Raw genomic sequence first — 114,260 nt, 5'->3', positions numbered from 1 at the left:
ATGCATGCATTAGCAAAGTTAATTGAGGAGCAAAACAACGCCTATGGCAAACACACAGATGTCATGGAAGACTTGTTGGGCATGAATAACGCTGACTAGACCGATACATAGCTCTATTTTTTTTTTTTTGCCTTAGAAGACCGATAAAAAATGCAATGTAGTATAAAAAGACATGACACTCTCGTTTGCTTAGACAATTATAGCTGCCTGTTTTCACCATCCTTGGCACAATACCACAAGAAACATTCCCTCCAGTAGTAGACACAATCTCTCTACGTCAATGTCTGGCCTTTACACAATCTCTAGCCCTTAAAATGACCGCAGACTTTTACCAAACTCTATGCAAATGTTAAGCCAAGAAGTTCAACTGAGAAACTATTTGCCTGGCGAAGAGCTTGTACTGTTCTAATGTTCTGTATAAGGAGTCATTTTCTCAGTCATCTGGCTCCAGAGACGTTGCTCTCTGCATCTGCAGGTCAAGCAGCAGAAGCACCCACACTATGTTGTGTGCAGTAGTAATTATCAGTGGTCAGGCGTGTGTAATGCCAAACGAACCTGCACAGCTGTTTACGCGCTCAAAGACCTGCTATATCACGTTGTATTAAGCAGTGCATTCGCAAAGGGGTTACAACAGCCTAAGATGGCGGTTCCTTAAAGGGGCCCTGAACAACTTTTTATCAAAGTGGAGAAAGGCATATGGAGTGAAAATAGGTTATTTCAGAAATACTTTGCTGCAAAAAAACTACTTCAGTGTGCTCAGCAGAAGTGGAGTAGGCAATCAAGCATGGCCTCCGCTGACCTCCTGTTCGTTCTTCAATGTCGTATACTGTGAAGGCTATGGCGGAGCGGGGCGTGCCCACAACGCTCCACCTTCTAAATGTCACTGTGGCGTGTAGTTCAAATTTCATTTTCAACGTTAACGTAGACGCCATGACTTCCCGATTTTGATGCCTATGACGCATCAACCGTAAGCCAAACGCAGTTGTCCTCAGCGAGCCGCAGTGCGCTTAGCCAGTCGACTTGTGGTGGCACCCCGCAGCGGCCGCAGTATCTACACTGCCTAGCTGACCATAGCTACCAATAGTAGCCGCGTATGGGAAGCCGTTTTATTATGAAATAAAGCATCCACAGAAGAGTGAAGAGCAGGCTTTTGTTTGAAAAGAGAGCGTTTGAGAGAAAGGCGACATTGCGCTCCACTTGCGAGCTCCACACGCCGGGTCCGACAGCAAAACTTGGCTGAGATGTTCACAGCAGCGTATGCTACCCGCTGACTAGGTTATTTCATCAAGCCCGAGGGGTGGTTCAGGGGCCCTTTAAAGCTGCAGTAGAAACTGTTTATATCTAGTAGAGAAAAGCATCGTGCCAAGAGTACTTGAGAAGCTTGACTTCAGGCTCAGCCACCAGTTTCCCAGCAATATAAACAGGGGAAATGTAGGAGCGTACTCATTATAAAGCAGCTGATGAAGCAACTGTGGTGAAAATGATCTAAATTACAGAAGCTCCTGAGACTAACTTTGACAAACGCCTCAGAGCTTCTTGATAGGGAGTGATGGACATAGCAATATAATACTTCAATATTTTATAAGAGGATTTACGGCTGTACAGCTGCACAAAAGATGATAAATTTTTGAATTCGGCAACCTACTAAAAAATTCAGAAAGGAAGAAAATTATGCAGTGCCTGGCTTGGCTGACTAAGTGTAGTCATTGGCTTAGTAAACAGGACAATTGAAGAACTTATCTAGGCAATGTTACAAACGAACATAAAGTGTAATTGGACTTTTGTCCATTCCACTTCAAATGCACTCTCAAATCTAGTTTAGAAAACTTGGTGTCTTTTCTCAGTAAGGGAAGATGGAGCTGTAACAGCATGCGTGACTAACTCCTGGAATATAGCAATTTCTATATATTTTGATGGCAGACTTGTGAGTGCAAAGCAAAGTTTTGCTTTTATGGTCACTAGAATGTGATGTTTTCCCTCAAATGCTGAAAACACCAACAAAAGTGATTTGGTGTGGGTTGCCTAAGGACGACATGTTTTCTGTATTTCCCACTTATATGAGGAAAAAAAAAAGAAAAAACATAAAGAAAGAAAGAGAGAAAGAAAATATGCTTTGGGACTAAAGATGGTCTTTTACGCCAAAATGAAAAACATAAAAGGCAGCAGTCCAGTACTCGTCGCCATATTTAATGTGCAGGCAGTCAAAACATCAGTCTGCCACAAGAAACTGCGATAAGCACCTAAAACAGACCCCTAAGGCAACCACAATATTAGCGCACTCCTATGCAGACAGCTGCTAACGTTTCAGCAAAATTTTAAAAAGAAGAAAATCATCACGCTGGCAGAATATTTATCTCAAAAGTGCACCATACTAGCATGCATGTAGTTGAATCATTAAATATCCATGCTCAACTCACAATAATTAGTGTATTTAACCAGTTATAACTGGCTGATGTCCAGCGAGCTCAACATGCTGAGCATGCCCTGTTACTTTTGCATGCACAACTGCCCTGTGATAGAGTGCCTTTGTTAGTAAACCACCTCCCATCATCACAGGATAATGGGTGTAATTAGGACTTACATTCACTGCCTTCAACACCGATTCAATTTACGCTCCGCAGTGTCACTGACCTGACAGTTAAAACAACTCTTGAATGCGAAATGTGCAACTTTGATTTCCTGCTTTAGATGTGTGCCCTTAAATCAATGTAACCAATTAACCAATCAACTACCTGCTAACAGGCAGTAATTAAGGAACTATTAAATGCTTAGCCCAAAGTACGAGCTCATTAAATGACAAGTCAACTTCGTTGTGACCACCCCTGAATTATCCGTGACAACTCGCCACAAATTCTACAGAACAAATGGAAGAGTGCATTCAAGTGACAACCAAAGACTTTACAGCAGAATGAAAATGATTAGTTAATTATCATGAGCAATTAATGCATTCTGTGCACAGGGATGGTATTCTGTAAGCGTCCACCTAGTGGACATGTTTATTTCGTCTGCTGCTGAAGTGCTGCGTGGCTGTGGCACCTGGTTGCAGCGGACGTGCAGCCCAGCCCAGCAAATCAGAACTTCAACAGCAGACGAAATGGACATGTCCTCTCACAGAATACTTCCCCTGGTCACTATCAATGAGCGATGGGCAAAACACATTTCAATGCAAAGCAAATGCAATGATGGCTCCAACAAGCATTAAAAGAAAATTGGCAATAAGACTGATCTTGCCACTCTCTGGTTCAAGTTCACCTGCCTTGTCAAGTGCTGGGTTGTCAGTTGGTCCTCATTACTCTCCAGCTGTACTTAGGCCCAGAGAGACCCCTCAGCGGAATGCCGAGGCTATTGATGCTGGTGTCATTGCCCACAGTGTTATGTGGGGGAGAGCATAATATTGCGGGGGCAGACACGGGCAGAATGCTTCTTCTGATTTCTTTGTAACGAATGAAAGTGATAGCCATAGTTTGACAGACTGAAGGCTTGCAAAAACATTTGTCAAGTAACAGACGCAAGGGCGTCTCCTGAACCTAAACCACAATGTACAACTTTCTCTTATCCTCCCAACCTTTCTATCTTGTCTGATAGCCCTCCATTGCAGGGAACAAAGAAGTTGGTACATAGTAAATAGCAAACAAAGCTAGAGGCTTCCAATTGTACCACTAGCTGCCGTGCAGTTCACCAAGGACTGCGACCACCAGCACCTTAAAATGGCAGTGGCAGCGGCGAGCGGCGTTGCGACAGAAACTCACTACAAGATCGGCCTATTAGACATAAGCAAAACATTCACACATTTATGTACCCATTCCTTATTGCAAGCAATGAGCAGAGCTCAACTTTCACACACATGACAATGACAGACAGTGAATTCGGTCACTTCAGACCGGCTACTATTTACACAATACAATGAAGTCAGATCTTTCTCTCTCTCGTTACATCCAAAATTGTACACCCACTCAAGTGGCAACATTGTTCTAACTAAAATCAACACACAGAGTGCACTGCCTCTCACCAAGTCACGTGAACTTCTCCACTGTAATCGTGACCTAAATCTCTGACGCTGAACCTTTCACAGCTCTGCAAAGAAAGTGCTACTGCAAAACAGGGTCACTAAGCAAAAAATTAGTGCATCATGTACGTTCCCTCCAGCATGCCAACTGGAGCACTACCGGAGAGCCACGGTGACAGGAAACCACTTGTTTTGGAGCTCTCGAAACGCTGCCCGAGGCTTATGCAGTTTTAATCCCATCTGTGCACATTAGACACATCGGCATGACACAATCTACCTCAGGTGCGCAAAAAGACTCCCAGCTATTTACAAGAGACAATGGAGTGCAGCCAGTTCTTGCGCAACACGAGGGCCCTCAATGGCGATGACACCGGAGGAGGTAGTGAACACACAAAGTCCACTGGCAACAGGTTTGTCACTACTACAAAACTCGCGGAACACGAAGGTGATAATTTACAGCTGCTATTTCAAATGTACCGCTTCGAAAAAAAAGAAAAAAAAAGAAAATGAGTGTGTGCACTCAAAAGTCCACAGTGCAGGCAGTGAGTCTGCTGTCAGGTGCTCTTGTTGATACGCCACTTGTGATTTCGCTGATGCTTTCCAACGTACACAACAATAGACGACCATCATCTGGGAAGGAGAGAAAGAAACAAAGGATAAAGAGGGCATTTTTTGTTGACTAAAAAAAAAAAAGAAAGAAGGAAGGAAGAACTGATAGAACATTTTCCTTTTCGCTCAACCCGCCGTGGTTGCTCAGCGGCTATGGTATCTGGCTGCTAAGTGCGAGGTCATGGGATCAGATCCCGACCACGGCAGCCACATTTCGATGGAGGCAAAATGCGAAAACACCCTGTACTAAGATTTAGGTGCACGTTGAAGAACCCCAGGTGGCCCAAATTTCCAGTCCTCCACTACGGCACGCCTCATTATCAGATTGTGGTTTTGGCACGTAAAACCCCATAATAATTTTTTTCAACTCAGTGTCCTCAAGATAACAATGCCAAATTAAACGTGCATACATCTGCCTTCTTAAGTAATGAACTCCCGTAAGACGGCCATTATCTCTGAACAAAATGAAGAAAAAAGAATGACAAATGAAATTTTTACTTCTCTCCTGTTTAAGCCAGTGTACTAGTATACACTATATAACCAACAACAGTATTAGCAAAAAAAAAAGAAAAAAAGTTACAAATATAGCAATGAGCAGTGCCCTGTATGACACATTTAGAATAGTAGCGTAAAAACATTCGGGCACGATTCTGCTTTTCCTTTTTCAATGCACTGTTTGACCACCCGCACACTGCACCTCTGTGTTCATTTTGGTGCATAATTAAAGAGCACTGGGTGCTCTTAATCCTCCTACAGTCATCTATGTATTATCAGTGGAAGGAGCGAAGTGCGGACAAACATGTGGCTTGCAGGTCTGCAAAAACTGGCTCTCCAGCCTATACCATTTCACCCTGACAACGGAAGCAGCCGATCAGAGATATGGCCAGAAGTTAACACAGTGGCAGCTGCCACTTCTAGACACGCAGAGCCTTCGTCTGGTCATTCATTCCAATTCTAAAGTTGTACTGCCCTCCTCGTGGCCACTACTGCACCTCAATGCCAAATTTTAAGGCCATCAACTGCAGAAGCATCAACGTGGACTTTACAAAAGCTTTCCGTCTGTGCTCAATGATGGGGGAAAATACCAGGGTGACGATATGAATTTGGGTCAAAGAAAAAGCAGGCAACTCTCTAAAAACAAGATGAAATGGCCAGAAACTGAAGCATAATTTCACTTAAAGGAATGCACTTAAATATGCAGCTCGTTGGAACATATGCATTTGAGAAGATGGCTTGAAACAAGAAAAACCTTTTCTTTTTTGAAAAGCAATTGTTATAGCTGATTGCAATGCTATGCTGCGCAAAGATATGATGATAGTTTCACTAGAGTTGTGCATTAGGAGGGGTGAGCAAATACCGAATAGCAAATTTCGAATCGAACATCAGAATATTTAGCATAAGCTTTTATTCTTCCACTTTTTATTAAAGTGGAGCAAGGCATATGAAGTGAAAACAGGCTATTTCAGAAATACTTTGCTGCAAAAAGTACTTCAATGCATACAGCAGAAGCGGAGTTATTGGCAATCAAACACAACCTATGCTGTGCTCCCGTTACTTCTTCAATGCCTTGCACTGCGAAGGTTACGGCCCCACGGGGTGTGCCCACAACGCTCCGCTTCTCCCTCTATGTGTCCCAGTGGCACGCAGTTCAAATTTCATTTTTGATGTTAATGGAGACACCACGACTTCCGCCTTTGGTGTCTACGACGCGCTAAACATAAGCCAAACGTTAAAAGTTAAATTTAAATTATGGCGTTTTACGCGCCAAAACCACTTTCTGAACGTGGTTGTCCTCAGTGAGCCGCAGTGCGTTTAACCAGTGAACTCGTGGTGGCACCCCGCGGGGGCCTTGGTTTATCTACATCATGTAGCCAATAGCAGCTTTACGTCAGGTATCGGCCAATAGCAGCCGTCTAAGGGAATGACAAAATAAAGCGTGCAGAAGAGAGTGAGGACAGGGTCTTTCGTTGAAAAGAGAGCGTTTGAGAGAAAGGTGACTTTGCGATCTGCTTGCGAGCTCCACGCACCGTGTACGACAGAAAAACTTGGCTGAGATGTTCACAGCAGCGTATGCTACCCACAGACTATGTTATTTCACCAAGCCTGAGGGGTGGTTCAGGGCCCCTTTAACAAGGGCCTTACTAGCTATCAGTAACGTAGGTACCTATGAATCGAGATGTATAGTATGGTGTACTCTTATTAAAGGGAACACAAAATTAGTATGCCAGCGCTGATAACTCAGTTCGTATACAAAGGTCTGGAAAATATTTTTTATCTATAGAATGTTTGTCGAATAGTACTAAATGCTTTTTTTCCCTCTGAAGCTGAAGAAATAAAGAAGTTTTCCTAAATGCCAAGGGTGTTTTCAATGCAATAGTGAGCCATACTGTGCTTAATGGCAATCTACTATTGCTTAAAAAGTACTGCTTTCCAGTTTTCTTCCAAGAAAGAGGAGGCTTTTTCCATCTTAATGGCAGGTAGTTTCTGTGGTTCATTGTCAGCTCGTTAAGGCGAATCTGCACAACTGACAAAAGTGGAGAATGTGCATCACACCACTCACTACCGCTCTGTGCAATCATCAGTGCCGCATGCGTTGCAGCAAATAGTTCTCAAATGAAAAGATGGCGTGGTGAACACTGAACTAGGGTATTCTATGTGATCAGTGTGCCTTCTGGTGGCTAATTGGCCCGATCATCACATATGCTACCGTGCTTTCCACAAGTGCTGTTTTTGTTGTTCTCTCTGTTTTCGTAGCAGTAAGTGTTTTGATCGGTCTGGTCAACCTGGCTGAGCCTTGTACAGATAAAGATTGGGCGGCGTGGGAACCCTGTGCGCGTCAAGGCACCGACCATGGCCAGGTCATTCATTGAAGGCACTGATATTTGAAAAATCGAATATTTGAGAAACTGAATATTAGATATTTGATTTACGAATCAAATTATTCAAACATTCACTATTCGATTCGAAATCAAACATTCATTCATTCAATGCCTCTAGTTATTAATTCTCATTTTCAATATTTATAGAGTGCTCCAACCCAGGCCACCGAAAACATGCTCATGCAGAGACACTCATGACTGTGACTACAAAATGTCAAATACAAAAGACACTTTGATCTTAGCCATATTGCTTTCATCCCGCTTGCATGGCGCTTACACGATGTACCCGACATAAAGTTCTTGTTGTACGCTGATGACATCACGGTATGGAGCACTCATCACGACCTGCTGACTCAAGCCGCTGCCCTTCAATCAGCTTTAGATATCACGGCGACTTACGCTTCTTCAGTCGGCCTTAGGCTTTCCGTCAGCAAACCTGCTTACATGTCAGTCGCCAATCGCTGGGGCCGGCGTAAACTCTCTGCAACACCCATTCGTCTTCATCTATCCGGAACCCCTCTTCAACAATGTTCAACTATAAAAATTCTGGGCCTGACGGTACACGAGTCGGGAACCGGAACTGCTTGGCTCTCCAGCGCTAAAAAGCAGGCAATTCAAACGTTGGGTCTGATTAGGCGCATTGCTCCTAAAATGGGCGGCGCCAGCTCATATGTTGCGCGACAATTGGTACAGGCGGTAGTGCAACCACGCCTTATTTATCAAGCCCAATTCCAGCATTTGACGAGGGCACAATGGGATCGCCTTGAGGCTGTTAATCGCGAGGCAATGAGGGTCATCACTTGCCTTCCCCGCATTACCCCGATCGTGGCTCTCCAAGAAAATGCGCAGCTCAACACACTAGATGAGCTGGTGCAGCAGCGGCGTGATGCTCGCAGGCTTAAGGCCAGCCTTTCACACGCAACGAGTGCTCTCAGGGCTTACGCTTTCTCGAACTCGCTTCTACCACCACCATCGCCAGTTCTTCCTCCCTGGAGTTTTGTACAGCTGAGTGACAACAAGCCAACTGATATACATCGCCCGACATCAACTCACGCGGCGGCATCGCTTCGTGACCGAATTGTAGATCAAGATGCCCACCTGCCGCTTGGCTCCATCGTCCTTTACGTTGATGCAAGCATTAAGGGCTGTGAAACAACCACTGCAATTTATTGCCCATGCGCACCTGCCCTTAATAAGACGACCCGGTTTCAAGTCCAAGAACCTCCTTCCTCCTTTTGTGCTGAGCTCCTTGCTGTCCGAGAAGCGTTGTGCTCTGTGGCCGCCTTTCCCTTGGTCCCCACGGCCCGCATCGTCATCCGCACTGATGCTCTCCAGGCGACGCGGCTTCTGCGACGCGTCAGTCGCAGCCCTGACATATGCCAACAGATCCATCTTCTGGCGGCACGCATCCCGCAGTCAATATCTGTCGAGTGGATCCCACGCGACCTTCTAAGTTTCCAAAGCCGTGCGGATTCTGCGACCCGTCTAACGACCTCTCCATCGTCACAGCCTCAACTCTTTCACCTAGATGATGCCACCCTCCTTTTAACAAGAAAGGAACACCTCCGGCGCCGCACACGTGCTCTCATACCTCCGTGTGCGGTAAACCTTCCCCGCGGTCTTACCCGTGCAGAGGAGGTTGCGCTTCGGAGGATCCGGGTCGGGGTTGCCCTCACTCCTGCCGTGACTAGGAAGTGGCCGCACTTTCGCCCGCTATATCCTCGTCCTGAGTGCCCACTCTGCAAGTCGCCAAACGTTGAAGCCGACATCCACCACCTGCTGTGGGTTTGCCCTGCTCTGAAACCGACGAGGCTCCGGCACCTCGCAGCAGCGGGACTCTCGCCGCATAATCTGAGCCATTACACTGCTTGGACGCAGGGACCGCATTATCGATCCCTCTTGGACTTCATTAGGTCAGCAAATCTATTTTCATTCATTTAATCATCCTTGTTCACCCCCATCCCATACCCTTGTATGCCCTGAGGCATTTATCTTCGCATTAAAAAAAAAAAAAGTCAAATGCAGTACTATTTCTCAGATAATTTACTAACAATCGTAGTAAATTATCTGAGAAATAGTACTGCATTTGACATTTGATGGGGGCGGAAATTGATGGGGGCAGATTCGTAGGATCTGTATTTATTGACTACTCGAAAGCATTCGATTCCATTAACCACAACATTCTCTTTACTAAACTCGGCGCATATGGCATAACAGGTCCATCTTTGGAACTACTGCGCAGCTATCTATACGACAGACAGCAACAGGTTTGCATTTCAGGAGTGCTGTCTGACACAAAAATAATTAACACTGGCGTTCCACAGGGGTCCATACTCGGTCCCCTCTTATTTCTAATCTTCATTAATGATTTCCCAAACTGCCTAACTTCTACAGAATGTCTTTTGTACGCGGACGACACCACTATTTACGCCTCACATAACGACATCTTTACGCTAACTGAGCTTTTAAATGATGAACTAAATAATGTCAGTAGTTGGTGTAAAAAAAATAAATTGCTAATTAACCCTCAGAAAACAAAGTTTGTGGTTTTTAGTTCACACAGTAAACCTCGACATAACCTTCTACCACTGTACATAGCTTCTCACCCAATATTTCCATCTAATGAGTGCTCATTTTTAGGTGTTCAATTAGACTCCTTTCTAAAATTTAATTTGCATGTCAACTTCATAAAAAAGAAAGCTGCCTATGGAATCAGAGTGCTTTTAAAGGCCAGACAGTACTTTCAAAAGCACACTCTCCTGACACTGTATTATGCCTTCATTTATAGCCACTTAAATTACTGTATCAGTTCTTGGGGTCTTACATATCGCTGTCATATAGCTCCCTTGCAGCACATCCAAAATAACGCTGTCCGTATCATCGCTTCAGCTCCTTATAACGCTCACGTTACCCCCATCTTCACTGAGTTACGTATCCTGACAATAAATAAAATTATCTGGTACAATCACAGCATCGTTATTTACCGCCTTCTTCATAACCCACAATTACATTGTGTCATTGGCAGGAATAGTCTTGCTAATCCTAACACTACCAGGTTCTCTTTACAAAATAACCTTTTACTTCCAAAATCGCGCAGCAACTATGGCAAACTAACTGTTGGTTTTGCTAGTGTGAAAATGTGGAATAATTTACCTACTCACGTGAAATCCTCACCTACATTATCATCATACCAACGTTCACTGAGAGCTTATATTAATACCCTGTAAACTGTATCTATTTCTTTGAAGCATGTTTATGTTGCTTATTGATGTAATTTATTTTTTGTTGTGATGTGTTGCCATAGGTTATATTACTTTAACACTGTAGAAATTGTGTAATTCATTCTTTGTTTGTAACCGCAACTGACGCCTTTTTATTTATGTATTATTATGTAACTAAGAACAAGAGGTCCCGCTGCAGTTTATAACTGTGGGACCTCTTTCTGTATAACTTCTACTGCATATATGTACCACCTATGAATGAAGCAATAAAACTTGAAACTTGAAACTTGAAACAGTCATGAGTGTCTCTGCATGAGCATGCAGAGACAAACTCAAATTCGCTTGTAATGGAAACTGGTCCCTTGAAATACGGACCTTCTTGATCTAGTGCGCATTCTTTAGGGCATAAGAACCAATCAATCAAATCAATGTCCTTTTTAATGCAGCTAAGTAAGCTAGTTGGTGAATACCTTGGAGCAAACTGCGAAAATAAAGGAAACGACAAAGACAGAAGGCACCGGGTATGGTGCTGGATTTTAAAGACAATGTACCAATTTAGAGCACAATAATAAAAGAATCCATACTTGAAAAATGGGGCACACGACCATCCTGCACTTCTGCTTTCTCTTTAGCTTCCCTTCTTTCTTTTTTTCGACCCTTCCCTCCCGAAGTTGCTTTCTAAGTGACAATGCCGCACTAACCTACCTTGGAACCACCACAGTGCAACGTGCAAGTGTTGCTTCGATGTGCACGTGCGGTGCTAGAAGAAAATAAAAGCCTCATTGCTGATGCTTGATGAAGAAGAGACTAGTAGAGAAAGATCTTGCGGGTGATGGCCCTGCGACACATGTGACACATGCGAAGAGTCTGGGCACAGACACTGCACGCTCCGTGTCCACACAGGAAGGCCACATTGCGCCGCCGCTCCAGGCAGATGCTGCAGCCCTGCCACTCCTCCATCTCCTGCAGTCGCAACTCCAGCTGCCGCAGGCGCTCCAGGCTCACGGGCCCACCAGCGCCTCCTTGGCGGCCACTGCCTGAAGGCGCCACGGTCCGACCAGCTGGGGTTACAGAGGCGAAACCCATTTATAACAAAGTAGTATGCAACATGAAAATACCTTCCTCATGTATTATCTGATATTCTTCATAAGCATACCGTAAAAACCCGCATATAGCACGAGGTTTTTTTCTCCCTATTACTGTATTTACTCGCATAATGATCACACTTTTTGTTGTCAAAAAAATTTACGCAAGTTCAGGGGTGCAATCATTACAGGGGTTAAATTTGCCATGAAAAGAAACATTTTCTTTTTTCATCCTGCATTTGCTGTGGGATGACAAGCAGGCGGCTGCCGCTGTCAGTGCGGCACACCAAAAGAAAAATGGCGGCCGACGGATAAAGCTGAACGCGATTATTTTTCTTCTCGCGAGTACATTACACGCATTGAAACAGTTTCTTCCGTATCAGTAATGAATAATATTGTTATTATCGGCAAGTTTGTGACAATAACACAGCCATGTCCACTTTTAGGCGACAGAAACAGTGATGGGCGCGCTTAGCTGCTATTGGCATAGAAACACATGGCGGGCACGCTGGGCAAACTGCGGCTTTTGTCTTCACTGCTGTGAAGGCTGTTTCCGATAGGGTGAAGGCTGTTTCCAATAATAGTGGGCAAATATCTTAGCTGTGTTACAAGCGTCGGCGTATGAATAGTGCACACTTCTAACGTATCAGCGTAAACGTGGCCACTATCGTTGCCGCTCGCGATTTCTTGCGTACCCACGAGTGCAGTTGAGAAGAATCGAAAGGCGCCCTTATGTTGTTGTTGTTGACCAAAGCCTACAAATAATAAAGCCGAGGCAAGCTTGGCTGTAGCTTTTTTTTTTTTCATGGAAGTGCGGAAAGTGATGAAAGGAATGAAATGGGGCATCTCCTCAAGAATGTTGGGTGCGTGCCGACCGCTTGGTATGTCTTTAAAGGGACACTAAAGGGAAAAATGATTTCTTCTGCATCAGTAAATTACCGTTCTACAATACCAAAAACACCACTCTTACAACGATAAGACGTTTGGTAAGCCAGAAAAAGCGCAAAAACGAAATACAGGTGGCGACGCCTACTTAAGTTCCCGCACCTGGGGGCCGTGACGTCTTGGATTTTGATGGCATCTTCTAGGGCCTACCAATTATATATAGCGGTACAGATTGACTACATTGTGTTCTAAAGGAACCAAATATTAAACATGGCAAGTTTCGGGAAGCTTTATTCAGCCAACGCGGCCCAAATTCGAAAACATACTTTGGAATCCCTGACGTCACGCTGACGTACAGGCGTTGGGGTTTCGGCGCGAAATTCAAATACTGATACTTGGAACTTCATTTTCTCATCTAATAATCAAACTATCTTTTTGAAATGACTGCCTGCAGGATTCTCAAACAATGCTGCATTAGTCTATACTTATTTATTGTTTCGCTTTAGTGTCCCTTTAAGAGTCGTTCGCGTAGCATTTGACAGATGGTAAGCACGATCCTCATTAGCTAGACTTGGCACTCAACATATCGCTGCGACAAGTTCAGGGTGCAATCACTGCGTGAGTGCGATCATTATGCGAGTAAATACGGTATTAGCGTCACAAATTTTCGCTTCCTACTATATACGGATCCAAACAAAAACTTCAGTCAGAAATTTGGGCTAGAAGGTTTGGTTTCATTATTGCTGCGTGGCTATGGATTGACTTCGTTATTGCTGCGTGGCTATGGCTTGGCTTCCTTTTTGCTGCGTGGCTACGGCTTAGTTTCGTTATTGCTGCGTGACTACAGCATCGTTTTTTTATTGTTCAGTGCGCACCTTGGCAGCACACGTGCAAACCACGCTTCGCGAAGTGCATCTTTTTTTATTCTGCATTGAAGGACCAAGATGTCCGGAACACGAAAACAGTACTCTGCTGCTTTCAAGAGAAAGGCTATTTTAGCCTCACAGGACATCGGCAACAGTGCCGCCGGGAGGCAGTTTGGCGTCAACGAGGCAAGCATTCGCAGATGACGTTGACAGAAGGAAGCCCGTTTCGCATGCAGCGGAACATGAAGAAGCTTTGGCGGCCCGAAGAGTGGGACATTCCCTGAAATCGAACTCGCGCTGACGGAGTTTGTACGCCAACAGCGAGCCGCCCATCTAGCTGTGAACGTGGAGCTTATGCAGGCAAAAGCTAAGAATCTTGCAAGGGAAAAAGGACTACCGAGCTCCGCCTTCAAAGCGAGCAAGCGGTGGATTTATCGCTACATGTGCCGTGCTGGATTTTCCTTACGCCACTGAACTTTGATTTCGCAAAAGCTGCCTGAATCGTTCGAAGAGCTGCTTGTGGCTTTCCAGCGCCACATTATTTCGCTGTGTAAGTCCAAGAACTTCTAGCTAGGGCAAATCGGCAATGCTGACCGAACGCCGGTTTATCTGGACATGCCATCGCCCTTCAACGTGCACGAAGGGCTCTAAACAAATTTATGTCCAGTCCACTGGCAACGAGAAAACGCAAGTTACTGTCATGTTGTCGTGCACGGCAGACGGACACAAGCTCCCGCCCTATGTCGTCTTCAAGCGCAAGACAGTGCCTAAAGGTGAGGAGCTGCCAAAAAATGTGGTCGTGAGATGACATGAGAAAGGCTGGACGAACGAGAATCTTGTGCTCGACTAGATAGTCCGTCTGGTGTAGGCGGCCTGGTGCACTGTGGTCGTTCCCGTCCATCCTCGTGCTCGACGCATTTCAGTGCCATTTGGCCGACTCAGTGAAGAGGCTGCTGCGCAAATCTGGCACTGAACTCGTCATTATCCCAGGTAGGATTACGTCTCTGCTGCAGCCTTTAGATGTTTGCGTGAACAAGCCGTTCAAGGATGCAGTCAAGCGGCATTACGCAGATTGGATGTGCTCAGGTGAGCCTGCAGTGATGCTGACCGGGCGACTGAAGCGGGCTTCGCCAGCTACGCTATGCAAGTGGATTGTGGACGCATGGGCCAGTATATACCAGAGGACGTTGTGCGTCGCGCATTCAAGAAGTCATATGCCAAGCTCTAGGGTCGGCTTAGATTCAAGGATTTAAAAAAACCCCGCAGGTTGCAATTTAACATGATAAATATGGTGCATAGCTAGTGTCATCTAGAAAAGTCAGTATCGCAGCTGCTATTAGTCGTGCCAGTAGCCAACTGAAGCACACGAGCGATGCCACTACTTTGACCTGGGTCGTATCGGCGTGCGATGCGGCGTTATCGTAATGACACCAAACAGGCAATGTCACTATAGTGCTGGTCTCAAACGAAAAGTTGTGCTAGCCGCAGAGGCATCGTGAAACGTCCAAGCTGGGCGGGACTTCAGAATTGATGAGAAAAACGTCCGTCGTTGGAGGGGTCAATGGGACACGGTTTTTGCATGTGCCACCATGAGGAGATGACAGCGATAAAGAATAAAAGCGTGCAATAACAGAGAGGAGTTCACAAAGATTGTGCTGCGTTTCGATGTGTGCGAGCCATGCCGCACTGTCTGCGCATGCATGGGCATGTGGACGCGAGCTTCCATGCGTCCGCAAGCGCACTCTTAAGCAAATGTACACCCCCTGAGATGTACCGTATTTACTCGCATAATGATCGCACTTTTTTCGCCAGAAAAATTGACGCAAATTCAGGGGTGCGATCATTACGCGGGTTAAATTTCCCGCGAAAAAAAAAATTTTTTCCGTCCCGCGTTTGCTGCGGGACGCGGGTGCGGGACACCAAAACAAAAATGGCGGCCGGCGGAGCAAGCCGAATGCGCCGAACGCGATTTTTTTTTTCTTCTCGTGAGTACATTACGTGCATTGAAACAGTTTCTTCCGTATCAATGATGAATAATATCGTTAATATCAACAAGTTTGCGGCAATAACGTAGCCATGTCCACTTTGAGGGGACAGAAACAGATGGGCGCACTTAGCTGACAATGACAGAAACGCATGGCCGGTGTGCTGTGGAAACTGCGGCATCTGTCTTCACTACTATCCTAACACGGCACGTTTCCACTAAAGGTGGGCGAATATCTTAGCTGTGTTACAAGCGTCGGTGTATGAATAGGGTACACATTTAACGTATCCATGTAAACGTGGCTACTATCATTGCCGCGCGCGATTTGTTGCGTGCTCACGAGTGCAGATGAAAAGAATCGAAAGGCGCCTCTTTTGCTTTTGTTGACCACAACCATTATAAAGCCTACCCATAATAAAGGCAAGTTTGGTTGTATCTCTTTTTGTCATGGAAGATCGGAAAGTGATGAAAGTAATGAAATGAGGCATCTGCTTAAGAATGTTGGGTGTGTGCAGACGAGTCGTTCGCGTAGCATTCGACAGATTGTAAGCGCGATCATTATTAGCTAGACTTGGCACACGACATATCGCTGCGGCAAGTTCGGGGTGCGATCATTACACGGGAAATAAAAAAAATTGAATTTTGACGACAAAATTCAGGGGTGCGATCATTACGCGAGTGCGATCATTATGCGAGTAAATACGGTATATTTGCCACACAACAATAATTGTCATCTGTCTTGCTTGCGTTTATTTCCACGAAAACGCTGCGCTCGCTAGTTTCCTGTCGATAATGCTCTGTAATGCTGATAACGGGCATGCCATTCGTGACTTGGAAGTACCGGACTCGCTGTGTTAAAGAAAGGAAATGCTGACAAGACAGATGACAATTATCGGTGTGTGGCAAAAGGGTGTAATTTTGCTTAATAGTGCATGCATGTGGTCTGGGCTATAGCGACGAGGCAAGCGGCGATGGTAACGTAGAGTGAGCTCAGCATGTTCATATTATAAATAAATGCTGTTTTCATTTTGTGAACGCTGTCCTCACTTTTTTGTTCGGCCCAGATTAGAGGTAAGTTTTTTTTATTTTTCTGGCTTTGGACATTCGGGAGTCGGCTTACAATCGGGGCCGGCCTAAATTCAAGTAAATATGGTATTTCGCCATAAAGTGTGGCTTTAAGGCAACGCGAAGTGCGCTGCCATGAAGCCACACCTCAAGGCAAGGTTCTCTGCTATTCAAAGTATTGTTATCTCCAACAGAACCCCACCTCCTCCCCATCCCTGCATGTTGAAGTGCCCTTCTCCCCTCTTTCGCGGTCGCCCATTCTTCTCCGCATTACGGGTTGCCATTTTGTGTTTAGTAGTTAGTGAGTAGCGCACGTGGTGTCAGCTAACTCATACATTCAGATGTGGTCCGTTCCAGTGGTGCATCCTCTGTTTGTGCAAAGGGTTTCGTGATACAGCAGTGAGCCAAATCACCATCAAGATTTTCGGCTCAGTCGCGTTTGCTCCATCATCGTTGCTGATGCGGGGGCTTCTCCATCCGTGCTGTCCATCCGCTGTCGTGAGAGTGCTAGCTGCAAAGTGATCCAATTCACGTCAAATATCATGTGATTGATTTGTCCGCAATAAGGTCCGGCATGTGTATCCAGCCTTGTCAGCATCGCTGAAGGATGGGGGAACAGAGCTGCTGACCGAAGATACGATGTAGACAAGTGAATCAGTAAATGGAGACTGTCTTTGCGAAGATTTGAGCAGTGTTGCATGCAGTTACTTCTGCAGAATATACATGGGCATATGTTTTTTTCCTTTCCGGGCTGTTGTAATTGGGAATGTGGATTGTATCTGGTGGTGGGCTATACACGCACAAATACGGTACTCACAGGCATCAAGCTTGCGAGTGATGACTTCGTGGCAGGTGAGGCACTTCTTCATGCGCACGCTGCAGTCTTCACAGGCCATACGGTGGCCACACGGCTCGAAAGTCACCGAGGCTGGTGACTCTAGGCATATCTGGCATTCAGCGACATGAGGCAGCTCATCAGCTGATGAAACTGTCACTGCTGTTCCGGTGGATGGTTCCAGAAGGGGTGCCACTGTCAGTGCAGATGCACTTCTGTACATAAGAAAGAAAGAAAACGAAACTTATGTTGGGCGCCTTGGCGCATACTTAAATGCTACCTGCAACGAAATTATTCACTGCTAAACAGCGTAGTTTCAGATAATATAGACATAGTCATCAACCTATTTCTTATACACCGACAGGGCCATAAATATGTCAAAATAATGAAGAGGTTAAGTATAGCGCGAGCTAGCGTTCAGCGTGCACCCTAGTGCTCATGTGCAGCACGCGAGAGGAGAGTTTGCACTTTGCGCCCATAAGCAATTTTCGGTAGTTTGCAAGAGACAGTAACACTCGCAAAGCATGGATGCTAAGAAATAGCGTTGTCAAACAAGGCAGCACTCATGGCTCCCTCTTTGTGAATTCTCGTGATGGCTACGCACTCACTCTCGTTGATCGCCAATAACTATTGAAATGAGCTGTCACTTCCTCTAAACTCACCTGTACACTAGTTATGAGTGCACAGTGCGTCCAATTTCCGAGATCGTTCAGTGATTCTGGTGTCCATAGGACTGACGAGACGCGTCTGCATAGCAACAACAGAGTGGTTGCTAACGGGTTATCTTGACTTGAATATGTTTGTCACAAGGCACCAGACGGCACCCTGTCTTTTAACCTAACATCCCACGAAGGTGCTTGCATTTAATGTACATAAGGCGACAAATGCTATTCTAAAATGGTCTACTAACGAAAAATGCTGCTTTGACTACTCTTAACTAAATGGCAAACCAATCAGCTTAAGAGCTTTCACTACTCGCACCTAGATGGCACAGTTAAGTGTTGCACTTTGCGGCGCTTCCTTGTTTTACCCTATAGTAAAGCTTTATCGAAGCGTACTGCAAAGGTTTAGCGTGCGGAACACGCTAATGCTAATGCAAGCATTTCACGCTATACTAAAACTCTCTAATCAGTCAGTCCAGTCTATGCATGTGATTTTGAGTGCAATTATTGATGCACTCTACGCGTACTAACACCAAGGGCGAGCCTCCAGTGACCAGAGCACACTTTGCAGCGACGACTTGCTGCTCACCACACACACCAGCTCGGCCTAACCAGCATCAATTGGGAGTCTGCGACTTGACTTGCATTTTTGTGCCGAGTCATGAAACCGTTTGCAGCAGCTGCATGGCACTTGGAAACCCAAGAAATTGCCTTGATTTTAAAAGTGACAGTACAGGTGACGACTTTGTTTGTGAACTGTAATGTTTTTTTGGCATGAAGCATGAAGATCAGCCTGAGAAATCGGTCAACACACCTTGCACTGTCCAAAATTTCGGTCGCCATTACATATTGGTTCTATGGAGCGGGCGGCAGTGCTGCGGGGAAGTACTAATAATCAAGTAGGTAGGAATAAACAGGCTTTTGAGAAATTAGTTGGCGAATTACCTGGCTACGCAAAATCGAAGTACACGCAACGGGTAACAAACCTCGAAGTGCACTCCCTATGCGAGATTGTAACCTACCTTAACGGTGCTGATTTAAACACCCTGTAACTCCACGCACTCCTTTGATTTTATGTAACACAGTGATACCTTGTTACTACGAACACTACATTAACAAACTTTTCAGATTAATGAACTTTTCAAAAATACCCTGCTGACTTCTCATGGTTTCAATGCAAAATATTTCAGTGCTGTGAACTTCAGAATATTGAACTTTTCAGAATAACGATCGCTGTTCAGTTTCTGTGTCATGTTAACAATGCCTCAGTACTACAAACTACTACCGTATTTACTCGCATAATGATCGCACTTCTCTGTAAAAAAAATTGACGCAAATTCAGGGGTGCGATCATTACGCGGGTTAAATTTCCCGCGAAAAAAAAAATTTTTTTTGTCCTGCGTTTGCTGCGGGATGTGGGTGCGGGACACCAAAACAAAGCTGGCGGCCGGCAGGGCAAGCCGAATGCGTTTTTTTCTTGTCGTGAGCACATTACGTGCATTGAAACAATTTCTTCCGCATCAGTGATGAATAGCATCGTTAATATCGGTAAGTTTGCGGCAATAACGTAGCCATGTCCACTTTGAGGGGACAGAAACAGATGGGCACGCTTAACTACCAGTGACAGAAACACATGGCCGGCGTGCTGCTGAAACTGCGGCATCTGTATTAACTACTATCCTAACACGGCACGTTTCCCCTAAGGGTGGGCGAATAACTTAGCTGTGTTACAAGCGTTGTAGGGTACACTTTTAACGTATCAGTGTAAACGTGGCTACTGCCATTGCCGCGCGCGATTCGTTGCGTGCCCACAAGTGCAGATGAAAAGAATCGAAAGGCGCCTTTTTTGTTTTTGTTGATTACAACCATTATAAAGCCTACCCACAATGAAGGCAAGTTTTGTTGTACCTCTTTTTGTCATGGAAGTGCGGAAAGTGATGAAAGTAATGAAATGAGGCATCTACTTAGGAATGTTTGGTGCGTGCAGACCGCTTGGCTTGTCTATAAGAGTTGTTCGCGTAGCATTCGACAGATGGTAAGTGCGGTCATTATTAGCGAGACTTGGCACACGACATATCGCTTCGGCAAGTTCGGGGTGCGATCATTACATGGCAAATTAAAAAAAAAAATCAAATTTTAACGACAAAACTCAGGGGTGCGACCATTACGCGAGTGCGATCATTATGCGAGTAAATACGGTATAATCCAAAATCTGGGGATTGTATGATTTCCACGTATCCTTCATGGCAGTTGAACCAGCAGGCTAGCAGACGACAAGGCACAGAAAGCATACACCGTGGCGCACGGGTGTGGAAAACCTGAGACAGCACTCAATAAAAATATGCAGGAGAATTTTTTCTAATCTATTGCAGAGGCGACATCACATCGGGTTTTGCGAGCGCATGCTCCGCTCAGGCAATTGTCTCCAAGCAACGGAGGCGCTTCTCTTCTTCCTTTTGCCCTTTTTTCTGTGCGCACATCTTTCTTTCGTGCTTCTTTTTGAGGCCGTACTAGCTACACGTGCGGAGAAATATAACCACCATACTCGTGGAGATGCCACAAGGTCGCACTTTGCACTTTCTGGATGGTGTCACTTACACACACTTGCGCTTTGGAATAGTTCAGGTGTCCACCTCGAGTGAGACCGTCGCAGTGTCCATGGTAAGGAAAGTGAAAAACAAATTGAATAAGAAACATTGCACTTTGGAGGTGACATGTAGCTTCATTTTTGTCAGCAGTTTTCTCTGCGTCAGCATCTGCTTTGCGCATATCACCCTTACCATACAGTGTTTTGGTGGTGCTTGGCGGCAGAATCTGTGGAAAATAGCAAGAGGGCAGGCCAAGACCCAACAAACAGCTATGTTTTCATGGATAGCTCAAACGGTGACAACTTATGAACTGATGGGTTGATGGGTGGCATGGTTAATTTTGGGGCATTCGCTATAACGACCTTTCAGATAATGAATGATTTTCGGTGGTCCCACATGATTTGTTATATTGAGATTTGACTGTAATACTTAAAAAAGAAAAGTCACTGCTTTTATGGAAACTTCAATTGGTAGCAACAAGGGTCTGTCATTTGGAGAGGAAAAAAGATTCACAAATTTGTGTCATAGAGCACAATGCCAGGAAATTCAGTTCACTTGTCATTACTGCAGAATCTGAAGAATACTGACTGCAGCTGCACTAATGTAGACAAAAGTTAGCAGAACACAGCATCCTTAGCATTGGCATGCAGCTTCGTATCCAGATATATAAATTGTACTAGTACATGCAAACAGTAGTGTCGTACTGGCTGCGAGCGTAATTTGGTTATAAATACAGTTTTTCTGTGGAAAGCTGTATTGTGGGAAGTTTGGCACCATCTGTAAATGAATTGTTGTTTTTCGCTACCATCTCGTGCACCGCTTACACGAGCTGTATTCTTTAAATAAAGAGACAGCATATGCATGAAAAGACAAGTGCAGAATGAAGCACGCACAGTCGCCAAGCAACAGAAGAGTAGCCTACTGAGAAGGATGCTTACTCCCTGAGCGTACTCCAGTGCTGCAGCAACTCCTGGACGGCTGGGCTGCCGGCAAGGTCAAGTGGTGTCCGCCCCACCAAGTTTTGCCGGTGCAGGTCGGCACCCTCCTTGACTAGGAGGCAGGCAAGGGCCAGGCTGCTGCCATCCACTTCCGAAGGACATGAAGCAGCCAGCTGGCTCGCAATCTGGTCAGGCATCACAGCGGCGCAGCAGTACTGATTATGAACTGAGAAATGCCTATTTTACAAAGGTACTCATGTTTTGTACTAAAAACAAGTTTTCAATTGCAGCAGTTCTTTAGTCAATTCCATTTTCTCACCTTTGTGTTTTGTTCTGTCCAATGCACTCCCCTCCCCCCCTTTCTTGTTTCTCAAGACAACCATTATACATAGCTCAATATTATTAAACTTACAATGCAGAATAGATCACACAAATGGTCAGCTAAGCAACTTAACTTGAAGCACCATCTTGCAAACTAAGGCTGCATTGGAGCAAGCCATTCCAGTTTTGTGAGGACTAAAATGACACACTACATAAGATGCTGGTGACTTGCCCTTTACTTTTTTTTAGAAAATGCTTGTGCAGAAAAACCGGATGCCATGGTGAAGCAGTACCGACTAGAATGCCACGCCATATCTCTAAATCTCAAGTTTGAGAACTGGAAAAACAATGGATATCTCAGCCTGGACAAGACTTCAAGACTCCATCTCCCTGTGTATCCTTTAAAAATTACTATGGGGTTTTACGGGCCAAACCCACTTTCTGATTATGAGGCACGCCATAGTGGGAGACTCTGGAAATTTGGACCACCTGAGGTTCTTTAATGTGCACCTAAATCTAAGCACCTGGGTGTTTTCGCATTTCACCCCTATGGAAATGCGGCCGCTATGGCTGGGATTCGATCCAGCGACATGCTTTTTGGTACTGAGAGAGCTGATACACATCAGGGCTGCCATGTTTAGACGTTACTTTGTGCCGCTTCTCAGCAGAACACCTTGTAGAGAAAGAGCATAGCATCCAAGATGTAACATGAAAAAATGAAAAGAAAAAAAGAAATGCGCAGCGTCACATCTGCATTTTTATGTTGAAGGTCTTGAGAGGAGAGAACCAACCTACAACGGAGGTGTTGGCCATGCCTGGCCAGACGCAGACGCGTTTGTCTCCAGTCACGCATAAACAAAGGGCTGCAGATGGAAAGAACAACCCCGCAAAACTTGTGCGGCGACACCAGTGTCGCCAATGTGCTCCCGTGCGCTAGCATTCTCCCCATCCACATGGTGCGGAGTTCGAATTATCGGTGGTGGTGCGGATTCCAGGGTGAATTAGTGGGATGCATTACATATTGCTTTCGATATATTGTTGGACAGACCGCAACGGCTACTTCGAATTATCCAAAATCTCGAATTAAGGAGTTGTGAATTACCATGCTTTTACTGTATAATGCATCTTGCACCTTTCATAACTGAAATATCTTGCGATTGCACGTTGACATAAATAGTGCCTGCATGCTGGCCCTAGGGGTATGATGTATGCTTGTAGTACATGTACTTGCTTTCCGAGCCCCAGATGTCCTCTGGCTACTCCATTAACTACCTGACCGGAACAAATAAAGCATTAATTTGAAGATGTCGTTCAGGAGTACTATGGTATGCTCTTTTCTTTAGCTGCACCTCCTCTTCAAAACAATGAGACAACGCAAGCAGAACTGGAAAATTGGGCAAGAGCAGACGCACCATGGCCGTGGCTGGTGCCTCGCCATTTTCGGGGATCTGCAGGGCCTGGCGCTTGAGCAGGGCCAGGTGCAGGGCTGTGTCCCCGTCCTCGTCCTGCGCGTCCAGCTGGGCTCCCATGCCCAGTAGCAGCTCCACAATGCCACACTGGCCCTGGCTGACTGCGAGCAGCAACGGCGTCTGCTTGCGGTTGTTGCGCACGTCCACATCGCATTGGCCCTGTCCCAGGTGGAGAAAAGGCAAAAGTTCTACCATTACCGCTACACTTTTTACCCAATTACTTTGTCGAACACCAGCATTGAACTTTTATCGGCACAGGGCTGGTCTGGCGCCCTCCCCTCTGTGCCCAATCTGTGGAGAAGATGACACAATAAATCATTTTTCTCTTTTTCTGCTGCTGTTTTTATTCCTTAAGGAAAAACACTTTAGAATCAACGCTCAGACAACATAGTTTAAACTTATCCATTCCGAATGTTTTTTTTCTACAGGAGGCTCCTCTCTTGGAAACTACCACACGGATGTTTGTCCAGCCATGGAGAAATTCACAGTTGTTTCAGGGCAATTCTGTTAAATTCTTCATACAATACTTTTATTATTCTCCTTCTGACAATTTTACCAATTTTAGGATCTTCCTAGTACCATCCAGATCTTCAATACCCCGCAGTGGGTATGTGCCATGGCAGAAGGATATCCAAATCCAAATCCACTAAACGGACAAGCTGGCACATTCTTGCAGCTACATATACACCAGGTGGCCCATGGTTCTGAGGAGCACACCAGTGGCTTCTTCAAGCTCTGCACAACATTAAAGGGACAACTAAAGGGAAGCACATCTGTTTACACTAATAAGGAATTCTTTCAAAATTATGATCCTTAATTTCATGGTGATAGGTTTACTACAAGGGAAAATGAAAAAGCACCAAACTTAAATTTTTAAAATTTTGTGCAGGAATGCCAGTGCCAGTGAGCCAGTGAGACATTACGGATTTCAACATATATTTTTTTTTTATTTGGGTAATGTCGCACAGCAAATGTTTTCAAGACATTCTAAGTTCAGTTTTTGGCACTTTTAGAATACAATGTAGTCCATCTTTACCGATAAAAAATTAACCAGGCGTGAGCAGACACTCAAAATCCATTAGATAACGAAAAGCACGTGAGGAAACTTCCAAGGCGGCATTGAAATCCAACCTTTTGTTCTTAGATCTTGTATCTTTTCCTGCTTATCAACCCTCCTCTCACAGTAAGCCTCCTCGAGTCTCCTCTTATGGCTTTTTGGGAATTGTATAAGTGTAATTTACTAATACACCTCAAATTGTAATTTTTTTTTATGTCCCCTTAACTACAGGCAGCAGGGAAACCAGTGCAAACAGAGCACACAGGAACAACATTTTCTAGACTACTGAACAACAAGTCATGTACCTATGTAGCTACTATCCTCAAATGTGAAGCATACTGTGCAGCACAGAAATGTGATAACAAGTGAAGGTTGATGGGATCATCATCAACACGAGCCTATTTCTTGTGTACTGCAAGACGAAGGCATCTCCCAGCAATCTCCATTTACTCCTGTCTTGCACTAGCCAATTCCAACTTGTGCCTGCCAATTTCCTAATTTCATTACCTCACCTAATTTTTTGCTGTCCTTAACTGCGCTTCCCTTCCCTTGACACCCATTCTGTAGCTCTAAAGGTACACTGGTTATCTACCCTACGCACTGAAATTGAAAAGAATTAATTGAATTCTGGGGTTTTACGTGCCAAAACCAATATTTGATTATGAGGCACACTGTAACGGGGTACTCCGGATTAATTTTGACTATCAGGGGACCTTTTGCATGCCCCCAACGTACAGACAAGGCGTTTTTGTATTTTGCCCTCATCGAAATGTGGCTGCCGCAGCCGGGATTTGATCCTGCAACCTCATGCTTAGCAGCGCAACACTGCAGCCGCTAAGCCACCACGGTGGGTTACCCTACGGTTACCCTACCCTACCCTACGTGGCCTGTCCAGCTAAGAGAAGCACTGAACCATTACGTGCCATGCACTTTATGCAGTCCAGTGAAAGGGCCCCTCACCAGGTCTGGCCATTTTGAGCTGACAAGCGCAAAGCATACAATGCGCGCTAACAATCATGTTTGCAAAGAATTACATCGCTACATGCCTCGAAAAGGTCTGAAATTTCAATCTGAACACCGTTTTCCCTTTCTCTCGCGGCGACCGCGCTCCAAGTCGGATGGTCATGTAGTCGTGTCCCTGCACCTACGTAGTCGTGTCCGCAGTGTGACGTCACTTGTAGTGACACGTGACTTCGAGAATTCTTCAAGGCAACAGCTGTTATCTGTGCGATCTGTAGCTTGAATTGACGAATTGAAGTTTAGAGAAATAATAAAACCCACAAATGGAATGTTTGCATGTTTTTGTTATACTTCGCACTGAAGCAAGAAAGATGTACTTCCGCTTCGTCTGCTTATTCCCATGGTCGTGCAGTCATGTGCGCAGGTACCGAAACTACGCCATTTTTTACCGTGTTCCAGCGCGTGATCATGCTCTGCGATCCGCTTGTTCTGCCTCAGTAATCGTGTGGCACTGAATTATACCGCAAGTCATGCGACCTTGTGCACAGCACACAAATTCGTGTGTCGCGCGGAACTAGACAATCACAACAGCTCGTGCGCAGTGCCACAAAAAGAAGAAAAAAAAAAATTGGCTGAGGCTTAGCTTGGTTAAGCCTAGTCAGATGCGAAGCATATTGGTGGCTAAACTTGGTAAGTAACTTGTCGCCGAGCCACATACTGAGCAAGTTGCTTGGCCAGAGGTTCTTCCCACTCTTCATCAGTCTCTGTAGCATGCCGCAACCTTCGCTTCTCATTCCAACGAGCAGCTCTGTCTCCAGGAGGCATCTCACCTCGTGAGTGTCTAGCAGAGGCAAGCGCAGCTGCTTATATACCGCCACGACGCCGCGAGCGACGGCGTGAGTTGGAGCCCCGTTTCTCCTCTGTCGTGACGTCACGGTGTCACGTGGTCAGCCTTGAAGGCGACGGCGCGAGCGACGGCGCGAGTTGGAGCCCCATTTCTCCTCTGTCGTGACGTCACGGTGTCACGTGGTATTGAAGGCGACACCGCCGCGCCTGAAGAGCTGGGTTGAGCTCTCGAGCGACGGCGCGAGTTGGAGCCCCGTTTCTTCTCTGTCGTGACGTCACGGTGTCACGTGGTATTGAAGGCGACACCGTTGCGCCTGAGGAGCTGGGCTGAGCTCTAGTAATATGCTTCGCATAAAAAGCAACGAGAAAAAAAATGAAGGCAGGGCCTGTGACGTATCTGTCTCACGATCCTCGAGGTTCAGTATGGGAGAACGCGGGGAAGAAATTTCGCGTATGAAGGCTAGACAGGGCGAGTGGAGTGTCTCGCTATGCAGTGGAGCTCACCTTCTGAAATCATGCGTTTGTGGCACTGAAATATTTCTATCTCGGCTATTAATGAGCCGACCTGAAACATTTTTTCGGCAGAACGCTCCATTTCGGCAGAACGCTCCATAACAACTTCCTGTGTATAACCAAAATTTGCTATGGGGCCTGGTGAGGGGCCCTTTAGGAACCGCGCAAAGAGCAATAGAACGAAAAATGTTAAGCGTAACGTTAAGGAGACAGGAAAAGAGCAGTGTGGATCAGAGAGTGAACAGGGATAGCCAGTATTTTAGTTGATGGGATGTAACTTCCGAAAGTAAGATGGGGCCACAGGAGATGCCATAGTGAAGGGGCTCATAATTTTGACCACCTGGGGTTCTTTAATGTGCACCAACGGCTTTATACGTACGTATTTCTGCATTCTCTCCCCATAAAGATGCAGCTGCCAGAAAGATAACATGGCATAACAGGAAAAAAAATTTATTACAGAAGGCTCCTCAATGAAAAGTGTCAAACACCCCGTGCACCCCTCCCTCCCAAAAAAAGCAGTAACATAACAATGATACAAAATGACTGTCATTTTACAAACACAACTTTTAACAATGTCAGCCCAATGAGACAAAAATGCAAATGACGACACAAGAACCACGACGCTGAATATGAGACACCAAGATGACCATGACAGCACTATTATGACACTATCAAGTCTGATTGCATGACAATATGACTGCTCCCATGTTGTAGAGCCGGGAACAAGTCCTGGATGGGGACGAAAAGTAATTTACTTTTCTTACAATTTGTTCTTCCAAGGAAAAACTACGACAAAACACGGCAATGCTTGCAAAAAAATGCCACAAATCCTAGAAAAAGCACCTTACACAACTATTATTGTAAAAGCCTGTGATGTAAGTACTTTAAGAAATCAGCTCCAGAACTTTGCACGCAAAGACAGATCCCGCCAGTAGCATGCGGCAAGTACAGACCTTAAAATAATAAGCCAGCATCAGAGAGAAGCTGTTCTGACAGAGACCAGAATGGACCTTGAGAAAATTATTAAATTTGAAAGTGGCACGGTGTATGTACCTGTGTCAGCAAGGTCTCCACAACAGAGTAATGGCCATTCAGAGCCGCAAGGTGCAGTGCTGCAAAGCCATCATCCTTCTTGATGTCGACAATCTGCCTTGTCCGTGACAGCAGCTTTTCTGTCGCACTAGGAATAGAATGGCACGGTGTTGAAACCCCAAGCAAGGTGATGAAAGCATATGTGAGACAGATTTCATATCGTTATTGATTTCGTATTGGAAAGTACAGCTTCTTAGCATAGCTTGTCACCTTAAAAGAGCAGTAAAATATAATCTGTACTCTGCAATCACGTGAGGGAAAGCTAATGAAAAGCACTGAACCAATATACACTGGTAAAGCTGAAGAAAAGGTTGATGGATCAAGACACAGTTGAGTCATTAGCAGACATGGGCAACCTCAGAGAACAAGTCCTCCCGAAAGCATCCTCACCCTCATCTGCCCTCACATAGTGAGGTGAGGGTGAGGGAGGGCAGATGTTATGAGTTTAGGGCAAGAAAAGGTGACAGAGACAATGTGAGACTAAATGAGGAAGACAAAATTCATACAGCTGAAGAGCAGAGAAGTCACCTAAAGACTATGCGTGATGGGTTTGAGGTCTGAAGTTTTTGGAGCGCACTGGTAGAAAGCCCCTTGAGATCAGCTGTACATCGAAGCCCACTTGTAATGTACCTCAATCATAAATAAGTGTCTGTTGATATTAGTTGAAGTTAAACTTGACAACTAGGAGTTGTAGCTGCAACGAAAATAGGAGCAGTGATGGCAACTATTTTGGCATCACTACAACGTTGCCTGGTTTTTCTACAGATTACTACACGTCAGATCATTCCTTTATCTGAAATAAACATTTTATAATTTACCTTTTCATGCTCTGATTAAAGAGGGACAAGAATTTGAGGAGCGAGGCTTTTGCATTGATAGTGTTTGTTGGCCTAGTAAAGGCAACGTTAAAAAAGAAGACTGAGAAGAAAAACATAACATTAATATAGCTAAAGCTCGACTACAGTACAACTAAAACCAACTTGTATTATACTTCAGCTGGCGCACTGCAAAGGTGGTCGAGGGACATTATTACAGTAAACTTGAATTTAACCATTTTAGCTTAACCTATATGATGTCATGCTGTTGTGCTGATTCTCTCGAATAAGCACAACAGAGTAGTTGGTTAGTATAACAGGCAGTTGATAGTACCTAATCACGAATGCCAACAAGCTCTCCATTTTCAAGTTCAGGTAACTGGGATGAAACCTTTTGCATAAGGAAAACATTGCTAGTAATAAATTAGGAATATGTCAGCAACTCAGCATAGCATGAAGAAACAAAGAAAGACTAGAAAAAGTTCAGTTCATGGCAGCAAGATATGTACGACAGGCAGTTTAGTGCAACGAAACCTAAGACAATGCTAAAATGGCAATCTCTGCAGCAACGAAGAGCGTCGTTTCGACTGAAGCTCTTACACAGCATATATCATTCTCGTGCTCGAATTCAGCGTGAAATGTACATAAACCAGCCTCATTACACATCAGCACGCAAAGATCATGAACACAAGGTAAGACAATACAAATGTAATACATCGGCCTTTAGCAGCTCTTCTTTCCCAAGATCCATCAGTCAATGGAACCAACTTCCTTCCTCAATTGTAGGAATTTCTTGTCCGAACAAGTTATTTTCTGGATTAAAAATGATAAAATCTCTTGATCAGTAAGGCTTGATAAATATGGCGTGTATGTCTAGCAATCAGCATGACCTATAATGAATCCCAGTTGCAAACAACATTCTTTTCTTTTAAAGCCTCTTTTTTTCACCTTGAGGTACTGTATCTTCATCACAGCGTCTTTTTTTTTCTTTTTTTTCTTCAATTTATTACTTGCTTTGTTCTTTGCCTTTTTGTTATGAATCTTTGTAATCATTGTGCTTTATGTACTCTTGTTTTTCACTTGTGACATGCGACATCTGCAACGTGCCTGTGTCCGACGTGGCGGCGTGCAACGTGGCTGTGTGCTTTTGTGTCGGCGTATAGTAATCTGTTTTTCACTGACACGAATTTATGCTAACCTGCAATTTTGATGCTTATTTTTCTTCAGTACCCAGCCCCCCCCTACCGTAATGCCTGAGTGGGCGCTGTGGGTACTAAATAAATAAATAAATTAATTAATTACTGCACACTCCATCTAGTTAACCATCTTTACACAGTATAAAAAGAATTCACCGATGGATATGATACTACCTAATGCGAAATTTGACTGCAGCGCTATACTTGTTTCTATTTCGTGATATGTTGGCTGGCCCGGACAATCTGTCTTGTGCAGCACGTTGAAAACAGAGCAAAGTGCTGCAAAACAAGGAACACTCAAGACCAATGATAGCGGCAAGCAGAGTCAGCAATCGTCACACATGTGATCTGCGGGTCAAGCGCGTAGGCTTTTATAACATGACTCATTGAAGGTTCCAGTGTAATTGGTGGTGCCCGCATGGCTTCCAGAAAGTACTACACCATTCGCGTGGCACGTACAATCAGAGTGCAAATACTATGGCGCCATCTCATAGTCTTATATGGCACTCTGCTTTCCTCCTCATTCCTTCGCCACACTCTCCTCCTCCGCTGTCCAACTCATGCTTTAATTGTAGCCTCCTCCTCTGCTTTTCTGAAAACAAACGTTTTCTTTTGGAACAACGATGCACAACTTCCACAAGTAACCATCCCCAAATGGCTGAAAACATGCACTGTCTTCAATAAGCAAGACAAACACTTTCACTATAGAATTGTGTCCTCTATGGAGCAAATTAAAGCACCTAGGCAACACTGAAATCGCACCAGTTTTGAGGAGGTCGGAGGCAAACTCACAAGTTGTTGCCCTTAAGAGCCGCATGATGAAGTACGTTGAAACCCCGCTTATTCTTGAGCGAGAAATCGACTTCGGGCACGCTGATAAGCAGGTCTATGATGTCAACGCTGTCCTTCCCGATGGCATCGTGAAGGGCAGTATCCCCGTATGTGTCCTGCATTCAAAGATCCAAGTGTTTACACACAATGAAGGTTACGACACCAAGTGCAACAAAAAAATTAAGACTGCTTACGTGTGGGAATGCAAAAGCATCATAGTCAGTTTGGCGAAATGTTTTCGCCAAGGTATTTATTCGTGTGTCGTCATGCACATTGTAAACTTGCACGGCGTTTCTTTTAAGACATGATGGTGGTGGTGCAGCTCACTTTATACTCATGATTTGGCATTCAGAGGAATTTTGTTTCCCGTCACATATGTGGCTTCTACCCACTATGGGGGATAGGCAAAGGAACGGATACTACTTGGAGAGCAGCAGTCTCATTTCTCATTGAAGGATCGTTAGCGTGTGATAGAAGACAATGACAACTGTGACCTGCACACCATCAAAAGTGTTGAGCAAGCTTTTGCATATAGAGAAAACAAGCTGCCGAGTTGTGCAAAACACTGAGAAATTTGACATAAATTTGAGCATTTCTCGCCGTGTTTTTTGGCCATTCCTGATACCATCTTGTGGTCATGCCGCCGTCGGATTTTCATGAAATAGGGCATATAATGCTTTTGCATTAATACAACTATGTGAGAAAACTGGGCTGGTCGGTGATTAGAACCCTGCGTCATGATTAGCCAGCAGTGAAAAAACAGACTGGCTGGTGATCAGGACTGCAAATCGTGGCATTCAAGAATCAGGCAGGACATAGGAAAAAGTGAGCACAGGTCAAATGCAAGACCATAAGTGAACTGTACTGCAGAACAGTCCCGGGAAATAAAAGCAGAGGTGTTCAAGTAATAAAATTTGGTAATCGAATTGAATATGAACACACCATTGAGAAACACTGACTTCCTAATATTGAATTTAGTACCAAAGTTTTCTGCTTCTGAAATTTTAAATCGAAAATGCACCATGGAGAGGAAAGGTAACACACGTACGCAAGCCCACATACACGAGGAAACACAGAAAAGTCTCATTCAATACATGCAACACTATTTGGGAGTCCATATGACAAGGCTGCTTTCAAATGAGCAAAAAAGTGGCCGTCCACCATAGTCTGTGATTGGCCTATAACAGATACACAACACATCTGATGGCCTATCGAGGCTGTGTCTACCACAGATTTTGATGGCCTGTTGGCGGCTTATTGTGTCGACACATAGCATTTGCTGCCAGAATAGTACATAATTTGAGCTGTCCAGCGAACAAATATTGCTATAACCAATGTGGTCTCAGACTTTTCATTGCTGGTGACATTATAGGAGTAGAAAGCTCACTGAAATATTACATCCCCAATCGAATTTTATGTTTGCTTTATCATATACACATCCATAGAGTAAAGTTCAGTTTTGTTATAGTAAATTATTTAGGGTACCGATTCTCGCCAGAATTTTGTCTAAGTTTTAGGGGGCTTGGTCCTTTGTTTAACACAAAATACAATTAAACCTCGATATACTGAAGTTGGCAAAATTGGCAATTTGCTTTGTTATATCGAAACTTCGTTGTATATAAGTTCAACCTTTTATGCAAATAAGTAGTCACTGATTGATTTTTCTTACACAGAAAGAGGCCGCAGAATTTTCTGAATTATTGGGCAATCGAAAAAAATAAATTTGAATGAGAGAACAATTCATTTTGATGAATATGGGAGTTGGCAACGAATGATACGGTTTCATGCCACATATGTCGACAATATCGTCACATTGGTGGTACAAATTAAGCAAAGCAGGCTACGCTTTCGTGTGCACTCTGTCCCCACAATTGATAGCGTTGAACGCACTGGGACGATGCTATCAGGAAATGTGCCGGCAGCGGGGAGTGAATGCTTCGTCTGCCTTTCGCCCCAACAGGTTAACAAAACTAGAGATTATGCAACCTCCAATACTAAACGTGCGAGAAGACAGCTTACATGATGCCACGCCATCTTGGCACGCAACTCTTTGCACTCGCGGCAGATTACCTCTAAAGCAGGGTGCGCGGCTGCATATGCACTCAACCACACTTACACACAAGTGCAGTCACGGCCGAGACACCGCCAGAAATCCATGCGCATGCCTACTTACCCCCATTCTCTCCTCCTTCCCCTCGCACGTGCTTGATCGCATTACCATGAGCTCGCTCCCCTCCCCCTCTTTCCCTTTGCTCGCACGGGTAGGCGGCACTTGTAAAGTCAATATTTTTCTTGTCTCACCCTTGCACACTTTCACTCGCAACTACAGCACACAGTGCGCAGGGCGCGATAGGATCTTATCACACTAGGACTTTATATGGAACATGATGCAGCTCCGCTTCGGCGGCCGCATGCAGCATAAAATTTGAGAGGTTCGTTTGCAAGCAGCCGCTTGTAATTCAATAATTTGATCATTTACGTCCATGGAAGTTTCCATTTATTGTCTCAGCATTCCTTTGTGGCAGCAGTGAAATTTTGTGGTATTGAAATCGCATACAAATACACTTTGTTATATTGAGGTTCTAAATACATGGTGTTCTATGGGCAAGAGGTTATGAAAAGCGAAATGCTTTGCTATGCAGAGGTTTAACTGTAATGACAAGTGAAAAACACCAAGTCATTACTTTGTCAAAGTCCTTACTTTGTTAAAGAGAGTGTCTTATTTGTCTAATATCACTTACTGCATGCAACAGCAAGAGGTGTTGGGGGGAATGGATAAACCCACCTGGATGTTGATGTTGAGAATAGTGCGAAACTTGAGCAGGACCCGAATGCAGTTTGTGTGCTGCTTGTTGACTGCCACATGCAGGGCTGTGCACTTGGCTCTGTTGATGGCGTTGATGTTGGCGCCGGCCTTCAACAGTATCTCCATGATCACAGGCTGGTTGCTGCAATGCAGAAACATAGAGAAGCAGTCAATGCTGGAGCGCACAGGACGTCTCGAGATTTTCTGCAATCCCAGCAATGGCTCCCAAAAAATACTGAACTCCACTATAATACATTCCTCACTTGCATTCTCCCATTGTCACGTTTCTGTAGCACCGAACTAAAGCCAAAAAATTGGAGGACGCTTAAGCTTCGCCTTCAAGAGTGGGACGGACAGCGTTCCCGTCGACCCGCCAAGGGGTCGACAATGCGCTACGGCACAGCGATCACTTACGATGCGCCCCGCATCGGACTTAGCGCCCACCTATCACGCGGTGAGCGTCGAGCAACGCAGCGTTCGGCGTGGCAACGAAACGTGCGCCTGAGCGAACGGAACGAACCAAAGAACTCGGTGTCTCGGAGGGGAAACGATCTGCGCCAGCCAAACGTCGTGATCGGCACGGGCAGAGAGATAGATAGTTATCTAAACCGGGAGCACGGCGAAGCGTCGTCAGGGGAGAGGGAGTCCCGCGACGCGCCTGGCAGCGGTCCCAATGCGCGCGCGGCGTGCCTCCTGTCGGGGCAGCGCCGTACATTGAGAGGAGGGGGGTCTTCTGTGTTTGCCGCAAGATGGCTCTGCGTGTGCGGAAAGCGCAGAAGAAATGCAGCGGAAACGCACTTCGCAACTCGTGTAATTGTGACTTCTGTACGTTACATGTTCATAATTACCGATATACACCGCAGTATAACTTTCCACGGCTCGTTTCGAAGGCAACACCGCATTCACTAGAGGCGCGTTTGCACCGCTTGGAAGCATCGAACTCGTGGCTGAGTGGTAGCGTCTCCGTCTCACACTCCGGAGACCCTGGTTCGATTCCCACCGGGCCAATCTTGGAAGTTGCTTTTTATTTATGAAGCGCCTGCCGTGATTTATCGCTCACGGTCAACGCCGCAAACGCCGACGCCGACACCGACGCCGACACCCGACGCCGACACCGACGACACCGGTTTTTCTGCGACACGAGCTCCTTAACGCTATCGCGTTAATATAAGCTATTGTGTATAACGTTCCCACTTGATGCGCCGCTGTTTTGTCATGTTCCCCCATCTTGTACGGTTCCAGTCCCTTCTTACAGAGTAGCGTACTTGGTAAAACCAAACACGCTTCTTATTTAAAAAGTTGATGTACTCCGTGCATTCGACATCCAGCCAATGCAAAAGTAAGTCTTCATTGCAAAAAAAGCTAAATCTTTCACCTTCAGCACTGAACAGCAATGTTACGAAGCAGGCAGACATTGTAAAGCTAAAGTAAAACTCCTCAGAATAAAAGCTAATTATAGGCTTGCACTGCAAATATTCTGCAAAATAATGTCGCACTGACTATGACACGGTCAGTAAGATGACTCTTCAAGCACTTACGAAAGATGTGGCACTAATAAACTGAAAAAACACTGGCAGAGCAAGTTTGACAAATAAACACATTCAAGTTAAGACTGCACTGCATTTATTTATTTTTTTCCTCAGTTATTTTTCTGGTTTTTAACTTTCTTTTTTCCTTTCCAAGTTAATTAGGGAACTTGGCGATGGGGTTGCCTGCAGATTATTTTTGCATGTACACATGCCTAATACCATCGTCACACAAACACTTTTGATCGCGATCAAACCTGATCTGGATCGAAATTTCCAACTGCAATTGGTTCCCTTGCACAGCTTGCGTGAAGGAGCCAATCACGACCAAGAAATTCGATTCGGATCAGACTTGATCGCGATCAAGAGTGCACCGTGTGACACCCATATAAAGCATATCAGTCATCATTTCCTGACAAAATGAAATGCTGAAGTCGCAATGCCCTGATTACTAGTTAGTGTTCCCTTTAATAGTGGACCATGCCGTACAGTGCGAGCCGTCAGTAAATGCTTGCAATGCCCGAAGCAACGCAGCTAGTGCCAGATTTGTTGCTTGTTTACAGGAACCTCCATCACGAACAATTGCAGCAATTCTTAAAGGCACTTGGAAAGGTCAAGCAATCTTTTCAAGCAAACCCGTAGCTTTCTTCCAGGCTTATTTATAGTGCATGAAGCTTGTTTCACGGCGCCTCTGATAGAACACTTTGCTATAAGACAGCCTACCTGACCTGTTTCCTGTTCTGAATGAGTATGCTCATCCTTTATGATGACAAGGCTTCCCTTTGAGTGTTTTCAATCAGTCAAGTTCAGCAAATCAGTGTTGCCAATTTAGTGTTTTTTTCCCTTTTTTTCTTTTTTCTTTCTTTTTTTCTTTTGCGCAGCTTATCGGGAATATTTGTTCAATTGTGGGGGGCCAGTGTTTTAGCAGTTTTCCTTAATCTTGGTTTCCTTTCATTGCAGTATAAAAACTTGACTTTTTTTTACGATATTTCATTCTTCACGTGTCGCGAACATGCAGCTTACCCATGCAACTTAGTAAGTAAGAGCGAATCATGATCATCATTTTACAAACAGTGCACTTCGCATTTCTTCCTCCATGTCTCCATGACTCCTCTGAACCGTAGTCCTAGCAGCTTCAGCAGCTCATTTATAACAGTTTCACTCTTCTCAATTTTTTGCAGATATGCATTAGGGATCTTTGCATCGTGAAATGGCTCCGGAGGAATACATTAAAAAAATTTAGTTAGCTAATTTCACTTTATCAGTACTGGTGGTGCCAAGGTCCAACACGTATGTTGAACATATTTTCAGCCAGCTGAATGTGACTGACGCTCCGATGACAAATGCTATCCTTTCTGTGCAGGCTGGTCTCCAAAGAAATTGTAAATACCACTTCAGTTATACTAGCTTTCTGAGCACATTGTTCACAAGATCGGCACAATGGAGGTCTATGCAGTCAGCGATAGCACAGATCCTAGACCCAATCATGCCAGCGAACAAATAGACGCAGAGAACATGCGACCATACCAAGATGAAACAGAAAATGTTTTTTAATAATTTAATCAATACCCGGTAATTCAACCTGATTTCTGGCCAGTAACTGTAGTTCACAAAAGCACCTTTTTTTAGTTTCGTTTCGCAGTATGTTTCCCCGCTTTACAGTCACACAAAAAAGTGCTTATTAATATTGATAATTTATATTTTCATCCCGTTATGGTTGACAAATAAACAAATGAACTGTTCTGCTTTGTGTAACTTTTTTCAACTCTGTTTCTTGTGAATGGAATAAAACATGTTTTGAAAGTGATTCTGATTGTTGTCTGCATTTACCAAACTTTCAGTGGATTTTAGGCGCTCGTATTGCGGGTATTAAATTTTTTTTCAGTGTCTAGACAATCAGGTTGTTTTATTTCTAGTCGGCAGCGCTAGAGCCAAAAAATGGTCTTGGATTTTGATCTCCTTTGGATTCATTGGTTGTTGAATTTAGTGTGTGATAGGGATACTAGAAGGGAGGTAAGACCTCACCCAAATGCAGCGTAATGCAGTGCGGTGTCTCCATCGTCGTCCTGGGCGTCCACTGAGGCGCCGCACTGTAGCAATAGCTCAACGATCTCTCGATGGCCTTGGTGGCTCGACACTTGCAAGGCTGTCTTGCCCGAACTCTTCTGGTTCACCTGTGGGGCGAGGCACGCAACACGGCAGTTTAGAAGGAGGGAGAGAGGAAGACCTCATGCTTTTAGCAGTTTATTTTCACTGTGTTTTGAGCTATAGACAGAAGACATTTAAGCCCCCATGTGCTACTCAATTACTTTTTGTGACCTTGAAGCCTTGTACACAACTGGGTATCTTACGTCTGTGTTCTAGAATGTTCGTCCAACACACGGTGCTTCTCCTCAAATTCAGAATGTCAAGGACAGTGCTGCCCATTGACCAACATGGCCACTGGATTTTGATAATACTCTTGCGCAATTTTGGAGCCAAAACTTAGTAACCAGACTGCCTTGGGCACCTAAATTCTAATGAGCTGGAAAGGGAGGCATGTAGTGTTTACTTAGTGACTCCTTGTCGTAGGAACTGCCAAGAAACTGCTGTTGAAGAGTGATGCCTTGTTCAGTAAAGGAACTGATTCTTGCCAGAATTTTGTCCAAGATTTAGAGGGCTTGAACCTCCGTTTAACACAAAATAATGAAAAGTCATTGAGACGCTTCAAGTCAAGCCCCGCTTATGAATACAGGCATTAATGTCTTCACAAAACTGTCACAGCTCAAGCAAACTTTAACTCATGAAAATTTCTCGACCTCCAGAAACCGCACGCAAGCATGCAGTACCAGTAACCATGGTCTTAAGGAGCGCTAACTTCATGAAAAACAAGAACGAAGAAGAGAGACACGTACCAAGCGCTACAGAAGCATGTGTTTGTCTTCTTTCTTCGTTTTTGTGTTTCGGGAAGTTAGCGCTAAGACCATGCTTAGTGTAAACCAACCAGCCCAATTTTCCTCTCCATTAAGTTATGCACTATAAAGGGTACAAAATGTAATGGAGAAAGCAATACAGTGAGAGCTCAGTTTACATGAACAAACGGTGAATTCAGGAGACCTTCCATGATCTGTTACAAATGTGAACATCAGTAGATGTTGCACAACCAAATGCTCTTTGCCACAAGCTGTTTCAAGACATGGCTGGAAAAAGCAGTAGTTCAGGGTACAGCATTGGTGTTAACAGGTGAACTGCAGATCTCACTGCATCTTTAAATTGAAGGGCCTAACATCCCAAAACTGCACAGTGGTTTATGAGGGACACTGTAGTTGAGGGCTGTGGGTTAATTTTGGCCACCTGGGGTTTTCTTAAAGGGCCCCTGAAACGATTCGGACAAATCTTGCACACGCGTGGGGTACAGCTAAAGTTAATCATTCGCCCCACAATTTGTGTGAAGCATCTCATATTAAGAGACCTATGGATGATTACAAGTTACCCTCCTCCATAGTCATGCATTTTCTCCTCAACTCGTTCGCCGATTGATCTGGGCTAAGCTCCGCCTTCACCGCCTCTGCGTCATGATGGCACGTTGTGTCGTCTACTTCCAGTTCTCTAGGAGCGAGTGCGCGAAGCCTCTCCAAACTCTGCGCCACCTGCTTGGCAGTCGACCCCAAGCGAGAGCTATCGAAACAGCGTGCGTTGCGAGCATTTTGTCGCTGCACCGAATGTGTCTAGTATTTCGGTAACCACAGGTAGGCTGGGCCTTTCAACGGATGGCTGGAGGCATAAACTGAAGCTGATGAAGAAACTTTGGCGTAGACGTACGTGAGCGCCCTGATCGATCTGCATGGTCCATCCACCTGTTCGCGCAGAGCTTAACCAGCCAAACAAAGAGCTAATATTGCTATAACCAAGTGTAAAACATTTTAAACATTTACAAAAACATCATGTGAATGATTACGCTCCTGCAAAAAATTTACACCTGCAGCAAAGAAGAATACATTTTGTTACTGCTACTGTGTTTGGTTGAGCTCTGTGCCGATTTATCTCCTGCCGCTTTATCTCCTGCGAATAAACCCTAGCAATGCGAGATAGCATGGGCAAATATAAAGAGTGAGTCGCGCACCGTCATTCCAACAACCTATCACGCACGGATAATTCCGAGTCTAGTGGACGAGACGCCGCAGTTATCCTTTGACTATGCGGTACCGTGGTCAATCAATCACTTTATCATAATCAATCAATCACAATCAATCAATCAATCAATCAATCAATCAATCACAAATCAATCACTTTATAAATAAATAAATAAATAAATAAATAAATAAATAAATAAATAAATCACTTTGTTGTATAAGAGGTTAACAGCTCAAGAAAGCCAAAGCATGTTAAAGAGTATGACATTGCATTCCATCAGGGGTCATGCCTTGCCATACTGCAGGCACCAGAGGTGTCCAGGTAACATCACAGCTGCCATCTTTTGAACACAACTTACGAGGAAGGGCTTAATTGATGGCAATTTCATGTTTGTCTCTCTTTAAATGTGAAGCATTTCTAGGCGAACATTTGCCACTTTGACAATATCAATCTATTTATCTAGCCGTTTAAGTCTTGGTACTCTTCTGGTCGTTTCGTTGACTTGGTATGTACCAAAATTGGCATGGTATGACAAGAGTGCATGACGAACATAAAGATAGGTCATGACATGAATGTCATGACATGCATGTCATACAGGTCATCAAACAGTCGCTTAATTTGGTTAGCTCCCCGCACACTGCTTCCCATAACACCGATTCCCACAGGCTGTGGAGTCTGCCAGCTTTCTTTCTTCACAAATAAAAAGAAACTTTCACTTCAAAATGCAGGTCATCAATCACTGAAAGAGACTAAAGCTGACAAAGCACATACCTTGTCTGGGTGTTTCGCAAGGTTATCGCGCACCACCTCCAGGTGCCCCTGTGCCGCGTCCCGCACCAGGCGGTCCATGCTGCCTGCGTCACTCTGCTGCTCGGCCAGCAAGTGACTGAGCAGAGGGTCTGCAGAAAATAACCAACGCATTTACTTCTTAGGCGTGCTTCAAACTGACAGACAATGAAGCCAGAGAAGCCGTAGGGAAAGTTAATTGGTATGTTTCATTGAAATGTAGGAATACCGTGGAATTTCGTTGATGCGATCTTCACGGGAACCGGAACATAAAATGCACCATCCGAAAATCGCATTATCTAACGCAAGCTCCAAAAAGCATGAAAATAGGCATGCTCGCATGACACGTTATGCAGAGCAGCATCCCTCGACGCCACACGAACTGCAGACAACGCACTTTTATTCATCAACATTGAAATAGCTCGCCAGTTAGCACTGAACATTGTTCTTTTTAATGTCACTACAAAAATTATTCTGTATGTAAAAAAAAGAAGAAGAAGAAGAAGAAGCCACAGTTTCCTCACACTGAACCGATCAGCGGCACACCGCCCGTAGGTAAGCCCACACTGCTGCAGCAGCACTTTACCGCTAATGACATGTAGCATTATTGGAATATTATTTAGCTAGTATACTGGAATGTAAAGCTATGAGCTTTAGAAATACCAGTAAAAGCCTCCTACTGCTGTTGTATTAACCGATCTCAGGGGGAATATGCGATCGCAATAACCGTATTAAAATATAATGCTCCTATGGGATATTGGCGGGGAAAATAAAAATAATATATAGTGTATTATCCAGAAAAACATATTATACAGAATCGTATCAATGAGATTCTACTGTAATAAGACGCCATGAGAAAGTATACGAGGGTTTACTGGCCAGCTGCCTGCTCCTATGCTCACATACTATGTGATGCCTGTGGTTAAGCGCATGCCACCTTGACCGGGAGCAGTACTGGCTCACGCTGCCAGGGCTAGTCTTGTAAACAAACAAACAAAAGAAAGTGGCCAGAGAGATGGTGCCACCGTGGCTTCTTAACAGGTAGAGCACCACAAGCGTAATGCAGAGATGTGAGTTCGGCCCCACCTTTGGTAAGTTATCTTTTCGTCCACTTTTACATTCCTTTACATTAATACTTTCACATTTCAACTAAATATAACGATTCACTTTCCCTATGCTTTCTCTGGTTTCATTACTTATCACTTCATATGATTGTGGTTGGCAAACAGCAACCCTCGTCGTTAACCCCATTTCCTTGCACTCCATTGCTTGCATTTCATTACAGCCTGGTATAAAAGCTCTCACAAAGGTACAGCTTGTTGTGTTCACAAAGCACAGGAGTCAGCAATGTTGGTGAGGCGGCAGTGGTAGAACGTGAGCATAGTCACTGAATTCGGCAGTGCAGTCGGTTTGAAACACTGCCAGGTAGTCGGCAGGAGTGTTGAACTGCCGCACCAGACGAGTTACTAGCATTGTAGCATGCCACCAGATTTTGGCCTGATATGCAAAACTTGATCGGCATAGCACGATTATTAAGAACAACAAAAAAAAACTCATGCATTTTTTTTACTATTAAAAATAAATATTTCGCTATTAAACGAAATAGTTTGTTACATCCATTTAAAACAAATTTTGCCTCATTATAGTGAGATCTTAAGGTTGTTTGTTTATTCAACATTGTCAGATGTGTAATTTGCCCTGTAAACTTTTATATGAATGTCTGCTATTCATGTTGTGCTTTTGAGTCAGTACATTCTCAAAATTTCAACTGAACATTTAAGCTGAACTACTACAACCATTTTTTTACTTACATTATTACAATTTATTTCGTTATAACAAGGTACGACTGTACTAAGTGACAAAAGAGTCACCATAGAGTACGGTAGAAGTTGGACGAAAACATTATTTTTCATTACTTTCCACCTGTAACAAAGTTTTAAGTTGTAAGTGCTACTCCTTTTAGGTTACACAAGTTCTTGTACAAATACTTGAAATGAACAAACGACATACTTGCATGCTCTTCTCGTGTGTTGGCCGTCATCGTGTTGCTGATCTCAGTGGCCGAACCGGGCACTGGAACTACACACAGCGGGTTGAACGTCCACGTCTGGCCTTCAACGCTCACTCGTAGGTCACCGTCAGAGTACAGCTTGACCACCTTGCCAAGTTTGCCAAGGCACTGCATTAATGGCCACAAATTGGTTGGACATGGCTCGCCGCTAACTAGAGCAGGGGTTCTCAAACTAGGCTCCAGGGAACCTAAACAGAACACGAACAATTCCATCAATCAAGTTTTTTAATGTTACACCAACAAGCCGAATTGGTGTACGCATATTTTGGGCGATTTCTAGGCATTACAGCAATCTCACTTGTTATGCCAGTGTCGGGGATCAGCACGAAGCACAATTTGTAAGCCTAGCTTCACTAGTTTGCCTTGCATTGCAAGTTCTGGCTTGTACGCACAATATGTGAACTCATTGCACTGTGCCAGATGAGCAGAGAAAAATAAAGCAAGGGAAAACAGTGGAGACATTGACAAATCATTTCTTCAGTGCTATCCAGGGCTAGGGGGACTGCTGTGAACCAGCTCATGGAATCCATACAGTACACAGTAGGAAGCTGCCCTTCTCTTTCAATATACCATTTCATTCATATCACATCGTGAGCGCAGCTGCTTCACTAAAGTTCACTGTTGTAATTCTCACACCCTGCGTAGCCATGCACCACATTAACCCTTTCGCTGTCACGGATGTACCGGTACGTCTTCGTGCTTCCCCCCACAGTGTCACTGACGTACCGGTACATTCTCTATCGTGCGTTCAAAATATTGCGCCTGAGCGCAAAGCTGGTGCTCCTGAAATGGCCACGCCATCTGTTGAATCTTTCTACAAGTTCGTATTTTTGCCCCGCAGTGTGTTGGTACATGTATTGAAGAGTACAGTGCGACTGCCACTCGCCCCTCTCTCTTTTGCTGAGTGGCGTGGTGGCTCCGCATTCGCTGGATCATGCGTCGTGTGCATGTGGTTATGTGTTCAAGGGTTGTTCTGCCATCTCGGCTGGTTTGAAGGTTTTTATTTTTCTTCTGTTGGTGTGTCTGCTACGGCGCGTCAAGTTCAGGGGCACGCGCTGTTGCCTCTCTGAAAAGAGTGACTCGATTGCTGCTTTCGCTCTCTCGCGGCACCCTCGCTTCCGACTTGCAGCAGCAAACGTAAAGCGCTTCGAACTTTGTTTTAGCCTTTTTCCATTTCCCTCTGTCTTCTTGATCGCACAACGTCCCATTTCTCTCCATTGTGCGGCCGACTGAAAGCGCATCCTCCCAGCGCGCGGTTACTTTTGGATGGCTGAGCGCACAGGACCTTCGTCTGCTCATTGGTGCGGTGGCTCTTCTGATTCAGAATACGAGCCGAGCTCAGATTCGGACTCGGACAGCATCTCATGCGAGGAAGAGGTGAGTTCCACATCGTCAGATTTGAATGTTGAACGGATGTTATAGTCAGGCTTATGATGATGATGACGTTTACTAACAACAGCTGCAGAACACTGAAATGTGCATATTGCATTGACTATGTTATTTGTATACCAATCATAATAAAAAATAAATTGCTATGTTCATTCCCTGAAACCAAGCCGACACTGGGGGTGCGTCATGGCCAGAAAGGTCTGACAGCGAAAGGGTTAAAGGATTGCCTCACGTCTGAACTGACACACAAGCTCTCCAAAACACATGTGTCTCACAGGAACTACGAATACTTCAGCACTACTTACCGCTTTCATGGCGTCAATGTACTCGCCGTGGCCCACTTGCCACTCCTTGAGCTTGTGCAGGTCGTCGCATATTTTCACCATATCCCCCACCGAAAACATCACGACCTGGGCAACAAAACAGATGCACACTCACTGAGAACGCACCTAAGTACCAAATGCTTGAAGCTCAAACAAAGTTGTGTACATTTTATTTGAAAGTACAGTTAGCCCCCAGGGAATAAAGAAAAATGTTGTGCAAAGGAAATCACAAAGACAGCAACAGTGGCCCAGGGCGAGCAATGAGCCAACTTAGCCCAAGAACAGGCACTGTCGAAGAGCTGAAACATGGTATTTTTGAAGCTGCAGAAACTGTACCATACTTTTCTTGCACATAAGAAGATTGCACTTGGAAAGTTTTGAGGTTGGGAAACACCTAATGGCGCTGTAATTTAAAGGGATACCAAAGAAAAGATTATGTGAGCTGTGCTAAAAAATTACCATTCTACAATACCAAAAAAGCCACTCTTATCCCTCAAAATATGCTTTGTACACAAGAAAAGGCAATAACAAAAGATGGGTGGTGGTGGTGCCGCCTTGAAATTCCCGTAAAAGCTCCCTATGACGTCGTGGATTTCGACACTTTCTTAATTTTATATTGATAAAACTGGACTACATAGCACTCTAGAAGAGCCAAAGACTGAACTCAGAAAGTTTCAATAACCTTTACTGAGCCACAATGGCCTAAATGTGAAGAAACGCTTTGAATTCCGTGAAGTCACATTCACATACTGGCCCTGGGGTTTTGGTGCAAAATTAAAGAATGACACAGTGATGGTCAGTATCTCTGCCAACAATCAACCTATTGCCAGGAAATCAATCAATGAAAGCGGAGTTCTTGAAGAACGCTTTATCTATCTATCAGTGTTTCCCTTTAGTGTCTCTTTAATAATAAAGTTGATCTCAAAATGCAAAGCCTGGTGTCACCATGTTACTATGACATCGCGACACGTTACAAAATTGCCAAAATTTGCCGACATTGCATAGCCATAAGGCTAGATATGACCATGCTGGCCATAAACAGAGCACTATGTGCTTTTTGCATCTAAATTTTTTTTTTTTTTTGGCTGCGTTCACATGTGATCGCAGGTGATCGCAAGAACTGAGCTTGCTAGTGCATCCTAACAACATGGCATATGCACCTCCTGGGTACCTAAGCAATCTGGTTTGTAGAAACAGTAAATTACAAATAGTTATTTATTTAGGGCTCTCCGACTTTTGCCGGTGTCTTTCTAGGGTTTAGAGCATTCTGACCTTTCAGTCAATGCAAAATCATAGGCCAAAAATGCCATCTCAGTATTCCTTCAAGCTAATGTTGTGCTTGTTGTGCCACGTGGAGTGCTTGGCCTGCACAGGACGGTCTCATACCATTAGTTTTCTTGCACTCGGTTTTTCTTTTATTCACAAAGCCTTGAACAAATGTAGCCCAGCCTTGCCTATCTGTGCATGAGCCTTCCATAAACCCAGTAAGGAAGAAATTTTAGATGCAACTCTGAACATTTACCAAATGAAAACAAGAATGAATGCTTCCCATTAAGCAATCAATACAATCTGTTCTCAGTCTCATTTTTTTTTCGTGTTCCTGAGGTTGGCGACGGGCAGGAAGTGACCGCCTATGCATTTACCTGCTAGAAAGTACACTGGGACACTGGCACAGAAAGATAAGAAAGGTCGGATTTTACAGTAGCATATAAATTGACATTTTGCTTTTGCTTTTAAAAAAGATGTTAATATGTCACTCCATAATTTAATTACTATTACACTACGAGGATGCTGCCACTTAGATAGTAGCTTGATCATGAAGCACTGCGATGTGGATGAGCTAACGCAGCCTGGCACAATGCAGAGAAATGTCAGCAAAATGTTTGATGAGCCACCTTGAAGTTTTGCCAACTTGAAGCATTTCGAACTTAAAGGTATACTTGCCTTTGTAAGGGCGTCCGGATGAAATGTCCAGCGGTTATTAGAACCCTCATACTGGACCCTGATGTCCCCTCGATCTGTCACACGATGCACGGTGCCAATTTTTCCTATGACCTACAAGCCAAATGTGAGTTTATTTGTTATGAAAGGGGGAAATTGGCATCCGCCTGCGAGTAGCACAAAGATACAAAGCGAACCCAATCAGGTTCCTCAGAAAGAAAGCTTTGCACTTGAAGAAAAATAGTCACCCTTGTTCAAAGATCAAACCTGGGACTAACACCTTTCGGGGTAGTCTCTTCAGCACATAAGTTAACTGGGAGGCAAGCAGACTGAAGGGCAAGGTCAAATTTATTGACAACATGAAGCTTACAAACAATTCTTTTTTCCGTGGTACTATTCCCAAAGACATTTATTAAAAGAGAAATCGAAAAAAAGAAAAGATATCTAAACAACAATTTCGTAGAAAAAAAGAAAAACTGACATAAAAACATCATTTCTGCTTCACACAAAAAGACCTCTAAAAAATTGCAGAGTATACATTTGCAACACAAAGAAGCAGTGAAATATCCCAGTACACATTATTTTTCTATGTGAAATATTCCTTGAGATATAAAAGAAAATGTCGACCCTAGTGACTAGCTCTAGGACAATGCGGTTCAGCAAAGAAAGCGAAACTTCGTTCATAAATCTGACAAACCAAAGTGATCTTCCATGTCAGCGCTGCTTTCAAAGTCCAAACGATCATGCACAGATGCATTAGAATTGGTACAAATGCGACGTTTCTATGCAAGAGCCATGCACACAGCACCTGCGTGCCTCGCCGATGCCATCTTGTAAACTGGAAATGCTGATTGGGCCGACCAAAGCCTTTCTACAGAGGCACTTAAAGATCCGTGCACAGTGGAAAAAGAAGACGAAAACTGAAACCTTAGAAGGGTACAAAGTTCAGAGATCGTGGACATAACTAAGAAAGTCAGCTTCGGTGCTCCAAAGAAGCGTGCAAGGCTGAATACAAGATTTCCGCAGACTTTTGCCTCCAGACTTCGAGACGTGGCTGCACAGAACTTTACATAAGAAATATCGCACGTTGAAAGGACGCAAGCGCACCTACCTCAGACATCTTCGGATTCCATCCACCATGTCCATCCTGCATGATCTTTAGGGACTCAATGTCAAGCAACACTTCCACCCGGTCTCCCACGCTGAACGGAGAGCGCTGCGACTGTGCCGACGCACCTCTCAGAGTGACAACCCCCTGGTCTGACGCAGAGCCCATGCCTGCGCGGCCAACTCATGTTACAATCACGCTGACTCCCTTCTGGTGCAATATGCTAACTGCCCATCGTGTAGTCAAAGCAGCAGACAGTTACAGCATGCCTACGCTTCAATGCATACTCAAAGATAACGGTGCGTTATCACCACACAGAATCACACTTCCTTCTTCGGTACTCTGTTTTACTAAGCCATTCAAGAGGGGGAAAGTGTGCTGCTGATAACACCAAAGGCAAGTGTCGCTTGCACTGTGTTAGCACAATGCACTCTTTGCTTTTGATTTACACTACTACACTGAACGGCTTTACGTGTACTTGTGTTATCACCCACGGTGAGATACAGATAACAGTGCCTGTGTGCGACCAATCTAGGCTCTTCTACAGATAACAGTGCCTGTGTGCGACCAATCTAGGCTCTTCTACAAACCTGTTCCTTATTACAAGCGATTATGGTCCAATGAATATGCTGCTGATAAGACGAATGCCACACGCAACTTCTACTAGGCTGACAAGAGAGTGCACCATCCCCACTTCACTTTACCCGGTGGGAAATCTAAAACTTTTCGTACCAGACGCATTGCAGTTGTTACATTTGCTGGAGTTCGAGGAGTTTCTAAAGCTGGGCAATATTTAAAAGCGAATTCGTAAGCCCTATTCTTCAGTTGGTGCAGCTGCATGTTAGTGGCGTCAAAATGCGTGACTGTATGTTTGATGATAATGGTACGTTCACATTGAGGAATCCGGCGTCTACAGCGAATGGAATTCTCCTGCCGCCGAAAATCGCGTAGTTCACACTGCTTGCGGACCGCGCCGCCGGAAAGACATACAGCGCCATCTGTCCCCCAAAGTGCTAACCTCCAATCGAGCGTGGGATATCCCGGATGTTCGCGCGGCTCGAAGGTGCGATGTTGTCTCCGCTCGCATTGAGTTCGTGTGTTTATGTTGCGCGTCTCCACCATTGCTTGGAAAGACAATGATGAACCCCGGGCAAGAAGAGGCAGTACTGCTCGGCCTGTTGGCAAGCGCCTTTCTGGCGATGCATGACGCGCAGAAGCATTCGCCGAAGAGACGGCGGCAGCGGCGATGGTGGGTTCGCCCACCAATCTCGCGACCGATCTTGTGCCACAAGTCTTCCTTCAGCGCGTTGTCTTTGTGCTTCAAGTGGCGCTTATCGTAGAGGACTGGGTGGTTGCGCACCAGTTCGATGAGCATTTCGGATGTGGATGTCGCGGCGGACTTTGATGACTGCGACGACTGCGACATGACGTGAGACTCGGCCGCCAGCTTTGGAAGTTCTGTGTCGCGCTCCCCGATTGGTCAGCGCCGCGCGGCGGCGAGGCAATCCGGCGGCAGCTGCCGCAAAAATCGGTACGGGAGCGATCGGCGCGGAAGGGGCTATTCCGGCGGATCTCGCCGCCGCCGAACTGGTTTCCGCCGAACTGGGCGCCGCTCCAGACGCCGAATGTCTCAGTGTGAACGGGGCATAAGAGTTCTGCGCACATTGAAGAGTCAGAGTTGAGGCTAAGATTTTACACAAGTTTCAGTGCTCAGAGCACAGGCATTTGTTAGGTAAATATATTTGAGCATACAAAGGTGATTTCAAAAAGCATCAGAAGTATTGTGAAACCTTGTTTATAATGAAATGGCTTGTAACAAACAAATGGATCTAAACAAAATCATATTAATTCCCTTGAAATTCCTGCATCAACCCAAACATACAAAAAACCCTGTTTTAACAAAGCAAAAATGTCCTATACAATCCCTAACTGATAATATGACCTCAGAGGAGACACATAATGTAATGATTTCTGCCACAAGATATCTTAAATGGAACGTTTTAGCATACCGTGATACACTACTGTGTTATTCTACACAAAACGACCCAGATTCCAAAAGTCCCAATCGTTGATTCTCACGGAAAAAAATGGGCTTGTTGATGATCGTGTGAATGAGGTTTCACCAAAGTATTTTTCTCATAAAAAATTGTTTCGTGATGCATGCATTCTTTCAAGTTTCCATAAAGAAGCAAAAGTTGGTCGGAGTTAAATATCTTTTAAGTGTGAAACAAGGTAGAACGACAAGTACAAGTTTAGAATGTTCTACTGGCATGGTTCTTTCATGTGACAATATAAGTTGACACATTTATTCTTTTCCCATGTTTATTTGGCTCAGTTAAAGGAGCAAGAAATTGTGCATATTCAGAGATTTCTTCCATAAACATCGTTAAGGTTTCAGCCACAACACTCTTCTACTGTTTTTTCCCACTGCTATAGCTTCTGCTAAAAACAATTATTCGACTACAACATTAAGTACTTTACTAGAGAATTGCTTTCAAATTTGGGATAAAATCACTTTTGGATGGTGCTCAGACCTAAATTATGCCTTAAGGCCCCCGAGATAAAAATATGCGAAACAGCTCATTGTACTAACCAACCTTTCATCTTATGATCTAGAAATTCTAATTTGAGTAAATTTTGTTTGGGGGCTGAAAAAATTTTTAAAGTCCACAACCAATTTCACCGGCAGGCACTCCCAAACTGTGTCTTCACTGCAGAACACATATGTGGTGCCAGCTATTTTTCTGGCACGCATATACACTGTGGCTATTTGCCAAGCGAACTGGTGTACACTGGTGTCCCTTGACACCAGTATACACCATTCTAATTTGGGGGGGGGTTCGGGGCATTCAGGTAGGCGCACACGGCATAGATGTAAGCTTTTTGCAGTGGCAGAATAATCACATGCTCATTTCTTCTCTGCTTGTCCACACCAGAACGAAAATGGCACTTGACACTCAAAGCAAACTTTGGCCTCCAAAGTGGAAATTTCTTGACATTTGTCCCCTATGCCACGGTTGGCGCGGAGTGTTGGTGATTCAGGTTCTTGCATAACTCACAATTTGCTGGTCTGTAGTACTTACAAAACAATGAATCAGTGCCATGCACAATATCTCGTGTCAGATAAATATCCAATCGTGACGATGACCTCAAAACAGTCGTGATTTACTTTGAACCCACAAATTTATTATTGTAAAACTTAGGTATCGGGGGCATCAACATTCAAACAGTGTAAATAGATACTTTTCTGCCACTTACTGCGCATAAACAAGCATGTGCTTATATTTTATGCATAAACAGTTCATAAGCACGGAAAAAATTCAGCTGTCGCCTGTGACGACACAGTTCAGGAGTGCCTACTGGTGAGATAGCTTTTTGATTTCAAAAATACTTTTCCTGCCTCAAACAAAATGTACTCTAATATAAATTTCTAGCTGACAACATATAAGGGTGGTGCATTTAACAAGCTATTTCGCATATGTTTATCTAGAGGGTCTTATTGCTTAATTTAGGTGCGAACATCATCAATCTTTTTGCCAAATTCAGAAGTAAGCTTCGGGAAAAGTACTTTATTTCATTGTGTAACATATTTTTAGCATAAATTATAGCAACAGGGAAAGATAATGAACAAATATTGCGGCTGAAACTTTATTCGTTAGGCAAAAATTATTGAAAATGCACGATTCTTTGCTTCTTTTTACTGAGTTAATTAAGACAGGAAACTCACAAATGTGTTCACCTATGACGTCACCTAAAAGGACCTCACTTGTGGAATGTAGCATTCCTAATTAGAATGGCAGTAGAAAAGACGATCTCAGTGAGATGGGTGCTGTCCGCCATGTTATTTTAACTTCTTTGTCCTCACTTCTCCCCTAGCCCACTTCGTCATTCATGCATCCAGCGCAGACCGCTTCACTCTTCTGGACTTCTTTTGATTACACCACGTGGGTGTAATAAGGAACAGTATCAATAGTGATAAGTATCTGATAGCATGACAGGGTAGAATGCTACAGAAAAGCAAATATAATACTTTTTGAATACCTCAGATGCACATTAACGCTTACACATTTTCCTTCTCCCAAGAACCATTAAGGAATGGAATTAATTACCGGTATTAACACAAGAAAGCATTAGTGGAGAACCATTTGAGAAAAAGTTAAAGCCACACTGAAAGATGCACGCACGTATACGTGCTCACCGCTTTTATTTTTTTTTTTTGGTGGGGGGGGGGTGCATATGGTGTGTGTATGAGCTCGTTTGTTAACACTGCATTTATAGTCTTGCATTATTGATCGGAGTATGTGCAGAATATTTCTTTTTTGTTTGCTTATGTTCGCCTATTCATGTACTGTACTAATTGCCGAAATACTGTAATTGACTTGTTTTTCTTTGTGCTATATGTATTATTGGAACATTCATGTATTGTACTAATGGGTTGAAGTGCTGCTTTTGACCCACCCTTTAACGGCCGACAGGCCAACAGTACGAGTAAATAAATATACTTTAATATGTTTCAAATAGAGGCGCACACCGTTTGACCTGAGGCTCCAGTGTATCAGATGTTCTTCAATATTCCATGCTGGGATGCAGTCTTAGTCACTTACAATGGTCTGTACAATATAGAATATGAAGGTACAGCTCATTTCCTTACAAGGAGATACTCTCCAGGTTGTATGTCTGGTATCTTGCTACTGTGCTTTTTAATCAAAATTTTTCTTCATGCGGCGCTTGTAGACCTCCTGTTCTTTGACAGCTTTCCTTACTTCAGCGAGTTTGAGATTCTCTAGGAGGCCTAGCTCAAGATCTGCAGGAAGTATGGGTGCTGTACCCGAAGTGGCAAAATGAGGACCGCAGCTTAAACCAGTGGTGTATGATCTGTTGTGATGTTTCACAGTGGCCTCGAGACAACACTTCCAGCCACTGGCAAAGTCTGGATACATCTTCAGCTACTGTTTGACGTCTCGCATAGCATGTTCTGTTAGGCCGCTTGCTACCGGGTGGTATGGAGAAGAATACTTGATCATTATCTTGTGCTCCTGAGCCCACTTTGATAACTTGGCACACCGGAAAGCCGGCCCGTTGTCGCAGACTAGCATCCTTGTATGTTTAAAACATTCAGCCTTGAGGAGATCTATTACGCTGTTTGCATCTTCTTTGCCAGCTTTAGCCGCAATCGTCCTTGTGCCCTCATCTATGGAAAGCAAGAAAGCTTACTCGTTTGACTCCTTCTCCCTTCTTTTCGAGCTCCACGAAGTTTAAACGAATCACGTTGAATGGAACGCTTGAATATTCAGGGTTTGTCATAACATCTGTCGATTGCTTGAATTTAACTTTGTTCATCTGGCAGAGCTGGCATGTGTGGATGTAATGGCGGATATCATTTTTCATGCCCGGCCATATGAATCTCATGAGCAATTTCTTATAAGTGCACCAGAAGCCGTCATGTCCGCCCGATCTAGGAATGTCGTAGTATAGATGAAGAATCCTTGGAAATCGTAGTTGGTGGTACATACTTGATACTTTACATTGATAAACTGGAGCTCTTCTGTATCTTCCCACAGCTTAATATGATTGATTGCCTCTGGATTCTTGCTTTATTCGTGTACAAGTGATCTTGAAAGTGCATCAGCGTCAGTGAAGAGCGAGCCAGGACAGTGCAAAATTACAAAATCAAATTGTTGCAGGTAGTTCACCCATCTAGCAATGCGGCCTCTTGGCTGGGCCATGCTCAGAAGTGGAGTCAGTGCTTCATGGTCAGTGAAAAGTATGAATTTGGCACCTTCTAGGTAAGTACAAGCATAGTGATGGAGGGAGCATAGTGAGGGAGCATAGTGAGGGAGCATAGTGAAGCATAGTGAGGGAGCATAGTGTGATGCATCAGTGTTCAGCACGAAAGGCAGAGAAAAATCTGGTATTTGCAAGATGGGGTCTCATAATATTAGTTTTACAAGCTCACAATAGACAGCTTCGCAGTCCTCATCCCATTGAAAAGGCATGCCTTTCTGAGTTAAACGTGCAGGGCACCTTGTTCTCAGTGCATAGTTCTTGATAAATGCCCTAAAGTGTCCTGCTAGGCCAAGAAAAACGTGCAAGGAGTGCACGTCATAAGGCTTTACCAGCATGAAGATTCTCTCTACCGATTTTTGCTTAGTGCTTTTAGTGTGTCCATCAAACACCCTGCCTAGAAATACTACTGTATCTTGAAAGATACAGTAGTATTACAGATACAGTAAGCAATAGAGCTCTGGACCATGGTGCACAAAGGCCCCAGCATAGCATGGCCATGGTTGGCATGACACCCAAATGCTGCCCTCTCCTGTCATTTTACCCAACTTCTCACACACCCTGCCCAAAAAATTATTCTGTGCTCGTGATTTTAGAGGTCCCACGTGCAGCTGTTAGTGCTACTGCACTGCAGGCGTCATGCTATTAAAAGAAGTTTTCAACATTCTTCATTGTCACCGCAGTGTTTCATGTAGCTATTTACAAGAAGCTACCAACCGTGCCTTCCATTCAATTGTGTCTCACTAGCAGCACCAGGAGGCCACTTCAATGCTTCAAACCGTGTACCAGTGTAGGGCAGAGAGAGTGAAAGAACTATGCCTGCAGCCTCTGTCACGCACCCAGTACAGGAAGGTGGTCTCGGTAATAAGTAGGTCCCGGCACGTCCTGGATGCACCTCAGGTCCACTTTGCCCAGGTGTCCTAACCGGTAGACGTTGGTCGAACCCGAGGACCAGCGCACGCTTGCCACACTGCGTCCGGACTCGGTCTCCCAGCCGCGCACGTCTGTCACCATGCCCGCCTTGCCCTCACCTCCTGCACCGTGCAACCACCCCAATGCTCGGAGCAAAGGCAGATCACTTCCCCTGCAAACGGCTGTTTGGTGATCAACACCCCTTGCCACATGGGTAAGCTGACAGGTTAGGTAAGTTAACCAAAGTTTCGTGCAATTTCAGGTTCTTCTGCTTGTCATCATAAAATAAAGTTGGCAGCTCCTGTTTACACTCAAAGTAATAATAACAGCTCAGGGTGAGTGCTGAATGTAGTTTTTTTTCAAATGTGTATGACTTGACCTGACATGCAAACACAGGCATCAGCATATAAGCACCTATAAGAACCTAAAAAATTCCTTATTTTTTTTTTTGGTAGCTTTCTTGCTTTTTTCATTGACCTTAAATGATTAAAGTTAATTGGACAGCCAATTGGTAGGTTAATTGGATAGTAGTGGATTTAGCTGTCATCATCAAAGCTTAATAGCCCATGGCTATTTCTACTTATTTATCTTCATATCCCCATCAGCACAAACAGGGTGTGTCCTGTCCATGCTGCCAAATGGCACAGCAAACCATTTATAAGCTCATCCCTCATGTAGACCCTTCTCAAACAGGTACCAAAGGGTGCAAAAAATGTGTAAACATTTAATTAATAAAGACCTGCCACAGGAAATTACTTCACTAAATCGAGAACATAATGCACCATTTTCCATAAAAGCATTCTACGGTAATGAGATAGTTGCATCATAAAGAAAATTTAATTCAATCGAAGCTGCAAAAGTTGTAGCAAAGTTGCTACTTTCTTAAATAGCAGCATAACGCCACCACTTTGGCATGAGAAACTTTTATAATCTGCACCGACAATACATTAGTCAACTATGTGGGCAAACCAGTGGCAAAGGCAAAATTGCAAATTCAGTGGTTTAGCAGCACTCACCGTCTTGATTGCCCCAGTCCCAGTCAGGGCCCCGAACAACCTTGGCACCAGTGAATATTCCACGTGCTTGAATCTTGACAGCACCTTGCCTCTTGGGCATCTCTACCCTGCAAAAAGAGACAGGATCAGAAGATTTAACACATGATCTCGCACAGCCAGGAAAAAGCTTCTTCCGCTGCAGTCCAAGCGCAACTGCTGCAAGGGCAATGCAAATAATGAGATGCATAAGCAAAGGTAAATTGCAGAGACCATGGTGCAGCAGAGATGGTCATACGTTTTTCACTTCCTGGTTGCAGTTAGCAGACAACCAACCAACAAACAAAAGTGCACTAACCACTAAAAATAGGCAAAAAGCGGCATCTACAAAGGAAAAAAAAAGAACAATAGTATACAAGACTATAAAGGTAGCTGCGAGATATACAACAAAAATTTAAAGATGTACATATATAGGCAGAGGAGACTGGCAGTCTCAAACACTGTTGGCCGTTTTCTTGGCCCTCCAGTATGTTTTGCCACTCAAGCAAGGAAAACTTCTGCATTATCATATCATGTGAAGTACAGATTGGCTTTTCAAATGGTCTGTTAGTTTCAAAATACATAAGCAAACAACTCCCTCAGCCTGAACAGAAGCACCAATAAGTTCATCAACAATTTACACAAGTTCTCTGAACCGAATATAAAAATGTGGCTTGCATTTTAAGCACAGGCACCATGTTAGGACTAAGTACTTTTGCTTGTGTCACCATGAGTTAGCAAAAATCTCAACATTGGGTCAAGCACTGAAAACAAACACGTCTCTTTTTTTGCCTAAGCTTGAAAGAAGTTGAAAGAATTGACAAAAATATAAAGCACCGCTGAACCGATAAGCTATACACAATAAAGTGTCACTAATAGCAACCATTTTCATTACTAGCCACAATATAATTTACAAAGCACTGACATTACTAACCTTAATCAGTCTGCATTACTGTAGAAGCAAACCCAACAGCTTGTTAAACTAGGGAATAAAGTAAAACCAGTAACTTCAGAACACCTTACTGCACAATATTTTACTACCGTTATCAGCCTACCTTTAAGCCCACTGGGAGACAAACGCCTCTCACAGATATCTCCAATTGCCCTTGTCATCAGCTTCCAAGCGCAATCCACTTTATGCCTGCAAATCTGCTGATCACTTGTCACTCCAATGCCCTCGATTGTGCTTCCACTTAAAATTTATCACCGACTAACTCCACAAATATAGCAAGCAATGAAAAAAATAAATAATTAAAGACCCAACTGTCGTTTACCTAGCTTTAGAAAACCAGGAAAGGCCGTGTACTTCATTCAAGTTACTCAAGGGGACACAGTTCCGTCTTGGAGCGGACGACCAGCAACGATAGCAAGTTACAGAACACAGAGTTTGAAGTGTGCAAAGAACAGGCACTGATAGCTGGATCAGGAACCTGCATGTGAGTGGTGGAACGAGGAGAAGCGTGAGGAGGGAGTGCTTCCCTTCCTCTTTACTCCCACTGGTATGCATTGCAAGCAGTTGTGCAATACACCAAGTGGTCTCTTGCCTTTCATTCCCACGGCAACCAAAACAAACGAACTTCCTCGTTGTCAGTGCACTGACCTGCAGCATGTGCTGACACGGCAGCTGTGCAGGAAAATGTGCAATTTCATAGCAAGAAAAATTAGAAGAAAAAAAAAGCGAAGTGATGGCTCCGCAATAAAGACAGCAACTCCTGCAAAGGAAAAAAAAAACTGAAAGAAAGAAAAAAAAAGCCTTCTTTCGTGGGCACCTTATTTAATTTTGCACTTGTACCACTCTTTGCCTTTGAAATGTAGCAATACTTTGCCGAGGGTCCACTACATACATTATCCATTTTCAAGAGGAAATAAAAAAAATTAATGGCAGCATGCTTGCCAATACAATAGATGTTTATAGTGCAAAAGGTTAGAAAAAAAAGAAGAGACGAACAAGACATCACATCTCCTTCTGCCTGACTGGCACTCTTTCTGTCCATTTCAGCCACAAGCATTGTGCCACAAACATTGAGAGCTATGCGTTGACTAGTCCAACATCGTACTTTGCTGGTGCAACCTTTGAAGTAAATTATTTGCAGATTTTCAAAGGACTGACTACCAAAAGCATATTAGGATAATAATGAATCAGTCATTGGAAGTATTATACTCACTGCTTTGATGAGCTATCGGTGTGAAGCTTATCAATGTGATTATTTCAACAGTCTCAAAATAGGAGTTATATTGTTTCAGTTAAACATATATTGTGTGACTTCGCAATACCCTGAAGTATTGCTAAGTGAGCGACACAGAGTTTCCAAGGGGTAAGAAAATGTCAAAATAAAACTAATTAGATCTTTGAAGCATGGTCATTAATCACAGCTGACCATCAGATTTTTTTATATTTTTTTTACTAGCTTAAGAGTCATGGAGGTTCTCGTGCACCTAAACGTCAAAGTGCTTATGAAAGACATTGAAATTTAAAAGTCTTTATCATGAGCAATACGAGCGAGCGAGCACATAGGAAAAGTCTTGATCTCTGGTTGGGGGGACACAAGATCTCCTTTCCAGTGCTCCATATGGGCTTCAGGAAACCATTCCAATGGGTCAATTACATGTGTGGTGTTAACTACTTCTCATGTCCTTGATTCCTATAAAGAAAAATCTTCCTAAGCATTTGATTTCTAATTGCATTGTTTTCTCAGCAAGACAAACTTCTCTGCAGAAAAACAGTTCTCCCGAGAATTACAAAATCTTTGCGAGCTATATTTACAGCAGAATATGTTTGGTGCTGCAGCAGTTAATTATCCTGATGCCTGCAAGTCCACAAATCATTTTTTTTTCAGTTACCTCTAGTTTCCCAAAGAGAAGTTTAAAACTTAGCAAGAGTCATGTTATCCATTGAAAGTGATGTCACAGTGGCATGTAATGTAATCTCCATCCTTCCAAATTGTCGCTGCAATGTCTGGCAAAGTTGCACAGACCAGAAGCTAACTACAGTTATAAATTTTTAGTGTCAAGTATGGAGACATGAGGGTACAGTTCGTACTGTCACAACTGACCCTAGGAAAAGTTAGCTACATTAATTTCCTGGCTATGAAGGTAATTAATATGATTCCACTGCAGCAACTTATGTTTTATGGGTGTCTTCATTGATCATACAAGATTATTAATATGCATCATATCTGTCATATGAGGCTTTTTGCCAGGGATTGCCTGTTTATACTATGATTACATATTCAGGTTATTCACTCTAAGACTTGTGGCAGAATGTCGTGTGGGTAACTGAAAGCATTCATAGTGAACTTAATTCTCAGGACTTAATACCAGGCTACCTTGATTCTCCACAAGAAAAGCAGAAAGATACCTATAAAGAAAGGGGTCAGGCAAGGAGACACAATCTCTCCAATGCTATCCACTGCATGCTTGGAAGAAGTAGTCAAGCTATTAAACTGGGAAGGCTTAGGAGTAAGGATCTACGGCAAATATCTCAGCAACCTTTGGTCTGCAGATGACATTGTCCTGTTCAGCAACACTACGGACGAGTTACAAGAAATGATTGAGGACCTTAAAGGGACACTAAAGTGAAAAACGATTTCTTCTGCATCAGTAAATTACCGTTCTACAACACCAAAAACACCCCTCTTACAACGATAAGACGTTTGGTAAACCAGAAATAGCACAAGAATGAAATACGGGTGGCGACGCCTACTTGAGTTCCCGCACCTGGGGGCTGTGGCGTCATGGATTTTGATGGCATCTTTTAGGGCCTACTAATTATGTATAGCGGTACAGATTGACTACATTGTGTTCTAAAGGAATGAAATATTAAACATGGCAAGTTTCGGGAACCTTTATTCAGCCAACGCGGCCCAAATGCGAAAACATACTTTGGAATCCCTGACGTCACGCTGACGTTGCGGCGTTGAGATTTCGGCGCGAAATTCAAATACTGATACTTCGACCTCCATTTCCTCATCTAATAATCAAACTATTATTTTGAAATGACTGCCTGCAGGGTTCTCAAACAATACTACACTAGTCTAAACTGATTTATTGTTTCCCTTTAGTGTCCCTTTAACAGAGAGAGTGTAAGAGTGAGGTGGAAGATTAATATGCACAAGACAAAGATAATGATCACTACCCGGGCAAGGGAACAAGAGCTCAGGATCACCAGTCAGCTTCTAGAGTCTGTGAATGAGTACATTTACCTAGGTCAATTACTCTCAGGGGCCCCTGATCATGAGAAGGAAATTTACAGAAGAATAAAAATGGTTTGGAGTGCATATGGCAGACTTTGTCAGATCCTGACTGGAAGCTTACCACTATCACTGAAAAGATAGGTGTACAATCAATGCATTCTACTCGTAATAACATATGGGGCAGAAGCTTGGAGACTGACAAAGAAGCTTGAGAACAAGTTAAGGACCATGGAAAGAGTGATGGAACGAAGAATGATAGGTGTAGCAATAAGAGAAAGGAAGAGAGCGGTGTGGATCAGAGAGAAAATGGGGATAGCCAATATTTTAATTGACATTAAGAGAAGAAAATGGAGCTAGGCAGGCCTTGTAATGCGTAGGTTAGATAACCGGTGGACCTTTAGGGTTACAGGATGGGTGCCAACAGAAGGCAAGTGCAGTAGAGGACAAGAGAACACTAGGAGGGGTGATGAAATTAGGAAATTTGCAGGTGCAAGTTGGAATTGGTTTGCGCAGGACAGAGGTAACTGGAGATCTCAGGGAGTGGCCTTCGTCCTGCAGTGGACATAAAATAGGCTGATGATGATGAATATCCCAATTCATTCCTAAAAGCAATTGTCAGTAGGCTACCAAAATGGGGTGTTCCCGTCTGTGAATATGGCTGCTGTACCTTGGCTTCAGGCATGCAAGTTCTCAAGTACACTTTCACATTTGGGAAAGACAGTGCCGTCAAGAAAGTTGTATCCAACCATCCATTCAACATGACCTTTCTGTAAAGCTTTGCCCATTCCCAACAAAGTCACCTAAATGTGCTGTGTATGCTGTCCTCTCCTCATCCAAATGACCTCAGTCAAAGGGTTGTGTGGGCTTATCAACTAAGGGAACAATGACAAGGCATTTTGCCGAAATCAATCAATCAATCAATCAATCAATCAATCAATCAATCAATCAATCAATCATATTTATTTCCACTGAAAAGGAGGCGTACGGGACTGAATGCTAGAACAGCTTGACGAGGTCCTGACCCCTCACAAGTTGGCAGAGCAGCAAGATGATGGCAAGTCATCTGTTCACATAAGCCTGAGGTTCCTCCCACTGTGAAATTCATACAAGTCTGCATCCTCTGGCATACCACAATGAGACCATCTGCACATCTGGAAGCAAGGTTGTTGCCAATAGATGCGGAAGTATCTGTGGCTTGAGACAACACGCACAGAAAATGCAGACACAGACACAAGAAGAGCAAAACCAAAACCATAGCGTAGGAACTTGTTCAGCTTTCTGTAGTTTTCAAATACGTGGGACTCGGACTCACCCCGCGGAGCCAGCAGTGTCGTAGCGAACAAACGTGTGGGTGAGGTCATGCTTGTCCACCATGTAGCACTGGTTGCACAAGTCGAAATCATAGCAACGTGTGCATTTCCACCGGGTGCCACTGATGCCCCGCTTGACACAAGCGTCACATATGATGTTCGGGTGTTTCACACCTGCACAGAGAGGCAGCAGAGAATTGGAGCTGAGGTTTGAATGAATAAAGGTGTATCCCACCTATCCCTGAGGCAATGCCTGTACAATAACGTGTTGCCGATAAAAACTGCACTAGGATAGAAAAAGGAAAATGTAGCAATGTCGCACCCATGCTCTGCACAGAGAGAGCATCTGGCCTTTTCATGCTGGGAGTTAAAGAAACCTTGCCCGTTCCCAACAATTCCCAAATTCGTGCATTACTGCAATGTCCCTAAGTGCCAATCTTAATAATCAGATTTGTCATGGTAGAAAAGCACTCAACAAACACAACTCGTCCACCATACTTCACATGTAGCATGTTACATACATAAACAAAGAAAAAATGGCAACACATACGACATCTCACACCACCTTAGTGCAGGAGCGAAAGCTTAATATTGTGCACACTTTTGGAGTTGCTTGATTGAGAAATTGCGACACAACGTACATTTAGGAAGAATGTCCCAAGAAGTACTAGAAATCTGCAGCACTTTCCCAAATTCCAGTTAGGTGTAAACAATTTGCAAAGGACATACAATTAAGCCATTCACAGCACAAGCTGGTGAGACTGAGAAAAAAATATCCAGAGTGCTTTTTGCTGTGCACTATAGGTCATTGAGGGATAAGTGAAACCACACTTCCAGGTGACAGCACTTGTCCCATACCCATTCATAAAAGAAAAGGAAGTTATAAAAATAATTTAGAAAGGCTACAAGTTTAGCAATGAAAGGATAGAAAAAAAGAATTTCCATATCTACCACGATTGGCTGTGGAAAGCACTGGCTAACGCTCCAAGGGACATATATGCAAACACCTAGAGAGCGTGTGGGAGTATGGCCATGATGGCAGCTCGATGATACGAGCACTGCGTGTGTAATGCAAATGAAGTGGATTCAGAAGTAGGCTCACCTTAATTTCCCTTTGCAATACTTCGACATTTCACTAAAAAAGGAATGTTAATTTCCTCTATGCTTTCCCTGGCTTCGTTATACATTGGCATCTGTTGTAGCATTTAAACAGAAAGAGAGAGAGAGAGAGGAGCCTCTCAGTTCCCCCTATACTATACTAAGTACTTGTCCACAGAGTGGACAAGTACTTGAACAGGGAGTATGTACCACTGAGTAAACTAGCATCACTGAGCAAAGCAGAATGGTCAGAGAACAAACTCTTTGAAATTAGCAGAATGCACCTACGCTTTTCTCCAAGGCTCTGCAGGCAAGAACAATGTGGGGTGCAAGTGAAGGGAACACGATCAAGTGCATAGCACGAGATGAGGAAGTGTTTGCCAAGCCGAACTGCGGGGGCGGGAGAGGGAGGCGGGGTGAGGCATCGCATATCGTAGCGGCACTTCCTATCTGGGCGTTCCCTGCTACGATAAGTGTGTGTGGGGAAAGCCCACAGCTGACACGATGGCGTTTGCTCGGGTCTACGTCAAACAACGCAGCACTGTGCAAACAATGTGCACGGGCGTCGCACCTACAAGCTGACTCATTCACTCATGGAGTCTCCATTCCTTTTGAATGGGGCAAAGTTTATGAATAGTAGCTACTGTTGCTCGTCACATTAAATAAAGCAGAAATTCAGTAGAAATACCCAGCATTTCTAACAAATAATGTAAAAGTTAGCAGATTCTTTGGGCAAGGTTAAAAAGCAGAGCCTGCACCATTTACAATATAGCATAGTCCTATGAAAAGGAGCCACATCAAAGGGCAATGTGAACCATTTGGTAGAGCTTCTGGAACACTCTACTTCATTTAATAATATCAGTGCCTTTTATTTAAGTATAACAGTTATTTTCACTATACTATCTTACATGCTTATTAAACATGATATTGTTAAATACAGAAAGTAATAAACAAATTTAAGCCAGAAGAAATGATGGCGTAAAGAAAAGGAAGAAGAGGGATCAAGCGCAAATTGCCTAGAAATAGTTGCAACCAAAAACTCCCCTTCAACTACGTATTTTACAGATAAATTTGTCATCTTAAATGCCCCTGCCTCTTCTGGCCATCAATAAAGCTTTCTCGCAAGTTAAACAGAAACTGCAAGTTTAGCTAGAGTTTTGGTAAATCCCATTCAGGAACTACCACAAGGTAACACGGGCGTGGCTTTGCAGAGGCAAAGCAGGAGCATGTGTGCAAGCAACATGATAAAGGTTGTTTACAAGTGATGATAAGACCCCAAATGCTTTCCCAGCTTTATCACCCTCTGTTTGGATAAAAACTGTCTGGAAGCACCATGTTAGAAAGGCCTTGGCCTATCTCCATATCTGCAGATGTTGCAACAACTCAAGGCTGACTCACAGGTTTTGTTTCATAGTGTTGACGTAAATCTGGGAAAAAAGATTTCATCAACATTTGTCGTCGACTCTCAAAATTTATCACTAATTAGGCACACACATTTTTGGTTACCATAAGCAATGTTTGAAACTGCAGTATCCAGCAGCGAACAATTTTATCAAGCTCTATTTCCATTGCTGCAGTGCTCCAACTCACTAAACTGGATGTTCAGATTAAGTAAGCAGGCTTAGCATCAGATTTTCAGTTATAAGTGATGGGTAGAATAGCTAGCCTCAGGATCAAATTTTCAGTCATGAGACGTAAGCAGCCTTCATCTTGTCTTCAGCTTGTGTTTGTTTATGGCTACAGTGGTGCAGAAAAGACTAACAAGCTCAATAATACTACCAGTGGGCAACAATATATATCAGGAAAGAACATAGCTGAGATAGCTCATTTAGTGCTAACAAGATGATTATGAAAGTGGTCGGGTACTTGTTAAAAATCAACAGCATAGTCCAGATCTCTCAAAATCTGTAGTCAATAGCAGAAACAGTTTATTGAGCATTCAATTCCTTGCTAACTCACACTGGGAGATCGAAACTCACCCAACTATCTCATTTAAAGTTTAAGCCAAGTATTAGGTGGCAAGTCAAAACTGGATTCTACTATCAGTAACATATACACAGTGGCGAGGACAAATTGTTCACATCTTTTATTTTCATTCTCTCACTTGGGGGGCTATCAACAGATTTTTCCCTCTCAGTGCTCTTGTATTATCCATCCACTCAGTCTACACTTTTTGTACTGCTTCTCTCATGCCCTCATCAGCAAAAATTAATTACCTGAGCTGCACAGTTTTGAAGCCCTACGTCACACCACAATTCTGCACTCAAACCCACAGGCAATAATTAACTAGTAATTGACTGAAGGTCTGATCTAAAGAAGGCTACTGCTAGCTTTGCAGGCATATGCACTTAAAATTCTAGTAAAAAATTACAGGTGAACAGTGCAAAAGTCTGACAATATCAGATTTATGTGCTGTTCCCCTGTAATGATCAACAACTTTAAAAAAAAAAAGCTAATTCAGAAAGATATAGTATCTTGGAGTGAAATCATTTTGAAGTTGCAATCTGTGGAAATGAGTACAGAAGTGATAGAAGGCATCCAGATTGTCATTTACAGTAATAAAATTATATATACTACTATTCGCCACTGCTTGTACACATCGACATCTCCAAGAACTTCCCCTCTTCCTTGGCTACACCCAAGGTGTCGAGTAAAATTGAAGACATCTTGGGCAAGGTTACTCAAACATTTCACTGTCACTAAAAGTTGAAGCACACTTTCTGATGCACTCCCAATATATGCAAGATGCCCCCTCAGGTACTTTATAGATTTACACAAAAGCATGCCGTAAACAGCCACCAAGCTAAGGCTCTAACTAAACTAAAAGCATCCAGAGCAACCACCAGGTTAAATAATCGGCGCTTCACACATTACGCAGTCTGTGACCTATAATAAGATGACGTTGCACACTGGTAATGACCGTCGTCTCATTTGAATCAAGTGAAGACAACCAAAATTTTGATGCCCGACTCAATATGATGTTCACTTAATGTTTTCTATTTAAAGTGACCGAATGTGAAAGTTTGGCTGCCCAAAGATTGGTCACCGAAAATTCTCCTCTAAATGCCTTCCATTGCTTTTTCTATACAGTTTCTATTGCTGGCAAATTTTACAGCACTCCCAATGACAGCCCCTCACCTTGATATTCCTTTATGACTATTGGCTTGGTCTACAGCGGAGTTTCCTAGAAAAATCACCAGAGAGAACTCTGGCATTGTGGTCGTCCAGCGACCATAAGAATGATGGGTAGTACTTGGATTTGCCTAACCTTCATGCCTGTTGCTTCAGACATTCTTGCGACATTATCTATTGCAATATGCTTGTTTTTGTATTTTGTATTACCAAAAATCAACATTTCCTAAGTGCACGAAGGCAATAAGTTCCTGTACACATGCATAATAAGTGCAAATTGTTGCATTCATAATGCAGTATCTTGTTCCAAATGATTAATTTGCAATGCCGCAAAGCCATAAGAAGCATGAACAACAAAATTTAGGCAAATCTGTCATTCTCAAGATGGCTGAACCACCCTACTTGCAGCGCACTAGCGCCCCAGCTCGCTCTAGTAATTTTTTCTAGGGAGCTATGGTTCACAGACCACAGTTTGCGAAACACTGGTCTGGAGTATGGCAATTTTAAAAATGCATTAAAACTTCTTTCCTTATAAAAAGCACCACTTTCAGAAATTTCGCCGGCTGACATGGTGGTTGAAACAGCCGCATAAATATAACTGATAAGTTGAGAAGTGCCCAACCTGAAGACTATGAACAATGGCTCATGGACAATGCATTTTATAACTCACTCTTGCAATATCTGCTTGAAACAGACCTCCATGTTTATAATTTCATTCCAAAATCGTGCCACATAGCAACCCAGGGAATAAAATATATATATATACATAGAACTGATATCGCAAATCTCACCCAGTCGACACATGCGGAAAATTACCAATGAGAACAGCTGCGTGATATGACAGATCTCACTTCCTACGTCAGGAAACAGCTGCAGACTTCCACAACTTAATGTCATCATGACCCTGATACTATAGCTGACAGCATGAATTCCTCTTGTTTTCTAGCGAATGTGCTGCCAAGAGGAAATGCAATGTCAAAAAGAGCTGTGCAATAATATATCGCCCACAGAAAGAGAGCTTCAGAAGTCATCAGGTTTTGCTAATAACAGCGCTTAGAGCAGACAGGTGAGTTTGAGGCATGATATGGTACAGAAAAGTGTCATGCCCACTGGTTCAAGACCACGAAAAGAGGTGCTGTATGCTGTTTTTCAGATATCCCTGTGACACAGAGAGATTGAATGTCATTTGTATCAAATGTCATTTTCACCCAGCTTCCTTAATGGTCCACTTGGTAAGCAGTGGACATTCTCCATAAAAGCGCAGCAGTGAAGCATTTCACATGCCAACAAGTAATTCTTATTTATTTTTGCCTTACTTAGCACTTGCTAAACAATTTTTCTTTTAAATTAAGATTTCTCTACATTGCAAAAGTGTCACTCATATTTCCAGCTAGATATATCACTATTTGTTGACAGCATTGTCAGATACAGAATTTGAAAAATACAGGAATGAAAATACAAAATTCCAGAAATTGAACAAAATATAAAGGGGGCAGAAAAGACCAAATGAGGACCATGACTTTCTTTTTCAGGTTTCAGACTATTATCCCTCCTAACCCAACAGTGCGATCTCTTTTTCTGCGCCGTCTAGTACAGCATACTACACTGACACAGGTTGTAGTGAACATTATTCGCTACAAATTACATTTTTTCTAGCAGCACAAGCTTTAAGAGTATTTACTTGCATTATGCACAAATGTATACCAGCTAAATTGTGACATCCAGTGAAGATGACCTGGCTTGGCGATTCGACGACCAAACATGGTGCGAAATAATCTTGGCACTCGCAGTCACATATGTAATTTTAGGCTGCACATGTGAAAGCTTTCTCATGATGGCTATGCAACTCACCGGCTGGGGCATTGTCGAAGACGCGTAGGTCGTATGCGCCCTGGTAGCCGACGCGGTAGTTGGTACGGGAGCCCGAGTCCCACTGCACCACCACGGTGCGATCTGGTGAAGACGTGCTCCCAGGTTCGCCAATCTCCACGAGGGTGCCCACATGTCCCTCGCCACCATCCTGGTTCGCCCACTTCCAGTCGGGCCCACGAACCACCCGCAGGCCCAGTTCCACAGCCATTGGCACACGACCACTCGCGCACCACACACACACGCGCACCCACTGTCACTACTACCTTTGACGGACTTGATGGTCGGCACTTGTTGCCATCCTGGAAATTGAGCAAAAAGAGACAGCGACAGTCAATGAAAAGTGCCAATAATTTAATGGTGCATAGTAACCTGATGACCACACTTGGGCTGACATAATCAAAGAACTACTTTCACTTCATTCCATTTCATTGGGTAATTTCAGAAATAACTCACTCAAGCATCTTTGCTTATACAAAACCGCATGCTCTGCTTGCATTCTTTTCTATACATTTTTGCATTACTTTGTACACCTGGCAGTTTACGTCTTCTAACTGTGGGTATGCAATGCCTAAAGGCCCCTATTTTTATCTACTCTACCATATATCCAACACAGTATGCAATAACGGTCACGTGGACACGCATGCACACCAGCCCATAATTACATATGGAAAACCTGCAATTGATTGCAGCTGGTGTAATATTTATACAAATCTCAACTAGGTTGTTTTACGAAGGCAATGCTCCATCATGATTCACAAGAATACAGTGCAGGAAGTGAACAGCGGTCAGTTGTCTGCTGTGACGCTGAATTCTAGTCATCACAGCCTCCCCATCAGTTTAGCAAAGGCACTGATACGATAAATTCAATGACTGCTGTGGCTTAACAGCACAGGCATTGGCTTTCGCAACAAGAAGTCTGCTCAATGATGTTGCCTGATGGCACAAGGAAAGTCTTGTGGCCATACAGCGAAATGATAATTTAAAGTTTAGAACAGGGCAACACTCAGCAGCAGCAGCAGTCATAACAATGTACCAGCCCTGGAAAACGGCCCGTCTTCAAAAAAGAGCATCACAGTCAGCCTACGACAATGATCCTACTTTGAAAATGATGACTTGGGATCACTGTCAGTCTACAATTCATGGTCTGCTACAAACAGATGCCTCATGACACACAAGACAACGAGGTGCTGCAATACGAAAACACAGCTTCTCCCAGATGACAGGTAGCTTTTTACATGTGGCTGTCACATTGTAGCTGCACACACCAACATTTAACAGCACATTTGCTCTTGCCATTGATATCACTGCATTGCACTTATTGCAAAGCTAGCACAACTTTGTCCTGACACAAAAGACACTTATGTGCAGTACATACATAGCCAGGTATTTAATATTGCAAGTCCACAATTGAAAGCGACCTAAATGAGGAAAAGATCGTAAAAATACTCGGATGTTCTCACAACAGCTGCAAGAGCCTGTTACGGTGTCCCAGAAGCCTCAGCAACTTCAAAACATGAAAGCTTTAACTCCACACGGAGAACGCTGCCCATACTCGTTTATGCGTGGGACTTCGACTGCAGCCACGGGTCAGCGGAAAGCACCCGTCTACGAGAATACAGAAGCTCTCAAACCCTCTTGTACACTAAGCAGTGACATTTAGATATTTGTTTTGTGCGCATTCACAACCACTAAACGCTCCCCTTACGACTACAGTTGAAGCGTCGATCTAGTCGGTCATGGGAGTGACCAATCGTTGGTCACCCTTTTAACAAAAGCACTTAACTTCACAAAAAAATTCGGGAAATCCCAACACGCTCCCGTGCATGGACTTCGGACAGCTATGCACAAGAGTATTGCTGCTTTTTTTTCGCAGTACAAGCAGACGCTCTAAAAATGACCCAATCGTCGTCGATTTTTGGACAAGAACCACTGACCGCGAGCAATCGAACCGTGACGCGACCGTGCCTGTGCACCGCAACGACGCATACCCCGAATACGACCTACAATCAACTGAACGGTACTGTGTTCTTTCCTCACACGTTTGAATGCGTCACGACGAGTTGGGATTTGAAAGCCGACGCTCGATACGTCAACGCTAGCGTAAATGACGAAAATGTAAACATGTTGTACTGGAAAGTACGCGGCAGTGGTCGCAGGTAGCGCGTCCACCGATCGTTTCGCTGCACCAGCCATCGGCGCACTATATCTCTGCAAAGAGCTCGTGAAAAGGAAAAGGACTCACCCACCTTCTCACTGCAGCAGTGAATGCCGACACTGCGGGCATGCGATCCCGCAACAGCCGCTGCTAACTGGGAAAAACGAACCCCTAGCCGCAGCGTTCTAGCCGCCTACCACAACAGGAAGCCATGTTGTTTGAAACACCGCATTACAATAGAGCACGCTCAACCAACCACCGCGAGCTTCCGTTCACGCAGTGAGGCTGGGACACAATAGAAAGAGAAGCCTTTGCTTGCAGGCGCTTCCGCCGAAATGTCTGTCTGCTGGCGTAAATGAGTGCCGCGATGAATGGAAATGAAAACCGCGGCCCTCGGATGATGCCTTTGAGCCGGAAAATCGAGGAAAAGCGGCCGGCCGACGAAAGGAAAAAACTGCTTACTCTGTTGCAACCATGTCGGGGAAGTACACGATGCTAACGATGCGCCGTTGGTGGTTTCGGTTCAGGTTTCGGCGTCTCGGCTTGCGCGCAGCGGTACCGTGCTCGGCGTCGTCTTGCTCTTCGCGAGGTCCTAGCCGTCTGAGCGCATGGGGCGCGTGTGCGAGGACCTTGTTCGTGTGCGCTTCGCACAAGTGGCACACACCCATCGTGGGTTTGGTTTGGTTCGGTGCCTACGGATATGGCTCAACCCACTACGGGGGATCGGTCATGAATCGGGCGGCAGTAGGTAAAAAAGGGAATACTTATATAGGATTTTGTAATTTAAGAATGATATTGTCGGGAACAGAGTGGTTGCAGCGGAGCACCAGAACCAGAGGACCAGCGTCGCAGGCGGACTAGCGCGTGCCATGCTTGCGCCGCCAGCACGCACCTCCCAACTTTATTTTCGCTATCTTTTGCAGCGCTGACCTTTAGCGTCCGCCCGTATAAAATATTAAATGAATATTAATGGTTAGTATCACTATTCAGGCTATATTATTTTAATATTCGAAGTTAATATTTTTGTGTTCATATTGAGGAAAGTAAAACGGTAAAATTAACATGGCAGTCTCTGTTTCACTTACAAAATTAAATATTACACCACATAGGTTCTTGTTGCAGTGTCCTATTGCCGATGCCCCAAGAGACAGTATCATAGAAAGCATGATGGCCAATCCAAGTTGGCGAAGGGTACCTTCCAGAAATCGTTTCCTGTGCACGTAGAGCCTACGAAACTCTATAAAGAAATGTTCCATCGTTTCAGGTTCATTGCAATAAAAACATTGAGGGAAAGTGCCAAACTAGCCCTGTGGGAATAAAAATTAAGCACTGGTATTCGACAACGCATTCTCGTGAACGAAACTTCAAATTTTCTTGTTGAACACCAGCTGCTCTGCCAAGGGAATCTAACGTGCTGAAAATCGGTGTTATTTAATACACATAATTTAGCATGCTCTGAATATGAGATTTTTAAAATCTTGCAGCCGGGATGTATGCCGAAGGTTTTATGATCCTCAGTACCGGGCCTTTAAGAGATGCCACCTCCAGTGCGTCTGCTGACTCGTTTAAAGTGAGTCCCAGGTGTCCTGTCCTGGTAACCATATCAAACGGATGAGACGTAAATGTTCGGGGATAGATAAATAAAATTCTCGGAGAATGGTAGATGAAGTTGGCACTGATAGAGCAGAACAAACGGATAAAGAGTCGGTTATGGTTATGACTAAATAAATAGATAAGGGACGTTTTCGGAGAGCTAGAATGATAGCCAGTAACTTAGCCTGAAACACTGGTGTAAAGTCGCGCTGTCGAAAATAATAAGACCAATTTAATGATGCCGAAAAAATGCCCACTCCTGCCTTCTCTTGACTTACAGAAGCATATGTGGCTATTGTTGTATATATACGGAGGTTCTCAAGGTGGTCATCTAACAAACCTTTAGGTAACTAATAGGCAGAAGCTTAGCGTTATTAGGAAATATATCTTCGAATTAAATGCTTACTGTCGCAGTACGTAAATTTGGGAAAACCACGTCGCGCATTGACACTTGTGAATTTGTGATGGTTGTAATAGCTTCTACACAAAAGTTACCTGGGGACGATGTAGTAGAGACCATTGATTCGCAAAGAATGCATTCGGCTCTCGAATAAACAATTAGGAGAAGCGTCTCTGGGGAGAAGCATGGGTATTCACTAATGTTTGGACTGTCAGTATCCGAAATCAAGTTTGAAGAGAAGGCAGGTGAGTTTCACGATAAAGAACGTTATTCGCTACAAATTTTGGAAGGCCAAGACATATACATAATGATTCGTGTTCTAAAATAACGAGAGGGCGTAATATATAAGCAGGACTTTGAGAGCATACTACGCAGCCAAACTCTAAAACGGGGCGGACATACATACTTTATTTATTTATTATACCTCAAATGCCCCGTTGAGGCGTATTACATGAAGGGTGGGCTGTTGAAACATACAATGAATCATCAGCAGAGTCTCCCTGCGCATTGCAAAACGACTGTTGCTAACTCTTCGTAATATACCAACAGCACGTGCTCCTTTAGATGTGATGTATTCTATGTGTATCCGCCAATTAGGCTTCTCTGTATAAATCATACCCAGATATCTTACTGATTGTATTTATTTATTTATTTATTTATTTATTTATTTTACCCTCAGGGCAAAGCATGACAGAGGGGAGTGGGTAATACATAACACTGAAAATACAAGCAACAGCAGAGAACAATTACCAAGACATAGATAAGTTAGAATAAGTGATCAACACAATATATCATTCAATAGAAGCGGTAACAGCAGTCGGAAACAATACAGGGTCAGGAATTGTGGCAATTGGGGAAGGTAGGTGGTTCCAGTCATATGACGTGCGAGGAATAAAAGAGTCCGAGAATGTTTTAGTTTTGCATGTAGAAATGCCTACCTTATGTACGTGATCTGTGCGGCGTGAAACATATGAAGGGCGAAGAAGTAACTCGTAGCCAATAGACTCATGATGAAATATTTTGTGAAAAAGGCACAGGCGTGCAATTTTGCATCGTGATGCAAGTGAAGTTAGGCCCAGGGTAGTCTTCATAGTGGTTACGCTTGATGTACGCCGAAAGTCAGAGAGAATAAACCGCGCTGATTTGTGTTGTACCATCTCCAGTAGGTCGATCAAACTCTTAACACCAGGGTCCCAGATTGATGAAGCATATTGTAGTTATGAACGTACGAGTGTGATATAGAGTAGAAGTTTGATGCTAGTTGGGGCTGCGTGAAAGTTGCGTTTCAGATATCCGAGAATGCGATTAGCTTTGTTAGTGATGTGCTCAATGTGCGCATGCCAGCTAAGGTTAGACGTAGTATGAATTCCGAGGTACTTGTATCTTGTAACAGGATCAAGTAACACACCATTAAGAGTATATACTGGCAATTCACTATTAACACGAGAGATGCGCATAAGTTTGCACATTTCAGCATTTAAAGTCATATTCCAAGTTTTGCACCATGTTGAGGTAGCGTTAAGGTCAGACTGAATCATTATCTCCTGATCATACGTCAGTGTTATCCGGATAGGAAATGTTAAAGGGAAAGACAATAATTGCACTTTTGTTGACATTTAGCGACATTTGTGTTCCTTTAAACCATATTTCAATCTGATTTGCAATGCTTTATAAAGGCTATGTGTATGATTTGACACAGAAAATTGCGATCTCATCAGCGTATACGTATAGCTTCAGATCATGTGTGTCGGAATAGAACTTAGAAAGATGTTAAATAAAACGGGGGAGGTACTGCGCCTTGAGGAACACCTCTTGTCTGTTTGTAACGTTGAGGAGAAACACCATTATGATAGCAATAAAATGTACGTCCGCTTAGGAAATTATGTACCCATGCAGTTGTGTACTGTGGGAGATTCGCACTTGCAAGTCTGTTGATCAAGATGGTGTGCTCGACGCTGCCATACGCCTTCGCAATATCTAATGTCACTAATGCCGCGTACTGGTTGTTGCGGCGAGCGAGTTGGATTCGACTCCAAGTCAACATGATTACATCAAATGGAGCACCCAGGGCTGAATCCTGTTTGAGAGTCACTTAATATTTGGTTGCCGCCTATCCACTTTTCGATGTGACCACAGAACACTCTCTAGATTAACTTTACAATATTTGAAGTCAGAGAAGTAGGTTAATGTTATCTATTGTATATCCATCGCCCTGCTTTTTTAGGTAGCGGAATTACTCTGGCAACTTTCCAATCTGGATGAAACCATGCATTATTGGACAAAAAAATAAATTTAAGCAAATCCTGGGGAGACAATTCGAATATTATTTTTATGATTGCTGTAGCTATGCCATCAGGACCTGGAGCTGAAGCTGGCAGTGACTTTACCACTTCCACTCTTTGTGCTAATGTGACTGCTGTGAATTCCTCAGCTTTTTCAGGTGCCGGCATATGATAGTGTAGAAGTCCCGTAAATCGACTGTTTAAGCTTTTTGCATCTCCTCCAGTGACTGTACCAATTCCGTGGAAGTTAAACTAACACATTCTACATTTGTTGATGCTGAAATAACCTTTTTAGACTGCAGAAATCTAAATAGGGCTTTTTTTATTACTAGACTGTGATACAGGCACGTACCCAGGATTTTTTTTCGGGGGGGGCCTACTACCTCCATCATCATCATCATCATCACCATCATCATCATCACCATCATCGTTATCATCATCATCATCATCCTGTTTTATGTCCTCTGCAGGACGAAGGCCTCTCCCTGCGATCTCCATTTACCCCTGACCTGCGCCAACCGATTCCAACTAGCGCCCGCGAATTTCCTAATTTCATCGCTCCACCTAGTTTTTTGTCGTCCTCGATTGCGTTTTCCTTCTCTTGGTACCCATTCTGTAACCCTAATGGTCCAACGGTTATCTAACCGGCGCATTACATGACCTGCCCAGCTACATTTTTATCCTCTTGATGATAGTTAGAATGTCGTCTATTCCCGTTCGCTCTCTGATCCAAACGGCTCTCTTTCTCTCTCTTAACGTTATACCTAGCAATCTTCGTTCGATCGCTCTTTGCGCGGTCCTTAACTCATTCTCAAGTCTCTGCCCCATATGTCAGCACTGGCAAAATGCACTAATTGCACACCTTACTTTTCAATAATAATGGTAAGCTTCCAGTCAGGAGCTGGCAATGTGTGCCGTATGCGATCCAACCTATTTTTATTCTTCTGTGAATTTCCTTCTCATGATCAGGGTTCCCTGTGATTAATTGACCTAGGTAAACGTGCTCCTTCACAGTCTCTAGGGGCCGACTGGCGATCCTGATCTCTTGTTCCTTTGCCCGGCAATTTATCATTATCGTCATCTTCTGCATATTAATATTCAACCCCACTCTTACACTCTCTCTGTTAAGGTCTCCAATCATTTGTTGTAACTCGTCTGCATTGTTGTTGAATAGAACAATGTCATCGGCAAACCGAAGGTTGCTGAGATATTTGCCGTCGATCTTTACTCCTAAGCCTTCCCAGTTTAATAGATTGAATTCTTCTAAGCACGTAGTGAATAGCTTTGGAGAAATTGTGTCTCCCTGTTTGACCCATTTCTCTATAGGTATCTCCCTGCTTTTCTTGTGTAGAATTAAGGTAGCTGTAGAACCTCTGTATATATTCTTACGCGAAGGACGAGTCAATAAGGCGAGAAACTATTTACAGATTATATTTACAACAATGGTTACAGCGCTGACCGGTTATATTCACAGCGCGAGCCCAGTTCGTTCTTCCTCCTCTTTTCTGGAGTGATGGCGCCCACGCACCTCGTTCAAACAAACAAAGCAATATTTTTAAAGCTTTTTACGTAAGCGTTCTGTTGTCCTTGATTACGTAGTGCCTCTAGACTGCTGGTATCTCTACTGAATCAAATGCATTTTCGTAATCTATATAAGCCACATAGAGAGGCTTATTGTACTCTGCAGATTTCGCGATAACCTGATTGATGACATGGATGTGATCCATTGTATGGTATCTCTTCCTGAAGCCAGCCTGTTCGCTTGGTTGACAAAATCCAGTGTTGCCCTTATTCTATAGGCGATTATTTTGGCAAATATCTTATATAATACTGGGAGCAAACTAATGGTCCTATAATTTTTCAATTCTTTAACGTCTCCTTTTTTGTGGATTAGTATAATGTCTGCATTCTTCCAGTTTTCTGGGACCCTTGCAGTCGATATACACTTCGTATAAAGAGCCGCCAGTTTTCCAAGCATTATGTCTCCTCCATCTTCGATTAAATGGATTGTTATTCCACCTTCTCCTCCCGCTCTTCATCGTTTCATGTCTTGCAGGGCCCTTCTGACCTCATCGCTAGTTATAGGAGAGTTTATGTATCCTGTTCATTACTGTTTCTAAGTGAGGTATCGTGACTCCTCTGGGTGCTGTATACAGGTCAGCTTAGAATTTTTCCGCTGCTTTTACTGTATCTTCGAGATTGCTTATGATATTATCCTTCTTATCTTTTAGTGCATACATCATGGTTTGTCCTATGCCAGGTTTCTTTTTTACTGATTTCAGGCTGCGTTCATTTTTTTACGGCTTCTTCAGTCTTTCTCATGTTATAGTTTCGAATATCAGTTATTTTCGCCTTGTTTTTCAGTTTTGACAGTTCCGCGAATTGCGTAACGGTGTGCGGCCGCCAGTCCTATACAACCGCGTAGAGCGCAGGACTCTGCGATTATAGACGTACTGCGCTCACCGAGAAAGGTTAGAAAAACACCCACATAAGCACATCAGAGAAGTGGCTACGTGAGGCGGTTCGACCGATAACTGTAGAAGCGTCATTCACAGCAAGCAATTATTCTCCACTTCCGGCGGCGTTTCCTCTACTTCCTTTTTAAATAAAAAGATGTTGATCCATAAATATTGTCATAAACAACGGTCAACATTTTTGGTTGTAGCGTTGGCTCTCTCGCTTAGTAGATCGCTTAATTTCTCAACTCCTTGCGATTTTTGTTTCCAGTTGCCAATATTGCACGAAAAGTGCTATACAATTAGGGAAAAACAGACGAGGTAACGGGCAACAGTCATCTTGCTTATTGGTTTAAGGGTTATTGCAGGGTTTCATGATGGACGCTCTTTCACATTATTTTATTTCCCACCTTATCTAACCCATATCACGTGTATATGGTTCCGGGCATCTGCCAGCGTAGCAGCGAGCCGTAACTCAAGGAAATAATGAAGCAAAGGGAAAAGTTAAACGTAATTGGCGTTTTCTCCGGCCGCAACTCGTTCCATGAGAGTATACAGACCAGCTAAGTAACAGCCGCATCCCTCTCCTGGTCCCAGGATCAGCCTAAACAAAGAAGGTTGAACTAACAAAAGCAACAGCTATGCGCGTGACGGTTGAATAGATGGTGACAACTGAACGCATCTCGAGTTAATCGCGCGGGGGCGGAATCTATGAGAAAACTGTCCTTCACATTACAAGAGATGCCGATAACTACCGCCATCTAAAAGGAGTGAAAAAGGCAGCATAAGGCTGACCGATGAATAGCTGCCAAGTCTCAACATTAATCTGGCGACGCTTTAGGAATGTGTGAGGAGTGGTGGCGTAGGTGGGGAGGGGGGGGGGGGGGGTATGCCACTTGATTTCGGGGGGGGCCCGGGCCCCCCCGGGCCCCCCCCTGGGTACGTGCCTGCTGTGATAGATAATGATAGTGATAGATGAGTATTGTCCGGCGTTATAATTTTTTTTTATTTGTCAACTGTTTGCCTGAATGTAGCTGTGACCAATCTATAATCATTCCAATTACGTGGACATTGGTTATACGGCAACTTTCTCTACACTGCTTTGCTGCTTCTATATTCGCGTTCACAGTCAGGATTCCACCAGGGGCAATAAGTACCGCCTTTAGTTGACTGCATACTGAATCGGGATTTGTCACGATTGTGACTTATCAAGTGACCCAGATTACGTGCCTTTACTTCGTCACTTAGTGCTACCTGTTTATTTGAATATTGATCGCAACGAATCTTGAAATTTGCTATAATTAAAACATAGGTGCGGAAATGCTTATTGACCAATTTAATTTGCAACACGAATTCAAAAATTCTTGGAAGATGGCTGCTGTTTGTGGCCGAGGTGATAGCAGACCAGGGAAAAATGACACAACCCGAACTGGAAATAGTTAGGTCTAGCACCGAACGCGCTTTTCCTGGTGCATAAGTTGAGGTTCTTGAATCTACACAGTTAAGGCCATTTGACGAAGCCCAATCTAACAATCGTTTGCCACAAGAATCGGAGTGATAGCTCCATGATAGATGGTGAGAACTGAAATCACTAGCTATGATTATATCCTTTCCGCATGCTGCAACCGCGGCATCAAGAGAACATGTATTCATAACTCCTGTAGGAAAAGAAACATTGACAGTCGAAACTGGGGCACATCCAGGTAGCATCACATCCAATGATAAACTCTCACTTTCAGTAGAGAATGACTGGTAACTAATTTTATCTCTATGACAAATTTTCGATGACATTAAAAGTGCTAAACCCCCTCTACGAGAAAGGCGGTCCAGACTACTAAAACTACGATAATTCTTTACATGAAAACTCTTTTATGTAGATAACCACGTTTCTTGCAAAATAATCAAACCGGGAGAAAGTCTTTTACAAGGATATAACAAATCAGGGGCTGCAGAAAAAGAAATGGAAGGACAGTTCCACTACATCACTTTTAAGGTTCCTATGTTGATGATATTCCGGCAGTATTAAGGGCCGTATGTAGAATGCTATATCTTAGGAAATCATCCGTTGATCGGTTGTCGTTTTGACTCTTTTAGCCTTTAGTTGATAAAGGATAGCAGTTCTCTGGAAGCATGGAGAAGCCCGAAGTTTACACGTTCAGGCATCCAAATCCGTGTTCTCTATGTTTTATGAACTATAACTCGCAATTGTTATCACCCTCGCGTTCACCCTCGCAATTGTTATCACCCTACCTCAAATAGACTCGCAATTGTTATCACCCTCGCGTTCGGCTTGAGATGCGGAAGGTTTAGTGTCGTCAGGACTAGGGGATGAGGACTGCAGGCACTGCAAAATTCGTGACATCCGAGCAGGGGAAAACTTGCCCAGTGGTATCTCAAAGGTTCGGGGAACGGCGAAGAATCGGTTTTGTTTGGTGCCTATACGGATAAGGCTGAATCCACTACTGGGGATCGGCCATAAATTGGGCTGCAGTACAAGTAAAAAGGGAAGGAGGAGGAGGAGGAAATAACTTTATTGGGTCCTGAGGAACCCCTCCCCACCCACTCTTGGTTGAGTGGTCCGCAGGGGTCGCGGGCCGCACCCACGTTGGGACGGGAAGCCCGTGAGCCTCCGCCCTTTCGTGAGCCCTCTGGACGGCCCGGAGCTGGGTCTGGTGGTCGTCGCTTCGCAGGGCGTCCACCCAGTCTTCTTCTTTGCTGAACACGGTGCCGCTTAACGCGGAGCATTGCCAGAGCATGTGCGCTAGCGAGCAGTACGATTCGCCGCAATCCGTACATTGCGGCTCTACGTCCGGTGTTTAAAGGCTCAGTCTGCCTCTCGAGGGGAACGACCTTGTTTGAAGCATTCTGAATATAGATGACTGTGGTCTAGTGAGTTTAGCGTCGGGGAGCGGGAAGGTCCTCCTCGACAGCTGATAGTGCGTTGTTATTTCGTTGAAGGTGAGCAGCGGATCTCGGTGCTCCCCTCCCTCCCCGCCACTTCGCTCGCCACGATCGCCGTGGTGCGTGAGTCCCCGCGCGCGTCCGTGCGCCAGCTCGTTGGCGTTGGGAAAGCCGGGGTGCACGTCGGCCCCCATGTGGGCTGGAAACCATTTGAGGATGTTAACTGAGTACTAATCGGTGATGTCAATTTTCAGGCTGTATTATTTTAAAATTTCGAGTTAACGTTTTCGTGTTCATACTGAGAAATGTGAAACGACGCAGCTTACACAATATTCTTCTTCTTTCTTCAAAATTATGGCACGTATCCACGGAGAGGGGGGGAAGGGGGATCGACCATGATTCTCAATGGAAACATAATATTGTCACGTCTCTTCAAAGAGGACTGACGACGTTTAATGAGGACAGCTGGCTCCTGAAGAACACGGCGGTGGGACGTGGATATCGAGTGGGCGGGGTAGTGCGCACCTTTTCCCTGTTATCCTTCTTGCCTCGTCTCTTACACTGCGCCCACCAGAATGCAGGTGGCAATACGAATTTCTTGCTTCCTGCTAACTTAATGATCTGAAGTATCTACATTTAATTAATGGCGATTATAAATTATTTTCTTTTCTTGAATAGTGGTCATGCAAATTTTCACGAAGATATGCTATATTACAAAAATAACGCTAATTCAGGGTTAATAATGAGGAAAAGGTGTTTAGCACAAGAGTCTCCCAGTAGCAATGACGTGCTGATGCACATTCCAACACACGTTCTTTCGGGGTCCCCCAAGGGGGTACTTGCCCCAAAAGCGAGAGGAAGACCCATACGCAATAGGGGCTGCTCTAAGTAGATCTTTCTTTCGGAATCATATTTTCGGCAAAAGAGGAGGAAATGGTACTGCGATTCTTTTCTTTTTTGCATCAGACAGTGATATTCGCTCCCTATATTATCGACTACCTATAACTACCTCTGCATCATAGAAACCTGGATAAACAACATTCGCATTTCACTTAATCTTAGAAAGTGCTCGATATTGGTTTTTCCTCTTAATAATCTCGTGAACATATCTCTATCCTACCGTCTCAAGACTATGCCTCAAATAGAGTCGGTGCAGTACTTAGGTGTAGTCTATGACGGGTCCCTCAGTTGGCTTGGCCATAATGACCATATGGTTAAGAAAGGAGTGAGAGCAGTTGGCAAGCTACATAAGCTATGCAGATATGCGGAGAGACCCACAACTAATTATATATGAAATGTATGCGCGGCCCATTTTAGAATTTGAATGTGCACTATTTTCTGGTGCGCCAGCTTATAAATTACGCCCCCTTGTTATTCTTGAACGGGAGACGCTGCGATTGTGCTGCGAGTTACCGAAATTTCTTTCTAATAACGTAATACATCAAGAAGTCAAGTTGCCCTCAATGTTGCGCTGATTTCTTTTGCTGACTGTGCAAACATTCTTAAATATGTACGAAACCCCTATTAGAAGATTGGAAAACATATTAATTTCCCAGCCTGCATTATTCTTGGAAGTACACTGGTCCCGGTTTTATACACCGCAGGTGGTCTTTGTACAAACTTTGATTAATCCCATAAATGCACGCATCTGGGAGATGCCACCTGTTTGTGATGTACGAGAGTCTACAAATCATCTGTGATGACATCTACCCAAGCAACGCAAACCTTCTCTCATAATATATAAAATAGACTGTTACAAGACTTTTTATTGAGTTTAGCTCTAGATACGCTCATTGCAGCAGACGCCTTACAATGTGGATAAAAATCTAGAATTGGCATTTCGGATTCTGCTCTAGACTGGTCATTCTCAATCAGGTTTCCAGACTACTTATCCGTATTTCTGGCAAAATTTCTAGCTCTATAGTGTTAGCTTTACGCAAACTAAGTTCATCAGTATCGACGGTAGCCATAATAACGATCACTCACAACAAATAGTGGTGCTAATCTTATACGTACGCTTCATTTTCTAGTGCCTGCTCACATGAATTTAATTAGATTGCTTTGGGTGCCTAGGCATAAGGGATTATTCATGAACGAAACGGCTGAAAGACTCGGGAAAACGGCCCTAAATGGCCCTGTACTACCGTTACTTCCTGCATTAGCCTACCTAACTACTAATATAGATTCAGGAGATATGCAGTTGTTCAAGTCTTTTTGAACCCAGCGATAGCAATTTTTTAAAAAATATCGACACCTCATATTCCCTTGGCACGAAAATTCCTTTCGCACTAGAAAAACTGAAGTAATTTTTACCCGATCATGCTGTCGAACACCAGTATTAAACTTTGATTGTCACAGGGCTGGTCTGGCGCCCTCCCCTCTTTGTCCAATCTGTGCAAGATGATACCATAGATCTCTCTTTTTTTTATTCTTCCGCCGTTTTTCTTCTTTAAGAAAAAACAAACAATTTAAAATCATCGTTTAGGCAACGTGGTTTAAATATTTCAACTCTTAAGTATTCTTTCTCAAGGAGCCTCCTCTCTTGGAAACTACCCCGAGGATGTTTGCTGAGCTGTGGAGGAATTCATAGTTGTGTCAAGGCGATTCTCTTGAATTCTTCAATGTCCAGGCATCCGCAAAAAACGAATTTCTCAAACATGATGTGGAATAAAAATGTGCAGCCATCGGAGCAATAGTGAATTAGTTGTGCTTTCTAGCGGCATGAGAACCGAGAGGCAGTCTGCAGGCAATATTATGTTGGACACATTTTTCGGAATTCTCGTAAGTTGTATGGCAACCATATAGCCATGAATTCGGCCACATAAATCAGGATGTAATCGGGAAGACCGACAGCAAAGCTCCGTGATAGTGTTTCAGAGCAAAAGCCTATCGCTGATTTCTCATCTTTTCGTGAGGCTTCTGTCGACGCTCGTTGTATGATGGAAAATCAAGATACCCATTCAATAGTCCGACTAGTGTCTGTTTGGCTATGAATTTAGCCGGTCCTTGGTAAGACGTAATCAAAATTTTAAGTATTACATGTTTTTATTGAAGTGACACATTCAACTGATCGTAGGTTAACGTTTATTTTTGCAAAAAGACTGCGTAAACAGGACCTGAGGGAGCTTGTATTTTGGCCACATAGAAAAAACAATAGTGCCGGTTCTGCGACACATACCGGGAAATTTGTCCCGGGAACATGTTCGTATGCTCTAAGAAAAGTTGTTTTTAATTGTTAGCAGCTGAAATCTTGACGCTAAATCTGGCATCTTTGCTTCTAGATGCAGCACAGAGTTCGCAACATACTCAGGGACGCCAAGACACTGACGTAGGGCCCGTCTCTGCATCATAAATGAAGATTGCAACTTATAATTTGGAGAGCCAGATATCAGCACAGAACCAAATTCAAGAACGTGTCTTACATAAGTGCGATAAATGTAACGTAGAGCATCCCTACGCATACCGAACTTCCTGTTGCATTTTCTCGTCAACCGAGCAAAAGCGATTTCACCTTTTCTCACAAAGTTTTTTATGTGAGGACGCCAATCAAGGCCGGGACCGTAAATATGACTCCCAGGTACCTTATAGTGTCTACCTGCGGTATCAGTTGATGCTGATACACAAGGGATAGGGATACCGATTGATGCGATGGGAATTTAAGAAGGGCGTAAAATGCGTCAAAGAGGTTTAGAAGATGTGGAACCCTGGAGTTAGTGGCACCTACCCACTGTGGGGGATGGGCCATGAACTGGTAGTTCAAAGTAAAATTTAAAAAATGTAAAAGAATTCAAACAAAATTTTATAAAGTGTACGTTAATTAAAATGACGAGAGATAAACTGAGTGGGCGAAAACTTGGTGGGAAAAAAGTGAATTAGAAGGTCTGAATTTAGACTATGGATCGCCATGACGTAGGCTACAAGAAAATCCTGGATGGCAGCGCAAACAAACCGAGCGTGAATGAAGCCTGCTATTACACGCGAAATGCCCGCGCGACTGGCCACTCGAGGCACTTTTCGTGTGATCGCGGGTGGAAAGATTCCAGCGAAGCACACACTAGAAAACAGAGTCAGCCAGATGGTGACGCCGAGGCGTCGGGGAGACTTGCTCGTCTTGCCCAACGGAGGGCCCCGGTTCGATTCCCACTCAGACCAAAATGTACGAAATTTTAATTTCAGAGCCATCCCCTTACAGGAACCTTCTTGTGGAAATTGATGTCAATCCGAACATGTCGTGACGTGTTTTTTTTTAATCTCTTTGCGCATTAATATCTATAGCTTAAGGCAAGTTGCTGCGTTCTGAACGCACTGAATGACCCGGAAGCAGACATGTTTATAGCTTTAGAGGGGGTTTCCTCCTATTGCGCTCAGCCCACGAAACCGCGCGTCCACGTGGCTTACAACGCGGCGGCTCCATTTGCCCGCGCGCCGCAGTTTGCAGGTTGTGCCGACAACGCAGAAGCTCGTTAGACGCACTTTCGTTAGGCGCAACGTATCTTTCTGTTATGGATCCGACGCTGAGCAGAAGGCAGACAAAGCTCACGTCGTCTGTTGCTGAGCGTGCCAGAAGGTGCCATTTGCGGAGGAAGGAGCGTGGATCTGACGGCTGTTTCTTCTTTCTTTCTATCATTCTTGTTGCAGCGAGGGAAAAAGAAAGAAGAAAGAAATAAAGACGCGAGGGTATATATACTTTGTGGAGTATGGAGTTGCTAAAGTCAGAAGGAGCTGTAAAAATTAAGCGCTGACCGATATGCAAGGAGGAGTAAAAGAGTGAGGGAGAGATAATTAAAGACCGCGACTTCGCGTGTGCGGGATGGGAGCAGGTATGTGTAAAGGTACTTGGGGCGGAGCTCCAGGGTGCGAGATTTACCTCCTGTCTGTCTCTTCATTTTTGGGCGAACAAAACCTTCGTGTTTTGTCCATTCTCGTGGCTGGTGCTTCTTTCTGGCCCATTCATACCACTTCCTGTCCGTCACACTCCTATACCGCGTATTTTTTTTTTATTGCCTGTGGTAGATGGCACTATTCTATAACCCTCGAAACTGAATTACTTGATGAGGCGGACATAACTTGCACAATAAATTAAAATGCGCAGTCGACTAATCAATCACATTTCACTAATTAACTTCTTACTTAAATACTTTTGCCACACATTGCAACTTGCAAATTGTAACCGGAGAGTTCAGAAGACAAATTTGGAGAGAAATTCTCTGGATGACACCTGTTTCGAGATAGTCATTATCAAACTGAACGACGAAATTTGTGATTCAATGCATAGAAACACTGCAGCATTTTATTAAAAAAGTAAGTGGAGCAACAGCGTATATTGAACAGCAAGTTTGACGTTGCATACATTTGATACCGGTGCTATCCTCAGAATTCAATCCAAGTCCGTATGCCTCGCAAACTCATCGGCTACAATTCGTCAATTGCATTATGTGCGGTAATAAATAATTAGTAAACAAATTAGGGAAGTTTCGTTAATTAGCCGGTTACGCATTTTGATTTCTCGTGAAAGTAACTTCCGCATTTTCGAGTAATCAATTCTATTGGTTAGTATCATGCTACCTGTCATAGGCGATTTTTAAAAATTCTGCAAAGGCTAAAAAAAAAAACTGCATAAAAGGTGTCTGGCGGTCGGGGCCTGATAGCGGAGAAGGTGCTACAACGCGCGTTGGCAGGGATGGCAAGGCGTACGTTGGCAAGGGCGAGAGGCTACCTCACTATTGCGCCACAAAAAGAAAGAGAGAAACGCTCCATAGCGCACACGTTAGGTTTCCAAACTGGATCAAAGTATGCTCTAAGATGTCAAATGAGCTCAACACACCTGTCATGTAACTGCAGGGCTGGTGCATGTATATTATGCGTATATGTATGCCCAGTTTCTCGACGTAATTTAGCAAGAATTATCCAATCGCTGCGCCTTCAGCCAAACGGACTGGCCGCGGGGTCCAAAGCGGTTAGGGGGTTTTGCCGCTGAGCACGAGACCACGGGTTCTATTCCCGATCGTGGCGGTCGCGTTTCGATGGGGGCGGAATGCGAAATCGCACGCGCACATGGACACGATATTCAAGCGACAAGCGACGCGACTGGCAGACCCCGTCGCGCTGTCACGTCGCGGCTTAGAGCAACCACGTGGACGCAACATCGCGAAGACGAAGCAGGGCGTGTACGTGGTTGCGCTTATAAATTCGGGTGCGCAAGAAGCTCAGGAGTTTGAAATTAATCCGGAGAACCCCGTATTGTGAGCACGTGCCCACGTTAAAACCCAGCATTTATTATGATTTTTATTTCAGTGCGGAGTAGCAGGCCAGACACGCGCTCCTCCGGCCTATACCTCTCCGCTTTTCGTAAGCGAACATTCTCTCTCCCCCTCTCTCGCTTTTAATACAGTGAAACGAAACTGCAAGGTGCACCTCACCATGAACAAACGCGCTGCTAGAGTTAAGGAACGAGAAGAAACGCAGACAAGATTAAGCGTGAACTCACAACTAGTTTATTTTCCATGTCGTCATTCGTCTTATGTACACACATCTAAACTAGTCGTGAGTTTTCGCTTCACCTTGCCTGTGTTTCTTCTAGCTCCTAACCAGTCTTTCGTCTTACCTCAAGTACGCGTTTAGCCATCCTGCCACGCAAACAAGCCTTCGTAACAGACTTACTAACTTGCAAGGAGCACTACTGTTGCACGTGTTTGTGTAGTTGCCGTGACCACGTTCTTTCTTTCTTTCTTTCTTTCCTTCTTTCTCTCTCTCTTTCTTTCTTTCTTTCTTTCTTTCTAACATAACGACGTGGGACCCCAACCATTTGACGCTCGTGTGCTGAGTCATTTGCATGTTTACCTTTTTTCTTTCGAATTTCACTCACGATTTAGTGGATGCAGAAGCGAAACTTCATTTTGGTTGGTTAACTTTTGGCTGGAGAATGGCCATACCTAGAGACCACGACTGTCAGTCTTGACATTTAAAGCGAAGCTTTCTTTGCCTAACTGAGGCTTTGTGTACGTAGACTTGCGTAACTAACGTTTCTCACCGAATAGGCAACTTATGGTTGCAATTACGTGCCGTCGACTCACTTTCGACTCTTGTCGACGCCACAAACACATGAACGCCAATGAGATCTGCTTAAGACAATTTCTTAGGAGTCTTAGGAGAGAAATAGGGAAACTGGGTGGGAAAGGTAAGTAGGTTAACCGGAAGAGGTTCCGGTTTGCTACCTTGCACTGGGGGAAGGGTTATGGGAAAGGTAAGACGGAGATTATAGCGGGCAGATAATGCAAATACATGAAAGAAAATAAAAAAAGAGGAATTCTTAAAGCTCACTGAGATGCTACATACCGTGTGGCCTGAAGAATCCTATTTAACCATCGAGCGCGGTGGCTTCCCCGTTTCCCACCATGCCTCCAGCTTTAATGAGCATTAGGCTGCGTTCCATTGAACCGGTAGCCCGCCATGGCATCCCTAAATTAAGATATGAAGTTTGGTTTCATCCTCTTTGTTTCGAAGGAACATTCGTGTTTAATCTCACTTAACACCGAAGACTGATTCGTCTGGCAGTCCATGGAATTTTCAAGACACTGCGCCAGCAAGAGAGCTCGAATAAATCAAGTTTATTTATTTATTTATTTATTTATTTATTTATTTATTATACATACTTTCAAGGCCCTAAGGCACTACAGAAAGGAGTGGTACATACAAAGCAATGTAATATGCAGACAATGGTATGCAGGCAACTTTAAGCGATAGCGTGGTAGACTGCTGTTTTGAATGAAGTTACATCTGTGATCTGAACGATGGAGGCAGGAAGGTGGTTCCAGTCGACACTTGTGCGGGGTAAAAAAGAATCATGATACTTGTTCGTTCGGGAGGATGGGACGGCAACTTTATATCTGTCATCTGAACGGGATGAAGTGTAGGAAGGTGGGGTGATAAGTTGATTCTTGAGCACCTGGTTTGAGTGATAAACCTTGTGAAATAGGCAAATACGAGCACATTTGCGGCGTAAAGAAAGATCTGGCAGATTCAGGGTTATTTTCATACATGTAACACTGGAATGGCGGGAATAGTTAGATAAAATAAAGCGAGCTGCTCGATTCTGAATTGCTTCAAGCGTTACGGTTAGTGATGCTTGATTGTTATCCCAAATGGCAGATGCGTATTCAAGTTTTGAGCGAACTAGGGTTTTGTAGAGCATCAATTTTACCGTAGTAGGAACGGTAGAAAAGTTACGACGAAGATATCCTAACATACGATTAGCATTAGCAGTAATATAATTAGTATGCAAATTCCATGAAAGATCATTAGTTATGTGAAGGCCAAGATATTTGGGAGCGTTAACGGATGCTAATGAAGTGTCATTCAGTACATATCGACACTGATTCTTTCATAGCATTTCCCCATAGTTTACGACTCACTCACACCCATACCTAATTACAGGAAACATTAGAGCGTTAACTAGCTGTACTTGAAAGTTTAAGCGAGCAATAACTTATACAGCCGGGGGCGTAGGGGCGTAGGAACAAGAGGGGGCACCGCGGGCACGTGCCCCACGCCCTAGAAAAAAAAAGAAGAGAAAAGAGAGAAAAAAAAAGACTGGCTACGACACTGGCTTTGAAGGTCCACCGACAAACACTGCCAGTGAGTGCGCCCGTGTCTTGAGCAATCAAACAACAAATCACGGCATGCAACGCTGTAATGTTGATTCACATATAAGTCTCTAAAGCCCATAGACATCATGGTGGAATGACGAATGATATAAACGTCTTCTTTCATTTTTTTTCAGGCTAGTCAATTCTCAGTCAACTGGGTATGTATCATCGGATAACCTAACCTAGACTAACCTAAAAACACACTTTTGACTACTTATTTTTTTCGCCAACAAACAAACCCACACACACACACGTCACATGTGTGGCTTCCCACACTTCACATATACTTTTTTTCCACTTCGATATTCCGAATGCTAACACATAAAAAATATTAAAAAGAGAGATGGTAAACTACAACTCTGAAGAATATGCGCCCATGCCGACAACTTCAAGAAACGGTCTAAACGATCAAAATGTAATATTAAAACTTTTTATGTACTTACGTGCATATACGTCAGGCGACCAAGCGCAAGGTGATATCCTTGAGGAATGTCTGCAAGACGTGCGGCGAACATAAGAAACAAAGACGGGGAAAATGCTGCTCTCCCCGCACTAACATTAAAGACGCGTTATGTCAATAGACAGTTTATCGCCGCCGCCGCTGAACATGTGGAGATCGACATTGCTGCGGGATAAATTTTAGAGAACAAATCTTCGTGTATAATATGCCTGAACTGCATTTGAACTGCGAATGACTGTGTTGCACCTTAGCAGGTAATCGAAAGACGTCATCTGTATTTTTCTCGGTTGCATGTAGGCTCGTCACACCTCGCCTTCTGGTGGTACAGATATCAACAATGGCGAAATAAGTGATATCCGCCTGGAATGTGTTGCGACGTATGCGTGACTGACTCTGACGGCATTATCAGAGACTGACGTAGCTGGCTTTCCGTCAGCGTTATTGATAGCGCTTTCTTTCTTTCTTTCTTTCTTTCTTTCTTTCTTTCTTTCTTTCTTTCTTTCTTTCTTTCTTTCTTTCTTTCTTTCTTTCTTTCTTTCTTTCTTTCCTTCTATCTCGTTTGCACGAGCCGTTGAACACCCCATCTTCCGTGTGCCGAGTTTAGGCACAGGCAAGCATGGCTGGGCACGTAGAGTTTCTTACAATAGCTGCCAGAGGGAACTCTGGAGCTGCGAATGGTCAGCCGTCATGGCAATGATGGATAGCATAGAGTGATAGGTAGCACATGGATTTGACTGATCTTGTAGCTGATAGCTTCATATGTTCTTGGGGTACTGTTTATTATGCTTTAGCTGCCTTCATTGTCCTATATTTCAAAGCAATCTTTCCTAATGCAGAAGAGTCTGCCAACACACATGATCGCTACCTTCCTTTCTTTTTATCTTTGTTTATTTCGCGTTCTTTCTTTTATTTGATTCTCGTTCTGTTCATATTTATGTAACAAGAACTATGTTTTTTTTTTTACCCGCCGTGGTTGCTCAGTGGCTATGGTGTTGGGCAGCTGAGCACGAGGTCGCGGGATCGAATCCCGGCCACGGCGGCCGCATTTCGATGGGGGCGAAATGCGAAAACGCCCGTGTACTTAGATTTAGGTGCACGTTAAAGAACCCCAGGTGGTCGAAATTTCCGGAGTCCTCCACTACTGCCGGCCTCATAATCAGAAAGTGGTTTTGGCACGTTAAACCCCGTAATATTATTATTATTAAAAACTGTGTTTTTGCTCCACAATTGTCATCTGTACCGCCCCCCTCACGCACTACTCCTTCTGGAGCCTGTGAGGTATATGAAATAAATAAATACTAACTGCAATGGTTCAGCCTGTCGAGATGGCCATACCGAAACGCGCCAAGCATCTCAACATGCCGGCTTGCCCACGCGAAATTCGTTTCATTTAATTCCACTTCGTCCTCAACTGTAAATGTAACATCAATTGTTCCACAAGGCTCTGTTCTGGGACCCTTGTTATTTTTGATATTTATAAATGACCTTCCCAACAATATTAAGTCAAAAGTCCGTCTTCATGCCGATGACTGCGCCCTATACCAGGTAATTTCTTTTCCTAGTGATCCCGCCTTACTTCAGTAGTCCTTCAACAGATTTTACACCTGGTGTACAGACTGGCAGATGCGCATCAACTTTCAAAAAATCATAGTAGTGTCATTTACAAACAGCCATTTTCCTTCACAGCATGTCTACGCTTTCAATAACAAAATAGTTCCCCGGGCACAGGCGTACAAATAGCTTGGAGTTATCTTCACGCAAAACATGCAGTGGTCCCACCATATTGATCACATTACATCTATAGCACTAAGAAAATGAGGTTACTTGAGGCTAACATTATCTAAATCTCCAAAACACACTAAATTACTAATGTATAAAACACTCGTTCGTCCTGTATTAGAGCACGCTTCATGCGTCTGGAACCCGTATAACGTATGCGACATTAACAAAGTTGAATCGGTACAAAGGAAGGCTGTTCGCTTCATTTGTCATCGCTACGATCGTGATTTTTCGGCCTCACCTACAATGAATTCCTTGTATTTATTTCTTCTGTGCACAAGGCGACATACAGATTCCATGAAGCTATTACATTGAATTATTTACTCATGCTGTCGACTATCTGCTGATGATTACATCGCGTATGCCAGTGCTCTTCCAACTAGACGTTGTCACACCCTCAACCTAAATCCTGTCTTTGTGCGCACTTACATGTTCAAACACAGTTATTTCCCGAAAGTTATCAACTACTAGGAACGAGTTAGCCGGTTCTGTTCGTGAATTGGCACTGTCTGATTTTGTAGAAGCACTAGTGTGATAAGATTGCTGTCCCTTTTTTATCTATTATGTTCAACTGCCTTTGTTTTTTTTCTTGCGTTTGCTGTACTCCACTCCTGCAATAGCCCTGAATAGGGCTGCAGTATTTGAACATAAATAAATAAAAAGTGTTCTATGCCGCTTGTGGACGCATGCGTCACTGGAGTGAGGGTTTCAATATCAGGCCTACAAGCCAGAGGTCCTGTGTTCGAATCCTGCCGTCGGGAAATTTTAATAATGCTAATTTAATTATAACACAGTACTTCGTTGAAAAATATGAGTTAACAAAGTCACAAAGCCGTTTTTGAAGCCAGGACGAAGTTTAGGCAAATCCATGTACTAAACCATCATTCTCATCGTGGCTGAAACGACCCGCTTCGAGCTCCCATAAATACTATAGCCAGAGTCCCCTCTGGTAATTATTGTATAAAGTTCTAGAGCTCGAAAAATATAGTTTGAAATTGTGTCGTGATGCGATACTGGGGCATTAAGTCCTTTAGATACAAAATACTAGCGGATAAATTGTATCCGATACGGCAGTCGCCATCTGTATTTTACGATACTCTGGCATTTGTCCATCTAGGGACATAGCAGCTCATCCTTCTCATGTGAATTTTATTTCATACCAAGACGTAGTTTCTATGCTACTAAATTTAAAAAACTAAATCATCATGTGGTCCTGACAACCTTCCTAACGTGTTTCTTAAGCGATATGCTGTTTCCATTGCTTTATTGTTTCTTGTTATTATTTATCGTATTTCACTACTTCATGGAAAATGACTGGAAGACAGCCATAGTTGTGCCTGTACATAAGAAAGGTAATCGGGCCCTATTACGATATTACCGTCCTATATCGCCTACATAATCATGCTGTAATATAACCGGACCTATTGTTGCCAATCAGATAAGTGAATTATTACAAGACCACTCAGACCTCCCTAAACACTAACACGGGTTTTAAAGAAGGCTACTCAACAATTACACAATTAGTTAATGTAATACATTCACTCGCCTCTAGACTTCATAAGAACGGCCAGATTGACGCAATATTTCTAGATTTCAGCAAAGCTTTTGATAGAGTTCCACCATGTCATACTAACATACTAAAACTCACATTGAACTTCCGGAGATTTGATCATACGGATAACGAACAATTTAACAAATTGCTACCACTTTGTAGCAGTTAATGAGCGCCAGTCGGGCAGTCTTCCGGTCGGCTCCGGGGTCACTCAAGGGAATGTTAAAGCGAAAGCTTTACTAAGCGCGTCGAGCCGAGTTTCGCCGTCGCCAGCAATTTGACCTTCATTTGACCGTAGCTGCGCTGTAGCCTTGGCGCCGCGCCGCGCCGAGCTCCGCCGATGCCGCGGGCGTGGCGCATGCGCTTTCCGCAGCTGGGTCGCCGCCTGACCACGTGACTCGCCGTGCGCCTGGCTAAGAGCATAGAGTTTCCAACAATAATTACTAGAGGGAACTCTGGCGCTAGTGTCTGCGGGAGCTGCAATGGGAGCGGTTGTCCCAGCATGGGAATTATAGGAAGTACATGGATTTGCGTAAACTTCGTTCTTTTTGGCTTCAAATGGCTTTGTGACTTTGTAAACTCGTCATTTTCAACAGTGTATTGCGTAATAAATAAATAAATAAACATCATTTAAATTGCCCGACGGCAGGATTAGAACACAGGGACTTTAGCACAGAAGCCTGATGTTGAAACCATTAGGCCACGGACGCATATATCGGCAAGCGAATGAAGCGCCCTTATGAATTTATCGCTGGCATGCCAGTGCCTTGAGACGCATGGCGCGTTTCAATTTGGCCACATGGACAAGCTCAATCATTGCAATCAATAGCAATTGTACGCGTTCCCAGCGTCTTCTGCACTTCGAAGAATACAGGTTGCGCTGAAATATACGACAATAAGATTTATACAGCGTAATATACAAAGCCACAAGAACGTTTGAATCCACAAGCACGAAGATCAGACAAATCCATGTACTTCCCATCATTCCCATTGTAGGACAACGACTGCAGCGCCAGAGTTCCCTCTAGTAATTTTTGTAGGGAACTCTATGGCTAAGAGAAGAGCCGCGCTCGCCTAGTCAATGCGAGCTTGGCCATGAACGAAGCGAGGCCGGGCCGTCTTCTCTGAGCGTTGCGTGGGAGCGGGAAGCTTTGAGCCGTCGTCGCCCAGCGGCGTCTGACCACACCGCGGATATCACTCACCGAGCTGCTTTACTGGAGAGGGTCCGGAATGCAACAGGCGTCGCACCGTCGAGATCAATGTATAGCGACTGCGTTCGCATCCTGTCCGTTTGTGCTTCGACGCCGCGCATGCTCGCGGTGTCTCTTTGCATGTCAGCACTTGTGCTTTCCCTGTGGCGCAACAGGCGTCGCGCAGTCGAACGATGCGTGTATACCCAAGCCTAATCACAGTCATGTCTACCCACCGACCTAGGCACAGCCATCATACCTGGCTTAACGATGATTGTATACCGAAGTATAATAATTACAGCTAAATCAAAGGTTAACCAAACGAAACCATGAGCTAATCAGGCTAAACCAAGCCTTCACTTTGCATATCGAGGGTTAAGCCGCGGCCAACTCTTAATGTGTATTAGCGATATAATTACTGTAATAGATCCTGACGTGCAAGTCAGGTTGTTTGCAGATGATTGCGTGATTTTCCAAGAAATCACTTCAACTAACGATCAGAACCATCTTATCCGAAATTGTCGCGCGACTGGCCGCTCGAGGCACTTTGCCTGCATTCGTGGGCTTCTTTAACTCTCGGAAAAACGTTTTTATATAGCACGTATTGGGCAACAGAAAGCAGTATCAGGAGTCTTTCATGTTGCTCGACAATTTTCTCATTTACACTTTTCACCTAATCATAATATTTGAGAAGTTGATTAATTAATTCAGATTAATTATTTAACTAGGCGGAAAGAGAAAAATAATTTGATTATCTCCAAGCGACGGCAAACAACCTATTATCTTGGTTTTGTCCAGCGATGTCGCATTCGCACATATTTAAACTCTGAATAAAGTTAGCTGGTTCACCCTGTATACCGTTTTATCGGCTATAGGGGGAACGTAGCCTCGAACCAGCGTGTCACGCCGCTTCTTCTCGCGCTGGTATGTGCGAATTGCCAGCAGTAGCTCGAAACTGCGACGGTGTGATTGCGAACTATAGCGCGATTCTAACGTGTTCCCTCTGTGATTGCTGCGATGTCAGATGACTCAAGGTCGGCGGGCTACCACTGTGCCGTGCGCGGCTGCCAAAGATAATTTTCGAAGCAAAGGTGAAGTGCCTCTTCAGCCGCGGCGACTCCGTGGACTCTGTCGTTGCGGTTGCAAACAAGCGTTGGCTTTCGGATTGCCAGCATAAACAAGGAGGACTTGACGCCGTCAGCTTTGGCGCGTGTACGTTCAGATATGGTGATAAGGATGAAAATATATTTATTATTACAAAGGAGGATCGGGGTTGGTGCCCCTAGAAGACTTGTTTGAGTCGGTACCTATGATCAAGCTGGGATATGAACGGAAGGTGCGCATTCGAGTCGGTCATCGAGAGCGAATGGACAAAGTCAACTATATTTCTTCATGCGTTCACATTAAAGTTATTCTGTTCAAATGCGTTCTGGGATTATCGTGCTTGGCAATCGACGTTCTCGCGGAAGTTGACCGGGGACGTATAATTGAAATAGTAAGTCCCGACGAAGAAAATGAAGCTGCATCATTTTTCGTTCTGCTACCAAAGCCACGCCTACTGTGTATACCGGGCTTCCCTAAAGCTCACACGGGCTCTTCCGTGCTACCGAATCTCGCCGGCGGGCTGTCTGGCCGACGCCACGCATCGCGAGCTCTATTACTTCAGAAAACAAACTTTTTCTTGCAGAAAGCAGCTGTTCATTTCTTTTCAGCTGTCTTGAGTCGGGGAGGTGCCCTTGTAAAGGCACCACTCGAGACCTAACAGCGCGCATATTCTTTCAGCACGTTGCATGCATTTGGTTGATCGTGGCACATTCGCGGCCACTGTCAGCAGTTCGTTTTACCGAATACTCCATGTTAACGGCCCTTCCGATCGAGTTATTTCACAGTTATTTATTTTGTAGAGCTTGATGCCCGGGTGCCAGGCAAACCGTGCTTAGAAAATCGTACCGGAGCACGAAAGCTAGCAAAACGGGCTTCCTCGAAGGTTCGTTAGTTGCCTGGATTGGCACTTACGCCGGTGCGGCGCACCACGTGGAACACGGAGGCACCTCTTAAACAATCTGCAACTTGACTGTGGGATCCAGCTGGTGGAGATGGCAATTTGAAGAAATCCGGGTGTTCCACAAAGTTTCAACCTCGTTTTAAGCAAGTAAACGGAGAGCCCCCCTCGCAGCGGCTGTTCTTGATAAGGGTATAGGAACTGTTAGAGTTTCGTTATGGGCTGAACGGGTGTCGTCATTTCCGATGATGCCCGCAGTGCCCTAGAATGCATTCGAAGATGATGTCATGTCAATTTACGAGGGCTTGATGAAGAACCTCTCTGGCCTCAAACAACAGCTCTTCGTGGGTCTTGCGTCGTAAGGCTGACTACACACTCTGAACGGCTACCTTGGAGTCGCAAAAAAGGACCCATTTTCGAGGTTTTGTTTGTGCAATGTAATTAACAGCGGCACGTTGGGATGCAAGTTCTGTTGCCGTAAAGGACGTTATGCGGGACACTTCCAACTTCATTGTGACTTGTAAGGCCGGGATGATAACAGCGCTGGTGGAACTGGCGGCTGAGAACGGCCCATCAGTGTAAATGTGCGTTCTTTGTTCATAAGCCTCGTTCAGTAACGACAGGGTCAACCGACGGCGAGCCACCGCCGCTCCCTAGATGCGCGAAAACAAGCTGACTTCATCAGTATGGATTTTCGGAAAGCATTCGACAAAGTCTCGCACCGAAAGTTACTTTTCAAACTTAGTAGATTAGGACTCGATGGTGAAGTCTTACAGTGGATAGCAGCTTATTTTGTTATGCGTCAGCAAAGAGTACGTATAGATAACCACGCGTCAAGTTCACTGCAGGCGTTCTCGTGTGTACCGCAAGTATCCGTCTTCCAACAAGTACTGTTTTCTATATAGACTAACGAGATTCCCTCATTTGTTGTTCCACCTATAAAGATAAAGCTTTCTGCTGATGATTGTTCAATATGTTCGCCAGTAACATGTACAGAAGATGAAATTAAGCTAAATGAGCGCCTTCAAGTGGTCGATGCATGGATGGGACATGGAAGTGAACTACGATCAAACGACATGTCTGCATATCACCAGAAAAAAAATAAACAAGCTTCCATTCACATATAACATTGAGAGAAATGCTCTAAATAATGCACGTCTGCAACTTCAAATATTTAGAAATCAGCATTAGGGATACACTACAGTGGAATTCACATGTTGAAACGATTTGTTCGAAAGCCAGACAAAGGTTGTTCTTCTCGAGAAAAAAAAAAAACGTACTGCGACGTACTTAGGGCATTAAGCTGATCTCATGTAAAACATTTGTTCCTCCTATTCTGGAATATTCTTGCGTGGTATGAAGCCCAAAGACGAAAGTTCTGAGCGCTAAAATAGAAAAAAATACAGAGGCTGATCTACCGCGTATACGCGGTAGATCAGCCTCTGTACAAAAATGAGTAAGGAAACCAATCAGTATACTGTTTGGTTTCCTTACTGATTTTTGTTCCTGACGCAACAGAAATGTGGAATGCACAACCCAACCCTGTTGTTGATAACGATAGCATCCACAAATTTGAACCTGTATCAATGTGCATCTTATTATTATGTAACTTTATGTGTTTCAGCACTAAAGTGTGTATTCAGATGGCGTATGATCGCCTAGGGGTGTAACCTTCCCTGCAATGACCCCAGATAGGGGCTGACAGCACAAATAAAATAAGTAAAAGTAAAAGGACGATAAAAAATTTCCAAAACGGCCTATTTTATTGCCCGTTGTTCAAAAGCCAAGTTTGCCATTTTCCGTTTGTGTTACGTTCTTGTGCGGGTTCTTCAGTGCAATTTATTTTTGTTAAGTAGGCTGTGTGAAAAAAAGTAAGCATAAAAATGGTAGGCGATCCTAATCTTTGACTTAGATGCTTCTTAGTGTCACTCGCACCTCGGCGTTGATGTTCTTTGCGAACGCCTTTCCCTTGGCACGATATGCGGGCGAAGAGCGAGGGAGGGCGAGGAGGAAGCACAGCGCGCCCCACTTGGCGGGGCGTAGCCCCCTAGCGAGCGGCAGACGAAGCGCACCTTAGCGCACTCTCCGGTGATGACGTCAGAGCACGTAACGAACGCGCGTGCGCAGCTGTTGCGAGCAAGCGAGCGAGCAGGAGAGCGCCGGGAGAAAAGCATGAGAGGAGCAAGTGACTTCACAAGCGCTCTGCTAGGCAGATGTTCAGTCTATGTCAGGTAACTGTTGTCCCTTAATTAGCCTGTTAAATATCATGCCGCCATCTTGTGTATGACGTCTTTAGTGACATCATAACTTCCGCTTTCTGCTTCCGGGTTTCCAGGAATCTCGCCAAAGTCGTGCTAACGGGGCGCGTCTCCAAAGTCTACGATTCTGTGTTTGGGTGTGCGGTAATCAGTGATTTCTAATTAATTATAATTATTCCGGACACTTCAGTAACTCAACTTGTAACTAAACGTATGCTCTGATATCATATTTATTAGGAAACCCATTAGGAATTTTGTACTGTACCACTTTTAAAGATTTTTTTCTGTTTTATTTTGAATTTCTTCCCCGGTCGTCTCAGGATGTGAACAAGAGTGTCACACGATGCTCGTGCCACTGAAAAATATGAAAGCACAGAAACTCTTGCTTATGTCTTAGCTGGCTTGCTTAGTATTAGTTAAAAAAAAATTCATGCTCAAAACAAAGGCGTGGGCAAAAAAAAAGAAAATAAGTTCGGTTCCAATGTGTGGAACGTTTTTTCTATGCAACATCAACAATAAAAAGATAGCCGGGACCTTCCTCTGCCCCGCCCCCCCCTTTTTGTTGCATGTTAAATAAGACGTCTTCACTTGTTTATATTTCGCATCTCGCCTGTAAAATTACTCAGTCTCCGCACGACATAAACACCACATTTAATACATCGAGAACAATCGGCTTGAGTCCTTTTCATCTGAATATTAGACGAGCTTTCTATTCTTCTAAATGAATTTATTTTTGATTTCGATGTAATAATGTTGACAGAAACGTGGTATTCATCGGATACAGAGGTTTACCGGCATGATGGATATAATAGTTTCTTCCTAAACAGACTTAATAAACAAGGTGGTGGGATTGGAATCCTCATAAAAAATATTCTAGAATGTGAAATAATTTCTGAACTGTCTCTGTTGACTAAAGATCTTGAATGCCTGTGCTTGAAATCGAGAAATACATTTACCGACCGCCAAACGGTCAATTCAATAAATTAATTTCCCACATTGAATTGCTGTTCAACTACGTGAATGTAAATAATTTGGAATTATTACTTGCGGGTGATTTCAACATTGATGTGCTAAAATCTTGCCCTGCGCAGGAGACCTTTCCTTTGACAGTAGAAGCAAATGGTCATGCTATCACTACTAAAGCTGCAACACGTGTTACAATGTACACAGAGACTTTGATAGAGGTTTTTACCACCAACACTGATGTAAAAAATGATGATCAGGAGTTGCATGTACTGACATAAGCGACCACTTTCCGATATACCTTTTTGTTGAATGTTAAGATAAAAGAACGCACGCGCAAACTTCGATGACAGTAACTATCCAGAACATCGCCCCCGTAACTTCGGAATCTCTCTACTCGATTCTTGTGAATGAAAACTGGGATGGTGTATTCCATTGTGACACCGCAGATGAGGCGTATGAAACGTTCATGTCCATTTTTAAGCGAATTCACCGAAAAAAGAATTCTGCAACATCGAAAGGACCTACCGTCACAGAAGAAGGCCGTGCAAGCGCTTTTGCGCTTCTTGCGATCTACCGGCCTGTGTGAACGACTTTAACTGGAACGCCTTTTGTGTGTGTGTCCCCATGTGTGCGTGGTCGTCTTTTTTTTTGCGTTTGCCTCTCTGTCATCTTTCTAACCCCTATCCCCCATCCCCAGTGTAGGGTAGCAAACCGGAGACTCATATCTGGTTAACCTCCCTGCCTTTCCTCTTCATTCTCTCTCTCTTCACTGTGAACAATTTAAAGAAATTATTTCAAGTAAAGCCACATCATAACAACCAAAAAGCCCTGGATCAGCCGTGAGTGTTTAAGACGAATAAAAAAGAAGGCTAGATTATATAAAAAGTTTTTTCAAAACGAGGTCACTTTTAGATTTGAAAATATTTAAGCAATATAGAAATAAGCTGACTTACTTCCTGAGAAATGAAAAGCGGCGCTTCCTGCAGCATCAGTTCCAACAGGAATCCGGTAAGGATAGGGCAGACGTATGGAAAAAACTAAACAAGTTGCTAAACAGAACCCCATCGTCGCCAGTTATCAAAGATCTCGTTTTTCAGGGCCGCCGCATACATGGCACAGAACTTGCCGAGGAATATAACACATTTTTTTAAAGATGTTGTCAGCAGTTCTCAAAACCCTCAATCTCTGAGCAGCACAATTCCTGGGAATAACCGCAGCATTTATTTTGATCCGACAGATGAACGCGAGGTATGTAATATCTTCAAGTCGTTGAAAAATAGGAAATCACGCAATATTGATGACACACAAATTATGCCAGTTAATTATCTGCTGAATGTTATTGCCCGCCCACTGACTTAAATATATATTCTGGCGTTATCGACAGGTTGCTTTCCCAAATTATTGCAAATCTCCAGAGTAATTGTACTTTTCAAGCGTGGCGATAAAAACGATATGTCCAGCTATCGACCGATTTCTATTCTGCCGATTTTTTTCTAAGGGCCTAGAAAGAGTAATTCATAAAAGACTCATGAACATATTGCAATAAACTTAACCTCATTAATCCGTCACAACATGGTTTCCACCCAAACAGGTCCACTGAAACAGCCTTACTAATGCAAAAAGAGATAATCCTCGAGGCACTTGAAAACAGGGAGATGTGCATAGGTGTTTCTGTGGATTTCTCGAAGGCTTTTGATCGCCTAAACCATCGAATACCACTCAATAAGCTAGAAAAATATGGAATCCATGGCACTGCAGCTTGTCTACTAAAGTCCTACCTAAAGCATCGATATCAATGTGTAACAATATACATAAAGGGTATATTGTTTAAAGGGTCAGCATGTTTCGACCCTTTAAACTATAGCCACCGGAGTTCCACAAAGAAGTATTTTGGGACCGCTACTGCTTATAGTATACATAAACGACATAACAGATATCAGAAACCTTCCAAAATATCTTCTGTATGCAGACGATACGAGTCTCTTGTTTAGGGGTAATAACATTCCATTGCTCATTTCAGACATAAACAGTGTACTGGAAAAGTTGAAATCATGGAGCGCAGCAAATTACTTGATAATAAATAGTAAGAAAACAAAAGCGGTACTTTTTCATTACCGGCAGAGCATCGTTACATGAGAGCTTAGGCTAAAAATATATAACTCTATTATATAGGTGGTAGACACAGTAAAAACACTAGGAATTTTCTTTAACAAGAACATGACCTGGGACCCTCACATTAGCTCCACTTTAACCAATTTATCAAAGTGCGTCGGAATGCTCACGAAATTTCGCTCCTATCTCCCTGTATTGATTAAATAATGATATACAACACATTATTCATGTCGTATGTTAAGTACTGTTTCCTTGTCTGGGGCACTACTACTCAAACAAACCTGCACAAGATACATATGCTGCAAAAGGAAGCAGTACGTTATATAGTAAAAGTTGGCTATCTCGCACACACCGAATAATTGTTTAAGAGATTCAAAGTCATACCCGTTCATAAGCTATACAAATTTTTCTTAGCCGTAAGATATAAAAAATCCATTTTTCACAATGACAACTTCTTGATAGCATTGTCATCCCTCGAATCAAACTCAACGCCATACTCGTTCCGAAAACACGAACGTTAAAACATTCCCTTTTGCCGTACAGAACATGGTCGACAGATGATGCGTCATGCAGTTCCAAGGTTACAAAATAAATTCATCTTTGAATGTTTTTCTCTTGAAGCATCTAGTACAAAAACTCTAAGAAATCATTTTTTGTAAGCCGCTGTATTCCCTTTGCGTTAAAGTGTGATATGAATGACATTTGCATCTCTATTAATACCTATGCATTGTGTATTAATGAGCATGTACCAAGAGTTTATATAGATTGTTCTGAATTTCTTGTATTATATTCTGCTATGCAGTGTGTGTGGAGTTTGTACTTCTATTAAAAATTTTTACCTTGCTGTCCGCCATGTAGGGGGACTCGGGCTCCCTCAAGCGAAAGTCGTTCGCTTTTTTGCCTTAGCCTACCCACATCATAATGATGTAAATAAAACTGACTTGACTTGACTTGACTGTCCTTGTCTGAACGCACCCAATAGCCTATAGCATATCGAACTCTCCAGATGGCACCAGCTTTGCTGCATAGTGTTCGAAAAATTTTTTCTGCAAAGTGAAACAAGAAAGCTATATAAATTAGCTTGACGCATGGGGCGCGTTCCTTATATGTAAACACTTCAAGGAACTCTACAGGGGTGGTCAGCAGTTTCCAGGCCACAGCTTGGAATATAAGAGCCCCAAGGTTTTTGTGAAGACGGTAAGGGACACTGTTTCTCACGACCCACAGATCCCGAGTGCCAAAATTACTGCAGGAGCTCCGCAACTTGCTTGATAGTGAACGTTGTCGAACACGCTGTGGTCTGGGAACTTTTAACCATACCTGTACCTATAGTAAACTACCGGACCAGATAGTTCATTTTTCTTCCACAACTTGGTTGTCAAAAATGCACGACCGAAAGTTTCCTGGATGAGAATCATCCAGGCGTTAGTCATAAGTCTGATCACGTATGTGGCGGCATACCACAGATGGGGGGCCGCAGAAAAGAAGAAGCTAGACGGCCTGATTAGGGAGATATATAAATAATCGATCGGACTCATGCTAAGCACGAGCACGGTGAAACTCCTAGAGCGGGGACTGCACAACGCGCTAGAGGAGCTAATAGAAGCGCAACGTATACAGCGCAATACGAACGCATCTCCAAGACGACGACGGGCAGACCCATCCTAGATAAATTAGGGATTCGCTACCGCACACAACACGGAGACAAATGGGACATACCCAAGGAAATAAGGGCCGAACTCACGGTACTCCCCTTACCCAAGAATATGCATTATGTACATTACGAGGGCAGGAGAAAAAGCAGGGCAAAGAATATGGCGAAGAACTACGGAAGGGACAAGGACGCGGTCTTTGTAGACGCTGCACGTTACAAACACAAACGCAGCTTTGTCGCAGCAGTACTTAACCACAACAGACAATGCTGCACAAGCTTGACTATAGACACGACACGCATCGAAACGGCGTAGGAAGCGGCTATAGTGTAAGCCATAGCACAAACCAACGCATAATATATAATCAGCTATTCTCAGACGGCAGTACGCAACTTCGCGAACAGGTGGATCTCAGCTGAGGCGCTAAACATACTCAGAAAAGGCAAACCAACAAGGGAAGACAGATGTGTCCAAATCCTATGGATACCAGCCCACACCACCGACTCAGCGGGAGAGGACAACCCTTATGCACCGGCACACAACGTACGTACACTCTCAGGCAAAGTTACACCCTTTGGCTTGCCCCTTCTGCCACACAACAATAATCGTTATGTGCCTTGATGCGTTTCCTTTCTTTAACGCTGCGAGCCCGGAACTTTCCAGTAATGAACGGCACGCGCGTTATCAGAAGGGGCACTCCAAAGGGTGTAAACTGTTCTATGCTGATAACACGCGTGCCGTTCGTTACTGGAAAGATCCGGGCTCGCAGCGTTAAAGAAAGGAGACGCATCAAGGCAGATAACGATTATTGTTGTGTGGCAGAAGGGGCAAGCCAAAGGGTGTAACTTTGCCTAAGAGTGTAGCTCGAGGACCGACTTTCCGAGCTGCGACGAGCGTAGACCCCGCGACAGGACCCTCCGAAGTATGGGAATGGGAAGATAGAATGACCAAGTTCAGTGACATCACCAACCATTACAAGATGCAAAGATGCACTTATCCACCACACCATCCACAACTCACTAGATCACAAGCTGTCCAGTGGCGACGACTACAAACCAAATCATACAAGAGCCCGATACTAATGCACGCTATTTATCCAGACATATACACGACAGATATATACAATGTGTGTGGCACCACAGCCAAGCTAGAACACATGCTATGGAAATTCCAGGAACTATTACAGGACAATGCGAGCGAAGCCTCCATCGACAGCCTCCGCGCGCGATGGCAAGCCGCGCTGCTCAGCTCGAACCTGGAAGACCGACTCTGGGCACTCCAGCGGGCCAAGGAAGCCGCCGGGAGGCAAGAACTCTTGGCCGTAACCTGGGCGGGTGCCCCAGCCCACTAACTCGCCGGAAGCGAATCGTTCTGATTCGTAATAAAGTTTTCTCACTCCCTCACATGAACACAGTGCTGCCACAGTGCAAATAAAAGAATCAAAAACTACGAACCTTACCTCGTGCAGTTGTCTGTCGCAATCAATTTTTGTCCTATCGGACAAAACTACGAGTTTTTTTTTTCAATGTGGCTATAATCGTTAGTTTAAAAGACACATTTCGAAAACAATATTTTTAATTAAGCTACCCTTATCGCATTGAAAACTTTGTGTGTTAATAAAAATTTAGCCTGAAACCACAGATGTCGCCAGCATGACATTGAACGCTGTTCATTTTAGTAAGCACGAAGCGATGTATCTTTTCCTTGGCCCTACGTTTTACATCTAAGCTTGTCGATCGCTCTTTCGCCGAGATTTTGACTCGGTGTTCGCATCGTCTCTTGTTGAAGGAAACTTTTTCTAAATATACCCACGTGCGCAATATTAATACTAACCTGGCTGGTTTACGCAAGGCCCTTGCGGACGCTGCTGAGCGCTCCGTACGTATAGCGTACGCTGTAAAATGAAAGAGCGAGCGCGTATAAGGACAAAAAGAACGAGTCATGACATAGATTAATGTGTTAAAAGGCATCAGAAAAACTCAGTGCCCCTCCTCTCTGTGAAGATGGATGACCAGCGAAGCTGTGTATGTGGACCCCGTAATGGCGAACTGCACCTCCGTCGCAGGTCGGCGCGGTGTTGCGCTGTCTTCGGAATCAGCCCACGTATGAGGAGTGCTTAACGCCTGCTTCACATCCGCCGCGGGTCGGCCGGGTATTGCACAATCTTCGGGATCGGCCCAGGCATGGGGAGTGCTTAACGCCTGCTTCGCCTCCGCCGCGGGTCGGCACGGTATTGGACCACCTTTGGGATCGGCCCACATATGGGAAGTGCTTAATGCCTGCTTTACCTCCACCGCGGGTCCGTCGGGTATTGCACTATCTTCGGGATCGGCCCAGGTATGGGGAGCGCTTAACGCCTGCTTCACCTCCGCCGCGGGTCGGCCTGGCATTTCACTATCTTCGGGATTGGTCCACGTATGGGGAGTGCCTAAAGGGACACTTAAGAGAAAAATTATTTCTCCTGCATCAGTAAATTGCCTTTTTACGACACTAAAAACACCACTCTTGCCACAATAAGACACTTGGTAAGCCATGAAAAGCGCAAGAGCGAAAGACGGGTGGCGACTCCTCCTTGAAGTTCCCACACCTACCTGGTTGCTGTGACGTCATGGATTTTGGTGGCATCTTCTAGGGCCTACTTATTTGTATAGAGATACAGATTGACTACATTGTGTTCTAAAGGAAGTAGATATTAACCATAGCAAATTTCGCCAACCTTTACTCAGCAAACTCGGCGGAAATGCGAAAAGATACTTTGGAATCCCTGACATCACAATGACGTACCGGCGTCAGGGTTTCGGCGCGAAATTCAAATACTGATGCTTCCAACTTCATTTTATCATCTGATAATCAAATTATTATTTTGAAATCACTGCCTGCATGGTTCTCAAATAATGCTTTATTAGCCTGAACTAATTTATTGTTCTCCTGTAGTGGTCCCTTTAACGCCTGCTTCACCTCCACCGCGGGTCGGGCCGGTATTGCACTATCTTCAGGATCGGCCCACGTATGGTGAGTGCATAACGCCTGCTTCACCTCCGCCGCGGATCGGCCCGGCATTGCATTATCTCTGAGATCGGCCCACATAGGGGCAGTTTTTTACTTACCACGCCGACAGCGACGCGAAAATATCCTTGGACAGAAGAGGAGTACAGCTTCGCTGTAAAATTCCATTGTGAATTTTACATGCCTGAACAACGATATGGTTAAGAGGCATGTCGTAGTGGGCGACTCCGGATTAATTTGACCAACTGGAATTCTTTAACGCGCTTCCAATGCATGGTTCACGGGTGTTCTTCGACATGAGGCCGCCGAGGCCAAGGAGGTAATGCTTTTTTTTCCCGACACCTGCTTAATGCCGCAGTCAGGATTTGATCCCCTGCCGTCGGACTTAGTAGTAAAGCGCCAAAGCAACTACGCCTCCAGGGCGGGTTGTTTGCGATTCCACAGGGAAGAAAAATAGGAATGAAAAAAAATAGCGCAACGCCTAAACAGATGCTAAGTTCATTAACTGAAGACAGAAAAAGAAATCCTAACTTCCTTTTGATTGATGAAGTATTTTTTATGAAGGATCCTTTTTCATAATTTTCTTTTTGTAAAGAGTTGATTGCGAGAGAAAATGAATGTTTGGTTCTTACTGTGACCGCAATTGCACAGAAGCTCGAGACGCATTTAGGCCGTCGGAGACGCTGCCATGCGTTTGGCTGCAAGAACGACGAAGTGAAGCTTACGCACCGCCGATAACACGAAAACAATCGTCGGGCTGGGGTTTGTTCTAAATAAAGTTGCTCTCTCTCTCTCTCTCTCTCTCTCGCGCGCGCGCGCGTCCTTGTGACGAAGCAAGAGCATAGCGTTGTGCCTTTCTCTGCTGGTATGGGAGTTGTATGGACGCAGACTAAAGGTACACCAACGTTCCTGCTGTTACCTGTTCCTGTTCTTTTCTCTCTCTCTTTGCCCTCTTTCCAAGCTTTATGCCCCTCCCCCCAGTGCAGGGTAGCGCACCGGAAACTCGCCTCTGATTAATCCCTCTGCCTTTCCCTCTCTCTCTCTCTCTGCTGAGCTGCTGTGTGTACGCCCTGGTGCGAGCAGCAAATGTCAAGTTATAACTTATCTAATATTACTGAGACCGCAATTGAGCGAACACTCGAGGAACGTTCGCGCCATCGACGCCGCCGTCGCCGTCGTGCTCTCACGATGTGTGTGTGTGTGTGTGTGAGTGTGTCACACCTTAACAGCACTGCATGAGGTAGGGGAGTGAGGAGTAAAAGGAGTGGGAGAGATAGAAAGGTGAGCGGGGTGGAAGGAAGAAGGTGAGAGTAAAAAAAATTGTGTATACGATGCAGCGCGGTGCGAGAGCGTGGACTGTTAGGAAGTCTTCGGAAACTGAGAGGACACGCAGTACGTTTTGTTCGGCTGCTGGTACGAACATTGTGCGCACAAACACTGCAGCCGGCGACAACCGTGGAATAAACCAGTTCGGAGGGGATTTAGCGGGGAATACGAGAATAGTGCGTTAGCATTACGTCGCACCTCTGTGAGGTCCCGGATGCGTGGTTGAGATGGGTTCACTCGACACACGGCGTGCCTCTTCGAGGAGCGAAGTGCAACTATTGACGGCGGTCCGGAGCAGATAACTGTCAGTTGCACTGTACATACATACATACATACATACATACATACATACATACATACATACATACATACATACATACATACATACATACATACATACATACATACATACATACATACATACATACATACACACATACATACATACATACATACATACATACATACATACATACATACATACATACATACGAGCACAAACGTTTGTTAGCTCTCCCATCCCCTCTCTATCTCTACCACGTGACCACCTTATCAAACTAGACACACATTCACTTTTTTTCACTTTGACGTTGTTAATGGTAACGCATTAAAAGGTTATATGTACGCGATCTAACTGAAACAAACTTTGCATATATTCCCCAGCCAATTATAGACCATTTTATCTTCTAGGAGGAACGTATAGCCTCGAACCAGCGTGTCACGCCGCTTCTTCTTGCGCTGGTATGTGCGAATTGTCAGCAGTAGCTTGAAACTGTAACGGTGTGATTGCGAATTATAGCGCGATTCTTACGTGTTCCGTCTGTGATTGCTGCCATGTCAGATGGCTCAAGGGCGGCGGGCTACCACTGTGCCGTGCGCGGCTTCCAAAGATAACTTTCGCAGCGAAGGTGAAGGGCCTCTTCAGCCGCGGCGACTCCATGGACTCCGTCGCTGCGGTTGCAAACAAGCGTTGGCTTTTGAATTGCCAGCACAAACAAGAAGGACTTGACGCCGTCAGCTTCGGCGCGTGTATGTTCAGATAGGGCGATGATGATGAAAATATATTTAGTATTACAACGGAAGGTTGAGGCTGGTGCCCTTAAAGATTTTGTTTTCAACGCGTACCTATGATCAAACTGGCTTATGAAAACAAGGTGCGCGTTCGAGTCGGTCACCTAGTGCGAATGGACAAAGTTAACTATATTTCTTCATTCACGCACATTAAAGTTATTCTGTTCAAATGCGTTCTAACACTATCGTGCTGGGCAATCAACGTTCTAGTGGAAGTTGACCAGCGACATGAAATTAAAACAAATGCTTCCCGACGAAGAAAATAAAGGTTTGCATGGGCTCTAAAACTAAATTATGGGGTTTCACATGCCAAAAACCACGATCTGATTGTGAGGCACGCCGTAGCGGGGGACTCCGGATTAATTTTGACCGCTCGGGTTCCTTAACGTGGACCTAAATCTAAGTACTAGGGTGTTTTTTTTTTTGCATTTCGCTGCCAATGAAATGCGGCCGCCGTGACATGGGCTCTCCCTTGTTACCGAATCTCGCTGGCAATATGTGTAGCCGACGCCGCGAATGGCGCGCTGTATTACAGCGGAAAATAAAGTTGCTGTTGCAGGGAGTAGTTATTCGGTTTTTTCTTTTTTGGCTTTCTTCATTCGGCGAGGTGCCCTTGCACAGGCACCACTCGGCCACCAGGCCGTTCGATAAAATTCGATAAATTCGAATTCGATAAAACGGCCACCAGGCCAAAAGATGACAATCAAGCGCCCTGTATCTGTCTTCTAAACGTTGCTATTGGAAATGACAAATAGAACTTTCGCGTACTAGAAGTTACAGTTTGAGTGATATTGTGAACAAACATTTGGAAGAACTCGAAAGCAAAATTTTTGTGTGACTTGTTTGAGAAGTAACTAGCGCACGTAATGCGGTATTGACTGGGTGCCCGGATGATCTCGTTTTGTTCTCATTTGAGTGCCCAGATAACAACTCTGGATTTTGGCTCACGGTCACTCGAAGGTAGCCGACAACGGGAGCTAAAAGCATTTCTTGCTTCGAAAAGTACTTATGAGTTTACGCCCGTATAGGGCGACGTTATCAAATTACGAAACGTGTAAGAATGCTGTGATGGTATGTACAGCCGATTCACAATGCTGCAGATGGGGCTTTTGCAATTAAAAAAAATATTTTTAACGAATTCTTCACCATGCGTTCATGTCTGCTTTAAAAAATATAAACTTATATATTGTTATACTCGAACAGGTAGGTACGCGTGGGGTATCATCAGTGCATGCCAATATGAGATGCAAGGTTCGCGATTGTGTTGGTAGTTCTGAAAGTGCGGCGGCGGTAGAATGCTTACGCTGCTGTCAGAACCGACCCGTTATCCAGGAGAGCATCAGCAGCGAGGCTATAAATATGTGGCCATCGCTCGTCACAGGCAGTAAAGAAAAAAAGAAGTGTGCGCAACGGTGTATATATATTCGGCCCATGTTTTTCGATGGGAAGTTGGCTCTGCGTACCACTCGATTGATTGATTGATTGAAAACTTTATTGTTCCACCGAGCTGGGGTGCCCGTCTCTTAACCTACACGTAGGTAGGGGAGGAGGACGAAGCAGTCCCCGCGCGTTGAGGACGGTGAGTCTTCACGGCCTCAACGGCCAGGCGGATTGCTCGACGCTGGTCGTCTTCAGCCTCGCTCTGGAGCAAGGCCTCCCAGGCTTCTCTACTGACAATGTTTTCCTTGGCCCCTGGGGAGCCAGCACACTCCCATATTATATGGTCTAGCGTACCTTTTTGCTTACAAATTTTGCAGAGCGCGTCGTTATAGTCCCTCGTCTGTGTTAGGTAGATCCAATGTGGTGATGTGTAATTGTTTCCCTGGAGGCGTCGCCAAATGCGAGCGTCCTCCAGAGAGAGAGACCGATGCGGAGGTGGAAAGATTCTTCTTTCGGCTTTGTAGTGATCGACAATTTCCCTGTACGTGATCATGCCATCTTTTATCCCTGGAACTGGCTGCTCTAGAGTTGCCCGGTGGTAGAGTGCTCGGGCGAGCGTACCACTCGACATCTTACAAGGCTGTCCCGCTTCGCTGCTCAAATCGAACTCGCGCGCTTTACTGCAGTACTCACCGCGTCGTCATTTTAGTCGTCTCCAGTGCATTGCATCGAGTAATCTGTGCGTGCGACCGTAACTTCCTTCCGCGCGAACGGAAGCGGAACTTTCGCTCTGATTCAATCGTGTCGAGCTTGACGCACCGTGCGAACGCTCGACGTCGCGCGACGGAGGCGACTCGCGCGCCGACCGCTGTCGACACTTGGCGATTTGCACGCTGTCAACGACGCGAAACAAATTAACGAGATGCGATTGTTTCGGCTACGTAGACCTCGCTACAAAAAATAATAATAATATAACAACGATGAAGCACGCGCCGCACGCACGCAGGCACGACCGATGTCGCGGCAAGGCGCTCGGTTCACAAAGCAAACTGCGTGCAGACGAATTACATCCGGCGTCCGCACCGGCTGCGCGCGTGCTGGAGCGATGCGGCACCTTGATCTACTTCGTGAGGTGAAAGTGGCACGCCTGAATGCATCTGTCTATTGCTCTTTGGCGCTCGTTATTCCCCGCTCGTGCCCCCCTCTATTACCCTCCCCCTCCCCTTCGCTTTCGGTGCATTCGTTTTCTAAAACGTCTGCGTTTAGTTCTGTTATTCGCTGTTCGTTCCGTTCCTCGTAATATCAACTAAGCATCGCGCTTGAGCAGGTCGTCTTCGTTGTTTCACGTCGCCTATCAAACAGCGAACTGCGTTCGAGTCCGCATAGTTTAGTGGCGTCGATAACACGTCGCCGTAGATGTCGGGTTTATGCGGTAAAATAACCTTCCTCGCGGGACTTGGATTCTCTGCGAGTTGCACTGAGGATGCGGATGTGGTTAGGTCAGGGCGAACGCCGCTGCGAATCGAACGTCCGCATGATAAATATCGAATCGTGCACAGCCTCTCTCGAGGGCAGGAGTACCAGGGTTTGGAGGACGCGCTTTTCCGAAGTCACGCGTGCAAAAGGCGATGACGTTGGACGAGCAATACTGTGAGTTCTGTTGAACGATGTCCCAGATCTAGGTCACGTAATGTGCTGGCTGACTGAAAGCCATATGACCGTATAAATGAACAGAAAAGTGATAAAAGACGGCGTCATTCAGAGAAAAGAAATCGATTATTCGTTAAAGTGTAATCGCGTTTATTGATTATTCAAAATTCTGACACGAAGCTCTGGTTTAAAAAGCCATGAAAAGCTTGTGAAAAAAAAACAATGTTATATCTTTCTTTTTTTCACAATACTGCCTTCCTGTCGAAATGCGATCTATTTTCGTTAATTCGTGGGCTGCATTTTTCTTCTTGTTAACTGCGAACCGGAAGAGCGAAATATCAGATTGAATAGAGAGAACGCTTTCGTATAGTAATGGCGAAGGAAACAATGGTGAGGCGATACAAAAAAGAAAAGAAAAAGGAATTAAGCCGAAGCGTTGGACGTATCTTGTTGGACGCGCTGAAATGTACAACGTTGTTAGGTGGTTCCGCGAACAACAAAATAAACATTTTCATAAATCTATTTACTCTGTACCAATCATGCGACAATCGTTAATTGTTGATTACGGGCATATTATTTGCTTCAGCGCATTCAAGTAGCCCTGCGCTGGCATTTAAAACAAAGAGAGAACGAAAGAAGGATAGGTTGTAAAGTCACACAGGCCTCTGTATTGCTACCTTGCAAGGGAGTAAAGGAAGAAGGGAATAGCAAGAAGAAAATGGGAGGAGAGCGAGCACTGTAAGCTCGTTGGAGGATGTACAGCAGGACTGCATGCAGACGGCCGCTCAGGCCGGCGAACTCCAAAAAGTGCAGTGCAGCTTGGCGAATGGCTGTTTGCGCCAGCGACGGATGTCTGACACGGTCAGACAATTCTTCGCCTCCGAAAACGCTCCCGAGCTATATAGCATAATGCGATCTGAAGAGACAAGCGCTGGATGTCATATCGGTGTCAAAATAGGCACTTGATGATTCCCGGCACCCACAACAGCAGTACACACGCACGTTGGTCTATCGGCCATTCTAATACAGACAGAAGTGGCGTTTGTAAACACAGCCGTAGGCGGCATACAACAGTGTTACGCCGCAGGTGGATGGTATATAGTCGGTACTTGTAATCGCACTCATTGGTCCAGGCTATATAGCCGACCATTGGACGCCCGGGGAGAACTCCAGAAAGCTGGTATCGCTGCGCGAGCAAGCAAATGAAGCCCAATTGCAGCATCCGTCCTTGTCAAATGACTCGGGAGTGTCTGGATACCTTTATGTCGTGCACAATAACTTCACAGTGCTTTGCAAAGTATGGTGCTGAAGAAGAAACGTATAGCGCGTTTTAGGGGGGATTCTTGCCGCGCTCAAACTTCGTTATCTCTTTTTCGTGCTTGTGCAATGAGCCGGTATCTCGCGCCATCTTCTATTAAAAACAAACAAACAAACAAACAAACGAACAAACAAACAAGCGAACAAACAAACGAACGAACGAACGAACGAACGAACGAACGAACGAACGAACGAACGAACGAACGAACGAACGAACGAACGAACGAACGAACGAACGAACGAACGAACGAACGAACGAACGAACGAACGAACGAACGAACGAACGAACGAACGAACGAACGAACGAACAAACAAACAAACATATTGTTACGTTGCAGAAGTCACATATAGAGATGTATTTACAATATTTGCAAGAAAGACAACGATTCATAAACAAGATGATTCCACTTCTACAAGTCAAGTCATCTTCTGACTGGCGTCACTCTTGGTGGAGCCGTAACATAACCCCCGTCTCTAAAGGCGCCGTCTTGGCGCCAACTATGAGGGAATTGAACTCGCGGCAAACGCTTCAGCCGGGACACATGCAGGACGTCTGTGGGGACACGCGAGTCCAGCGGAGCGACCTCGTAGTTCACATCACCAAGCTAACGCAATTTCGAGTAGGGTCCTGTGTAGCGCGGCAGCAGCTTTTCAGGCAAGCCGACGCGGCGACATGGTGTCCATAGGAGGACAATGGAGCCAATATGGGAAATCGCACACCCAGATATCCAAGAACGGTAATTTGACGACGTCCAAAGTGGATCTTGGATCAGTTCAATTGTAGGCCGGCGCGTCAGAAAACAGCAAGAATAGCCGATAGGCCCGTTAGATGACTCGTGAATGTTGTTGAAAAGACTATGACATCTTCTAGATAACAGAGACATTATAGCTGCGGAGTAAGGAGTCCATCATTCTTTTGAAGGTTGCCCGGGCATTAAAAAAGCCGAACGGCATAACATTGAATTGGTAGAGGCCGTCAGGTGGTACGAAAGCAGTTTTCTCCCGGTCCGCGTCATCTACCGAGATTTGCCAATAGCCTGATCGGAGGTCTATCGATGAAGAGTACTAGGCTCCATGCAAGCAGTCCAATGCGTCATCAATACACGGCAAGGGGTAGCCATCCTTGCGTTTGATTTTGTTGAGTTGTCTGTAATCCACACAAAAGCGCCAACTGCCGTCCTTTTTCTTGAAAAAGACAAGGGACGTCCACGGACTACATGATGGGTCGATAACGCCTTTACTCAACATCTCACCGACTTCTCGTTGTATCACTTGTCGTTCAGCATGTGAAACACGGCCGGTACGGCCGGCGGCGTATCGGGTTCGCGTCTCCGCTATATATACGATGGGTGACCACCGATGTCTGGGCTAAAGGGGCTCCATCAACTTTAAAAAATGTAGCAGTAAGTTTCCAAGAGACGGCGCAGGTCAGCAGTTTGTGCTGTAAGAAGGCCAGGTGCAATCATCTTGGCTAAGTTCGTCTGCGAGAGTAGGTGAAACGGAGGCTCTTGTAGAGGGCGACTAAATTTCCGCGCCAAGAGCCGATATATCGCAATCGTTCACAGACGAGATGTCGCCCAAAGACATGCCTCTGGGAAGAACTTGAGTCGAGCAGTTAAAATTAAGGAGAGGGAGCGAAGTCTGATAGCCTGTAACAGTGAGAAAGGTGTGGCGAGTGTGTGTGTGAAAACTTTTATTGTACTGAGGTCCGGAGGCTCGACTTCTCAAGCCAAGGCGGGCCGCTCCCACGTTGGCACTGTCAGGCCAAGCCTTTCAGCGACATCATGGGCCCTCTGGACTGCCCTTAGTTGGTCCTGAAACAATGGGCTTTGAATCCTTTTCTCCCACTGTGTCCATTCTTCAACGAGGTTGGGGAGAGTCGCGGGACACCCCGCCAGCATATGTCTGATTCCAATGATGCCATTACAATCATTGCATTCCATCTTAATCTCCCTCTCTGGATATATTTTATTAATGGTGTACGGTGTGGGATATGTACCCGTTTGCAATAAGCGCAGTGAGACTGCCTGAGCCCTGTTCAGTTTTGAATGTGGCAATGGGAATTGTCTGCGTCCTAAATAGTAATGTTTGGTAACATCATTGTATGTTAATAAATGATCTCTGGATTCCTTCGCTTGATGGTGAACGGCTCGGTTGTGACTGTCACGGTTAGCAAGTCCTCGTGCCAAGTCATGAGCAACCTCATTGAGGTTTACCCGAGTCTCGTCCACTTTCCCCATATGCGCAGGAAACCATCGGATTTCAGTTGTCATAATCACAATGTTTTCAAAAAGTTTAGCTGCAACTCCAGCTACGTAGCCTTTATCAAAACACTTTACAGCGGTTTTCGAATCACTGTAAATGAAGGCCCACTTATTACTCCTAATGGCTAGAGCAATTGCCGCTTGTTCCGCCACCGTGGGGTCCTTGGTAAAAATTGTGAGAGCGTCTTGCACCTTCCCTTGATAATTTGAGACAATGGCCGTATAGGCTTCTTTACCGTTCACCCAGGCGGCATCAACTATAGCTGCCAGTTGGTTCTGCTGCTCTATTTCCTTCAAGAGTGCTTTAGCTCTTGCCTTTCTCCTTTCGACATTATATTCTGGATGCATGTTTCTGGGGAGAGGGTTGGTTCTGATCTTGCTCCTAACTTCAGTCATTAATTCTACTTCAGCCTCTATTGGACTCCTCGATGTATTCAGTTCTGCACCTATTGCCTGTAATATGTTCCTGCCAGCTCGTGACTTTGTCAATCTTTCGTGTTGCGCTAGCTGTTGGGCCTCCGCAATTTCTTGCATTGTATTGTGCACCCCTAGACTCATGAGTTTGTCGGTTGCAGCGTTACTGGGTATACCTAGGGCTACTTTAACGAGCTTCCTGAGCATCACATTAAGTTTGTTAAGTTCTGCCTGCTTCCATTTGAATAATCCAGCTACATAAGTGAAGTGACAGAGAGCAAAGGCATGTATTATCCTTAAAGCGCTGTCTTCTCCCAGGCCTCTGTGTCTATTGGTAATTCTCCTTAGTAACCTAATGACCTCATCTGTTTTATTCGAGATATGTTGTATTTTTCTGTAGTTAGTATTGTTTCCGTCTATGTGATACCCAAGAACCTTGATTTTTTCAACTAGCCTGATTGCGGATCCTTCATGAGTATATAAGCACACTCTTGGCTCATCTTCCGGAATGTAACCTCTTGGTTTACGACCTTTTCTGCAATGTTTAATGACTAAGAGTTCTGATTTGGCTGCCGAGCATTTCAACCCCATGGCTTTCAGTGTGTTCTCTACAACGTATAAACTTTCCTGTAATCTGTTCTCTGTCTGTCCTATATTGCCCTTGGCACTCCATATGGTTATGTCGTCGGCATATATCACATAACGTATACCCTCAATTTTCTCCAGATTTCTTGCAACCTTGGACATTGCTAAATTGAATAGCATGGGTGAGAGTACAGCCCCTTGTGGAGTGCCCCTATTTCCCAAATTCTTAGCTTCTGATTTAAGCTCACCCAGCATGAGTTGTGCAGTTCTATTTCTAAGAAAGTCCTTAATCATGTTAAAAAGTCTCTTACCCAAACCCATCTCCGAGAGAACGTCAAGTATTGCCTTATGCTTTATACGATCAAAAGCTTTTTCCACATCCAATCCCAAAAGAGCTTTCGTATGCGCTGGGCTAGCCTGTATAAGTTGATGTTTGATCAGCAGCATAGCATCCTGAGTTGACAGCCCTGGACGAAAGCCGATCAAGTTGTATGGGAGGATCTCGTTCTGCTCAACGTATTTCGTGAGTCGATTTAGGATGACATGTTCCATAGCTTTGCCTAGACATGACGTTAAGGAAATAGGACGGAGGTTGTCTAGAGTGAGTTTTTTGCCTGGCTTTGGTATGAGTGGCCAAATTTCTTTCAAGCAGTATTTCTGCGGTGGGACATAGTACATAGACGCCGTCAGGAACAGATGGGAGTGACAGTAGATTGACGTACGTAG

At 44.2% G+C, this 114,260-nt stretch overlaps 1 protein-coding gene across 3 annotated transcripts; it reads right to left on the bottom strand.

Moving 5' to 3' along the window:
* Positions 1-3,761: 3,761 nt before the first annotated feature.
* On the bottom strand, positions 3,762-69,150 carry mib2 (mind bomb 2). Of its 3 annotated transcripts, none has more exons than XM_065451919.1 (19): positions 68,736-69,150; positions 66,098-66,417; positions 60,019-60,190; positions 54,499-54,605; positions 53,410-53,604; positions 46,790-46,956; positions 45,682-45,792; positions 43,720-43,824; positions 41,965-42,133; positions 39,940-40,067; positions 37,081-37,229; positions 33,509-33,671; positions 30,685-30,839; positions 27,843-27,969; positions 23,357-23,572; positions 21,624-21,808; positions 17,418-17,650; positions 11,421-11,776; positions 3,762-4,636 (listed from the first exon to the last, which is right to left on the bottom strand). In XM_065451919.1, exons 2-18 carry the CDS (start codon positions 66,324-66,326, stop codon positions 11,523-11,525), a joined length of 2,865 nt encoding a protein of 954 aa, XP_065307991.1. In that variant the 5' UTR covers positions 66,327-66,417; positions 68,736-69,150; the 3' UTR covers positions 3,762-4,636; positions 11,421-11,522. The 3 variants fall into 3 exon arrangements, with proteins under 3 accessions (XP_065307991.1, XP_065308005.1, XP_065307998.1); XM_065451933.1 differs by lacking the exon at positions 68,736-69,150 and adding an exon at positions 68,361-68,553; XM_065451926.2 differs by lacking the exon at positions 68,736-69,150 and adding an exon at positions 68,365-68,553.
* Positions 69,151-114,260: the final 45,110 nt, after the last annotated feature.

Source organism: Dermacentor albipictus, chromosome 2 (genome assembly GCF_038994185.2).
Source record: "Dermacentor albipictus isolate Rhodes 1998 colony chromosome 2, USDA_Dalb.pri_finalv2, whole genome shotgun sequence".
In the NCBI taxonomy this organism is placed as follows: Eukaryota; Metazoa; Arthropoda; class Arachnida; order Ixodida; family Ixodidae; genus Dermacentor; species Dermacentor albipictus.
Note: the sequence above shows the minus strand (reverse complement) of the source record. Positions and strands in the feature narration are given on the sequence as shown.

Bases quoted from the DNA above. Each gene is read 5' to 3' on its own strand.
- mib2 (XM_065451919.1), bottom strand. From the start codon at position 66,326: ATGGCTGTGGAACTGGGCCTGCGGGTGGTTCGTGGGCCCGACTGGAAG. The intron at 43,825-45,681 runs GCAAGTATACCT...TTTGTTGCCCAG, and splicing joins ATCCGGACGCCCTTACAAAG to GTCGTGATGTTTTCGGTGGG. The intron at 21,809-23,356 runs GTGCGTCTGCTC...ATGCCTGACCAG, and splicing joins AGGCACCAGCCACGGCCATG to ATTGCGAGCCAGCTGGCTGC.